The sequence below is a fragment of the Taudactylus pleione genome, unplaced genomic scaffold (assembly GCF_031769625.1).
Source record: "Taudactylus pleione unplaced genomic scaffold, aTauple2 ptg000487l, whole genome shotgun sequence".
NCBI lineage: Eukaryota > Metazoa > Chordata > Amphibia > Anura > Myobatrachidae > Taudactylus > Taudactylus pleione.
In genome coordinates, this window is record NW_028284889.1 from 3,221,931 (window position 1) to 3,366,109 (window position 144,179).

Here is a 144,179-nt window from a genome sequence, read left to right on the forward strand (position 1 = left end):
AGATAGCGCTGATGAGAGGGCGCTATAGGTACATGTAGGTAACTGTCCTGAATATCCAGAGACACCATAAAGTCCCCAGGCTCCATAGCAGGACAAAAGAGGGTAGGGTTTCCATATAAATCCTGGGCACCCTGATAAACTTGTTCAGAGACCTGAGGTTGAGGATAGGCTGATGAGGCCCATTGGTCTTCTGAACCAAAAAAAGGGTAGAGTAATGAAGAACTGTTGGGGGGGCAGCCTCAGGAATAAGAAGGCATACCCATGAGAGACCACTTCTTGTACCCAGGCATCTGTGGTGGTCTGATGCCAGAACTGGGCAAACTGAAGTCGGCCTTCCACCCTGGTGGGCCCGCCCAGTCAGGCAGAAGGCTTGTCCTCAGATTTGGTAGCTGGACGTCTAGCAGCCCAGGCCTGTTTGGTCCTAGGCTTGGAGGCCTTTGTAGATGCTGCCTGCCTTGGAAAGGACAGACCTTTAGCCTTTCCCTGGGGATGAAAGGATGACATCCGAGGCCTCGTGGTAGATACAGAGGGAAAGAAAGCCGTCTTAGATATTAGATAGTAGATATTACCAGTTTGCAATGTTCTCCAATGTAAATGAAAGTCTGTAGGTCTAATGACTGGCAATGACCCATACACTGGAGTCTTCTTTGGGTCCGTGAAGAAATGCTGGTGTCCTGCAGGGACGTGTAGGTCTCTTATGCCAATTCCACTGCTATCATCCCCAAAGAAGCAGGAAGGTAGCTGCAATGCCAGATCTTGGAAAGATTTTCCTGGCAAGTCCCAGGCAGATGAAAAAACTTTCCAAACCAGGGTCAGTAGCTGTTATCGCATGTAGTTCTGTCCCTGCCAGCAATGATAACTCCACAGAACTCCAATCAGTAGATACAGTATGTGTGAAAATTGAGGGTTGTACACCAACACTTTTCCCTGCCGGATTGGCAGCTTTTTCAAGGTTCTTAACCAGGCGTGTCACGTGGAAATATACGGCTGGGGGAACTTCCCATTTAGCGCAATCAGTAGCTGGAATAGGATAAAAAGAATCAAGCGTTTAGGCAGCCAAAACTTTTTATTTGGCGTATTCCATGCTTCACTCATTAGATCAGAAAGCTGATCACAGTGAGGAAACTCTGTCAAAACTACCATCTGTCGTTTAAAGAGTGGGTCTTATGCCTTAGCAGTGGGTTCTGTATGTTCTATTTGAAGAACTGATCTTACAGCTCTAGTGCAGGTACAGTATATTCAATTTAGACGGAGGCTCTTCCTCCCCCCGAGGGGGAGTCTGAGAGAGAGATCTGCTTCTTCTGCTTCCCCAGACGATAACTCAGAATCTGATAGCTGGATGGACTGGGAAAATAACAGCACGCTTAGTAGTTTTACTAGGTAAGGGTCTCTCCTTTTGCAACAGTTGTTGAAAGGCTGTAGAGGTAGCTGCCAGACTTTGCACTGAGGTAGAAAGTACGTCTACCCATGGAAGAGGCTAAGAGGAACTGGATTTGCAGGGAGTACCTGTTGTGGCCATCCTATAGGTGGAGCTACTACAGGGACCGCTAGACGGTCCGCAATTTTTGCCAACACCTGTGAAAAGGAAGCCCAGGGGGGTTCATGAGGAGAAGCTGCAGGGGCCGACTGGCCAGGTGCCGTATAACAAGATGCACATAGACCATCTTGAATGGGATCTTCTGGAGTTAAACCTGTTAAACAGGACTTACAAGAATATCAAAAGAAAAGGTGGTGATAGTGCAAACTGTGTTAAAATATTTGTATACAGTGGATATACAGGACCTCATTCAAAGTCGGTCGTTGCGGCCGCACGGTCGTAAGGGAAAAGGGTCCGGATATGCAAATGATGCACTCGCAAGTTGCGTCCTTAAGATCGTATCGTTAGCTGGCCGACCAAGGGGAGGATGCGGCTGTAAGACAAAAAATACGCCCCCTTCTCGTACGCATTACACGTCATCTCCGGCCATATAAGGATTAATCGAGACCATCGGAACTGGTCGTAGAGCTTAAGGTTGACCATACCCTCTCTTAAGCACTACGATCAGGTCAGTGTACAAACCACCCATGTCACGTGTGCCATGACACTACTTTGTTAATTATGCACTCCCATAAAACGCCATTCGCATAATTAGGCACGCCTGCGTTCGGATCTCCACTCCCCCGTTTTCAAGCACCTTCCCCTGTTACCACCCACAAACGCGTCATTCTGTCACTCAAACTACCGACCTGGCTGTGTTCAAGGAGAGAGAAATTTCTGATCGTAGCATCTAGTTTGCGCACGCGCATTGCGAACTTTACGCATGTGCAGTTTAGCGAACATCGGTGGCGTACGACCGTGCGGCCGCAACGACCGACTCTGAATGAGGTCCACAGTGTGTGTAAGGGATCACACTTAATTAACCTATCGCAAGGCAGATGTATGTAAAAAACATTTAATAAAAATGCATAGGATCAACATTACATATTAAAGAAATAAATAACTCATAAATATGGAAAAAAAAAGTACAACTCTTGTGTGTACTCAGACTTGTGTCAGTGTTACTAGTTGATCTTGTCGTCACCTGGTGGCGGAGACAGTAACATACATTGTGAGCTGGACCAATTCCAGTTACATTGTCAGAAAAACTGATGTTACTATGAAATTTCTAATAATAACCTAGGGTAGAGATACTGAACCTTCTGTTATCTGTGACCCAAAGCAGGGGTTGCTGAAAGTTGTGCACCTGTGATCTGTTTGTTTCTGTGCCTACAATAAAATTCTCACACAGGTAGCATCTCCCATTATATATATTCAGGGAGTGCAGTCCAGGAATCTTTCCTATATACTCAATTTAATGTGCTTTATTGCACACCTGAGGGAAAGGAGACGCCTTCAGTCTGGATTTGCACCCCTCCCTTATTGGTTTAAAAGCATGGAGTCTGGTAATGTATATGCACACTGGTATTAGGCACAATTCTAGGTAAGTCCTACAAGTTATATATACTGTAGCGCAACTTTGGTTCATTTTTGGGGTGTGGGACCCCTGGATTGCTTTGGTTGATCTGGTTCAGGGCACCGCATTATAACACATTTTTCTTTTATAACACATTTTAACCCTTCACTGTTTATTATACATGTACTTCACCTTTTTATTTTCATTTCTTTATATAGTGCAGTGGCTGCTCTTAACTATCTCTTTTACACTTCACTTTTATGGCGGTGCCCTGGGACAGCTCAGCTGGGCTAGTTTGGGGGTGTCCTGCGCTCTGCATTTGAACCCTAGTATGTTAGGGATCTACCTGACAGAGGTTACATGGATATGGTGTGTAGGCCCATAACCTTGGCCCTGATTATGCTAAAAACCTTTATTGATTGCAAAATTTGATTGCAAATGTATTTATATACAATTAGTAATTTGGAGTTGTGCACCTGTGATCTGTTTGTTTCTGTGCCTACAATAAAAGTCTCACACAGGTAGCACCTCCCATTATATATATTCAGGTTGTGCAGTCCAGGTATCTTTCCTATAACATCAGATCCAATTAAATTTTTCTAGAGCAACAAGCTTTAAAAAATTTGAGTACATACCCAGATATTACTATATGCCCCGCATACAAAGGCGGGGGTATTGTGGTACAAGACCTCACGTTTTACAAAGCAGAGATATACAGACAACTGGCAGATAAGGATGCTTATGAATCACTTACCAGTGACCCTACTCCTGTTTTGGATGAGATCTTACTGAGAGCAACCAATCAGGGTATCATTAGGGTGAAAACTAAAGAGGCATTGACACAAGACTGGCCTAAGGTTCCAGTATTATATAGTATTCCCAAACTTAACAAAAATGCGGTAACACTGCCTGGTAGGCCTATTATCGCAGCCAGGGTTTCCCTTTATTACTATATTTCACAATACCTTGATCATTATTTACAGCCTCTGATCTTAAAGGATACGTTTTTAAAGGATACCAGTTCTTTTATCCTTAAGTTACAGCAGTTTACAGCATCACCACATAAAGCTTTAATGTGTACCATTGATGTAACAAGCTTATATACCAGCATACCCCAAACAGAAGGTATTGATGCTGTACAACGTTTCATTACTAACAATCAGAATTATGAAGGTCCTGAGCTTGAATTTTTACTTGACTTATTACGTTTAACAGTAACGAGGAACTACTTCCTTTTCGACAATAAATTTTATATTCAGCGATCTGGGTGCGTAATGGGCTCTTGCGTAGCCCAGAGTTTCACCAACATTTGCATGTTTATGGTTGAAAAGGAATTCTTTATCAGTGGTCAAAATACTGCCCAATATATATCGAGTTATTCTTGATATATAGATGATATCTTTCTGTTCTGGAATAGTACACAAGAATCGTTTATACTGTTTATAAATGACATCAATCATCGAGAGTCTCCGATGAAATTCACATTTGATTGTAGTTCTGACAATATACATTACTTGGATGTAATGGTCATAATGGATACAGAAGGTCATATTCAAACTACGATGTTTTATAAAGAGACTGATAGGAATACATTATTATCAGCAGATAGTCACCATCCGCCAGCTCTTATAAGGGGTCTCCCGTTCTTGCAATTTCTCAGGGTGATACGTATATGTAGTGACCCCATTGATGTGAAAATACAAATTCAAAGGACGCTATTAAATTTTCTTCAACGAGGATATCATTACAGAGCCCTGACCAAAGCCAGAGATAGGGCTCTACTCATTACTAGACAAAAGGCCTTGACATCATCTGCTAAGACACGTATGGATAACAAAATTGTGTGGACCCAAGAATATTCTACTAAGAGTGAAGACTGGATGAAAACAGCCAAAACAGTGTGGCCGATTGTATCTTCTGACAGTTACCGGCTTTATATGACTGTTCTATTCTACCCTCTTATAAAAGGGTCGTAATATTCGGGACATGACAGTGCATAATGATGTCAGTCATCAGTTAAGCAAACCGATAAAAAAAATGTATCTCGTAAGCCCGGTAACTACAGATGTACAGGTTGTACCACCTATAGTTATTTAGAGACAGGTGATAATTTTTTACGATCCGGTCAAGTCTTCCAAATTAGATATCCTCTTACATGTTCCAGTAGATTTATTGTATACTACATTAGGTGTCCTTGTAGCCTGCTATACGTGGGTAAAACCACGCCACAGATGAAAGGATGGTGCTACACAGTTCTAGTATACAAGCAGAATTGGATGGAAAGAGTTGTGACCAACCCATTGCGCGTCACTTTAGGGACTTCCAGCACAATTTGTCTAGCATTAGATATAAAATTATTGATTGGGTTCCCCCCCAACATTAGAGGTGGTAACAGAGATTGGATCCTGTTACAGAAGGAAGCCAAGTGGATATATACTTTGCAAACAGTCCATCCACTGGGACTCCATGTGAATCTATCCCTCATGTGTTATCTGTAAAGTGTCTTTGTCAATGTGGTGTATGTGATCTATATAGTCACATGCTATGACTAGGGTCATATGTTCTAGATTAATATGTGTCTTTTTCCATATAGTCTGATGTCACATGGTATGACTCATGTAGTTTTATATGTAATACATGACAACATCATTATTGCTACAGTTGGTTTCTTGCATAGTCAGTCTGCTTCCACACCCCTTATATATTTTCGGTTTGGATTTATTAGGGATGTATAGACACTTCGATGCTCCATATAAGAGATGTATACAGCTTTGCTCTCTCAAAAATACTATGTCACATTGGTCTTTTACATGGTGCATATCATACTGTTCCCATTATTGTGCTGTTATACACATAGAGGGATTATTTATGTCAGTCTATTAGCTGGTTTCTATATGGTTACTTAGTCCTATAGTCCAGTTACCCCGGATGCTGTGTAACACATTATGTCATCTGAGAGTGAGTGCCGAACCACGCAAGAACATACATACACATATATATATATAAAATATTTATATATATATAGCACTAATCCATGGCACTCACCATTCCTAGATTTGGGGTGCAACATGGTATGTCACCACATTGTTTAAATAGAAATCAGAGGGGCTTTGCACTCACCATAATAACAATGATAAACATAATAAACAGTGGGGTTTTGGTTTATGAATTGATCAATGCATTTAAGCTTGCAGCCCTAATGTGATGGCTATGTCCATGTTATAATTCTGAGCAATAGAGTAGGGACTTGCAGTAAAGTGGGGTCCCGTGACGGGCGCTGCAAGCTTAAATGCATTGATCAATTCATGAATCAAAACCCCACTGTTTATTATTATTATTGTTAGTTATTATGGTGAGTGCAGAGCCCCTGTGATTTAAATTTAAACAATGTGGTCACATACCGTGTGGCTCCCCAAATCTAGGAATGGTGAGTGCCATGGATTAGTGCTTTTTGTTTATTATGATTAATTTTTATAATTAATCATTTTTGTGATCACATTTTCTCATGCACTTTTTAACTAGTTATCTAACTTGTGTCAGCTGTTTTCCTAGGTGCTTTGCAACAGGTGTGCTTGGTAACTGTCTCACATTTAAAAGCAAAGTTGCTGTGCGCTTTAAACCTTGATAGCATACCCTGAGTTTAACACTAATGTGATGGCTATGTCCATGTTATAATTCTGAGCAATAGAGTAGGGACTTGCAGTAAAGTAGGGTCCCGTGACGGGGGCTGCAAGCTTAAATGCATTGATCAATTCATGAACCAAAACCCCACTGTTTATTATTATTATTGTTAGTTATTATGGTGAGTACAGAGCCCCTGTGATTTCTATATTTTATATATATATACACACACACACAAAATATATATATATATATATACACACACACACACACTTTTTTTTCTGTTCAATGGACATGTACAGTATATTTGTTTGTTACTTTCAGTTTTAAAACTATTAAAGCAAAACACTTTGAAATCAGTGTCCGAGACAAATGTACTTTATAAAACATTTTATTTAATATAAAACACATGCCAAGGAAGAGTATTAACAAAATAAGTCTGACTTAACATATAGTAACTGGATTCCTGAAGTTGAAGTCACATATTATTGCTTTTGAAAAATCCTGAGAAAAGCTTAATTAAAAACTAATTTCAAAAATACTTGTTGGTCTATATTAGAGGTAGATAAATTGCTCGCCAATAATAAAAGTCCCAGCAAATCCTGACAGCACAGGGTGCAAAACCCTTTTCTAAATGACAGAATTACTAGAAACATGTTGTACTTTCATTCCTTTTTCCATTCAATTTGAAAATTTAGGCTTTATTTGTGTGTGTAAACTATCAAAACAAAATACTAAATGGTATACAAACCTGTATCTCCGCTAAGCTGGTTTTGCCTTTAAAATGATTGCTGCTTTAAAAATACGGGAAGACTTGCAGGCGTTCCCGCAGTGGCTGCAAGTCGCAACCTATTACATAAGCCCCCATATGTTTGGTCAATTTGTGCTTTAGTTATATTTTATTTTGAAAACACTTGAGCACAACATTCTACATTGCCATTTTTGAATGACTGAAGATAAACTGACCAATGGCAAAAGTGAAGAGGCGAGTGGATGAAGGTGTTATGAAACAATTTTCGAAAAATAACTTTTAATGGATGAAGGTGTTATTACATAGGGATCATAGTAACAATATTATTTAAAATGTTGGTACACGCAAACAAAACACTCGTTAGACTACACAAGGAGCAGATATTATCTTTGGGGATTCAAGGCAGTTAACTGCTGGCGGTGATGTCTAGGCCACCTAGAAGGCAACACACTATAGTTAGATGCTTACTCTATTTTCAAAGGGCCAATTCTCATATACCATACCTAGGAATAGTTCTGCCTCGTAATCCATCAGATTTATATGGCTCAATATAGGTCGGGTAATACATACTCTATCTAATAATGTTAAAGGCTGGGAACGCCTACAATTGTCCTTTCTAGGAAGAGACAAATTTACTTAAAATGGTGGCAGTGGCTCACCTGATATATCCCTTGCAATCACTCCCTATACTCTTGACTAAAACAGACGTGCAATTAATCAATGCCCTGTTTCGCAAATTTATCTGGAGGAGGGGGCCGTTCTCGAATTGCTTTGAGAAAATTAAGTCAACCAAAATTCAAATGGAGGTATAAACTTTCCAGACATTGTAATATATTATCATGCAGCCCTTTTACGATACTTATGAGACTGGCTTCACAAAACTTCTGTTTATACCAACACTTCATTAGAACAAGAATTTTTGGGCGGTATTGACTTTATCTCTTTTCTCCACCAACATAACCAGGAAATACCAGACCCTCTAAAATTAAATCCTCTTTTATGGACGACCAGGAAAATTTGGCATATCCTTAGGCATAAGGCTGGTTTGAAAGCATTTCATTCCCTATACCTACCCTTAATTCACAACCCTAATTTTCTGGATGGCATGGCTGCTCACCCCTTCAATTTGTGGAGAGTGGGCGGGGATACAAAATATTAGATGTTTGGTATCCACAGAAAACAAACGTCTCCTCACTTATACAGAAATTACATCGCAATTTGCCCTGGTCAGCCCATATCCTTTGGCTTTCCTACAAACACGAATTTTATGTGTCACATGTTATTGGTAATTTTTCAGATGGAGACTGGGATAGTACCTTGGATGCTTCCTAACGCAACCTGTGACGAACTATAAAGATATTTCGGTTCATTATACATTTTTGAGAGCTATTTTGGACCATACTAAGATCAATGGGGGCATGGCTGGATGGCTGATCAAATTCCCTACCCTAAATATGTCTCAACTAGTAAAGGCTTTTTGGTTTTTCAAGGAAAACGCTTCCAGCTAGTATGTACACTTTACTTTTACTCAATATATATCATAATACATACTTGTCTCCACTCCGACGTTTCCGAATGGGGACCTCGGATAGTCATGCTTGTACAAAATGTCATTAGGAGTAGGCAGATACATACCACTGCCTCTGGGCTTGCCATATTGCTCAATACGTATGGCACCATATTTGTCGTTACGCAGAGGCCAAACACATAAATTACATGCCTTTTATCCCGGAATGAGCAAAATTGGGATCTTCAATTTACATGACATTGGCCAGTAGGAAACTTTCAGTGCTGCGGGCAGGAAAACAATTCTGCAGGGCTGGATAGAAAGCACACCTCTCCAAATACCTCTATTCCTAAACAAGTTTAACTTTCTATTTAGGATGGACTGGGTAGAAACGCTTCTGCATAAATAAAAATATGCGGAACGTTTTTTTATGATTTGGGAACCATATATAGATACTTTTCCACTCACAACTAGGAAACAAATCCATCAGAGCCTTAAACATACCACATGGTATCTAACTAGGTTAGTGGCACAGGATCCACCTATTTCTTTGATCTGATTGATGGTTGATTGGCAGAGCTCCCACCCGGGCTGCTTATAATTGTGTATTGTAATCACAGCCACAGTTAATACTGTGTATTGTTTATATGTTGAATTGTGTATATATCACACGTACTTTCAATTTGCTATTGATAAATAACTTATGTTTGTGCTTCAATACAGTTATATTGAATATTGTATTTGACATATTCATACTGTAATAATCTCTTTTATGGAAATTGTTGTCAACAATTATACTATAATGCCTCAATAAAAAGTGTTAAAAAAAAATGTAGGTAGTCTATTTATTAATATATTAATTACTGTGAATAAAAGTGCTATGTCCAATTAATGCCAAATGTACCTTATACTGTGAATATCTCAGTTTCTTCTAAACGTAACATTACACCTTCATCCACTCGCCTCTTCATTTACTACCTTAATCATTTTTATTCCACTGCCCAGTTTTACCTATTTCCCCTCTCACTCCATTGTGTTGTGTCCTGTCGGGTTAACACTGTTCAACCATGGAAACAGGGAGGTAATCTTTTGTAAGTGTACGCTCAGGTAACGAGGCTGAAATACAAACTCCTCTCCCAGTTTTCAGGAACGAATAAATAGGACTACTCTTATGATAGCTTGCCGTGTTATAATAACATTACTACATTACCCTGACTTTACATTACTGCAAGACTGTGTTTGCTGTAGGGTAGCATTTGCACTCATCCCTCCAAAACGAGAGAGGGGCAGGATTTGAAACTAAACGACCATATCCCGCTCAGATGATCGATAACGTCTCTATTGCTATGGGATAATAGTTATCCTTTCTTACTGAAGCCCTATAAAAAGGCAGGAAGACAAGCTGGGGTGCATAAAACAGGTCATATTTATATATGAATGTAACCTTATGATATTTCAGTGTTATACTGACTTCAATCCAGGGTGTTAAATAGCTGACAACACAAAGAAATACAGATTAGATTAAACAAATAAAAACACTAATAGTTTTCTACAACAAAACAATACAACAACCAAATGATTGTCCAACCTCTTCTTCAGCATCCGTTCCCAGATGTACCTAAGCATACGCACAGATGAATAGGTCACATTCTTAATGCACCAGATGTATAATAGCACCATAGCACTTACCTGGGGAAAAAAAAAAATCTAAATCCACTGTTCTAAGTGCACAAATAATAAACTGCAATATATGTCTAGTATTATGCAGGATTGCTCCAATGGTTTTATTAGTACGTGAGATGTGTGTGCTCAGTATTTAATCCATTCCGCCTTCTTCTCCCCCTAAAACTGGAGTTACTTTGACTCCTGTTACCCATGTAAAGATTTGGTCTTCAATACCCCTTTTCTTCCCCCATTACTATACTAGCAGTACCCCTATACTCAAACCTGCCTATACACATCTCAGGGTATAGTTGCTCCTCTGCCATCTACTGAAACCTTGTAATACCATCCTGTAGTAATGAAATATCCCACTTGTTTATAACAGTCACTAAAAATTTAATAGTGAGAGCTAGTGAAATGTGTACCCCTCCCATAGCCCCTTTACAGTTTTGTCTCTTCTCCACTTTTGTGATCGAAAATTAGATAATATTAAACTATCTGATATTTTAGGCAGACCAAGGTAAAAATTAAAGCAATTAATAAATGTATCTTTGCTTTGCTTAAATAAGAAATTGGATTTTGCATGTTTTTTTGGAGTACTTTTTGGGTCACTTGGTGACATTTTTTGTATTTGAAATAACCAATATATACATATACAGTCTAGGGATGTGCAGGCTCGGTTCCGTTCGTTTTTTTTTTACCGAATCTTATTGGCTATCCAAAACTCGTCACAGCTGAAACCCAATAAGATTTGGGGAAAAAAAAACGAACGGAACAGAGTAGAACCGAGCCTGCATTATACACAAATATAGAAATAAACATATTAAACCCTAGTAAATATTTAAATTAACTAAATACAAATATAAAGGGTCATCATGAAATACAAATAGTAAGTTCTAATAGTATTGTAGCATGATAGATTAGGAAGCTATGCTGTGTGATAGAACAGTGCTTACCAGATAAGGTGCATACACACACGATTTTTTGAACGATTATCGTTAAACAATATCGTTTAACGATAATCTTTTGTAAAAATCATTCATTTCTGAGTCAAACGATGAACGATTTTCGTTCATGCGCGTTCATGTTTGTAGTTCCGTCAGACTTGTCAACTCAACAATTTTCAGTAAGGGAATATGCAAAAATCGTTTGTAGTTCTAAAAAATCATTCATTACATTTAAATGAACATAGTAAATGAACAACTTTAGTAAACTATTTTAGTTCATTTTTTCAAGGGAGAAAATCGTTTACTAAAATCGTTCATTAACTAAATTGTTGTGTGTGTATGCAGCTATAGCTAACAGTATATTTGATTATTTAGGTGATGAGTCACAGCAGTGTATGTATATAATACTATATATAGAAAATTATTGTAAAAATGTAAATCTACTTTATTCTATCCAATGAGGATGGAGTAAGTAAAGGTGATACTAGCCAAAGTAGTGGCTTCATCAATTGTTAAAAAAAATTGAAATATGTAAAAATACAAAAAAATAAAATAAAAAAATGCATGACTCAAGTGGTTTTCTTTCATCACATACAAAAATTCAGAATGTGCATAGATATAGTTACAAAAGTAGGTAAACACATAGGTTAAAGTTTTCATTACTCATTGAAAGTGTACAGTGCCATGTTAAATTTTCCATTTCCAAGTGTGCTTCTAGCGTGCTCCTTCAAGGCCTTGGTTTAGTGAGGACAGTCGCAGTGGTGATGGGCTTTTTGGGTGAGCCAACTGTGAAAGAAATAAAAAAAATAGTTTCTTTCTATTTTCAAATTAAAGTATGATAATCGCGTTGCACTTGTTTATGTTAATAACGAAGTGACGGTGTGAAAAGAATTAGCCCCATCACTTACACATAGTGGAAGCAGCCATTTTGTGATCTGAATCAATAATGCCGGCTGCGAGGCTGTTTGCTGGCTTAGCGCTTCGATAACAGCCTCGCGGCCGGCACTTTAGTTGCGAGAACCAGCATTCTCCGACTAAACACCCAGGTTAAGTAGCGAAACCGGCATTCTCCGACTTAAGTTGTACTAGCTGGACTAAACAGCCCGCTGAATTGAATAGCTTCGGGATCAACTTCCCAGCGCTATTCAACTCGCGCTTAATTGAATCACCCCCAATGAGTTTGATTTACTTTATCTACTTTGTATATGCTATATACTGGAATGCTTCAGGATTATATACTGTACCTTGTTATCAATTACTGGTATACGTACTAATGATATTGAATTTCAGCCTCTATACGCACCTACCTATACCTTCTAAACCCTGCCTATAAACCTCTAAAATTGACGCTATTTGCGTACGCAGTCATACAGTAAAATAAAGACTTTAGACCTTGAACATGTGTTCCAAAGCACAAAGTATTATTCAAGTAAAGTACAGTCAGTTACACGCTGTGATCGAAGTACAATTTAGCGCAAAGAATTATACAGACCCAAGATACAGTCATACATACGCAAGCGCTCTGGGACCAGATTCCGGCATCAGCAAGAGACCTCTGTCAATCAGCAGAATAGACTAGAAACCCAGGGTCAGAGCACACATATTTATACCCCCCCGAAATAGACAACACAATAGAGGAGTTTGTTGCTGATCCCATTGGTTCCCAGTGCGGGTGCATTTGTTACAGGGCATTTAACAGGTTGATTCAAATGGCCACAGTCCAGCCTCCAACATCTGGTTGCCTTCGTTTTCCCACCTCATGCAAATCTAGACTGTTGGTTTTACAAAGTACATTTTGGTTCTTTATGTCTTTACGGTCCATAAGTTGCGAACGCATGTTCCGATCTTCACACCGATGATACCGGAAAGCTGTGGATAAAGCGCGGTTTAGTATAATATCAAACACGGCTTACTTATCACGTATTAAACCTTAGATACCAAAATAGTCTTTATTTCACAGCATTTGTAATAAATGAATAAAACTTGGATCTTTTACTTTATAGCTATGGAACCTTTTGTGTAAGTGGGCATTATGTAAGTATTAGGGATATGGGAAAAGACGCTAGTTAGGTTTATCTGATTTGGGGCAGATGTGCATGCATGCAGCTAATAAACAGTGTTCGCATGCAGGATATTGTGCATTCGCCACTGAGCGTCATGTTAGCAGCGCAACTGTGCGTAATGTGCGGTGTTTATGCATGAGATTCTATCTATGATGGACTTAACACACACACATATATATATATATACACACACACATACACACACACACACACATCTCATTCCTTACTAACAGTTTCAAACTGCAATGCAAATGTGTTACGGGCAGTGAGCTTCACTTCTCAAACAAGGGGGGCCATTCTGTCTGGGAGTGAGACTAAAACCTGTTTAGGATTCAGACAAATTCAACTGTGTAGATCAATGTCTGGGTTATATTACAATTGCCACAACTATACTTGTCTATATACAGGGATTCCCAATTTGTATGTAAAACACTCACAGTATTCTGGTATATTGTCTATTCTATTTACTTTTCTCAGGAGGCTGTTTTTCTAGTTGTTTTTGGTAGATTATCAAAAACATTGCCATCTGTACTTAGCTCGTGAGTTGTAACTTAAAATGGCGCTGGTCGCAAAATGGCGTCTTGCAGATTCTTAATTTTTAAGATGGAGTCAAGCTGCCATTCGCAAGACGGCATCGTGCACGCAAATTTTTACGCTGATTCCGTCTCAGCCACTAATCCAGCTTCGACAGTCCACCCTTTGATAGCGAACAACATGCTATCACATCCTGATGTTAAAATTAATTTTAGGCATACATACATATATTACTTAATGTTATTAGGGGATGGCACAAGGTGGTTCTTAATCCATCAATAATGTGTCTCTAGGAGGGATATAAAACTACCATTATACGCACACCGCGGACCTTGAGATATCATGTGAAAGATGTGGGGATGCACCAGTCCTATAAAGGAAGTCTTGAGGGGGATCAGGGACTTACATTATTTGAGATGTTTGAAAATAACATTTTAATAATAATACATTTCATGCACGTCTAAACATAATACATTATATGATGGTATTCCCAAGTTCAGAGTTGTAATGCAGTTCTATATTTACCTCAGTATTCATATTGTAATTACTGACCAACATCATAATTTCGTTCCTTCGTTTTATCTTATTCTCACATTTTCTACACTTCAACACAATAGGAGCACACCGGACACATATGCCAATTACTATAATGATGACCAGTATAAGGATCAGGAAGTTGCCTACGCTTGCGATCATTTCCTGGGCCCATTTCCCTAGGAGAACTATGAGAACCATTTTACAGAGTTCAACCATGACACCCATTCCTCTATCTTTTCCTCTACTTCAGCCACTGAAGCATTATGGTTCTTCCGAAATTCCCATTCAGCTGCAGAATTTCATCCATCTTTCGATCTATTACCTTTTTGGGATCGCTGGTAATATTGGTGACATAGGTGCAACACTTCACTCCAAATTGGGTGGCCAAGGTTACGCAATATCCTCCAGTGACAGCGGTTAAATAATTTAACACTAGTCTGTGTTGCACCAGTTCTTTCTTGTACGCTTGCAATTCTCTACCTGTATACCTGAAAGTGTGATCATACATCTCGGTGATATTATCTATCAATTTAGCAAGATCCTGAATATATCTAAAATTTAGTGTACCCCGAGTGATCCTGGTGGGATCCAATGCTACTAAAACTTGAAAGCCAGTTGTCACTAATTAACTGAGTGGCTTTATGCAAGTCACCAGGTATCATATTTCTTTTGCCTCTGTGTTCATACTGTGTGTGAAGATATGGTGATGGTGTGTTTTTATGAATACCGAGCATTTCAACATGTGTGAGGGTCATAACCTCTGGGACTACTCTTCCCAGGTAACACAAACCTTTGAAACTCGGGGAGAGCCATTTATACGCTTTTTTTCCACATATAAAATATACATTATCAGGGAGAACGTAAGGGATAGAATGCATCATTATCATTAAACACATTTCCCTTGCAAACAGTCCTATTTCAGGCTCTTCCATCTGGTACATGCAAGTTTCTGGTTGTATTATCTTAGCACAATATCCATCTGGTACCTTACCAATAATTTATTTGGTGGAACTCAATGTATAACGATACCTAAAGCTTCTCCCATTAGATTTAATTGAGCGTAACAGATCATGATTCGTAGATTCATTATCAGCTCTCAGTGAGAAGGTCATCGTCTGATTATTCCCCGCCACTTCCCAATTCCCTGGTTTATTGGGGTTGGTTATGTTCAAACAAAAAAGTGATCTATTTGCTTGGAATTGATATAATTTGAAATGAGGTGGTTTGGATGAGAGGAATTTTCCATCCAAGGTTTTCCCTTTTTGCAATTCTAAAATTTCCGTGGTATTCAGCGGAAATGGCACCAACCCTACATTATGCTGACCCTGTGGCACATGTGAGCACACCCAACAATCAGTTTGATTTAAAACTTTGCCTATCATGCTATGATAATCCTCTAAAGGATACCCACCCCAGGACGGGTTATATTTAGGTTGGCACCTTTGGTTCTCATCAACTAGGGACCCACAAAACTCACAAATACAGGAATCTTCAGACGATAAACCTCCACACCGTTCCCAAGTATCCGAAATAACAGCTCTTTTAACAATTACAGTACTAAGATTGGTCAAACACTCCCGATTGGCATAGCACTCCTCCTGACTCCACTCCACCAGCGCTGCCATCAGCTCCCATCTCCTCTATCGGTCCCCCGACACAGAAACTGGACATTCCCCAACCAACCAGGATGGTGAACACTCTAGAAGAGAATATGAAGTTGAACACAGCAGGCCAGTCCATTGTCACAACAAAGACCTGCAAATTTCTTTTAGTTCAGGTATCTCACTACGACCTTTTCAATCCTCCCGGAACAAGCTTGCGATCGACAGGTCCACGTTATCAGCCTTGTCTCCGCCTTGTTTCTCCACTGGTTGGTTGACCTTTTTGCAGTGAGTGGAATGTACCCAGGTATCGCTCTCAGCCACCTTCAAAGATGTAGTACTTGTCAGCAGCACCTGGTACGGACCTTCCCACCGATCAGTCAAACAACCTGAACTAAAAAAAAATTCGGATCATAACAACTTCCCCAGGTTTGACATCATGACAGTTTGCATCAGACATGTTGGAAAATAACATTTTCAATTTCAGTTGTTCTTACTCATCTTCGTGAGACACTGCACAGTAACCTCATTATCATATTTTCACATGAGGCTGCCTGTTAAACAGTATCTCAAAGGGGGACAGGTAGACAGATGGTCTGGAATGATCTTGATATTAATACCCATCACCTTACACAGGTTATAAAAGACATTACTTGTGAAATGAGTATCCCTCCTATATTCAATTATTCTAGGGATACTGTATTTGTACACAAATTCCTGCAATTTAAATTCTGTTATCCATATCTACTGCTCTAAATATTGCCTGGGCCCCTGGGTTGGACAGTATTCCGAGTATTTGACCTTAGCCTGGCATGGCTGCCGTTTGTCCTTAGCGACCTTGTGTCCTGTGTATGAGAGATAAAGCACAACAGTTTAATATCATTTAAACATGACCTAAATACAACAATAAATCGTCCACATTTTACATTAGAACAGATCCATTGGCAGGTTAAAAAGATTGTTAACAGTCATGCAAGGCCTGGGAGAAGATACTGGGGCTGTCTATGAAACCCTGGGGCAATCGTGTCCATGTGTATTGTACAACCCTATATGTGAAAGCGAAAAGGTACTGACAGTCAGGATGAAGAGGTACAGAGAAGAAAGCAGAACAGAGGTCAATTACAGTGAAATGGGTTGCATTTGATGGGATCTGCATAAGAGTGACAGCTGGATTTGGCACTATGCGAAATTGGCTTTCTACTATCTTATTAACACCTCTAAGGTCTTGTACCAGCCTATAACCCCTCCCACCACTCTTTTTCACCGGGAAGATGGGACTATTGGCTACACTAGCTGTACGAACTAAAATTCCCTGTTGTAATAATCGTTCAATTATTGGATAAACCCCTAATTACCTCCTGTTTTAGTGGGTACTGAGGAATTTTTGGAGCTTATCTACCGCTTTTTAAGTTTACCATTACGGGGCTTACGTTTGCCATTAATCCAGTGTCCTGTCCATCCTTAGTCCAAAGTGAATCTGGAATTTGGGATAACATTTGATCTACCTGAGATGGTTTTCCATTTACACTGGTAGAGTGATACATTATCGTTTGGGGAGTGTCCAACATCCCTCACCTCGTGCGCAACTCTCTCTGGGATATCTAGAAATACACCATCAGGGGTGCAATATATGACACATCCCATCTTACATAACAAATCTCTTCCCAGTAGGTTAGTAGGAGCCGCAGCAGCCAGAAGGAAGGAATGCCTGGTATGCAACGGCCCGATAGTAACCTCTGTGGATTTTGTTAAAGGATAATGTTGCACTTTACCCGTTACGCCCATTGCTGGTACTGTCTCGTTGATTACCTGTAAATTAACGGGAGATTTTATCACTGACCTGGTCGCCCCTGTGTCTACAAGAAAAGGATATTTAGTACCAGCTACATCAACCATCATGACTGGCTCTTCCCTAGTACCTCCCGTTAACCTATCTGTAGACTACAGGTATGACCTGACCCCTAGCGTTGGCTCCCACTCTCCAATAAAGCATTAACTGCCACGATTGGAGCTGGTACCTGTTGGACAGTTGCTGGTCTCTGTGCATATCCCTTATGGGGATATCCAGGTTTTCCCTGATTTGGTTGTTGTGCGGGTTGTGCAGGAGGACTAGGTGGTGGGTATGGGTAAGGATATTGAGGGAAAGGATATGATTGGGGATATGTAGTTTGTGGATAGTATGGGACTTGTGGTTGTGCAGGGTAAGTGAGATAGGGTTGTGTTTGCAGTGGTGTGGGACAATTGAGGGCTTGTAACTGTTCAGGTGCAGGTGTGTGTGGCTGCAGGTGTATCTGCTGGCTGTGATGTTACAGTCATTCCTTCCAGAGCTTGAATACTGACAGCCATTAGTTTCTCGCTCTGGGTCTCTCTCTTCTTTGAGATGTTTTTATCATGTTCTATGGCGTATTCTATGAGGGTATGTATTGTGACTCCCCCCCCAGCCAGTCTGTGAGGTCTGAACCCGGGTTTTTCAGGTTCTCTTTAAGACCATCCATGTGTATGGTGACAATCATTCCCCTGTGGTGAATGCTATCTTTAATATCCTCTAACCCAATGTACTGGGTGATAGCCTGCAGAGCCCGGTCGCAATAATCTTCTGCAGATTCACTCTCCTTTTGCTTTATGGTGAAAATTTTGTTCCAGTTAACTACTACTGGAAAATATATACCCAATTGAGTTATAATGCGGGAAATATTACCTTGGTTCACTTGGTCTGTTAAGGGAACGTCACCATCCAATACACAATCCGTGATAAATTTTGTCACGTCGATATTGCGTGGTAGACAGGCCCTTAACACCACCCGCCAATCTTTATTGGTGGGCTCATGAGAACTACCCAAATTTCTCAAAAATCTTTGACATTTGGCCAATTCCTTTTTGGGATCGGGGAAATCATTTATGATGGAATTTAGCTCTGCTCTTGTCCAAGGACAATGCATTACCACATCCCTTGTAGGTACAACTCCGTTCGCATCCGCATTCCCATTCGGAACAGTGATTGTCCGAATGGGATGCAGACCGGCCGCAGTGCTACCTTTGACCTTATTACCTGGCTGGGGGTTTAATCTGTTGCTGCAACGTATAGTATTATCAACTTCCTCCACGGGCGCTGAGGAGTTTAACACTTCCCGTGCTGTTACAGATGGAGATGGTGGCACCACTTGAGCTTGTCGTGGTGTCGCATCTAACATGTGCACAGCATGGGAAACGGCAGACATAACAATAGGCTCATCATCCACATCATAAACATTTTCTTTATGGTTACTTAAGAGAGGGTACAAGTAGCTTGTTACGTTTTTGAGTTTTTTTCATGACTGTATCTGCACCTACATCCACATAAGGTGGCGGTGGTGCGCGTGAACTACTGGCAATACCCTCCACCGCGCTACCTTGCCGCAAGTGCGCACCATTTTGCGGCTCGCACACATTGCAATCCAGCGCCGCGGGTGTATTTGCTGGCAATGCGCTCGCAACGCTAGTTTGTGTCGCTTGCACATTTTTAAGCCACGCATACCCTTCATGCTGCCACAATTTTAAACATTCTTAATATTCTACTTTTTTCTCTCGAGAACGCATCAGACTGATGTGATCCCGGACATTATCCAATACATCTTTATCAAAACTACCAATTCTGGGAAACGGTTTAACACTCTTCATCGTTATTTTAAACCATACGTCACAATACCTTATTGCATAAGTACCGTACTTAGTATGCATAATACGATGGGCTGATCCAAGCAGCGCTTCCATTAGCAGCACATCATTCTCTAACATCTCTATTGTTTGCATGGCTCCCATCTTGGGACAACTCCTACGTTTTTCAATAAAAATTTAAACTGGTGAAAGATAATTAAGATACTTTCACTTACCTGCGGACGCCTTTGAAAAGGGGTGTATCCACAAACCCTATGGAGGACTTCTAGACGCTTCCACTCACCTACGGAAGTAAAGGCAGCTTCCGCTCAGCAATCCCTTTTTGACTACCTTTCAACAGCTAGGGGGCAGCAAAGTACCCTTTGTGTTCCAGTTGATTTCGTCCACCCTCCCACCAGCTCACATTCATAATCTAACCAAAATTATGCGGTTCAATTATAGTGTTCAAATAAGCCTAAGAGATCACACATACATTGATTACTGAACGTTATAATCACGCTGGGGGCCGAACCCTAACAAAAATAACAACCCATACACCTGCTTTGTGTAAAGTAAACGGTAAGCTGCTACCGAGTCACTAGGCCAACTCCTGCGCCTAGCACTTAAGGGTCCTATGATACCCTTAACATTTAGGTCCCGTGTTACACCCTAAACAAATACTCACTGATACACTTTTTTTCTGCGCAGAAAAATACACGTTAACCCAGATATTAGCAACAATTGATAATGTAAACTCAATGGCTCAATGGTAAACACGTGGCAACACAACCGGAAATGCGTATAGACTATTGTGCGATTAGTCGCATACACAATGATGCGACCACCACACAAGTGTATGACGTACCCTTAGCTGCGTACGCAAAAGTGCGTCCCTATTGCACGCAAAAATGCGATTTAGCCGCGTGCGCAATACTGCGCCACCCCTTTTAAACGCAAAATACTATCAACAAAGGAAAACAAACTTCTTCCTCTCTTTTCCCTGGATTCTAGTCAGTGTCTATTGGTCACACGATGACGGGTAGCGATCTCTCAGCATCGAATGGTTGCAGGTAAGACTGCTTGTGGCCACTATCCACCCTTTGCTGAGATATAGATATCCGTGTATATATCGTGTGATTAGCTACGTGACTTCACTATGAGCCCCCAACTAAGGATATTGAATTTCAACCTCTATACATACCTATACCTTCTAAACCCTGCCTATAAACCTCTAAAATTGACGCTATTTGCGTACGCAGTCATACAGTAAAATAAAGACTTAAGTCCTTGAATAGGTGTTCCAAAGCACAAAGTATTATTCAAGTAAAGTACAGTCAGTTACACGCTGTGATCGAAGTACAATTTAGCGCAAAGAATTATACAGACCCAAGATACAGTCATACATACGCAAGCGCTCTGGGACCAGATTCCGGCATCAGCAAGAGACCTCTGTCAATCAGCAATCAGCAGAATAGACTAGAAACCCAGGGTCAGAGCACACATTTATACCCCCCAGAAATAGACAACACAATAGAGGAGTTTGTTGCTGATCCCATTGGTTCCCAGTGCGGGTGCATTTGTTACAGGGCATTTAACAGGTTGATTCAAATGGCCACAGTCCAGCCTCCAACAGCTGGTTGCCTTCGTTTTCCCACCTCATGCAAATCTAGACTGTTGGTTTTACAAAGTACATTTTGGTTCTTTATGTCTTTACGGGCCATAAGTTGCGAACGCATGTTCCGATCTTCACACCGATGATACCGGAAAGCTGTGGATAAAGTGCGGATCAGTATAATATCAAACACGGCTTACTTATTAGGTATTAAACCTTAGATACCAAAATAATATGAGATATGGTAAGAACTTACTCTTGTTATCTCTATTTCTACGAAGTCCATAGGGTTCCACAGGATACCTTGGGGGTATAGGCGATGGCGGCAGACATCCAGGCACCACAGAGTTAAAAACTCCATCCTCCCAGGATGCACTGGGGTCCCTCTCCTATACCCCGCCCCCGAGCCTCAGGCACTCAGTTTCATCACAAGCCATAGGCCGAAGGAGGATAAAGAGAGAGAGAAGAAAGTCTGGAACACACAAGAATCACATTCTCACCAGAGGGAGACGGAAAAACCGGTGATCAGAATCACAGCCCATCTGCAGTACAGGTGCGACAGGGCGGGAGTCCTGTGGAACCCTATGGACTTTGTAGAAATAGAGATAACAAGGGTAAGTTCTTACCATATCTCATATTTTCTACTTCAGGGTCCATAGGGTATCCACAGGATACCTTGGGGATGTCCAAAAGCAGTATCCTTCAAGGGTGGGGACGCTCCTGTGCCGAGAGGAGTATACGTCGCCCGAAGGAAGCATCCTGAGAGGCGTAGGTATCAAAAGTATAATACCGTACGAAAGTATGGACAGCTGACCACGTGGCCACCTTGCAAAGCTGAACAGCTGAGGTGTCACATCGAGCTGCACACGAAGACCTAGTGGAATGAGCCTTAACAGAAGATGGAACAGGAAGGCCCTCGTGAGCAAAAGCTTCAGAGATAGCCAGTCAAATCCATTCTTTAGTGGCAGGCCAACCTCTTTTGAGGAAGCTATAAAGGACAAACAAAGAGTCTGACTTCCAATAGACAGAAGTGCGGTCCACATAGATTTTCAAGGCCCGCACCACATCCAAGGTGGCCTCACCAACCGAAAGGTCCGGTGAAGTAAATTATGGTACAATAATTTCCTCGTTGATATGGAAACTAGATACCACCTTTGGAAGAAACCCAGGACGAGTGCGCAGCACAGCCCTGTTTCTATGAAAAATTAGAAATGGAGGTCTACATGAGAGAGCTCCCAATTCCGAAACCCTTCTGGCCGAAGCAATAGCCAGAAGGAATACAGTGTTAATGGTTAGCCATTTCAAATCCACTGAGCCCAGTGGTTCAAATGGTGGTCCTTGAAGAGTCTTCAAGACCACAGCCAGATCTCATGGTGCCACAGGTGGAACAAAGGGAGCACCCTTTGCATGAAGGTGCGGACATCAGGAAGCATAGCAATCCTACGATGAAACCACACTGAAAGTGCAGACACCTGTACCTTCAGGGAAGCTAGGCGAAGACCCTGGTCTAAACCCGCCTGTAGGAAGGCCAGAACCCTGGACAATATGAACACCTGAGGAGCAAAACCTCTAGTGCAACACCACTGTAAGAAAGCCCGCCACACTCTATGGTAGATGTTGGCAGATGAAGGCTTCCGAGCTCTCAGCATGGTGTTGACCACCGAACTGGAGAAACGTCTGGACCTCAAGAGGGCAGTCTCAATAGCCATGCCGTCAAAGACAGCCGACTCAGGTCAGGATGAAGGCAAGGATCCTGAGATAGCAGGTCCTGACGTTGAGGCAACAACAGCGGAGTGTCCACTGAGACTCTGAAGATCCGTGTACCAGTGCTGCCTGGGCCACGCTGGAGCAATCAGCAGTAGCGTGCTGCCTTCTTGCTTGAATTTGCGTATCACTCGAGGAAGAAGGGAGAACGGAGGGAAGAGGTACGCATACTGGAAGGTCCACTTGACCGCCAGAGCGTCCACTAGACAAGCCTTTGCGTCTCTTGTACTTGACCCGAACATTGGCAGTTTGTTGTTGTGTCGTGAGGCCATGAGATCTATCTCTGGAAGGCCCCACTTGTTCACCAGTAGCTAACACACCTCCTGGTGAAGAGACCACTCTCCTGGCTGCACGTCTTGACGGTTGAGAAAGTCTGCTTCCCAGTTGAGAACTCCTGGTATGAACACTGCTGATATTGCGGTGAGATGCTTTTCCGCCCATACTAGAATGCGGGACACCTGTCAGAGCCGCCTGACTGCGAGTCCCTCCTTGGCGGTTTATGTATGCCACCGTGGTGGCGTTGTCCGACTGTACCTGCACAGGTTTACCCTGCAGGACCGGTCTTGATTGCTGGAGAGCCTTGAACACTGCCCGCAGTTCCAATATGTTTATTGGAAGAGCAGCTTCTACCGATGTCCACCTTCCCTGAAATGTGGACCCATCACCGCTCCCCAGCCACGAAGACTGGCATCTGTCGCCAGAAAGGCCCAGTCTGCATTCCAAAAGGGGCGCCCCTTGTTCAGGTAGGCGTCTGTAGCCACCAGGCCAGAGATAATCGCACCTCCGGGGAAAGCACCATAGTCTGTGTCTTTATCCTTTGGGGCGACCCATTCCATCCGGAGAGGATCAGCTTCTGCAGAGGTTTTGAGTGAAACTGGGCAAACTCCACCATGTCGAACATAGATACCATGGATCCCAGTAACCTCATTGCCAAGTGAATAGACACCCGGCGACTCTGCAGGCAAAGAGGGACCTTTGCCTGTAACGCAGAGATCTTTTCTCCCGTCACCAAGATCCTCTGATGTTGGGAATCCAACAGAGCTCCTAGATGGAGCATCCTCTGTGATGGTACCAGGGAGGACCAATTTATCAGCCAGCCGAGAGACTGCAATACAGAGACTGTTAGTTGCAGATGGCGCTGAAGTTTCTCTGAGGACTCCGCCAGTAACAGGAGATCGTCCAGATAAGGTAACAGGCGGACTCCCTGCAACAGCAGGTGGGCTGCCATGACGGCCATAACTTTGGTGAACACCCGAGGTGCTGTAGCCAGACCGAAGGGCAGAGCCTGAAACTGGAAGCGGTCCTTGACCACTGCAAATCTGAAGAAGCACTGGTGTGCTGGGACAAGAGGGATATGCAGGTAAGCATCCTGAATATCCAGCGACACCATGAAATCCACAGGTTCCATTGCTAAAATAATGGAACGCAGGGTCTCCATCCTGAACCGAGGAACCCTCAGAAATTTGTTGAGGGATTTGAGGTTGAGTATTGGCCGGTAGGACCCATTGGGTTTCTGCACCAGAAAAAGATTGGAGTAATACCCCAATCCCTTCTGAGACAAAGGAACTGGAACTATAAATCCATTCTGGAGCATGGACAGAAGGCCCATGGTGAAAAACCGTCTGGGAGGCCTCCTGAGGAAGGAGAGGGCGTACCCCTGAGAGACCACTTCTCTGACCCATGTGTCTGAAGTGGTCAGACACCAGCTTTGGGCGAATTTCAGAAGTCGGCCTCCCACTTTGAGGTCCCCCAAAGAGAGGCCTGTCCCGTCAGGCCGAAGGTTTGTCATCGGACTTGGGAGTGGGATGTCTGGTACTCCAGGCCTGCTTCCTGGGCTTTGCAGGTTCCTTGGCGGCAGTCCTCCTAGGAAAGGACTGTACCCTGGGTCTGTTCTGCGTTCTGTAGGGCCGAAAGGACGAAGAACCCGCTCCTGAAGGGACAGTAGTGGAAGACAGACACGCAGACTTGGATGCTGCCGAAGTATCCACAATGTTGTCTAGATCAGGGCCAAACAGCACTTCTCCATTGAAGGGTAACCCCTCCAAACCCTTTTTGGAATCAGCATCCGCCTTCCAAGAATGCAGCCACAGGATACGACGAGCCGTCACTGCTGCCAAGGAGATCTTGGACGCCATGAGGCCCATATCTAAAACTGCCTCATTAATGAAGGTAGCGGAGTCCCTTAAATTACCCACCAACTCCACCTGTTCAGGTGACGAGTCTGGGTCCAGGGATGCCTCCAAGGTATCAGCCCAGTGCTCCATAGCTCTTGCCACCCATCACACGGCCAAAGCCGGTCTGACACTCCTCCTGCAAGGGAATAAATCATTTTCAAACATATTTCTACTCTGCGATCCGTTGGATCTTTTAAGGAGGACATAGAGGGCATAGGCAACGTAGCACTCTTTACTAGACGTGTGAATCCACTTGTGGTGGGTTATCCCATTTTGCAAAATAATTATCTGCAAAAGGGTATGCCACCGCAAACAGTCTAGGGGGCTGGTAACGCTTACCCGCCGTTTTCCATGCCTCCTCTAAATGATCCACTAGCTGATCAGATAGGGGAAACACCGTAGCATCACTTTTAATATCCTTGAAAAAGGCATATTTTGATTTAGCTACATGAGTAGCGTCATCCTCAATAACCAAGGCCGTGCGCACCGCACGTATGAGCCATCATCTGTCGTCACAGCGTCCTGATCTTGATGAGGTTGCAGCTGATGCTTCTGCGCCCGCACAGACGACTCGCCCTGTAACACCTATGATAGCTGTTGTCCTGAGGTAGACAGTGAATTTGCCCACGCAGGTTCATGGATGACCTGAGGGGGAGACAACGGGAAACTCTGAGGTACTATTAACTGTGTAGGAAACCCCTGCATAGGGGACGACACCATAGACTGCTGTGAGACCCCCATCTGGGGACACGCAGGGGTTGTCGTTAACTGGCCCACCAGGATAGTAAGTGCCGTAGCAAAACAAGCCCATGGTAGCTCCTGCACAGGTGTAGTGACAGAAGTCGGCTGTGCCAAACGCAGGCACGCCTTACATAATCCATCAGAGTTATCATCACCCTCTGCCAATGGTACCTTGCATACAGTACACTTAGGCGGAACGGGGAAATCATGCTCACTGTCAGACATACTGAGTGTGTGACCCGGAGCTGTATGTGACCACCGCACTTCACAACAAGTTGTATAGTGAGGTATAAATCCCCCTTGCAACACCGCACCGCAAGGGCTTGAGCAGAGAAGAAGAAAGGGATAGGGAAAATAGCTGACAGTATGTGAAAGTAACAGACAGCAGCACTAGCCCAAAGTCACATACAATGCAGAATATTGAAAACCCTGCAGTATCTGCGCTTCATCAACTAACCAGACCTCAGCCTGGTAAGAAACAGCGTTGCATACACTGACCTTGCACCGGAGGAGGTATGCAGGGGGACCCAGACCACGATGCCCGCGTTAACAGCTTCCAGCAGTGTTTACCACATGTATTAAAATGGCCACCGAGGAGCAGAGGGAGGGCTGGTCCGGGGGCGGAACGCATGCAGATGCCTAACCACCTTCTGGAGAGGCCGTGTGCAGCAGGGGAGGCGCCGGCTGCTTAGCAGGGAAAGCGCGCTCCCCTGGCATGCATTTAACCCCTGGGACACTGGACATTTACTGTTTCTGTCCAGTCCTCAGTCCCAGGGGGTAGTGGAAAGCGCAGGGATCAGTAGCCTGGTCCCACACTGCAGCCAGTCCCCAGGGACTGTGCTATTCGGCTGGGACCCACCGCGGGACCTTGCCGCTTACCTGAACCCCCGTAAATCCGGCCACGGTCCGGGCAACCGTGCCACCGCTAGTTGTGACCCCAGTCACCCACCAGCATCCCCGGATCAGTACCGGCATTCTGGTACCAGCGGGGTGTAGGAGCGACGACATGGACGTCAGTACAGACTGTCCATGTTGTCTGCTCGTTAGATGTGCAACCACAGCTGCATTGAAGAACTTCAGGGGCCGTGCAGACCCCCACGCTGTACGGTGCATCCAACGAAAAACTGAGTGCCTGAGGCTCGGGGGCGGGGTATAAGAGAGGGACCCCAGTGCATCCTGGGAGGATGGATAAGTTTTTAACTTTGCGGTGCCTGGATGTCTGCCGCCATTGCCTATACCCCCAAGGTATCCTGTGGATACCCTATGGACCCTGAAGTAGAAAGTCTTTATTTCACAGCATTTGTAATAAATGAATAAAACTTGGATCTTTTACTTTATAGCTATGGAACCTTTTGTGTAAGTGGGCATTATGTAAGTATTAGGGATATGGGAAAAGACGCTAGTTAGGTTTATCTGATTTGGGGCAGATGTGCACGCATGCAGCTAATAAACAGCGTTCGCATGCAGGATATTGTGCATTCGCTACTGAGCGTCATGTTAGCAGCGCAACTGTGCGTAATGTGCGGTGTTTATGCATGAGATTCTATCTATGATGGACTTAACATAAAATATATATATAAACTAACAGTTTCAAACTGCAATGCAAATGTGTTACGGGCAGTGAGCTTCACTTCTCAAACAAGGTGGAGAACCCCAGCTGTGAAGCTGGGGCCATTCTGTCTGGGAGTGAGACTAAAACCTGTTTAGGATTCAGACAAGTTCAATTGTGTAGATCAATGTCTAGGTTATATTACAATTGCCACAACTATACTTGTCTATATACAGGGATTCCCAATTTGTATGTTAAACACTCAGTGTATTCTGGTGTATTGTCTATTCTATTTACTTTTCTCAGGAGGCTGTTTTTCTAGTTGTTTTTGGTAGATTATCAAAAACATTGCCACCTGTACTTAGCTCGTGAGTTGTAACTTAAAATGGCGCTGGTCGCCAAATGGAGTCTTGCAGATTCTTATTTTTAAGATGGAGTCTAGCTGCCATTCGCAAGATGGCGTCGCGCACGCTAATTTTTACGCTGATTCCGTCTCAGCCACTAATCCAGCTTCGACAGTACAATGGCTGGGCAGGTGTGGTCAGATTAAACTGTTGCATTGTCACTATTTTTTCTTTACTTCTAAATAAACATTGTGAGTCAGTATTTCACAGCTGTGAAGAATATTGCTAGTATATAAGAAGCAAATAACCCAAATAGCAACAATTTTCCAAAAATGTCTAGCAGATATGACCCTTTATACATATTAAAATGACAAGTGTTCATACTTATTGACAGTCATAACAGGGTACATCAAACCTTGAAGATCTGACTTTAGCATTTTTTTTTATTTTTTCAATTGCCATTGATAGTTAGATATTTGGGCCTGGCTACTTTAAACTCATACCATATCACATGGCCAATAGGGAGCAGCAGGCAAGCGCTCCAGTAGTGGAAACAAATGCTAGAACAGTTGTTGTCAAACCAAGTAGAATCCACATATGCTCACTAGTGTAAGCAGGTTGTATACCTGCACACAATATGGAAGAAGATTGGCAATTTGAAGAACCAAATTGTTTTGTACAGTCAGCTATACATTCAAGCACACAAGCAGCAAGAAAATATGTGATAGCAAATGTAATGAATGGTCAGCAAATCTCACAATAAAGTCAGGAAAAGTTGGAGACGGCATTCCCTCATGTATTATTTCAGTTGTTAGAATGCCATAACGGGAATTCAAGACTTTTTTTTTTTTTAATATAGATAGGAGAGTATAGATATGGAGAGTATAGATAAAGATTATACTTGCTTGGAATTTTCGCTTTAAAGCCTTTGTCATTAATGGGGTCAGTCCTGTACCATTCTCTTTATTATCTCGGTCGTATATCGGGGTTCCACCAGGGCTCCTGGAAAAAATAAAATGATGGTGAGAGGCATAATTTGCACCAAGACTTTTCGTGAAATACAGTTTTTGATTCCAATCCCGAATTCATTTTGTAATCCTGGATATCAGAATTACCGGGATCCAATCTCAGGATTGGGATTAAGTGAAAAAGGGGTTAACACCCCCCCTCCCCCAAATAAAAAAAATACCAAGTGTATTATTAAAATGTGTTTATTTTTCTCCACCCGTCTTCCCTGACATCCATCTCCTCCCCTCCTGTCTTCTCTGCCGTCCATCTTACCCAACATGCATCTTCTCTTTCCTGTCCTCCTTGATATCCATCTCCCCCCTCCTGTCCTTTCTGCCATCCATCTCCCCCATTTATGTCCTCCATGCTATCCTTCCCACCTCTGTGCCAACTGATATCCTTCCCCCTCCAGCTAACCTTCTCTCTTCCCCTTCCATACCCTTTCACTTACTTTATTCACATAGTGGCTCAGAAAGGGCTTCTCTTGCCAATATGTGTATTGTCCAGTCCTCTTACAGGCCCAGTAGAAAATCTGGAGTCCTATGAAGCAGCTGCTCTCATTCACTGATTAGCTGGAAGTGCGCCACGCAGTGATGTCATCACGCAGCATTATCCCGGCCTATCAGTGACTGAAAGCAGCTGCATCATGGGAGGCAGCTGGGAGAACTTGCAAAAAACAGGATAATGCGAACGGAACCAAAAAGGTATTTATTATCCCACTGCCCCCTGGCCCAATCCACAGTGTGTTTTAAATCCCATAATTCCCAGGATTTAATGCAGGGTATTTTGGGGACAAAAACATCGAGGATCGGAACCCCTAAATACAGCTAAACATGAAGTTTGATTATTTATTACATGTTAGGTTATATTAATTGTTGATCTAGTAATCGTTTCTGTATATAGAGCAGTACGCTAATTATTGATATTAGAAAACACATATAAAGATTAACGTAATGTAGATAGTAAAGAAGCACGGCATTCCAAATTCTTATTAAACACCCCAGTGTGTGTTTACTGAGCAGAGACAAAAGGCACAGAGCTCCTGAAACATTGCTGTATTTTTTGTATTTGCCCAATAAATATAGATGTGCTTAATTTCAATTTGAAGTGCTATACTATATATACAAAATAACATAGTGAGCAGTTGCGGTAATAATTCTTAAATTGTCCTTGTAAAATATGTACAGTAAATCTTAATAATCAGTCAATGAGAGAGCCCCAACCTTTTTTTTCTTCAATAAAGTGATATTGAAAAAAATATAAAGCACAACTTTTTGTGTATAAATCCCAGGTAAAAGTCTACATAGCTTTGTGCAGTTAGGGATTTTCTCAGAATGCCAGAAATAGCAACATGTCCTTTATTAGGGCACATCCCTCGAAACTTCAGGGGACACATTAAATTGCTCTGGGTAGCTGAACCAATGTGAAAGAATGCATTCTTTATCATAGTACGCCATATATGCCACCTTTTCAATTCAACCAAAATGGCAAACATTCCCATACTCTTCATGGTTTGATCCCAAGTGCAGATTTGCAAGGAAATTTACACTGGGCAGCACAGACGGTGTAATGGTTAGCATTACTGCCTCACAGCACTGAGGTTGTGGGTTCAATTCCCACTATGGCCCTAACTGTGTGAAGTTTGTATATTCTCCCTGTGCTTGCTGGGTTTACTCCAGGTACTCCGGTTTCCTCCCACACTCCAGAAATATACTGGTTGGTTAAATGGCTCCCAACAAAACTGAACCTAGTGTGTATGTGTGTGTGTACATGTGGTAGGGAATATAGATTGTAAACTTCAGTGGGGCAGGGAGTGATGTGAATGGCCAAATATTCTCTGTAAAGCGCTGCAGAATATGTGTGCGCTATATAAATAACTGGTAATAAATGATAGGACCTGTTCCCCTAACATCCTCTGATGAAATTACCAGGAGTAAAGAAATGCATTAGGAGACTGCCTGTTCCTCCATCGTTTCTATTGATCACGCCAAAGGTTGCACGGACCTGCTCGGGGAAGCCTGTGGTATTCAATTCCGGCTTATTTATCTTCACGGACAACACTCGGCAATTGCAGTGTTACATCAGTGGTGGATTTGCTATTTACCAGCGTGTAAACCATTTGCACACAGTTCAGCTCTCTGAGAACACTGCAGGAGTCACAGACCATTCGGCTGACTTGTGCGGCTGTTGTGCACCGCCCCGAGCTGGGTAGAGACGTCGGTCTCATTGAGCTCTGTGGACGGAGCCTCAGCATACAGGACGGACCGGAGTTCCTACGCTGAACACTTCAGCATAGCCTGATTGTCTAATCAACAAGATCTAAAAGTGGTAAGCTATCCACTATAATTAATACTTGTGACTTTTTCATCATAGTCCACAGTACGGACAAGAAACATTTGACTTTTTTAGTTTCCACTTCTTTATATTATATACTGCAGTGATCAAATAGCTTGATTATACCATCTATCTGTGGCTACTCATATGGAACACTGTCAATTACTGCATATTGCACCCTGATGGAGACATTGTTTCACATTTAAAGTGTCTTTGTATCAATGGAATTTTCTCTTTCCCTGCAACACATTTGGAATATTGATATTAATTAATATATGGAGGACTCTTTATCTATTTTTATTTATTTTTGGATCGCTCTACATGTCATTGGGAATAATCTTACAGTTTTTATATAAGAATTATTGTCCGTATAGGCTGAATTACACCTATCCTGTTTTTTTATATTAATACTTTATTTTATGTCATAAAATAATTTTATACAGATACAGGTTGAATAAATATTTCTATATTTACATCATTTCGACATAATTGTTGTGATTGATATAGCGCAGTTCCCAGTTCATATATTCTTTTGTCCCCTAGTATAGAAAGGAAGTTTTTTCAGGGACCGCCCCTCCCCCCCTGCTGTATATATTTCGGCCTCTCCTCCTCCTTCTCTTTCTGAGTGTCACCTTATAATCGGTTCCTGAAAAAAAACAAAAAACAAGGGAGGGTATCTATGGGCTGCCATGGAGTATCTCAAAGAAACAGAATTATCATTGAGTATAATCCGATGTTTTCTTCTCCAATCCTCCATTGCAGCGTCACCTTGGGACATACCAAAGCTCATATATACAGGGAGGGCAATAACAATAAGACTTCAAGATTCTGCATAACAAATGTTTATTTGAGTGCCTCTCTGGGGAATTTATCTACAAAATGAGCCTCTGACAGATCCAAAGCATAATGATTGGTAATGTATGTACAGAAGACCATACTGCTGCTTTACAGATCTCCTTTATTAATGCAGCCACCTTCTTTATCCAAGAAGGGTGCTCTAATGATTCCAGGTGCCTTGAGACCTTCTTTTCCATAGGCAAAGATAAATTCTCTTATCCATCTTGCAATGGTCTGTTTTGTGGGACTATGGATTCTGGTGCAATAATGGACCCTGAGTCAGTATGTCCGGTCTTGCTGGTAGCACCATGGTTCCTCCACCGCCATTCCCAGCGCTGTTGAATGCACGCTCTTCTGGGCCAATAGGGTAGAATTGCTGTAATCTCTACTTGTTCCTTTTTGATCTTCCTCAATATGCAATATATCAATGGTAGAGGAGGAAAAACATATCCAAGATGAACATCCCATTGTTGGACCAAATCATCTATCACCTTTGTCCCTGGTACAATTGCGTTTTGAAAAGAATTGAAGCAGTTTTGTGTTTACATTGGTTGCCATTAGGTCAATCTCAGGACATCCAAATTTTTTCACAACTGCTTGGAATATCTCTGCATTCAGTTCCCATTCTCCCGGGAGAATTTGTTTCCTGCTCAGAAAGTCTGCTACAAAGTTTTTCTTGCCGGACACATGTAATGCTGAAAGAGAAAGAAAGGTGCTTCTCCTCCCAAATCATTATATTTGAACTTCTTCCATAAGGGTCTTGCTTCTGGTACTCCCTTGAGGATTAATATATGTTACCGTCATATTGTCCAAAGTAATAGCTTGCCTCCCATACCACTCTCATCTCTCTTTTGTTTGAAGAAAATAGCCTTTCTTGTGTGGTCCACCAACCTTTTGTCACCATTTGTGACAAGTGTACTACCCATCCTACAAACTTGGTCTGTTGTAAGGATTATGTACTGCAGTTGAGACAATGGTGTTGACCTTCTTTCCAGATCTACACTTTTCCACCAGCCCAGGAGATCTTTTTATGTCTTGTCTCAGTCGTACATGATGGAGAAGAGGCACCTCTTCCTGTGAGTACATTTTAGTATGTTCCTTTGTAATTTCCTCATGTGCCACTTTGCCAATAGGACAAATCTATAGTTGACGAGAGCATACCAAGCAGGCTCAATCCCATCCGGAGTTGCATCTTGCTGCATTTCTACACATATCTGATCAGTTTGCAAATTTTCATACATCTTGCTTCTGGAGAGGTTGAACGCATAATTCTGGGTATCTATTATCACCCCTAGAAATTGAATTCTTCACACTGGATTCAATTTACTTTTTTTTTTTCAATTTATGATCCAACCATGCATTTCTAGTATTTGTAGAACTTGGGCCACCTTGTCTTGCACTATTTCCCTCGTCCTTCCGGCGATTAATATGTCGTCTAGGCATGGCTAGATCATTATTCCTTGAGTTCTTAGGTGAACTATCATTGTTACTAGAACCTTGGTAAATATTCTGGGAGAAGTTGATAGACCAAAGGGAGACATGTCAACATTTTCCAAACTGTCTGCCATAGCAATCTTCCAGTCTCACAACTGGCCTCGTGGACTGTACAAATTTGTCTCTTTCTGAACTCTATTCTGTATCCTGTGGATACGATATGCTATATTAATTTGTTCTGAATACATTGAGTCTATGTTCTGGTAAACTGAGAATCTTCCGACTGCTGTTCTCTGGGGGCCTTGTAGCCATTGCTGTCTGGAATTACCTCTCCTAAATTTCTGCCGAAAGGATTGTCTGGTCATCCTTGAAGCATATCTTCTGCTATACTGGCAACCTGGTCTGTCAGCCCTAGCCTCTCTGTACTGTTGTTTTGATGAGGGAAATTGAAACTGGTTTCTCCTATCCTGTGGTAGTCGGTAATATTTACCCCCCCCCCCCATCATTTTTTGTATCAGGGAATCCAATTTGCTCCCAAAAAGGAAAAAGCCCTCATTCGGGAATGTTGCCAATCTATTTTTTTTTATTTGCATCAGTGTATTGGGATAGCAAAATGGCTACTGACAGCCATTTCTATTCATGGTTCTTATGTGTGTATCAGACATGAGGTGGTATCAGGCATGAAATGGTACAGGAATGTGGAAAGCAGACAGGCCATAAATCCACAAGGCGTTGTCTACTGCGATGTACGCTTGCGTTAAGTTTTAGAAAGTCCTTATCAGTAGTTAACCAATAAAATAGTTTGAAGTAGGTTTATGCCCATATTAGTAAGAGTTAGATGGGTATGCAAGTAGGATACTATATAAACGAAGAACAAAGGAGATTCCAGTGGCCTGCCCCAAGCCTGGACCAGAGACTGCAGCTGGTGGCCAGGATATTGTTTATTCCATCTCTCCATTCTGAGAGGAGGCTCCTGGATAGTGTAACCATCTTATATTCCGAAGCTAAGTAACTATTATTCTTTCATATCTTGTTATTTGTTGTAATAAATTATATCTTTTTTGAAGATACTGGTTTGTGTGGCTTAATTAACCTTCTGTATCCAAGAACCTTATCTCGTTCCACCGGGAACATTAAAGTGGTGTCAGAGGTGGGATACATACAGTTAATAGTCATAAATCTGCTTGGAATGTGTAGTCGATTGTTTTAGCATTGCTGTGCAAATGTAGTGTTGTGCAAACCCATGTAAAAAAATCCTCTGTCTCATAAGTGAATGAGGGAGGTGTGACCTGATCAGTCACAGAGTGTATACTGTAACGTCACAGTATATCTGTATGTTGTCTGTTTACTGTCTTTGTGTTGTTGAAACAAACAAGAATAATGCATTTTAAGAAATATGCAAATATGTTGAAAAATTAATTAGGATTTCAGCTGGCTGGTTTCCAGAAAAAGCATAATGTTGGTTTTTCACTGCCTGGTATTGAGAAAAGAGTAAAAATAGTGACATTTTGCATAGACCAATATATGTTGAAAGAAGTGTAAAATGTGTTGTGAAGAATGCAGTGATAAAGCCTGTCTCACAGAGAGAGAGTAAGCCTGAATTCACATTGTCCCAGAAATTCCCAAGAGGGGGAGTGAATGTTCACAAGAAGTTGACATTTCAGGTGATTTACACGCAGATAGCGCAGAAATTAGTGAGTTAGAGATATACAGAGAAGTGTGTCAGAAAGAACTTGAAACAGAAAATATGATTGATCAGAGGAGTCATTGTATTATGAAAATGTTTGATGATTTGACCACATGTGAACAAAATGTTGAAATCCATGAATTCAAGGAATATGTTCAGAAAGTAGAGTCAAAATTGAATGCAAATGAGGTTTCTGATAACATGCCATTGATTTCTGGTACTCATGAGGTGAATGATGATATGTCTGAATTGCCTAGGAATGTCCAGCTTGCCATCCATTGTGATATGAATGCAGAACAGGATGTATGTTCTTGGCCATTCAAAGGGGTGTCGCTAAGTGAAGGGGTGGTGATGATGCCTTTTGCCTTGCCCAATGAGACAAAAGTGAAGGGATGGGAATTAGGCAGGATTGCAGTTATAGACCATACCCCTGACGCTGAAGACTCCCATTGTGACAACATTACTTTTACATGGCATGATGAACGTGTCATTGTTGAGTTTAAAGATGCAAAAAGTGAACAAGTTGTGATTTCTGATGAAACATCCACTGCAAATGATGTTTATGGTTTACTTGCTCATTGTGAAGGAGGGGTTGGTGGGTACACACTGACCAACCACAAGGGGCATACATACATCACAGACACACTGATTGTTGGTTTGTTGTGTGACAAAGGTGCAGATTTTGTGTTTGGTAATGAAATTCGCATCCCAGTGTATTTCCTTACAAAGCCTTACCAGCCAAAGGTTTTGAAGCAGCTGAAAGACACACAGTTGCTAACGACAACGGCAGAAACTCTGATGCTGATTAAGGAGATTAAGGTGCTACTTGCTGGCTGAGTGAAATTTAAACCAATGTTTGAACTGTCCATACTGGATTTCTTTATGATCACAGCTCCACAGTGGTGGGAAGGTTTCCAAGACAGAGGGCATTATTGGTTCATGGACTATGGTGCTACCTGCACCCACACAGGACTGTTGATTTTTGCGGAAGCAAAGCAGCTATCTTTACAAGCTGACAGCCGACAGACCGAAGAAGGGGCTAGCGAACTTGTTGCATTTATGACTGTTTTCCAAGTCACTGACAAGACTGGATGCCCTGTAAGTCTTCACACTGAGAAATGGACATTTAACACAAAGTCTATATGGACTGCTGTCCAAAGCTGGAAGATCGACGTGGGACATGCTGATACACACACCTACAGCTTCAATGGTGTGTACACAAGTGAACTGAGCACAGAGCATGGTGTGCAATTCACCGCAAAGACAGCACTGATGGTGTTAAGCCATGACGGAGCTGACAATGCATTCGAGCAAGCTCAAATCAAAAGGGATTCCTTATATCCAAACCATGGTCAGAGACATTGCAAAAACCTGTTGTGTTTGCCAACAGCTGGAAATGTGGCCTACCTTGCTTGCTGATAAATGCCTCATATACTGTGAAATAACTGCACAAGTCTGGCAGTTTGAATTCATCGTTTGCCACCAAGAAGATGGAGGATGAATGTTGTACTGAACAGCTACAAAACACTGCTTGAGACAACTTCACTCCTGAATGACAGAGTGATACAAGATAAGAGACTTTCTTGAACATGTGACACAGAATGACTTTTTGATATTATGGGATGTCCGAAAGGATTCAAGCAGACAAAGACACCCATTTTACAGAAACATGGAGTATATTGGGTTTTCCATGCTTCATACCATTTACAAAACTGACATCAGTATGATTGAATGAGTTGTTTAGGAAACAGGAATGTTCATATATACACAATGTTGGGGTTTTAGAGCAGGATGTATATGTATATATATTTTGATAACCAGAGGGTGGTAAAGGTTGAACTTTTAAAGTACGATATCTGGTGCACAGACACAAACAATTATGATAAGGTTGTTGTGAAGAAATGTTTAGTAGGAAGACAATAGAGACAGGTGTAAGAGATAATTGCAGCAGGATAAGTAAATGCTTATTTTTCTTTGTTGTTATGGTTTATCTCACACTGTTTCTTTGTTTAAGCCAACAGGTTGGTAGCTGGAGCAGGAGGTGAGAGAACAGCGCTGCAGGCGCCTGAGATGATAAGAGCAGAGATATCTTGGCCAATTTATACACTGTGGTGGCTAATATTCTATATATTTTTCCAGATGATGTGTATTACTTTTGTGGGAGAAAAACCTACAAATGGTCGCCCTATGGGGGATTTGGTAATTGTACATTGGGAAGTTTGATACCCACCACATTCTTTACAGATTTGAATCAAGTTAATACCAAACAGATTCTGCATCATTTATTTACCAAGAGAGCAGTGCGGCCTTTATATGTATGCATCTTGGGATCAAGGTAATGTTGTAACACGCTGGATTCTGTTAAATTGATGCCGATTAGGAGGAAAGATTCCTATGAGAATATGATATACATGTCTTCCACACCATAAGTCCAAGGGTGGACTGTAGTGGGATAGCAAAATGGCTACTGACAGCCATTTCTATTCATGGTTCTTATGTGTGTATCAGACATGAAGTGGTGTATCAGGCATGAAATGGTACAGGAATGTGGAAAGCAGACAAGCCATAAATCCATAAGGCGTTGTCTACTGCGATGTACGCTTGCGTTAAGTTTTAGAAAGTCCTTATCAGTAGTTAACCAATAAAGTAGTTTGAAGAAGGTTTATGCCCATATTAGTAAGAGTTAGATGGGTATGCAAGTAGGATACTATATAAACGAAGAACAAAAGGAGATTCCAGTGGCCTGCCCTAAGCCTGGGCCAGAGACTGCAGAAGGTGGCCAGCATATTGTTTATTCCAGCTCTCCATTCTGAGAGGAGGCTCCTGGATCGAGTAACCATCTTAAATTCCGAAGCTATTCTTTCATATCTTATTATTTGTTGTAATAAATTATATCTTTTTTCAAGATACTGGTTTGTGTGGCTTAATTAACCTTCTGTATCCAAGAACCTTATCTCGTTCCACCGGGAACAATCAGTCATCCAAGATCGCAACCATAACACTCTTCTAGCTACTACTCCAGCAGCCATAGACCTTGCTGCATAAGATACAACATCCAAAGAAGCCTCACAAAAGGTATTCAATAGCTTTTTGCATAATCTCTAAGTTTCTTAAAATATATTGAGTTGAGATTCTTTCTTAAATATCTGTATTCAATGATCTGGAAACAGAGGCTATAGCTATACCAGACTTTAAAGATACAGCAGTAGAAGTATGTAATTTTTTGAATTCAATTTTCCATTCTTTTATCCGTGGTATCCTTAAATGCAGCGCCATCCTTTAAGGGAATGGTAGTTCTCGTTATTAACTCTGCAATCGCAGCATCCACCTTCGGTAGTGCACACCATTTAAGCAGATCTTCATCTCTTATAGGATACATACTTCAACACGGCTCAGGTTACCATGTCTCTTGTCAAGTTTCTGCCACTCTTTAATGACAATTTCTTTCATCACCTTGTGAACGGGAAAACTTCTTCCCCTTTTCACTCCGTCTTCAAACAGTCAAACCTGCTTTTTCCTCTGCTCTGGGACCTTTTTATAATTTATGCTTTCAACCAGATCATATGAAATGCTTGGGACCTTGGGGTGTAGGTGGTGGATTAGGAATCCGGGCACCACGCAGTTAAAGCTTTCAGCTCCCAGGATGCACCGGTCCACTCTCCATATACCCTGCCCCCGAGCCAGGGGCACCTCTGTTTCGTTGGTTCCCGGTCGGAGTTGGGTCATCGTTACGCGGGGGGCTGCTCAAGCTTTTTTATTTTATTTATTCTACTTAGAGCGCGCAGCAGCAGACTGTCCATAGGACGTCTGCGCTACTGCTCCATCACCCCTCTGGCGCCACAACGCTAGTTCAGGCTGGGCATCTCGGCGGGCATCCCAGGGTCCTTGCTAGCTGGCCCCGTGGACGGACCCAGACTGCAAGCCGGACTGCAAGGGGACAGGTAAGGCGGGTCATCGCTCATGGTGACCTGCACTTTAGCAGTCATACCTCCGGTCCCAGGGGACAGACCGGAGGTGCTGAGTGTGGACACAGGCTCCAGCCCCGCGATCCACTAGACCACCGGGGACATATGGTGCAGAAACCAGCGTCTGGGTGGGAAAACAATCAGCATGAGGAGGTCAGCTTCCGCGTTAGAGCGCCCCCTCCTCTCAGGGCGCCATTCCACTGAGGTCTCTTCCCACAGCAGCTCTCCTCCAACCATGCTCCCTCTGAGGTCTCCGGTGGCCATTTCCTCTAAGGCACAACCACAGCTCCCAGGGATACGCAGGGTCCGGTCCCCCTACATACCTCTCCCTGGGGTCAGCGGATGTAGCCAGACACTGAGTCTGTGCAGTTGATTGTAGTGCCAGTTTGCAATTATTTGTTATTTCTGCATTGTATGTGGCTTATGCTAGCGCTGCCTGTCTGTTTCTCTCATCTAACTGTCAGCATATAGCTTTCCCTTTTCTCTGACTATTACCCTAACATACAGGTGTATTCAGGGGTTTTCTTGTGCCTCACACATCTATAGAACTAAGTTTTTGTGAGGTTTGTCACATACAGTTGTTCGTTACACTGTGCCATATTTGGGCTGTGCTCCTGCAGCTGACCCAAGCATAAGACAGGACCAGTATATTGCATTCCTACTAGTATCCTACATACACAGTGGTTGCATTATACCCAGGGCCATATTGTGTGTCTAGCAAAGGCAAGGGTAACAACAGGCATCTGATCCAATACTGCTATCATGCAAGTTATGTGCTGCAGACTTAAGTGAGGAGGATTTGATACAAGATGGGCTATGTAGTAAGTGTCCCATCAGACAGAGCCGGTACTAGAGCCCCCTGGGCTTCATTTTCTCAGATATTGGCCACTATTGCGGACCGCCAAGAGGATCCGGCTGTAATTTTCCCTATGGGGTTATCGCAGCAGGCAGTAATGCCCCCCTTTGGTCATTGCCACGACAGGTTCAGGCGATACAAGTACCCCCTGTACCTCCACCATGGGTAGACGTACTCTCTAACTCAGTGTAGAGTCTGGTGGCTACATCTAATGCCTTTCAAACCATTTTGCAAGGTGAGAAGCCCTTACCCAGTAAGCCCTTTAAGCATCCTGTGGTATCGTCACAGACCACACAACTCTCAGATTCTGAGGTATCATCCGAGGAGGCAGAAGATGCTGATCGCTCTAACCTTGCTCCCCTCTTGGGGAGGATGAGAGTCGGTCAAAAATAATATTCCTGCCTTGGTGCGAGCTGTCAGATCCATCTTATTAATAGAAGATGACGAGCCAGCCCCTAAAGCCAAACACCCTCTGTTTAAACGACAGAAAGTAACTTCAGCAGAATTTCCCCCTATCGGATCAATAGCTGAACACATGGCTTCAGCCTGGCAATTGCCTGGTAAGAGGTTTCAACCACAAAAATGTCTAACCTCATGTTACCCTTTTTCTGGGACTCAATGTGCAAAATGAGAAACACCCCCTGCAGTGGATTCCCATGTCACACGTTTAATTAAAAGTGCTACGTTGCCTATGCCTACAATTACTTCCTTAAACTACAGATAGAAAGGTAAAGGTTGTCTGAAATCGATATACTCTCTTTAAGGGACTGTTGCCCATTCACCCATGGCTGTCGCATGGGTAGCTAAGGCTATAGAGAGCTGGGCTGATGTACTTGAAGAGAGTTTTCCCTCAGAAGCTTCTAGGGATCGGATGTCTTGTTGCTGACATTCGAGATGCAGCTTCCTATATTGGAAAAGCAACATTTGATGGCAGTCACCTAACCCCCAGGGTTTCGACCGCGACTATCTGCCCGCCGTACCCTGTGGCGGCGCTCATGGAAGGCTGATGCGGATTCCAAGAAAGGCCTTCAAGGATTACCCTATAATGAGGAGATCTTGTTTCGCCCTGACCTTGACAAGATTGTAACCACATTGCCAGCATCAAAAACGGCATTTCTGCCTTCAGCTCATTTTACTACAAGGCCTTGACCTATATCTTTTAAGTCCTTTCATCCTCAAGGAAAGCCTAAGGGCCAGTCCTTTCCTAGGCAGTCGGCCGCCAGACCCAGGACAGAGCAGATCTGGAACACCAGATGCTCTGCTTCTAAACCCAACGATAAACCCTCAGCCGGGCCTCCATCTGGGGGATCCCAGAGTGGGAGGCAGACTTCTTCAGTTCGCCCAGTGCTGGTGTCAAACCACCTCGGATGCTTGGGTAAGAGAAGTGGTCTCTCACGGGTACGTCCTCATTTTCTCAGACGGCCTCCCCACCAGTTTTATACACAGGCCCTCCTTCAGACCTGAACAAGGCCTTATAAATCCAGAAAGCTATACAGTCCTTGCTGCAAGCAGGGGTAATTATGCCAATCCCACTATCTCAACGAGGGACTGGTTATTATTCTACTTTCTTTCTGGTTCAGAAGCCGAAGGGTCTCATTGGGCTATGCTCAATCTCAAATCCCTGAACAAATTCCTAAAAGGTTCAGGATGGAAACCCTACGCTCCATAATCCTAGCTATGGAGCTTGCAGACTTTATGGTATCGCTGGATATTCAGGACGCGTACCTACATGTACGTATAAGCACCCTCTCATCAGTGTTATCTCCGGTTTTACTACAGCAACACTTCCAATTTCAGGCTCTGCCCTTTGGACTGTCCACAGCTCCACGGGTGTTTACCAAAATTATGGCCATCATGGCGGCTCAACCACGTGGTCAGGGTATCCGGCTGCTACCGTATCTGGACGACCACCTGCTCTTAACAGGATCCCCAGAAGTGCTTCAAAGCCATCTACAGCTAACCATTGCTTTCCATCACAAGCACGGATGGCTAATCAACTGGAAAAAGTCCTCCCTGAATCCCTCACAGAGAATGATTCATCTGTGAGCCCTGCTGGATTCTCAGGATCAGAGAATCTTTCTGAAGTCAGACAAGATCTCCACACCTCAACTACGAGTGCACAGATGTCTTCACAATTGCCGAGTGTCGATCCACTCAGCAATGCAAGTTCTGGGATTCATGGTGTCCACCTTCGACATGGTGGGATATGCTCAGTTTCATTCCAGGCCTTTGCAAAGGCTGATCCTCTCCAGATGGAACGGGTTAACACATCGGATCAAAGCGCAGACAATGGTGCTCATGCGCATGTCTCTATCTTGGTAGCTACAGACATCTCATCTAACCAAGGGTCGTCCCTTTGGGATCTCAGACTGGGTAATACTAACGAAGGACGCCAGTCTCCAAGGCTGGGGCGCAGTGACCGGTCCGCACTCCTTTCAGGGCCGTTGGACATCGGTCAGATTAACCCTGCCAATCAACAGATAGGAACTTCGAGCTGTCTACTGGGCCCTCAAACTGGCCCAGCATGGGAAACCTGTACAGGTTCAGTCCGACAATGCCACTACACTGGCTTACAGCACTCACAAGGAGGCACTCAAAGTTGGGCAGCAACGAGAGAAGTGTCACGCATTCTGACATGGGCCGAGGGTCACATACATACATGCATACACACACATACACCACCTAGTCGGGGGCACTCTGTAATAAACTGTCACTGCAGCAAGTAACTGATACCGAACTGCAGTGACAGTTTATTATAGTGCCGCCAACTAGGTGTTGTATATTGGAGCTCCCACCGTGGTGCTTGCATGGAAGGCACCAAGAAAAGTGTGGTTACATGGTAGTGCTGCCCTAACTGGTCATATATATATATAGAAAAAACGTGTATTGGAGATCAACGTTTCGGGGTCAGTCACCCCTTCGTCAGGAAACATATATATAATTAAACTGCTTTTTTCTTCACCTTGATTTGGAGTCTTTGAGTGCCGCCTATTTTGGAATACTATTTGAAGGTTTTGGAGTTTGAAACCCGGAGCAAATATTGCCTATTGAGTGCCATTGGACATATATATATATATATATATATATATATATACACATATACACACACACACATATATATATATATATATATATATATATATATATATATATATGTATCAAAATACGCTGTCCCTTACTAATAGTGTCCCACACATGCAGCAAAGAGGATTCTGATCACAGAGAGCAATCACTAGTAATTGTGCTCACTTTGCAAGCAGAGCATCAGTGAAGCTTAACCAAACTCTATGGATCACCTTGCACAGCACATACTTACCTCACCATGTTAACTTTTCTAAGATGTCGTTTCAGATCCAGTGGGCTTTTGTTAAGGGCATTTCTACATAAAAACAAAAACAAACAAACAATAAATTGTATGTATATGTTCATATTCTACAAATAAATGCTTGTAAATTTGCTGTGAACATACACTATGTAGACAAAAGTAATTGGATACCGACAGTAAATAGATCAATGAGATTTTATTGAAGTCAGTATTTTGTAGGTCCACCATGTGCAGTGATTACTGCAGACACCCTCCTTGGCAAACTGTCCACAAGTTCCTGGACAACAGCAGGCAGATGTATGACGCTCTGGAAAGTGATAAAGGGCAGAGTGAGAAATGACCAGCCACTCAGCTCCCAACTGTCATGTTACAGGCTGGGTTTGAAAAAACAGGATTTTGGTACTTACCGTTAAATCCATTTCTCCGATTCCACAGGGGACACTGGAGCTTCATGACAGTGGGGTATAGACGGTGGGTTGAGTTGAGCCTGGCACTTTAAAAATCTACAAGTGTGACTGGCTCCTCCCCCTCTATGCCCCATCAACCCCAGTTTTAAAGAACTGAGCCCGAGAGGAGACGGAGAACAGACTGAAGAACAGAGAAGGAGAACAGGAAAAGAAACATCCAACATACTGACACACTGCAAGAACACAGCAGGCTGCAGTGATAAACAGTCACACAATAAAACAGACAAAACTGCAACAGAACTGAAGCAGAACAAACAACTGAGAACAGGCAAGAAGCACTGGGTGGGCGTCCAGTGTCCCCTGTGGAATCGGAGAAATGGATTTAACGGTAAGTACCAAAATCCTGTTTTCTCCTTCATCCACTAGGGGACACTGGAGCTTCATGACAGTGGGGACGTCCCAAAGCTACCCTCCTGGGGGGGAGAGTGCTGAACGCCCTGCAAGACACTACGACCAAAATTTGAAGCAGAAGCCGCAAAAGTGTAAAATCTGTAGAAACGTACAAAAGTATGAACCGAAGACCACGTCGCTGCCCTACAAAGCTGTGAAGCCGAGACACCTCTACGTGCCGCCCAAGAAGTACCCACAGAGCGCGTAGAATGCGCAGAAATGGATACCGGCGGTGGTCGAGCAGAAGCAACATATGCCTGACGAATAGTCAGACGAATCCACCTGGCCAAAGTTTGTTTAGACGCCGGCCAGCCACGCCGATTAGCATTATAAAGGACGAATAGAGCCTCTGATTTACGTAGCCCCTCAGTACGGGACACATAAATGCGAAGTGCCCGAACCACATCCAAGGAGTGAGAATCCCCAGAAGAGTCCGACAACGCTGGCACTACAATCGGCTGATTCAGATGAAAACCCGAGACCACCTTGGGCAAAAAGGAAGGCCGGGTACGAAGTTCCGCCCGATCTTCGTGAAAAATCAAGTAAGGGGAACGGCAGGACAAGGCTCCAAGTTCCGACACACGTCTGGCCGAAGCCAGGGCCAATAAAAGGATCATCTTCCAAGTCAAATACTTCAATTCCACCTCCTGCAAAGGCTCAAAGGTGGATGACTGAAGAAAAGATAAAACAAGATTCAGGTCCCAAGGAGCCGTGGGTGGCACAAAGGGGGGCTGAATTCTAAGAACCCCTTGAAAAAAGGTCTGAACCTCCGGAATCAGAGCTAGGCGACGCTGGAAAAAAATAGAAAGAGCAGAAATCTGCACTTTAAGCGATCCCAAGCGTAACCCCGCATCGAGGCCTTTTTGAAGAAAAAGAAGAAGACGTGGTAAATGAAAAGAGGAAGTGGAGGATCCACGACCTTCACACCAGGAGATATAAGCCCTCCAAATGCGATGATAATGCGCTGATGTTACCGGTTTTCTAGCCCTAAGCATGGTAGGAATGACCGACCTAGGAACTCCATGGCTTCTTAGGACGGCGGTCTCAATAGCCACGCCGTTAAACGAAGCCGCCGTAAATCCGGGTACACACATGGACCCTGTTGTAGAAGGTCCGATCGTAGCGGAAGATGCCAAGGTTCGTCTGCCAGAAGGAATAAAAGATCGGAGTACCAAACCCGACGAGGCCAATCCGGAGCCACTAGGATGACGGTGGACGACTCTCGTTTGATCCGCTTGAGAATCCGAGGGAGGAGCGGAAACGGTGGGAACAGGTACACAAGGCTGTAGGGCCAAGGGATCAGTAAAGCATCCGCTCCCACCGCTGCCGGATCCATGGTCCTGGAGCAGTAAAGGGGTAGTTGATGATTTATCCGAGATGCCATCAGGTCTATCTGTGGCTTCCCCATCTGCAAACCAGTTGATGAAAGACCTCGGGATGAAGGGACCACTCCCCGGGATGAAGATCCTGACGACTGAGGTAGTCCGCTTCCCAGTTGTCGACCCCCGGAATAAACACTGCTGAAATGACCTCTACGTGTCTTTCTGCCCACAGAAGGATGCGACTGGCTTCTCTCATTGCCACCCGACTGCGGGTTCCCCCTTGGCGATTTATGTATGCCACTGCCGTGGCGTTGTCTGATTGTATCCGAACCGGAAGTCCTCGTAACAGAGGAGCAGCCTGTATCAAAGCTCTGTAGACTGCCCGCAGTTCGAGAACATTGATTGGTAAGAGGGACTCCTGCTGCGACCAAAGCCCCTGGAAGTGATTGTCCAGAACCACCGCTCCCCATCCGCGGAGGCTGGCGTCCGTGGTGACCAAGGTCCAATTCCAAATTCCGAAGCGGCGACCCGCTAACAGATGCTCCGTCCGAAGCCACCAGAGCAAGGATATGCGGGTCCGGGGAGACAGACGCACCAGCCGATGCATCTGTAGGTGGGACCCGGACCACTGAGACAGAAGATCCAGTTGAAATATTCTGGAGTGAAATCTGCCGAATTGGATGGCCTCGAAGGAAGCCACCATTTTCCCCAGGAGACGTATGCAAAGATGCACAGATACTTTCCTGGGTCTGAGCACTAGACGAACCAGCTCCTGTATGGCTATGGCCTTGTCCCTTGGCAAGAATATACGAAGCAGAACAGTGTCTAGAATCATTCCTAGGAACTGAAGTCTCTGGGACGGCATCAACTGAGACTTCTGGAAGTTCACAATCCATCCATGTTGAATGAGAATCTGATGTGTAAGGGACACTTGGTGTAAAAGGACTTCTGCCGTCGGAGCCTTGATGAGTAAATCGTCTAGGTACGGAACTATCGTCACCCCCCGAGAGCGCAAGTGAGACACCATGACGGCCATCACTTTGGTGAATACCCTGGGAGCTGACGAGAGACCGAATGGCAGGGCCTGAAACTGGAAATGAGCTTCCCTGATGGCAAATCTGAGGAAAGCCTGGTGAGGAACCCAAATTGGGACATGCAGATAGGCGTCCTTGATATCTATCGACACCAGAAACTCTTCTGCCTCTAGTCCTGCAATGACAGAATGGAGAGATTCCATCTTGAACCTGTGAAATGAAAGATACTGGTTCAATGATTTCAGATTCAAAATGGGTCTGACTGACCCATCTGGTTTCGGAACCACAAAAAGGTTTGAGTAAAACCCTTGTTGCCTTTGTGCAGTGGGAACCGCCACAAGGACCTCGGCCAGCAAAAGTTTCTCGATCGCTTGACGCAAAATTAGTTGCTTCAAGGGATCGACGGGCAAACCTGGTGTAAAATAACGCCGAGGAGGAGTGAAAGCGAACTCGATCTTGTACCCCTGAGATACCAGATTTCGAACCCAAGTGTCTGGAGAAGTCAGTCTCCAAACCTCCAAGAAACGCTGGAGGCGTGCCCCCACCTTCGGATTTCCGAGATGGGATGGGAGCCCGTCATGCCACAGGCTTGTCTGCTGGCTTGGGATCTGGACGGCGGCCAATATTTGCTTGACGTCCTCTAGTACGGCCTCCTCGCCCCGCTGAAGACGAACCTCGCGATCGTCCCTGAAATCTTGCCGATGCTCGAAAGGAACGAAAGGAAGGTCCCCTAAACGAGCGACACGGAGGAGGTGCTGATGAAGGTAGAAAAGTACTCTTACCTCCAGTGGCCAGCGAAATCCATTTGTCCAGCTCTGGACCAAATAAAATATCGCCTGTGAAAGGAAGAGCTTCCACTGCTCTTTTTGACTCCGCATCCGCTTGCCAGGCACGAAGCCAAAGTGCCCGGCGAGCAGAGACCGCCGAAGCAGAAATCCTAGCGCCTACCTGGCCGATATCTCTGGAGGCGTCTCCTAAGTATACAGCAGACTCCTGAATATGTTCTGCCAAGGTAATCAGATCTGCTCGCGGAGTGCTGGATCTAAGACCCTCAGTCAATTGTTCCGCCCACTTTTCCACAGCCTTGTTGACCCAAGATCCTACCAAGGCCGGGCGGAGAAGTGCACCTGCGGCCGTATAAATGGATTTCAAAGTGGTTTCTAATCTCCGCTCTGAGGTTTCCTTCAATGTAGTAGCTCCTGGAACAGGTAACGTGGTCTTCTTTGACAACCGAGAAACCGAAGAATCCACAGGTGGCGGGGTCTCCCACCTCTTCCTATTTTCCGCAGGAAATGGGTAAAGAGAGAAGAAACGCTTAGGAATCTGGAATTTACGGTCCGGATTCTGCCAGGCTGCCGTCATCTGTTCATCCAACTGGAGAGAAACAGGGAATGTGACGGCCATCTTCTGTGACCTGGCAAATAAGGAGTCTTCTAACGATTCTGGAGCTTCCTGGCCAGAAATCTTAAGAACTTCCCTTACCGCTAGAATGAGTGCGTCAATACCTTGCAATGCCTCAGGTTCTTGTGAGTAAGTCTCTACGTCTGATTCGTCCAGCATCTCCCCTTCCTCCTGAGACGAGTGATCCGCTGCCGAATCCTCATCCGACTGGAGAACCGCCGGAAGAGCCCTCTTTTTAGAAGAGCGACTTACCGTAGCTTCAGGAGCTTTAGACGCAGAACCCATCACTTGAGCAAGGCTATTCACCGAGCGGACTAAATTCTGAGCCCACGCTGGTTCTGCTAGAAAAGAAGGGTGAGATGTGCCAGGTAGATCTCTGGCAGACTCCCGTTCCCTACGGGAAGCGGCTAATTCAGAAGAAAGGTCCGCCATGACCCCGGCCAAACTATTTATGAAGGAGGGAGTGACAGACTGCGTGTTAGCACTGTCTGCTTCACATGTCTCGCACAGGGAAGACCCTTCGGAGCGAGCATGGGTAAACTTCTTCCTGCACTTAGTGCAGGCAAACAGCTTTTGTGATGCAGTTTTTTCTGTCCTGGATGTCATCATGTACTCACAGACAAGCACCACATACAATTCAGGAATGCAGAAGAAGTATAGGGAGAAGCAGAATTACAATAATAATGCTACTCAAGTATGGGAGCAGACAGAGCAATAAGGGAGGAGCAGAATTTCAATAATAATGCTACTCAAATTGCATGCAGAGCAGTATAAGAGGAGCAGAATTTCAAGAAAATGCAACTCAGTAACAGGGGCAGACAGGCATATAAGGGAGGAGCAATCAATAGGACCAGAAAGTAGTTAAAACCACCCTCTGTATTTACAGACCCCCTGTAGATGCTCTCATCTGCTCCTCTCCCCCTCCGCTCAGTGCCTGCAGTCTGAGGCGCCACTCCCGTTCAGAGCGCGCCAAACTAGCCCAGGCAGTGAAGGAGGAAGAGGAGGAGGGACCCATAAGCTCCTCCCCTAATGGCCGCCGCTTTGTATGCGCGCGGCATACACTTATACAGTGGGACGTTCTGTCCCCGCACTAACAGCGGGGGCAAGCGGCACGACCGCCCCAGTGATAACCGTGCCGGTGCCTTTTACACAAGCACCGGCACGCAGAGGCAGGACCGCTGTGAGCGCGCCTACCTAACAGCCAGCGCCGGTGTTCTATCACAACACCAGCGTGGCAACTGACAGCGGGGCTGACAGCCGCGCGCTGTTTTCAGACCCAGCAGTTATTTTCACCTCTCCTGCTAGTCAGGAGAGGTGTGCTACTCACCGAGCTGCTGCGGCCAGAGCGCTGGGCAGTGAGGGGAGAGCGGGGACCCGGACACAAGCCAGTGGTAGCTGTGGCGGGCCCCGCTGAGTCTGATGACTCCTAACTGCCTAAAGCAGCCTCCCCTCCATAGGGTGACCGGACACAGGCTGCAGTAGCCGTGTGGTCCCCTCTCTGGCGGCTCCCACGATGCAGGCAGACTGTCACAGCTAACAGTCTGCCTGTCCTCTTGCTTGATTCTTTTACAAATCATATAAAAATTAATATAAGGGCTGGAGACAGCCCCTGTGCACCGGCTCTACTCGGGCACATTCTAAAAACTGGGGTTGATGGGGCATAGAGGGGGAGGAGCCAGTCACACTTGTAGATTTTTAAAGTGCCAGGCTCAACTCAACCCACCGTCTATACCCCACTGTCATGAAGCTCCAGTGTCCCCTAGTGGATGAAGGAGAAATTAGAGTTATGGTAGACTTACCTTGATCACTCCTTTTCTTCGAGGTCCATAGGGTCCACAGGGATACCATGGGGATAATGTGGTTGGAGAGATCCAGGTACCAAATAGTTAAAGCTTTCAGCTCCCAGGATGCCTCGTGTTCTCATCCATATATACCCCACCCCTAGTCACAGGCCTTCAGTTTTGTTGACAAGCCTCAAGGCAGGAGAAGGAAAGAGGAGAAGGAAGAGCAATCGTACACCAGAAACACTCTTACACAAGAAAAAATTACCCATGCAGCCAGGTGCGTCAGGGTGGCTGCCCTGTGGACCTCGAAGAAAAAGGAGTTCTCAAGGTAAGTCTACCATAACTCTAATTTTCTTCTTCAGGGTCCATATGGATCCACAAGGATACCATGGGGATGTCCTAAAGCAGTACCCCTAGGGTGGGGGACGCTCCTGAGCAGAAAGGAGAACTCGTCGCCCAAAGGAAGCATCTTGAGAGGCAAAAGTATCAAAGGCACAGAACCTAAGAAAAGTGTGGACAGATGACCATGTGGCTGCCTTACACAATTGTTCAGCAGAGGCACCACGACTAAATGCCCACGATGGCCCTACATACAGAGAAGAATGTGTTGTCACCATGCTTTGGACAGGGAGATCAACCTGTGTGTACACCGGAGAGATAGTCATGAGTAGCAGTCTTGCCAGAGTCTGCTTGTTAGCTGGCCATTCTCATTTGTGAAAATCATATAAAACAAAAAGAGCATCTGATTTTGTATGCTCCACATAGATACAGAGTGCACGAACTACATCCAGGGAGGCTTCACCTACAGAAAGATCTGGAGCCTGAAAAGCTGGACCTACAATTTCTTCATTTACATGAAACGGGACACTACCATAGGAAGGTAACCATCCCTTGTAAGAAGAACAGCTCTATCCAAGTGAAAAATAGAAAATGGGGAGTGACAAGAAAGTGCTGCCAAATCAGAGACTCTGCATGCAGAACAGATAGCGAGGAAAATAAAAAAGTGTCTACGCTGTCAACCATTTCAAATCTACAGAGTCCAGAGGATCAAATGGGTGAGCTTGTAGCCCCTTAAGAACCAAAGACGAATCCCACATGGTGCTACTGGTGGAACAAAAAGAGTGTGAACTCTCAGAACTCCTTGAATAAAAATTCTAACATCTGGTAATGAGGCAAACTTCCTCTGGAACCAGACTGCTAGTGCAGAAACTCTCAAAGTGGCCAGGTGGAGACTCCAAGTCTAAACCTGCCTGGAGAAAAAAAGCCAGTACCCTGGAAATCTTAAACACCTTAGGATCATATTTTCTGTGGGAACACCATTGACCAAAAGAATGCCAAACCCTGTAATAGATGCGGGCTGAGGCAGGCTTCTGTGCCCTAAGCATCAGCTGAATTACAGAACTGGAAAAACCCTTTGCTCCTGCCACAGAAGAGGCCGACTGTCTATGTATAGATTCTGAATATTGGTGAACCAATGACGTCTGGGCCAAGCCGAAGCCACCAGTATTACTGTTCCGCCATCCTGCTTGAATTCACTGAACTCTTGGGAGGAGGGAAATCAGAGGAAAGAGATACGCCAGCTTGAAGTCCCATCTTACTGCCAGTGCGTCCACAAAGGCTACTGATGAGTCTCTGGACCTGGACCCGTACCTGAGATCTTGTGGTTGTGAAGTGAGGCCATGAGATCTATTTCTGGTAGACCCCATTTGTTTACCAGGAGCTGAAACACTCCAGGATGGAGAGACCACTCTTCGGCGTGTATGTCTTGGCGACTTAGGAAGTCTGCTTCCCAATTGAGTATTCCCGTTATGAATATTGCCGGAAGATGACGTTCTGCCCAAATCAGAACCTTTGTCACTTCTTTTATGGCTGCATAACTTCTTGTGCCTCCCTGATGGTTGAGATAGGCCACTGTAGTCGCAATGTCGGACTGGATCTGGACCGGATTGCCCTGGAGCAGGTCCTGTGCCATGATAAGTGCTTTTCTATACTGCTCGTAGTTCCAGAATGCTTATTGGCAGATGACTTTCCAGTTTTGTCCATCTTCCCTGAAAGTTGTAATGACCTGTCACTGCCCCCCATCCGTGAAGACTGGCATCCATGGCGAGAAGCACCCAATTTGGAATCCAGAATGGGCGCCCTTTCTTCAGATGGTCATTTTTCAGCCACCACAGGAGGGAGTGACGAACCTCTGGAGTGAGGAGGATTCTCTGGGACCTTATTAGAGGATACTGTCCGTTCCACCTGGAGAGAATCAATCTTTGCAGAGGCCTGGAATGGAACTGAGCATACCCCACCATGTCTAAGGTGGATACTATTAATCCCAGGACCTGCATCGTTTACAGAATGGATACCCTTCGCTTGTGTAGCACCTTGGGTATTCGCAATGATAGGGCTGCAATCTTGTCCTCTGGCAGAAACACCTTTTGTGCCCAAGAATCCAGAAGAGCTCCCAGATGTACCATCTGCTGTGTTGGAGAAAGCGATGATTTCTTCTAATTGATGATCCAGCCGTGATTTTGTAGGCAGGCTATGATCAGTTGAAGATGGTTGTATAAAGCTGCATCAATATCAGAAGGTCATCCAGATATGGTAGTATTCTGACTCCCTGACGCCTGAGATAGGCCGTCATTATTTTGGTAAATAACCAGGGAGCTGTAGATAGGCCAAAAGGGTAGTGCCTGAAATTGGTAATGTTGCTGAAGGACAGCAAACAGAAAAAATTGTTGGTAGGATGGCATAATAGGAACATGCAGATATGCATCCTGAATGTCCAGGGAAACCATATAAATGCCCAGACTGCATTGCCAAAATAATTGACCAGAGAGTTTCCATACAAAACTTGGGTACATGGATAATCTGTTGAGGGTTTTTAGATTTAGAATAGGGCAATGAGCCCCATTCGGGTTCAGAACCAAGAATAGATTGGAATAATAACCCCTTCCTTGTTGCAACACAGGAACCAAGATTATTACCCCTGCCTGCAGCAGGGAGTGAATAGCTTCCTGAAGGACCAAGGCCTTGACCGCATCTGATGGAGGATCTGTGCAAAAAAAAAACTTCTGGGGAGGATGCCTCCTGAAAGTGAGAGCATACCCTGAGAGACCACTTCTTGGACCCAGACATCTGTTGTCCGACGTCAGTAATCCGCAAACTGAAGAAGTCGGCCTCCCACCCAAGGATCCCCCAGGAGGAGGCCCGTCCCATCAGGCCGAGGGTTAGTACATACAGAAGCTGGGAAAGGATACAACAATGTTATACTTTTATTCACATAAACAGTTTGTCAGGGTTACCCCATGCATCTTCCATAAGCTCAGTGAGCCGTTCAAATATAGGAAACTCAGTTTTGGCCACTTTCCGGTGGTGCTTAAACACTGGAGCCTTCTTACTATGAACTGGTTCATCATCCCGAATAGATTTAACCGCCCTCGCCAAAGAAGGAAAATCCACTGTGAACGGATGGCCCTCCTCCCCCGAGCTAGACCCAGGAGAGGAACCCTGAGCATCATCTTATTCCTCTTATGATGCGTCTGAATCCATATGTTGAGCATACTGATAAAAAGATAACTTGCGCTTAGGCGCCTTAGTAACTACCGGTCTGCGTTCAACATTAGATGGCTCTATACTCTGACTAGAATGGCCATAAACATCCTTCCAGGAAGGATGCATAGGAAGTGCAAACATGGCATGCTGTGGACACCCCATCCAAGGAGGCAGTGTGGGAGCAGCCTTACGATCCACAACCTGCTTCATTACCTGGGACAAAGAGGATACCCAAGATGGCTCTTGTCCAGGGACAGGTAAACTGGACTGGTGAGGTGGCTCTTTATAACAAGACAACACACAAACCATCCTTTACATCCTGAGGGGACAAAGCAGGCCATACAGGATTTACATGAAACCAACACAGGGGCCTACCCCTCCCGTTTACCTTTATATTTTGACATGTTCAAAATAAAGGCAATAAATGCAATGTTATGTGGCAGCCTTCACAAATACTTAGTGAACATGAAGTACCCAAAGAAAACCTCCACCCCACAGGGATGTAGAGAAAAACAGTGATGGCTATAATTGACAGACAGAAATAAAAGACAGTATCAATGCAGCAGCTAGCAAACAGTCACATACAATGCATTTGTAATATAATTACAATAGACTCTAAAACAACTACACAAACACCAGGAATGGTAACATATAGAGCACTATATACCTTAACCAGGGGAGAGGTATACAGGAAGACTGACACAAACCCTCCTGAGTCCAACAGCTACAGAAGCGCACAGGTAGTGGACTGTGAACATCTCATATACACGTGGAGGGTAGGCAGAACAACCCAGGCTTGCGAAAACCTTTCATGGTTCTGCGTCTGAGTCGGAGCTGCCAGGGGAACGCCTACCTCTCCCAAAGCTGCATAGTGTTCCCGCTAGGCTGTTTCAGCGGGGCGCTACGCCTTGCCCTATTTCTGAAGAGCAGAAAGCACCCTGCCCTCAGACCGGCGTGCCACGGTGAAACAGCCTGTGGGTTCTGTCCTCCACCCACAGTGTCCCACGGGTGGGGAAAATGGCAGAGCATTGGTCACCGCCCGGGATCCATTCACAGTTACCGCGGCACTTGGGGGCTGCCCAGCAGCCGGGCACGCCTCCAAGAGTGACTAAACGGCGACGCATCATAAAGACATGCCCCTTTTTCATTGACCACGCCTCCTTTTCTGGGGCGCGCCCTTCAGCAAGCATAGAAGTGCCCTTGCTCCAGCCGCCGGACCTAGAGTGAACAGTAGCTGCATCAACCGGCCGGGTACGCTAGCCTCATGGCAGCAGATGAGTCTGCTGCTGATAAGGCCCCGGCGATCTAGTGAGGACGTGGATGCTCCCGGGCCCTGACTGCAATGGCTTCCGGTGCCGGAAGCAAGGATTGCCATGCATGATTCCTCGTAAGCGAGGAATCGCCTAACCCGACATCTCCGTGCGTCCAGTTGCAGTCCGGGTCCCAGCATCGCTGCTAGCACGCTCAGCTGAGACCTGCCAGAATCACCAGCCCTGTTACTGGTATTGCGGCCCGGCGGAGGTAGATGGAGTAATTTAGACGCTTAGTACTGCCAGCCCAAAGAACATAAAAATAAAATAAAGCTTAGGACTGCCTGAGCAGTCCCCTATCACAAAGGTGCATCTTAATCCTGCCACACCAAACAACTGAAAGCCTGTGGCTAGGGGTGGGGTATATATATGGATGAGGACCAGAGGAATCCTGGGAGATGAAAACTTTAACTGTTTGGTACCTGGATCTCTCCAACCACATTATCCCCATGGTATCCTTGTGGACCTCGAAGAAAAGGAGTTATCAAGGTAAGTCTACCATAACTCTAATTTTTCAAACCCAGCCTGTAACTTGATAGTTGGGAGCTGAGTGGTTGATCGTTTATCACTCTCACTTTATCACATTCCAGAGCTTCATACATCTGCCCAGTATGTTTTGCCATTCCGCCTTTAAGTAGAGTGACCAATTGTGACACTGAAGAAGGTTGAGTTGGCTTAGAACGTACCACTCGATCCAATTCGTCTCAAAGGTTCTCAGTGGGGTTAAGATCTGAGCTGGCCAGTCCCTTCGGGTTACCAAATTTTCTGTATACCAGTCCAGCTTCGCCCTAAAAACATGACAGGTGGTATTGTTTTCCTGATAAAAACATTTGCTCTTTCCATAAAACTGCATGGGCATGGGCCTGAAGTGTTCTTGTCAAAACTACATTACTGGCCATTTGGAACTTGTGTGCAATGGTATGCATTTTGCTTGGCAGGGGTGTCCAATCACTTTTGTCTATATAGTGTATTACAAGGTAAACAACTTACTTAAAAACATTTGTGAGACGCTTTGGCGGCATCTTGGAGGCCTTCTTTAGATTTACACCTTGTAATTCTGATAAGTTGATCAGTGGCATACCTTCACTTCTATGTGATCCCACCTAAAGATGTAATTATTAGAGCCCATTTGAGAGATTAGTATAGCTATACAATTATTTAAATTTAACCTCTATACAACATTCAAAATAATAAATACAATAGTTTCATATCATGTAATATTAATCTGTAGTTATGTGTGAACATTTTAATATTACTTGCTCGTGCTAAGACATAATGATTACTACTGTTATATATATATTTATTAATTGAAGAGATCACTACATATGATATACGACAAATCGGTATGTTATAATCACTATGTTCTCTACTTAAGTGTTTCCAGGGGTTGGGTAAGTTATGTCGACAGGAATTTTGTAGTTAATGTTCTTGTCGGCACCATAATTCCAGCACCACGATATAGATCCCTGTCAAAGCAGCATTTGAGACTGCTTACAGTGTTAAAATGCTTTACTTAGCCTTTGAAGGGGGCAAGAACATTGTCTACAATGTACTTTATCAGTGATGTCATTGGGGTCAGTGTCGCCTAGTACACCAAATATGGCCCCTTGCACGCCTGAAAAAGAGGTTGTGGCATTAGCATGCTCCCCCCCACCCCCTTCCTCTTTTAATCACTCTGGGGGTGTGCCCAGCACTCATGGAGATTATGAGCTGCATCCAGAGACTCTCCCTCCTGCACAATGACATCACAGTGCGGTGCCTGGTTTTCGGTCACTGAGGAGTAGCCGGCATTTTGGCATTACCCCCTCGGATGGTGAGATCAATACGCTCCGCATCCCATATTGATGCCACTGTACTTGTATCCACTATGACTGCATACAGTTTCCAGAGTACTACATACTGAACACGGCTACCTGCTCCGGTGCTACAAGCAGCTATATTATTGGCCATCAGTGACCAAGATGGTCTATAACCAAGAAAGCCTCAGCCAAACTCATTAAATGTAAACAAATATCAATAAGCTAGACCTGCAAGACTTTTAAAATCATAGTGAACTTTCACATACAGTAATTCCAATGAAATAATAAACCTAAGGACCGACTACTGTACTTAAAAGCATATAGCATAAAACATATACAGTATATTCAAACAATGGATCTGTATTCAGCCATATAATAAACTACTGCTACCGACTAGGATTTATAAAACTGCTTACAGCTCAGTGAAACTTACTTGTTGTCTCTCTATGTGGTCTCTAGCCTTCCTTAATTTGACATTCAGAAGGTCTTTAAGTGTAATTGGAATGGGTCCTTCTTGTCTTGTAGGTGCCACCTATAAAAATTAATTACAGTTTGTTACTAGGTTAACATACCAATAAAATAAACTTTTTTAGGAAAACAAATTCAAAAGGAAATGAGAGAGTATGACACAATGTATTTAAGCATAAGACATACTACTCTAACAAGAGGTGTATTGTTCCTACATCTGGGATGTATGTGTATCCCCAGGTCTGTTACTACTAGTTTTACACTTAACTCTAGTTCTATGGAACCAGGAGTTGCAAACTAGGGTTCGCGAGTTACCACCTCCTCTAGAATGTACGCTCTTACAGGCAGGCTCCTCTCTACCCAATGTCTCATTGTCTGTCCACCTCGTATGACCCTGATGACATGCCTTGAGCTGAATCTGTTTATTCACTCACATACATGGAATTTGTAATATTGTAAATACATATAAATAGGTTATCTTTCAGTAATAGGAATGAGATGTCTTACTCATCCATTGTTTGGCTGAGCAAAAGGATTTCTCCTGCTAAGAGGGTGTGGCCTTAGCATGCTCCCCTGTACCTGGGGTAGGGTGTGGATCAATAGATTGACAAGCAATAGGTTGGCACCAGATATCGACAGGGACAATAGGTCGACATGTGACTGCTCGACACGTGTTTTTTTCCCCAACATTAATCTTCACCCTAACCCTCACCTTGGTGCCAAACTGTCCCCCCTAGTGCCTACCCCTAACCATAGAGATAAGTGCCTAACCCTAACTGTCCCTCCTAGAGCCTAATCCTAAGGTAAGTGCCTAAACCTAAAAAAACAATGTGTCAAACATTTCCATGTCACCCTTTTGTACCTGTCGACCTACATCCATTTCGAACCTTTGTCCCTGTCGACCATCTGGTGTTGACCTATTACTTGTCAACCTTTTTACTGTGACTCTTTCATCCTCCAACTACCTGGCTACATATATAGGAGGGAACAGTAGGGCTGTTATCCCATGACAGTTGTACGCAGGAAGGTTAACACCTCTATTATGAAAATGATAGACTAATGCTGGCCATACACCTGAACGATTTTGGGCAGATTGCCCGATTTTTGACGAGTCTTACGATGGATCGTGTGGAATTTGTGAATTTTTGGAGTAAGATACAATCCAATGCGCGCTCCCGCAGCTCCTAAAACGGATCGTATTATCAGATGTGCAGTCCATATGTTCCATTGTATCGTGTGCAGATCGTACCATGTATTTTGAGCATGTGATGCATCATGCATCCATTCAAGTCATTTCAATTACTTTTTCCCTGATGAGCACGTGAGGCACACGATCGATCGTACAAAAAACAACAAATATGCCGCCGGGACTCCCAGGGAGCTCCGGGGAGTCGGATGGTGAATCTGATCTGATGCTGGTCACGCAGGTATATGGCCAGCATAATACTAAAGGCATTTACGTTATGAAAATCTTACTTAACTACTGGAGATGCTACCAACCTTTGGTGGTCGGATGCTTTCTACTTTCTTCAGAACAGGCAGACGTTTTAGCAGCGTGAAGGTTGGAGGAGGACCTGGTGGCGGAGGCGGTGGAGGAGGAGGTGGTGGTGGTGGTGGTGGGAGAGAGAGCAGAGGAATCTCAGCCACAGCTTGCACATTAGACTCTTTTATAGATGATACAGTTGTCGCTTGCCGGCAACTACAGCAGCAAGAACTTCCTGAGAGAGTTGAACTGGTTTCTTTATTCTGGAACAAAATGAACAAGCATTTAATAGTTGCAGTTTGTAAAGTAAAAGGCAACGCTAACTCCTTGTTACCAGTACAACAAAAATGTATATGTAACCAAAGCCTTATACAAGTGAACGGCTTTGTTTCCTATCCAATTACTTGGTCCATTTCTCTAACCATATAGGGCTGAAGCATCATTTGCCACTTTGGTAGCTGGATGTTCCATGAAGTTATGAATTTGGTTTTAACTTTTGAGCTCTAAAAAATTATATAGTGTACATATTGTTCATTTTAAAAGGATTTGAACTGGGGCTACATAAGCAAAAAATAAATATTAATATCTGCTCCAGGCATTCATACAATAGCTCCTACACTATCACCATCACTGAAAAAATACTTTATTTTTTTTTAATTTAAGTTTAAAGGTCACACAGGTGCTTTGTGCATGCATGTATGCTAGCCACAGGAAAACTCTGCTTATTGCATACACAGTGTACATGGTAAGCTCCTGTCACCGTATTAATATACTGTATGTACTATGACAGCAAAGTTCATGATGCATTTCTGCTCATGTTAACGGAACTTGGTACATACTCTGTAACCTATGTTCAAGCAACACGAGCGTGTAAGCACCATGTTCTGTGACTAGCATACATATGCACTTTGGTCATCAGTGTGACTTTAGTCTTTAAGAAACAAAAAGGGAAAACAAATAAAGGAATCCACCACAAAGCACAGATTATGGTTTCTGCCTTTAAAGTAGTGTTACCAGCAATGCTGTGCCAACTGTTCTGCTTTCTTTACCTGTTGAGTAAGTAGATGATTTAGAGCTCACCTGAAGTGCCAACTGCAGCTTGGGAAACTCAGTTTCAAGTTTATGTAAGCGTTGTCTCAGTATGCGCAGTTCACGCCGGCAGATGAGCGATGGAACTAATGTATTTTTTATTAAAATAAGGGTCTGGAAAGAAAAATATACACATTAATCTGATTATATATACATACAGTAATGAATATATATGTAAATAAAAGTCCACGATTTAAGGGTCTGTCTGTTCGGCCTTATCTCTTGAACCACTGGATGTTTTTTTTTTTAGGGTGTTCACTATTCTAGACAGCATTTGTCGAGGAAGGTTTAGGTGTATGAACCATTCATCTGTGACAAAAGGGAACAGAGCAGTGACAATTTTAGTGTAGCTAAGTCAGAGAAAAAAATCTTGCACCAAGCTGCTGTATAGGATCTGGTCAGTGTGCCAAAAACAGCAAGAGAGCATCTGAAACAGAGGCTTGGAATGAAGCAAGTCACAGAAAATACTGTTGCGCTGTGTGAGTGAGTGACTGCTGCTGCAGAGCCAAGGGATGCACTCTGATTGACGAGAGGGTAGGGAGTCAGGGACTGAACAGGGTCACATCTGAGGCAGACAGAGTGAGAAACCACCTCCAACGAACGAATGAAGATGCCCTGATGCAGGCACAATAGCCAACGAGGCATAGCTATCAGGAACTTAATAAAAACAAACAACCATCGAAAACACTATCGAATGATTTCCATTCAATAATGGCAAACATCGGACCGCCACCATCAAAGGGTAAAAATACTACAATAGGAACAAAAACATCGATGATTAGTAACCATCAGATTCCAATGTCCATCTCTACGCTGAATCTGCAGGCGTACTCCGGCCGCCACTCCTCCACCGTGAAGTGCTCCCGTGTGATGTTCTCGCCCAGCCACACGTCGTCGGTGAACAAGAGGCACCTCCCATGGAAGTCAGCGATGTTCTCGGACAGGGGCACCATGGCATGGAAGCTCAACAGAAAGTCCAGGAAATACAGGGTATATTGTGCAAAGAGAATTTTGCTCATTGCCATGTTCGGCAACTGGGAAAGGGCGAGCATGGGTGCTGCGGAAATATGCACAGGTGCCCCAACCCCAGGAACATGCTGCTGACAATGCTTACGGTATTTGCAATACAAATCTCTGATCCATGATCCTCCTGCCCTACCCAAAACATCCCAGGGTCTGTGCCCAAGCCAGCTGCAGGGCAGCAAGCAGTGGGGGTTGTGGTGACACTGGTTAGATGCAGGGGGCAGGAGTGAGAAGCAGGGGGTTATGGTGAGATACAGGGGACTGTGGTGACATAGTGTATGTTGTTGTGAGATGCAGGGGGCTTTGGTCAGATGAAATTGCTCCTGTGCGAAGCCAGTGTGGGTCACTAATATATATATTTATGGATTAAAGGTTTAATAGAAAGGGTTACAGAATCACTTAAATGAAAATACAAGTTTCAGTATATAAACTAATAACCAGGACAATATACAAATACATTATTAGAACTTGGATATATGAGGCAACGCTGTGATCAGGAGAAAAGCATTTTTCTGGGCACACCAGTTTTCCAGTCTGTAAATTTATTAAAGGCCGCATCACGAAGCCAATAATGCGATAGCTTGTACTCAGCTAAGTAACACTACATACGATTTCACAGAGAAGTCTTAACCATATACACAAAATGTTTAATGTTTTTTTTTTTTTTCTCATGTTCCGCCTTTATATTTTTGCAAGGTATGCAGCATTTAAGCTTTCAAAAGTTACAGACTTGTACGGATAGTCAAATAGGTTTAACTGTATTTAAATGTACATACCTTTTTCACACTGTTATAGCTCCACAAATATACAGATATAAAGGCATTCATTATGGAAAACACTGTATTTTGTACAATTGGGAATCTAAACCCTACAGACGTGATCAAATTCAAATCCCATGGTAGCTTTCCATCCGTTTGTTCCAATACTCTGCAAAGAGAAGATACAGTAGGCACAAATGGGAATTTTTTAACACTCAGTGAACCCTGTAACAATATATGTTTCTGACAGTGAAACAAATTATTTGTTCTGGGGTCATTAACAGCAAATTTCTAGAGCTCTTTCAAATTCCAAGGATTGAAGCTAGGTAACGGAGAATTCTTAGAGGAATAACATTGGCCTTGCTCAGAACACATTGGCACATTTGGGCTTCTGACTTTGAATCTATTTCTCAATTGGGATTCAACCACCAGGACAGCAACAAACCTAAATAGAAAGGAGGAAACGGAGCCTCCCAGTATCTTTTTAACGTTGACTTACAGCAGCGTTGAACATCACCCAATTACTGATTAAGGGACCAAAGAAAAAATCTGTGATACGCACTTACACCACCCTTTTTCCTGTAAGCATATACTTTGGGGGAGCAATAGGGAAATCACCCCTGAAGCTATTTATACCTTATTTAGGTGGTAACTCATTCAGTGTCCCTATGTGCTACCAACCTCTGTGTTAACCCTCTTACACAAAGTTATCTTCTTTTGTTTCATTTACCTATTAAGAGAATCTTCATAGCCACAGAAACATATGGGAAGCATCATCCATTTGTATGTTTATTCACCTAAATACAATAGTGCCATCCACTGCATCTTCCCTTTGTTTTGTATATATTGTGCTTGTCCTCAGATCAAGCCCAAAGACAGGGTGTCAAAGAAGCTAGAACATACCACTGCATGCATGGATTAAACATTATGTAAATGGTGTAGCCTCATTTATTAAAATCTCCATGACTGTATTACTGGTTTTCGTTAGATTCGGAAGCTGAAGAGGAGACTGGTATCAAACTGAAGGTGCTAATGTGAGTAAAGCCGTGTACACGCTAGCCGATATTATGAGCGATTGAACGCAAACGATATCGTTCACAATATCGATCAGTGTGTATGCCGTCAACGACCAGCGATGCGCGCTCCCGCTGGTGGTTGGCTACATTGTTCATCGCCCAAACCAGCAGTCCAGCCTGACCATATCAAAAGGTCATGCAGGTTCGTGGATGAGGGAGGGTGCCTGCACTGAACGATATCATTTAGTGTGTACGCAGCTATACAGGTGTCATAGAAAATGGGCAACATTTTTCATTTGCACTCTTTTACAGGAATGGCTTTGATGAAAAGTTTGGCCATTATGAATTCTGTAATAGCCTTATGTTATAACAAAAAGAGTGCAACCATAAAGATTATGGGGTCTAGTTACTAAGCAGTGTTAGGAGACAGAGTGAAAAGTGATAAGGTGCCAGCCAATCAGCTCCCAACTGTCATTTTTCAAACACAGCCTGTGAAATTACAGCTGGGAGCTGATTGGCTGGCACCTTATCACTTTTCACTCTATCTCCTACCACTGCTTAGTAACTAGACCCCTATATGTGAAATGTGCTTGTAACAAATGGTTATATACTCACTGAAGGAATAGAAAAATAATACACCCGATTTTGTGTCTAGTTCAATCATTCTTGTCTCACATCTTTAGTAATTTGGATTTTTCTACACATCTCAATTTAAACAATAGTAACACTACATTCACATATATTCCTTCACCTATGGCACATTCATTGTGGTAAAGTATAAGTAAGTCAGGATGTAAAAAATAAAAATAGAAAGTCAATGAGACCACATTATCCAAGTCTATTGACCTTGGAACATGACACTTACCCCACTGGATTAGAACTGGGAGCTTTTGCTTTCTTTCCTTTATGTTTCCTCTTCATGTACTTGGCTGGTCTTCGGCGCGCTTGCATGAATTTTGTCATAATCTAAATAAACAGTTTATTTTAGAACAAAATACATAGATGCACATCAATTTCTATTATATAAGACACCCTAGGGCAGAGGTTCCCAAACGCGATCCTCAAGGCTCCCCAACAATTCAGGTTTTAGCGATAGCCTTGGTTGAGCACAGGTGACTTAATTAGTACCTCAGTCAATTTGATTTAACCACCTGTGATCACCCATGAATCTCTCTAAATCCTGAACTGTAGGGGAGCCTTGAAGAGACAACATACAAACTCCACATCGTTAGGTCACACAGATCCTTATTCATAAGAAACATCCTTGTTTGCATTAAAACAAAACAGGTTTGTTACCCCTTTCACACTGCCATAAAATAACCTGGGTTACTGCACATGAACGCGCAGCAACCCAGGTTACTGCGCAGTGTGAAAGGACCCGGCATTTCAGTAACGAGCATGGTTGAACTCCGGCCAGGGTACCGTTCACTGCATAGGGAGAGGTGGTGCTTGGAGATGAGATCATCCCAAAGCGCCGGCTCAGCAGCGATGGCGGTGACATCATCAACCCGGCATTATTGCCGTGCTACAAGTCTGAAAGGGGTCTCAGACGGGTCACACCCAGAATCGACGCGTGTACAAATACCGGGTGCAACCTGCCAATAGCGATGGGAAACGGGTATAAATTATCTATATGCCTTTGTGTTGAAAAGTTGTGTTTTAGTTTTTGTTATTAAAACACGGTCAATCAAACCAATCTATTAAATAATCTCCTACTGGAGAGTCTGGCAAAGGTGCAATAAGACGCTGCAGGGAAACACCCCCACCACTGCACAGATGTAAGGAGGAATGTTCCCTCCTGTCAGTGTCATCCCACCTGCAGCCCCCCCCCCCCCCCCCCACGACACCCACACCTCCATGAGAAAGAGATGGTGGGGGGACAGAGGTAAGTGAGAAAGACTTTCCAATCCTATAGGCATCCAGAGCCCTGTAGAATTGCCCACCAGGATTGCCTGCCTGAACCTCCCCCCTGATAATGGCAGAAGAGGGGGGGCGGGGAAGAGACAGGTCAGTGAGATGGGGAGAGGGTGTGAATTCAGATTAAATAGAGACTTGAAGGGGCAGACAGAGATGAGAGGAACATACCAGTGAAGAGAGAGCAAGACCAAGAGTTGAGAGTGACAGGATAGGAAGGGTGGACAGAAATGAGGGTTATGGTGCATACACACCGTCAGATTTTCCTTCAGATCTGAACGATAACGATTTAAAAAAATTAATCAATCGTTCATATCTGTCAGATGCACGATGAACAATGCACGTTCCCGATGGTCAGATAACGATATCTGACATCTGATGTGTTTGCAGTCAGACTTGAACGATTCCATTCATTTTAATGCAGTCAAAAATCGTTCAAATCTTTGGTAAAATTGTTCATCTGACAGATCTGACAAATCTGACTGTGTGTATGCTCCAATAGACAGGAAGTCTGGGGATAGAAGAGGATATGAGCAGGCAAGTGAGGACAGAGGGAAAAAAAAAAAAAGAAGAAAACCCTGCAACGTTGGGCAAGGTGGCTTGCACAATGATGGCTAGCACAATAGGTATGCGTTCGGCATCCCAGCGGTCTGGATACCGACGCTTACCTTACCAGCGTCAGAAAACCCACACCGGTCAGAATCCCAGCATCAGCATCCCGACCGCCGGGATGCCGAAGGTAAGTAGTGGGGTGGGGGAGGGTTAGCATACCGTCCACTAAGTGTCGGTATGTTAACCCTGTCGGGATCCAGGCGTCAGGATTCTGACCGCCTGGATACAGTCTGTCGGTATTACATACCGATTCCACCATATAATACTGAATGGAGACATGTATTGTTGTAGCGCCTGCCTATGTATTTGATTGCTTTTTCACAGACTGTATACAATTTTATTTGCTAGGGTGCAAAACTATTACTTTATGGTTTAATGGAACACATACAATTTCTATCAACATTATTTTGTAAAAACTAATAACAAAACATCAATTTCATGTCACATTGGCACCTCATCATTGTGATGTAAATATGATGCTACAAGCTCTAGAGACAAAAACAGGAATGTGATAGTAAACAAAATGTTTTGTTGGCATTAAACAGTTTCATTGAATTAGGACAGAAAACGTGTTTCTTTGCACAACCTCTAATTTACTGAAACCAAACAGGTGACCCCGAGGCCCCACATGCCATTACCTGCAGCAACTGGAAACACCCAATTTGCTTATGCATTCAGTTATTTTGTCCAATCTGTTCTTACTGTGTGCTACCAATAAAGATAGTCTCTGCCAATGATCGTACGTGTAAGAACACTTATTCCGAAGTGGCATTACATTCTATGTATTACAGAGCAAACACCCTGCAGGGACACGATTTGTGCAACACTGGACGGCTGTTATCTAGGAGTTGTTGGACATCTAGTTACAACGTGGTAATTTTTGTGGACTGAGATAGCTTCTAATTAATGACTATGGAAGCTGTTTATTTCTTGCTGGCTATGAAATATAAAACATAAGCAGCTGATACTGTATATGTTACTAACAACTGAATTGCATGGACAATTGTGGCTTTATCTGGCAACAGCACTTAGTTAAATCATCCCTCTACAGCTAATTACTAGTAAACTGAATGTGCAGAAAGCCCCTAACAGCTGGGACATAATATACCCATCATGTAACAGCTGAAAGACTGTACAACTAACATCTTCAACCTTAATTAACACCTGTGGGTTGTATACTAAATACATCATAATCTGTTCATAATGATTGCTTTTAATAATCTTTGGGGGGAATTCAAGTCAATGTGAGGAAGTATAGCCCTGGGAGGGAGCTCCCGAAGCTATTCAATTCACCGCGCTATTCGGCCAGGTTAAAGGATTTTTTCTCGCACCCCCCTGGGGATTCGAGGAGAAACCCGACAAAATTGCTGGGCGCGCAGAGGTTTGCCGGCTTAGCGTGGTGCTCACAGCCAGCACTTTAGTCATAGAATGCTGGTTCTCACGACTAAACATTCAGGTTAAGTCGCGAGAACCGGCATTCTCCAAATTAACAGCGCACTGAATTGAATAGTTCCGAGAGCTCCCTCCCGAGGCTATTCAGTATCGCGCTGAATTGAATTCCGCTCTTTGATAGAGTGTAAAGGCGAGTATCCACTACCCGACAGTGAAAAGACTGAACGATATCATTATCATTCACTACAATGCACAGTGACCACACTGAACGATATATCGTTCAGTGTAGGCACCCTCCCTCATCCCCGAACATGGTCAACCTGACTATATCGGCAGGTTGACCAGCATTTCAGGCGATGAGCGATGCCAGCAACGACCAGCGTGAATGTACATCGCTGGTCGTTGCTGACATTTTGCTGCCCGATTTACGATCGATTGAACGATAACGATGTCGTTATCGTTCAATCGGGTAGTGGATACGCACCTTAAGATTTACATTTTTCCACTACCCCTGATGCTTGAAGTCTGCAGGCTATTACATATACCCCAATATGATGTCCTTGGTACAGGAAAATCCTGGAAGTGTGGTATGGTAACTGGAAGCCAATAAAAGCCACTGCAACTATAGAGGAGATCAATGTTTTTTTGCACATATTATGGAATAACTTTGTTGGAAATGGTATTTGGGAATAGGACAAGAACTGTTATACCGACAGATTATGGGGGATATTTATCACAATTCATATTTTAAATGAGATTGTGATGCAATAATCTTGTTGTGATATTATCACAGTGATGTAGCATCCAGTTTAGCATGGTACAGTAATTGGCAGCGCTCCTTACCAAAGGGTCCCTTGCAGTATTCCTCAGTCACTGTCATGTACTAGGCAGCAATTACAGGGTTAATCAACATCGCTTACAGGGTTAATCACTATAATGTCAGAGCTGCAGAGGTTCGTACTGCACCAATTCCTTTGGACAGCTGTTATACAGGTTTTTGCCACCCCAGGGACCTTCGAGGAACACCCATTGAAATCGGCAGCTCGTGTCCAAATTCGCTGTACGTGTAAAACATATAAACGGGCTGTAATGTATATATTCACCGCACCAGTAATAAATGGTAAATCAATATATGAACAATCACTTCTTTGAATTTTCTTCATAAAACTTTTAAGCAAATTATATACTTTGTACAGTAAAAGAAACTGCATTTGCAGGGGAAAAGGGGAACAAGATGGATTGGATGTACATGCATGAGCCCCATTGTGGTTACACTACACCTACATCCGCTCATCGGTGTTCTACGGCAGCAATCTCACTGCTGGCCCCGGCCTACCTGCCCATCACAGCATGCTGTACCCCGACCATCTATAATAATCCCGGCTGATGCGCCGACTTTACAGGAGCAGTACCAGCCCACCGGCTCCGGGTCCCTGTATATGGGGAGCAATGCATGAGAGGGTAGTAGTACTGCTCCCAGACAGACTGCCACGCTGATAGCTATTGGCAATGCAACAGCCCGGTCAGTTAATAGCCCTATAGTGTAATGCTGGTGACCATACGCCCTAGATACATGAAGCCGCTATGACAGAGGGGGCGGCTACATCATCTGTGATCCCAGGGACCAGCGCTGTAAACTGCCTACTACACACATCGCCGAGCCGGCAGTGACGGGACCGTCACCTAGTAGCGGCGGAGGGAGTGACGGTGAGCTGTCAGGGCAGCCAATCTCGTACATAGCGCGCTGCGGCGGTGCTCACCGTGGCTCGGATGGACGGATGGCTGGAGGCCGCTCCCAGCTGCCGCACACACAGCTCTGCTGCTATTCTACAAGAATTACATTCAAATTCATACCGTAGCGCGGCGCATCCAATCAGAGTACTGAGCGATCGCTGTGTGCCGCCCCTCAGTCAGCTCGCTAACCCATTGGTGTAACAAGCCAGCCAATCAGCGGCCACAAATGTACGGGCTGCCGCTGTACAGAGACTGGATAGGCGTTGTCGTTATCTGAGCCAATCAAAACGCCGCAGCTCTCTCAGGCCGCACACCATATTGTTTTTGTAAAAGTGGTAAATTCGCAAAACGGTCACATGACCAACGAGCGGTAAAGGCGAGGCCGCGTTACTACATACAGTAGCATCACAGGACCGCTCCTGGGCCAATCCCTCTGCGCAGCTTATAAAGCGTTTACATTGAACGTTGACCAATGAGCCTTCTGGCCTCGTTCGTCGCCGACCAATCAGGGCTCTGCTTCAACTGACAGCTGCCCTATCAGCATCGCGGGCAATCTGCATCCCGTCTCCTGCAGGCAGGCCCCTCCCCGCCCCGTACTCCCGGGTCCGCCTGAGGAATGTAAACTATTCAACATGGAGACAGCAGTCACTAAGCTGGAGGCGCTGGTAAGGCGGCGGCGGCGGCGGCGGGGGTGTGCGCGGGGCGCAGCCGCCCATCCTGCCCGGAGAGCGACATCCGCCTTAGGCCCAGGAGTGGGGGGGTTGTGTGGTGACCACCGAACAAATAATCACCCGGCCTCAGCCACCTCGTCGTCCGTCTTTTCCCCGGGAGATGGCGGCCTGCCTGTCTTCCACTACGTGCAGATAGGAGCTGAGCAGCGGGTGCGCCGTACACCCACTGGGGAGGAGCGGGGCTGGGAAATGGCGGGAGCCGGGGACGCCCCCTGTCCCTGCTGCTCCATCCGCCCCCATCCCCGCTATATGTTACCCGGTATCCGCTGCTCCTTTCCCGCCCGCTTTCTCCTCCTATTCCCTCATTAGTCCGATTATTCTCATTCTATCCCCTAATAATTCCCCGCGTCATGGGGCTCCGGGGCTGCTGACCTGTATTCTCCGCTCCATCGCTACCTGCCCCCCGCCCTACGGTCCCCTCCCCAGTGTGGCTGTGTTATTATTATGCCTATGGCCGCACGGGTACACGGTGTGTGCTGTACAGCGGGGTGGTCTGTTCACCGTGTCTCTGACCACATCTCCGGTAACGGGCTCCTACCCAGCCATCACCCTGTTCTATGGTCATACAGGAGGGTCATGTGTATGGTTAGGAAGCCGGATGGGAGACGTGTATACGGTATAATAATCCCCCCGCCTGCAGCTTACACTTAGCTCTTTTATAATGTGCAGATATACATTTGTCAGATCCTGGGACAACTGCCCCCTTGGTGCTGCCCTTCTAGTCCAGCCATTAGGTGGCGCCCTTCCCGCTGTTACTGTACCTGTTAGGCCCCCTCAGAAAGTGTAATTGTGACAGTATTATGAGCTGTAGCTTTCAGTTATGGGGAAGTCAGTGATGCCAAGCTGGTTAGTATTGGATGGAGGAAATATATGCATATACAGGGCTGCAGCTGCTGCTCATATCTCATTGCTATACTGACTGACTTCATTGCCTCTGCTTCCTGACCAAATGCAGCAATCTGGCTGCTTGCATTACATAATGAAGATAAAACTACTTATTAAATTATATGGGAGCAGAAGAAGACTAGGCAGTTTTTATTTACTTCAGTGTTTCTTAGAGGTATTGAATCTTAATTAACCTTGGTTTGAGTTGATCAAATCTTGGAGATATTATAAAGGCCCCCATACATGGTGCGATATAGCAGCCGAACCGACAGATTGGTACAATATCGCATGATATCAGCCAGTGCGCTCTCCATTGGGATCACACCTCCACATCTTACTGCATATTCACTTGATCATGGGATGCGATGTACGATCCCATGAAGCGCTATGTGGGTGGGGAAGGGGGGTGTCGGCATATCGGGCGGGCGGCCACCCAATCGCTCCTTGTGTGGGAACCGCCCGATATGTAGGCCGTCGGATGGCAAGTCAAATCGCAAAGTGCATATTTAACAGACTGCTAGATAAATGAGCTAGAAGCTGGGCAACTTCGCCATTTTTTTTCTCTCCAAGATTTGAGATATCTCCCCTTATTTAATGATTCCTCTTAAGAATAAGAGAACATTTTTTACTCCGTTCATTTACTTGTGATCTTTCCCCGTTTAGCAGGACATCTAACATTTCTTTCAATTTTTCAGGCATTATGAAAAATGTTATTGCTTTTGGGGGCATATGTATCAAAGCTTGATGTGAGATATATATCACCAACCAATCAGCTTCTAACTTACATTTTGCAGGCTGTTTTTAAGAAATGATAGTTTGGAGCTGATTGGTTGGTGATATATATTTCACAATTTTATCTCACATCAAGCTTTGATACATATGCCCCTCAATGTGCTGAAGTAATAGATTTCATGATAGTTACCACCTTTGGAGATACTTTGGGTCCCTAGTGTACAAGAGATCTAGCACAGCAGATCTAAGGAGCAGAAATATCAAGCTGTGGAAAAGTTGTCCATAGCAACCAATCAGCTGTGAGGTAGCATTTATTAAGTACATTCAATATAATGATAGGTAGAAGCTGGTTGCTATGGGCAACTTCATGCTTTTCACAGCTTGATAAATCTGCTCCTAAAGATTTTGATTAGGGGTCATGGTTATATGCGAGTGTCAGGACATTGCTAAAGAGAGTGATGAAAGAACTTGCCACCATAGCACTATTAAGCTGGGTACACTATACCATGTAACAAATGATGTGACGGTCGTCCCAATTTCATTACATCCCAAAATACACAGTATAGAGTGTACACACACTATACAATCTTTCGAACAACTGCATGATATATTGTGGATAGTATTCAGTTCATTGTTTCTCCTGTACACACACTATGTAGTCATGTAGAACAGTGGCAAACTTCAGAGGTATGATTTTCCAATATATTTTGTGGTACTGTGTGCACACTACACAATGTGCACCACATCATTCATTGCATCGTCCCATCTGACGTGCAGCACAGATGAATGATGCAATTAACGACAACCGGGAACAATTGATTGAGCATACGTACTATACGATGTATATAATATAGTCACGATCTACATCAGATCGATATTTTGGACGATAGATCTTATAGTGTGTACCCAGCTTTATTAGGAAGCTATGGTATTTTGAGTTTGTGAAGTGGGGAAACACCTTTTAATACTCTGCTTACAGATTGATGTAACAGGAAAATATCTCACTAATACCCCTTTTACATCGGAGCTAAAATCTGGGTTATTGCAGGGTTAACCCAGGCAGCTCCTTGGTGTAAAAGGGGAGAGGGTTGGATCGCCGGGTCGAGTGACCCGGCAATCCAACCCAGGTAAATAGCAGGGTTTAACAAGGGTGTAGCCCGTGAAACCCTGCTGTGTGTATGGCGCACTCCGGGTCTTGATGACCTGCAGTGCGCCGCAAGCCGGCCGATTGGTCCGGCTTCAGTGGCGCTTGGAGATGACGTCATCGCCAAGCGTCCACTTTCACGCCGGAAAAGCCGGGTCTATGCAGACCCGACTGCGGTGTGAGCGGCGCCAACTCGGGAATATCCCGAGTCGGCGCCGGCTACATTCCGGGTCTGATCCGGATATGGTGGAAAAGGGGTAATACAGGTCTTTCGTTGTCCGCTAGTCTGTAATAATGCAGGTTCATATGAATATGACCTTTGCAAGACGTTACTCTGTAAATTAGTAAAAGAACTCATCATGAAAATAATAGTTGTGTGTGATAACTAGTACTTTCTTATTTTTCACATGTGACTAGTTAATAACTTGCTTAGGGCAAGGATTTACTTAAAGTGTAATGTTCTACCTGCTAGTTAGACTCATGCTCTCCTCCATCCTGTTCAGTCAGATTGAAGGTTGAGGGTGCACAAACATGGCTGGTTAGCTTGCCAAGTAGAAGCAAAGATGCTGGTGAATATTACACTTTAATTAAATCACTCTCATTTATCTGTAAAGAGCTTTATGTATTTCTCTGTTTTAGGATGGATGTGCTCTGTGCTGTCCTTCATTTCCAATACATGCCTCTGCTTCTTAATCTCATTATGTACTATGTGAATAGCTACTATATTTTCTATGTTGTAAGCTTGACACATTGGAGATCTAAGTTTTTGACTGGTGCAGGTTTGTTGGGTAAAACAATTATGCCTCCTACTTCATAAGAATGTGCAAGTCATTTTGGATAATTAAAATATTCACAGTCTATTATGTGATAATGAAAAAGAGTTGTTTCTCTACCTGCAGATGAAATGTGCTTTAAATGAACTTGGCCGTTAATATATATTTTAGCGGAAGAATTCTGGGGTAGTGTTTCAGCATGCCCATTTGTATATACACAATCCTTCCATAATCTGTTATTACAGTCCTGTTACATTAATTATTTTGTTATAATAATTTCTTTAGTGTTTCTTGTTTTGGAGAAAAAAAACTTAAGTAATGAAAGGACCAGAATGTTGCAGACATTTATTTGCTTGGCAGAAGTAGGGGAAAGGTTTATGTGCTTAGAAAATACAATTTTCAAACCTAGTTGGATATAGGCAGTAATACTTTTTATATGTAGTGGATGTTTAGTTTTACATATTAACTAACAAACACCTTTTAAGTTTTGCATTTTTAATTTTCTTCAAAAACTCCTCCTTTATCGGTGCTCCACTAAAACCTCTGTTCAGAATCCTGTCCAGAGCCCTTTTTATGTTGTACTACTAGTGACCACACACGAAAAGCAGTGCAATGTTAAAAGGGCATCGGCCAGTGACCCAAGCCACGCTGTGGATGGACATCAAGGCTGTTTTCCTTGTCAGCGGACTATCTTCTAAAATCACACTGCTTTTTCTGCTAATAATTGCTCTGACTTTATTGCACTACTGTACTATACAGCTAGCAGTGCAATAGTATTGTCAAAGCATTTGGAAGCAGAGAACACCTGCATACTGTACGTCAAGTAAATATTGGAGACACTATTGGCTACAGAGTGAAGTTGGAAAAAAGGGATTTTAACTCAGTATAAATTATGGTGTTACCACTATAGTTGTACAGTCTAAAATATAATTTACTGCTCATTTTACGTTCAACCTTCTTTTTTTTTTTTTTTTTAGACCTTTAAAAGTCGGCAAAATGTAATCTAAAATCTGTATTTCAGTTCCAGAAAGCAGAGTCTGACTTGGATTACATCGAACAAAAATTAGAGTTTGAAATAAGGAAAAGCCTCCCAGAGGACTCATCACCACAGGTACTGATAGCTGTTAACAGAACACAAAACGCAAATTCTATATGTTATACGTACCTTGTATGACTTATTGTTTCTTTTTGTTTTTGAACGTTTTAATCTTTAATGCTAGTTTTTACTGTAAATGTTAAAACAATTGGCACAGTAACAAGCATTTGTATACCTAAATATTGTTAATGATATTTCATTTTAGGAAAATCCCACCAAATTGCTGGAGCAGTTGGCGAGTGTCAAGTCACGGTTTAAGTCTTTGTCATCACAATTGGATAAGATTGCTGCAGACCAGCAAAAGTCAGTTGATCGTATTCAGACAACTATTGCAAACACACTGAAAATGGTGCAGCATTTACAACAACAAACAGATTTTCAGGTACAACTTTCTTACATACATAATATCTTCAGATCACTGCATCTGACATTTTTTTGTTGGTATGGAAAATACCTTTTCTTAATCCGTGAATGTTTAACTTGGCAACACTCTTTCCTGATCCTAAATGTTTTGATCATGAATAGTTTCCCTATTTCTAATGTTGTAGGTGCCAGCAGGTGCATTGTTACAGATTTGAAGTCGGCTAATCCATAACTGGGCCAACCCATTATGCATACAATCATAGATGGTGTAGTTAGTGTGTCCTTCACAATCTGATGCTTCATTGCAAGCACTGACCACACCCTTTTGTCAACCGCTGCTTTATTCTTAAAGCCAAACCCATCATCCACTTTTCTACTTCAGGGTCCATAGGGTATCCACAGGATACCTTGGGTATAGGTGTGACGTCAGTCGCAGGGCACCAAAGAGTTAAGCTTTCAGCCTCCCAGGATGCACTAGGTCCCCCTCCTATACCCCGCCCCCGGGCCAAGGCACCTCAGTTTAGTTTGGTGCCCGGCCGGAGTCGGGTGCACCTGTTGGAGTGGGGGCTAGAAGAGCCCCTGAAGCTTATTCTTCATGCAGCTGTGGCTGCACAACTGGATGTACAGCATGGACAGTCAGTCCTGACGTCCATGCTGTCTTCCCTACACCCCGCCGGTACCAGAACGCCGGTACTGATCCGGGGATGCTGGTGGGCGTCTGGGGTCACAGCTAGCGGTGACCCCAGATGCTCCAGACCATGGCCGGATTCAAGGGGGACAGAGGTAAGCAGCGGGGTCCCGCGGTGGGTCCCCGCTGATCACATGGTCCTAAGTCCCCAGGCAGGGGGCTCCCTGGGGACTGGCTGCAGCGTGGAGCCAGGCGACCAACCTGCGCTTCCACTACCCCCTGGGACAGCGGACCGCAGCAGAGCGGTAGCGCTGCGGCGTCCCAGGGGTTAAATGCATGCCAGGGGAGCGCGCCTTCCCTGTCTCACAGCCGGCGCCTCCCCCGCTGCACACAGCCCTCTCTGCATGCTGCCGACTGGTCCTGTGGCAGCGCTCCTCCCCCAGGCCAGCCTCCTCTCTGCTCCTCGGCGGCCATCTTCTCCAGAACGCATGGTGAACGCTGCTGGAAGCGCTGGACGGAAGCATCGTGGTCTGGGTCCCCCCGCATACCTCTCCTCCGCTGTGGTCAGGTCTGTGTATGCAGCGCTGTGTCCTACCAGGCCCTGTGTCTGTGTAGTTGAGTGATCAGCGCTGTTAGTGCAGGAATTGTTATTTCTCTGCATTGTATGTGACTGTGCTAGCGCTGCTGCCTGTAATCTTTTCTTCATCTAAACTGTCAGCTTTATTACTGTCCCTGTTCTTTCTGCTAAAGCCCTTGCGGTGCGGTGCTGCAGGGTGGTCTCTCGCCTATTTAATACTTACTTGGTGAGAGAGGTCACATACGTGGTGCCATCATGTCTGAAAGTGATTTTCCCCTCCGGCTACAGTGTACCACGTGCAAAGTACCGTTAGCGGAGGGGGAGGGTAGCGCGGAGGGCCTTTGCCGGCAGTGTTTGTCCATGGCGCGGCCTATTACGGTTACAGCACCGGTACAGGAGCCGCCCTGGGCTTGTTTCGCTCAGGCGTTAACAGCTTTAGTGGGCCAGTTAGCTCCGCAGCCCGCGTTTACTCCGATGGGTTTGTCCCAGCAGTCTGTGGTGTCGTCACCCATGCAGGGGTTCCCACGACAATTGGTGGTACCCCACAGTCTCCCTATTTCCCCGCTCCCGGGTTCTCAGGAGCCAGCGTGGGTTAACTCCCTGACGAGTTCTGTACAGCACTTGTCGGATGTGTTGCAAGGGGAGTCTGTGATGCGGTCTCATAAAAGGCCGGTGGCGTCTCTGTCCGCTCCTTATGAGGATGACGAAGGGACGTCTGATGATGGGGAGATTCTAGATCCTTACGATCAGGAACCTCTCCATACTAAGGACGCTGATGCTAAGTCCAAAGTATATATTCCTGGACTTATTCGGGCGGTCCGCACAGCCTTGGTGATTGAGGACGAAGTTCTCCCAGCGGCTAAATCTAAGTATGCCTTTTTCAAAGATGTGAAGGGCGATGCCACAGTCTTTCCTCTTTCGGGTCAGTTGGTGGACCATTTAGAGGAGGCGTGGAAACAACCTGGCAAAAGATACCAGCCGCAGAGACGCCTGGCGGTGGCTTATCCGTTCGCGGATAATTATTTTGCGAAGTGGGAATCCCCTCCACAGGTGGATTCTCACGTGACCCGTCTTGTCCGTAGTGCCACATTGCCGATGCCATCCATGTCCTCCCTTAAGGATGCTACGGACCGCAAGGTAGAAATCTGCCTGAAGTCCGCTTATTCCCTTGCAGGGGGGGCAGCACGGCCGGCTATGGCCATTTGCTGGGTTGCCAGAGCGATGGAGCGCTGGGCGGATTCATTAGAGGCTTCTTTTGAATCCGACTGTCCGGCCGATCAGGCGGAGTTGATTGGCAATCTCCGTGATTCGGCCACCTACATCAACGAGGCGGCTCTAGACATTAGTACTCTGGTGTCTAGAATTTCTTCAGCAGCGGTAGCTGCTCGTCGCACCTTGTGGCTGCGATCCTGGAAGGCGGACGCAGATTCCAAGAAAGGTCTGGAAGCGTTGCCGTTTACCGGAGAAGTTCTCTTCGGTCCGGATCTGGATAAGATTGTGGCCACGCTGGCGGCAGCCAAATCTGCCTGTCTCCCGTCGGCCGCTGCTCCTTCTGGTTCGGGACCATCGTCCTTTCGGTCATCTAGGGCCCAGGGCAGGCCCAAACCACAGTCGTTTCCTCGACAGGCTGACCCTAAGAAATCGGTCAAGCCCCGGAAGCAGGCATGGAGTACCAGACGTCCGGCCCCCAAGCCAGATGACAAGCCTGCGGCCTGACGGTCCGGGCCTCCCTTTGGGGGATCCCAGGGTGGGAGGCCGCCTGCTACAGTTCGCCCAGTGTTGGTCGACCACTACGACAGACACTTGGGTTCTGGAGGTGGTTTCTCACGGATACGCCCTCTCCTTCCGGCACAGACCCCCGGCTCGCTTCTTCACCACGGGTCTCCCATCAGACCGGAACAAGGCTACGGAGCTGCGGAAGGTATTGCACACTATGCTCCAGGCTGGAGTTATAGTGGCGGTTCCATTCTCCCAGAGGGGCCAGGGTTTCTATTCAAATCTATTTTTGGTACAGAAACCCAATGGGTCATATCGTCCGATTCTCAACCTCAAAGCACTCAACAAGTCTTTGCGGGTCCCGAAGTTTCGGATGGAGACCCTACGGTCCATCATTCTGGCGCTGGAACCTGGGGACTACTTGGTGTCATTGGACATACAGGACGCTTACCTGCATGTCCCTATTCTTTGGCGCCATCAACAGTTCCTCAGGTTCGCAATCAGCAGCGACCACTTCCAGTTTCGGGCGTTACCTTTTGGCCTGGCAACAGCACCACGTGTTTTCACCAAGGTGATGGCGGTCATGGCGGCTTCTCTGCGGCTGCAGGGAGTCCGCATGTTGCCGTATTTGGACGACCTGTTATTGGTGGCAGGATCTCCAGAGCTCCTGTTACGCCACTTGGACCTGACCATTGCACTGCTGCAACGGCACGGCTGGCTAATCAACTGCCAGAAGTCCACTCTAATCCCGTCTCGGAGGATTCTGCATCTTGGAGCCTTATTGGACTCGGGACAGCAAAGGATCTTCGTGACGGAGGACAAGATCTCTGCTTTACAGTCAAGGGTGCGCAGTTGTCTGCACAGCCGCCGGGTGTCCTTACACTCGGCGATGAGGTTACTGGGCTCCATGGTGTCGGTGTTCGACATGGTGGAATACGCCCAGTTTCACTCCAGATCTCTGCAGCACCTGATCCTGTCCAAGTGGAACGGGCTGACTCAGTCTCTGAAGTCCCAGACGATTGTGCTCACCCAGGAGGTTCGCCTGTCCCTTACGTGGTGGTTACAGACGACCCACCTCAACAAGGGACGTCCGTTCTGGGTTCCAAATTGGGTCCTGTTGACAACGGACGCCAGTCTTCGGGGCTGGGGAGCAGTTTCGGGTCCACACTTGTTCCAGGGCAGGTGGACGCCGACAGAAGCGGAGCTTCCAATAAATATCTTGGAACTCCGTGCGGTCTTCAATGCTCTCCAGCAGGCACAGCGGTTTCTCCAGGGTCGCCCGGTGCAGGTCCAGTCGGACAACGCTACCACCGTGGCCTACATAAACAGGCAAGGAGGAACTCGCAGTCGGGCGGCTCTCGTAGAGGTCTCTCGGATCCTGGTTTGGGCGGAGCGCAATCTTCCGGCCATATCAGCGGTCTTCATCCCGGGAGTGCTCAATTGGGAGGTGGACTTTCTAAGTCGCCAGGACGTTCATCCGGGGGAATGGTCCCTGCACCCGGACGTTTTTCAACTACTGGTGGACAGGTGGGGTCTTCCAGAAATCGACCTCATGGCGTCCCGGCACAACAACAAGTTGCCGGTGTACGGGTCTCGCACAAGAGACGAAGGGGCGTCTCTGGTGGATGCTCTGTCCGTCCGGTGGACGTTCCGGTTCGCATACCTGTTCCCTCCGGTCTCCCTTCTTCCACGGGTAATCCGGAAATTCAAACAGGAAGGAGGGACGCTCCTGTTGATAGCTCCCGCGTGGCCCAGACGGCACTGGTTCTCAGACCTTCAGGGTCTGTCCGTGGACATTCCTCTGCGGTTGCCGCTACGACCGGACCTTCTGTCTCAGGGTCCTTGCCTTCACCCGGACCTGACTCGGCTGTCTTTGACGGCGTGGCTGTTGAGACGGCCATGCTGAGGTCCCGGGGGTTTTCCAGCTCTGTGGTGCGTACCATGTTGCGAGCTCGGAAACCGTCTTCCGCGAGGATATACCATCGCGTGTGGCATACGTTCTTCCAGTGGTGTCGACCGAGAGGTTATGCACCGCGGGAGTTTCGTCTGTCTCGGATTCTCGCCTTCCTGCAAGCGGGACTAGATCATGGGCTTCGCCTTGCTTCTTTGAAGGTACAGGTTTCGGCCCTATCTGTCTGGTTTCACCGTAGGATTGCTACAATCCCGGATGTGCGCACCTTTATGCAGGGTGTTCTCCGCATTCAGCCGCCCTTTGTTCCACCTGTGGCGCCTTGGGATTTGGCTGTGGTCCTGAGGGCTCTCCAAGGACCGCCGTTTGAACCACTGGGCTCAGTGGATCTTAAATGGCTAACAGCTAAGACTGTTTTCCTTCTGGCCATTGCTTCGGCCAGACGTGTTTCTGAGTTAGGGGCTCTTTCTTGTAGACCCCCTTTCTTGGTTTTTTATGGGAACAGGGCAGTGCTCCGCACTCGGCCCGAGTTTCTTCCCAAAGTTGTTTCCCAGTTTCATATTAACGAGGAAATAGTTGTTCCGGCCTTTAACTCACCGGGTCTTTCCGTGGGTGAGGCCTCTTTGGATGTTGTGCGGGCCTTAAGGACTTATGTTGACCGCACTTCTTCGTTTAGGAAGTCGGACGCTTTGTTTGTCCTCTTTGGCTTCCGTAAAAAGGGTTGGCCTGCTTCAAAGCAAACTTTGGCAGCCTGGATCCGTATGGCTATTTCTGAAGCTTATCTTCATGAAGGCCTACCGGTCCCTCCTTCTCTGAAGGCTCATTCCACTAGGTCTGTGGGTCCTTCGTGGGCAGCTCGACGTGGTGCCTCGGCAGTTCAGATCTGCAAGGCTGCTACGTGGTCTTCTGTCCATACCTTCGTGAGGTATTACAGGTTTGACACCTTCGCCTCTCAGGATGCTTCCTTCGGGCGGCGGATTCTCCTTTCTGCACAGGAGCGTCCCCACCCTTAAAGGATACTGCTTTGGGACATCCCCAAGGTATCCTGTGGATACCCTATGGACCCTGAAGTAGAAAATATGAGATATGGTAAGAACTTACCCTTGTTATCTCTATTTCTACGAAGTCCATAGGGTTCCACAGGACTCCCGCCCTGTCGCACCTGTGCTGCAGATGGGCTTTGCTCTGGTCACCGGTTTTCCGTCTCCCTCTGGTGAGAATGTGATTCTTGTATGTGTCCAGATCTTTGTTCTCTCTCTTCCTTCTCCTCCTCCGGCCTATGGCTTGGTAACTAACTGAGGTGCCTTGGCCCGGGGGCGGGGTATAGGAGGGGGACCTAGTGCATCCTGGGAGGCTGAAAGCTTAACTCTTTGGTGCCCTGCGACTGACGTCACACCTATACCCAAGGTATCCTGTGGAACCCTATGGACTTCGTAGAAATAGAGATAACAAGGGTAAGTTCTTACCATATCTCATATTTTTTCCTCCTTCCATTACCTGAAGCAAGGAGGTGTGTTGTTCTGTAAGGTCACAGCTCCGGGGAACTGAGTAGTAGAGCTGTGGGAGTTTCCAGTGTGGGCAAGGAAGAGTTTAATTTAACAACACCTTAAGATGTGCTACCGCTACTCCTGCCATGTTGAGTCCCAGGGGGCTGCTACATGTTGCCATTTTCCATCCTACATCCCCCATCATAAAAGGGGAGCTGGAGGACTTATCACAAGCTTTATGTGCTACAGGAAGTTGGGGACCCAGTTTTTAAAACTCAGTGGTTCCTGCAGGACGCAATGTGTGTCCTGTGTGCAGCGCCACAGCAGCCAATTGCCGCCGCCGGCATCTTCTCAACCAATAGCCGCCAGTGGATTTTCCTCACTACAGCTCCCAGAATCTCCCTGGTGCTTGCAGCTCCTCCTCCCTCTGTGTCCGCCTTCTGCAGCTTCTGCTGCCCTCTCCTCACTCCCTTTAGAGTCTTAGACAGACTAAAAAAATATTAAACTGCGCTGGTAGATACACAATTAGCAATTGATAATAAAATATATTGTTTATTATATACTGATAATTTTTTATCCAATGCGGTACCATATTAAGATGAATAAAAAAGACAATATACCGTACTGATCATAAAATGACATATACAAATATTGTATTGATACATTCAGAGTTTGATCTCTTCATAAATCCATTCTGAATCAGAAAGCTCCCATACAATGTATATCTATTATTGCGCTCGCTTCAATTGAACGCAAATGAAATAGCGCCGGGAGGGAGCTCCTGGAGCTATTCAATTCAGTGCGCTGTTAGGTCAGAGGATGCCAGTTCTCCCGCCCCTCTCGCCTTAAACAGGGTGTTTAGTAGCAAGAATGGGCATTCTCTGACTAAACTGCCCGGCGCAGTGCTGTTTCTGCCGCTTTAAGGGCAGAACACAGCATCGCACCTGTACTTTTGTCGTATTTCTGCTCGCACCCCTGGAGCAGATGAAGTTCCTGTCTGGCCCTCAGGTACACACTGTGCTAGTGGAGAGAAGTGCCCTGGCCGGCTGTGTGGCCCCTGTCCCTGGTATCGCTGGTCGACTGGTGGCCCCCGTCACTTGTGTTATTGGCCCCCTTTGTAACCCTATCGCTGTTGTCGCTTGCTGGCTGTGTGGCTCCTGTCCCTGGTGTTACTGGCTGGCTCTGTTTTCCCTGTCACTGATCAGCTGTGTGGCCTCTTCCATCCTCATATTACTGGCCAGCTGTGCACCAAAAATCCTGACTGTGTAACTGTGTTTAACCTCCTTGACTGTGTAACTGTGTGCATTCCTTCACTAGCCTCGACTGTGTAGCTGTGCGTATTTCCCATTTACCCTATCAACTGTGTGCACCCCCCACCTTACCCCCAGCACTGCCTGTGTCTAGCCTCCTCCTTGCCCCCAATATCTACCCTACCCTTAGTACTGCCTGCCCCTAACCTCTTCCTTGCCCACAGTTCTGCCTCAACTGCTATCTACCCTTGTCCCCTTCCTACCCCCAGCACTACCTGTCCCTACCCCCTCCTTGCCCCCAGCACTGTTGCAACTACTGTCTGCATTTTCCCCTCCCTACCCCAGCTCTGCCTGCTCTAACTCTCCTCTAGCCCCAGCTCTGCCTGCTCTAACTCTCCTCTAACCCCAGCTCTACCCCAACTTCTCCCTGCCTTTATCCCCAGCTCTACCCCAACTGCTACCTGCCCCTAGCACTGTCCCTACTGCTGCCTGTCCTCACCCCCCCCATAAATATGTTATGGGACCCAAAAACAGAAGAACCAAATTTTTTATTTCGCTCAGCATGATCACTGCTCTTGCCCCTACACACCACTCTGCCACAATTGTAACTTGACAAACTTAATTGATTTTCTTGTTCTGTGTTACTTTCTCTTGTGTTCTGACAAGTAAGGAGGTGGGTGGGGCAGGTTGATGGCGGCTGCATTTACACCTTCTCCTAGGATGTAATGTGATTTTCTAGCCATTGATACCTTTTATACATGGTAGCCATTTCTGTAAAACAAGTTGCCAGCTATGTTGACTGTATTTTACACATTGAATGTACTGCATGAGAATGTTCCTCTACATATATACGCAGGTACCCCCATTCTCTGAGGAGGAACTTCGTGCACTCCAACAGTTTGAAACCCTGGCATTGAAGGGCATAAACTTACAGTGAACAAGGTAAAGTACTTCAGGTTTCTTTATGATTCAAAATGAACTTTATTTCTCCAGTCCACTAACCATACATGTCAGATTATGCAAAAGAGCTCTTAATTATTCTCATATACATTTCTAATGGTGTATAGCAACTAAAGATAACATAGGTAAAGTTTTGAGCATGGGGGAATGTCTAACACCAAGTTTACATCAAGCTTCCTGTCTGGAAGTCTGGTGAAAGACACTGCATGGTCCTCTTCAGAGTCTAAAATACCTGAAATGAAAGTTAACTTGTATTTAACTATATCCTAATTTTCCTTTAAAATACTCTTCAACTTCTCACAGGGAGAGTTTATTAAAATGTGTATTAAATTAAGTGCATACATTTTTGTAGCATTGGTTCATCCCTTTACATGTTATTGTTCTAGAGCTACCTGTGAAAACCGGCTTCTGCCAGTTTTTATGTGTAAAATCAATACAAACAAACATTTGAGGACAAAAAAACATTTGTTTTGACTGAGTTATCTGTACTTTAACCAAATCGATCTAATGCAGCAAGTGAAATCTGTAAACTCAACTGTCTCATCCTATGTTAGTCTAAAAAGTGAAATGTCAGTATATATAGTAAGGTGGGAAAACCACTGTGTGCATGTGGTGAAAGACTGGTGTCAGATGTTGCAAGCACGATCGGCATCTGAGCGTTTCACTACACATGCTTTAGCACTTGGGCGATTGCAACCTGTAGCATGTGCCACCATCATTATACCTCTCCAGCTGTCAGTGATTCCCTGGCAGTCCAGAGTCACTGTCAAGAACCAGCAGAATGATGCAAAGAGCTTAAGTTGGAATGTCCCAAATTTCAAGATATTTGGTTGGATGTACTTCTAACTGCATTCCAAATAAAAATGAGGTTTAAGTAGTAGACATTTTGAAACTACAGCAATTGTAGTTTGTTTCCAATGCTACAGGGCAAGTAACCAGGGACTAGAGCAATTGTCTGTTTTGGTCGGAACTCAGTTCAGCAGTGTCTTACCGTGGTGCCCGTCTGCACACGTATTAGCCAATTACGGTAGCCCTGGCATTTCAAATTTTCGGGCACGCCTCTATGGGTAAATTGTATCCACCATCGAGAATTGACTTTCCCCCTTTGGAATGGGATAAAGCGTGCGATGTTCATTTATGGGCTTAATATTCTTTATTCCGTTTGTGAAATGCAGAATGAAAAATAATGCATTGCTATTAGTTATGTGAAAGAAGGATCATACAAGCATGCAAAATATATTGTATTTGTGTAAAACAACACTTCATAAAAAGAGTTCAGCACTTTGTTCAGGTAGTGGACATGGAAACCGCAATTGTAAAGTCCCTTAATAGAGTGTTTGGTCTCCACGTAAGGTCGGTAAGAGTCATGCTATTCAGTTCACCAATGTCTGAGGTGCTGGCTTATGGTGGTGGAAATCACTGTCTCAGACATCATCCCAGAATCTCCCATAAATGCTCAATTGGGTTAATTCACAATTTAGGAGCATATAACTTCCATCAAGTCTACACATTTGTATCCCTAAGTCCTCAGATTGTTTTAAATTCCTTTTTTAGATTTTTTCTTAATTTTTAACTGGATTTGCTCCATACACTCAATGATGTCATTAGTGTCTACCACTCCTGCTAGCGCTTCATATGCAGAATTTAAGGGTGAGACTGCATTTATTATTAGTTTAGAACATACTGCTTTCCCTTGTTTTACACTTTCAGCAATATACCACACCCCCCCCCATATATATTTTTTTAATCATTATCTATTCATCCCCTCATATTTAGTACAACCATTTCCGCATTTTACACTTCTCCCTACCTGCATTTTACACCACATTTACTAAAAAAAGAATGTATTTTTACTTCAGGTTCGATAGGGGGTCCACAGGGTAGACCATGGGGTATAGCTGGATCTGGATCCATGGGCACCATGCAGTTAAAGCTTTTGCTGCTCCCAGGATGCACTGGGTCCATCCTCCTCTATACCCCGCCCCAGCCACAGGCCCATCTGTTTTAGTTGGTGCCCGGCCGGAGTCGGGTCACCCTAGCGCAGGGGGGGCTGCTAAGCTTATTTTTAGAGTTTTTGTTTTTTATTTTTTTTATGGACTCTTTAGAGCGGCAGCATCAGACTGTCCATTGGACATTCAAGCTGCCGCTCCTTCACCCCGCTGGCATCGCGACGCCAGTACAGATCTGGGGATCGCGGCGGGGCCCCAGAGTCTGTACTAGCACGGGCTCTCCCTCGACTGCTGCCGAAGCACCGGGGATCAGGTAAGCTGCGGGCTACTGCTTGCGGTGACCCATGTGTACAAAATTAATCGCATGCCTCCGGTCTCTGGGGGACAGACCGGAGGTGCTAGCAAGTGGTGGCGGGCTCCCCCTCTCTGGAGGCATACCCCGCGGGAACACTGGACCACCAGGGCGTTATGCGGTAGTGGGAGCCAGCAACCCTGGGGTTAATTGGTAGCCAGGGGAGGCAGCCTTCCCTGTTTAGCGGCTCACGCCCTCAGCTCAGCGTGCTTTTCCGCTTAGGTCTGGCGACGCTTAGCTGCTTCCTCCTGCGGCCACTACTCCTCTGAGGTCTCCGGCGGCCATCTTTTCTCTGGTGGGCAGCGCAGAACTCGCAGGCAGTGTGCGGTCGGTCCCCCTGTGTACCTCTCCACAGCTAAATGTAAGTGTACACCGTGCTATAGCCCTCCCAGACACTGAATCTGGGCGGTTGATTGTAGTGACAAGGTGCAGTGAGTATTGACTTTCTGCATTGTATGTGACACTTGCTAGTGCTGACTGTCTGTGCTTTATTTCTCCTTACTGTCAGTCTTTAACTATCCCTTTCCTTCTCCTACAGTCCTGACAGGTATGTGTGGGAAGGGCTTTTCAAGGATCTCACTTGTATAAATTCATGTATTTGTGAAGTCGGTCACATACTGTGGTGTGCTACAGTGCCATATTTTTGGACTTGTGTGCTGCATACTAGTGGGTGCACCAGGAGTACTTTCTGAGCTCACCTGTTGTATTGATAGATAGAGATATATATATATATATATATATATATATGAGAGAGAGATCTCATCATCATCATATATGTGTGTGTGTGTGTGTGTGTATATATATGTGTGTGTGTGTGTGTGTATGTATATATATATATAATATATAATAAAATCTCTATCTATCTTTTATCATGTCTGAGGAAGTTGAGCCCTCTCTACGGCTCCCACTCTGCTCTCCTGCAGACGCTGTGCTGCAGGGGGAAATATGGAGGATTTATCACAGGATGGCCTGTGTATAAGGTGCCGTCAGATACCTGGTCCCTCTAACCCCCCAACTTCGGGCCAGGATCCCCCTTGGGCAGTGTTTTCTGTGGTGCTGATCTTCCCCATAGAGGGTTTCCCCAACCAGCCACCTCCCCCCCCCTTCTCTGGGTGTACCGCATCCGCACCGCCACCCCCACCCCCCCCCCCCTTCTCCGGGTGTACCCTGGGCCTCAGACTGTTCATCCATAAGCGGGGTTCCCTATGTATCTTCAGTCTCCTAAAATGACGCAGCAGTCAGTCATTCCCTTCCAGGGTCTCCCGCAAACTGGTCAACCACCTTGGGTGCAAGCTTTCTCCAATTCAGTCCAAAGTTTGGCAGCCTCGTCTTCCAAGCCATGTTGCGTAGTGACAAGCCTCAGAAGGCGTCAAAACACACGTCCTCGGATGAGGGAGAATTGCATGAGGACTCTGATTCGGATTCCCCTGCCCCGGAAGTAGAGCCGAAATCTTCCATTAATGTGCCAGCATAGATAGATATAGAGGATAATGCCCCTGCCCCTAAGTCCAAGTATCCAAATTTTAAACCGGCAAAAGTGACTTCGGCTGTTTTTCCTCTCTGACCAGCTGACTGATCATATGGCGGAGGCCTGGCAGTCGCCTAGTAAGAGGTTCCAGCCGTAGAAACGGTTAGCATCCAGTTACCCATTTCCTGCCAGTCATTGCATTAAGTGGGAAACCCCGCCTGCGGTGGATTTTTACGTTCGCTTGTTTAAAAGTGCCACCTTGCCTAATGCCGTCCATTTCATCCCAAAAATATCCATTTACTCTCTCTGGGGTGGTGGCCCGTCCGTCCATTGCCATCTCTTGGGTGGCTAAAGCCTTTGAGAGCTGGGCCAATTTACTGGAGGATACTTTTCCTGAGGACGCTCCGGAGGTACAGAGAGCCTTAGTTGGACATTATGAGGGATGCCGCTTCCTATATATGGGGAAGCGTCTTTGGATGCCAGTCTTCTGACTTCCAGGGTTTTGGCGGCAGCAGTCTCTGCTCGACGGTCTTTGTGGCTTCGTTCTTGGAGAGCAGATGCGGATTCCAAGAAGGGCCTGGAGGCCTTACCCTCTAATGGGGAGATTTTGTCTGGTCCTGACCTGGACAAAATTGTTGATACCATGGGAAAATCTAAGTCGACGTCTCAGCCTTTCGTTTTTTTTGGACCCAGGGTAAGTCCAAGGGTCAGTCCTTCCCCAGGCAATCGTCAAACAAGGCTGCCCCTAAGCCAAAGAAGCAGGCCAGGAGCACTAGACGTCCTGCTTCCAAGCCAGACGATAAGCCTCCAGCCTGATGGATCGGGCCTCTCTTTGGGGGATCCCAGAGTGGGGGGCCGACTTCTTCAATTCACCAAGTGTTTGTGCAATACCACCACGGATGCTTGGGTACTAGAAGTGGTCTCTCAGGGGTACGCCCTGTCCTTCCGTCACAGACCTTCCCAACAGTTCTTCTGCACGAGTCTTTCTCAGGACAAGACCAAGGCCTTGCAGATTCAGGAAGCCATGGAGTCCTTGCTGAAAGCAGGGGTTGTTGTTCCCGTTCCGCTTTCTCAATGCAGGACGTACTCCTCTCTGTTTCTGGTTCCGAAACCCAATGGGTCTCATCGGCCTATTCTCAACCTGAAATCGTTGAACAAGTTCCTCAGAGTTCCCACTTTCAGGATGGAAACTTTGTGTTCCATCATTCTGGCTATGGAACCGAAGGATTATATGGTCTCCCTGGACATCCAGGAATCTTGCCTCCATGTTCCTATAGCACCTTCACACCAGCGGTATCTGAGGTTTTCTATACACCAGCTTCACTTTCAGCTTCAAGCTCTGCCCTTTGGTCTTTCCATGGCTCCAAGGGTGTTCACCAAAGTTATGGCTGCCAATCTGCGCAGCCAGGGAATATGGCTTCTGCCGTATCTAGACAACCTCCTTTTGCTGGCAGGCTCGCCGGAGGTACTTCTGCAACATCTGCGCCTAACGATCGCTTGTCTGCAAGCGCACGGGTGGCTGATAAACTGGAAGAAGTCCTCCCTCATTCCGTCACACAGGATGGTTCATTTGGGAGTCCTTCTAGATTCTCGTCAGCAAAGGATCTTTCTTACTCCAGAAAAGATTTCCACTCTACAACTTCGAGTGAGCAGTTGTCTAAAGAGTTCCCAGGTGTCGGTTCACGTGGCATTGAGAGTTCTGGACTCCATGGTCTCAACATTCGACATGGTGGAGTATGCTCAGTTTCATTCAAGGCCCCTGCAGGGGCTGATTCTATCCAAGTGGAATGGGTTACCACACCGGGTCAGGACTCAGATGCTGGTGTTGTCTCCGGAGGTGCGCCTGTCACTGGCTTGGTGTCTTCATACATTTCATCTCGCCAAGGGCCGCCCCTTTTGTATCCCGGACTGGGTTCTGCTCACGACAGATGCCAGTCTCCGGGGTTGGGGGGGCAGTGGCTGGTCCACTTTCACTTCAGGGCTGTTGGACGGTGGAAGAAGCAGTTCTTCCCATCAATATTCTGGAACTTCGGGCTGTGTACAGGGCCTTCCAGTTGTCCGGTCACGCTCTTCAAGGAAAGGCAGTGCAAGTTTAGTCCAACAACACCACCACGGTGGCGTACATCAACCCTCAAGGGGGGACTCGCAGTCGAGCAGCAATGTCGGAAATGTCGCGCATACTGTCTTGGGCGGAGTGCCATCTTCCGGCCATCTCGGCAGTCTTCATTCCAGGAGTCCTTAATTGGGAGGTGGACCTCATGGCCTCCCGTCACAATCACAAACTGCCTGTGTACGGGTCCAGGACAAGAGACGCCGGCGCAAACCTGGTGGACGCGCTGTCAGTCAAATGGACATTTCAGCTGGCATATCTATTCCCTCCGATATCGCTGCTGCCTCAGGTCCTTCGGAAATTCAAACAGGACGGCGGCACGCTTCTGCTGGTAGCTCCGGCTTGGCCCAGGTGTCCCTGGTACTCCGATCTTCGGGGCCTATCCATCGACGTTCCGTTTCTTCTGCCTCAACGTCAGGACCTGTTGTCTCAGGGGCCCTGCCTTTACTCGGATCTGGGTCATCTGTCTTTGACGGCGTGGCTCTTGAGACATCCGTCTTAAGGTCCCGGGGTTTTTCCAGCTCAGTCATCAGCACAATGCTACAGGTGCGCAAGCCTGCTTCCGCCAGGATTTACCACAGAGTGTGGCATACTTATTTTCAATGGTGTGAGTCCTGAAACTACGATCCTCAAGCATTTTGTGTTTCTAGGATTTTGGCGTTCCTTCTGTCTGGATTGGACCTAGGTTTATGCCTCGCTTCTTTGAAGGTTCATGTGTCTGCACTTTGTGTGGTTCCAGCGTAGGATCGCTACTCTGCCTGATGTCCGCAACTTTTTCCTGGGTGTTCTCAGGATTCAGCCTACCTTTGTTCCACCAGTGGCTCCTTGGGATTTGGCAGTGGTGCTTCAGGCTCTGCAGGGTCCTCCATTTGAACCTCTTGAGTCGGTGGAACTACAGTTAAGACTGTTTGTATTTCTCCTGGCGATTGCTTCGGCCAGAAGAGTGTCAGAATTGGGCGCGCTTTCTTGCCATTCTCCTTTTTCTGATTTTTCACCGGGACAGGGCAGTGCTTCGCACCCGTCCGGGTTTTCTTCCTAAGGTGGTCTCTAAGCTCCACATTAATAAGGAAATGGTTGTGCCGGCATTTCAGTCACCTGATCTCTCGGCTGGTGAGGCTTCCTTAGATGTTGTCCGTGCTCTCAAAGTTTGTGGACCGGACTAGTTCCCTTCGGAAGTCTGATTCTTTGTTCGTCCTCTTTGGTTTTCACAAGAGGGGTTGGCCTGCCAACAAACAAACTTTGGCCCGTTGGCTTTGTTTGGTTATTTGTGAGGCTTATTCACAGGAGGGTTTACCTGTTCCGGCCTCTGTTAAGGCTCATTCCACTCAGTCTGTGGGTCCCTCGTGGGCTGCTGGCCGTGGCGCCTCAGCTGTTCAGCTGTGTAAGGCGGCCACCTGGTCTTCCATACAGACTTTTCTAAGGTTCTATGCGTTTGACACCTTCGCCTCTCAGGATGCATCCTTCGGGCGCCAGATTCTTCTTTCAGTGCAGGAGCATCCCTGCTCTTAGTTGTACTGCTTTGGGACATCCCCAAGGTCAACCCTGTGGGCCCCCTATGGAACCTGTAGAAAACAAGAGATATGGTAAGAACTTACCTTTGTTATCTCTGTTTCTACAAGGTCCACAGGGCGCCCGCCCAGACGCACCTGGCTTCATATGGGCTATGTGGCTGGTCACCGGTTTTCCGTCTCCCTTTCTGTGAGTATGGTTCTTGTGTGTTCCTGTCTTCCTTCTCTCTGTTTTTTCCTCCTCCGGCCATGGATACTTACCAACTGATGGGCTTGTGGCTGGGGTGGGGTATAGAGGAGGATGGACCCAGTGCATCCTGGGAGCAGCAAAAGCTTTAACTGCGTGGTGCCTGTGGATCCAGATCCAGCTACACCACAAGGTCAACCCTGTAGACCCTATGGACCTCGTAGAAACCGATAACAAAGGTAAGTTCTTACCATATCTCTTGTTGTATAGTTTATTGGAGTAGATGGAATATATAAACAGGAATGAGAAAATACGGTAACATATGCTATGAGTCAAAAAGTAATATAATGAAATACTGTCAGGTTTCGGCCTAGGATCGGCCGTTACTCACCACAACGTCGACTTCCCCTAACTTCTAGTGCAGTCAGACGTCAGGTGTGGTGGCCAGTGATGCGCTGAGGATTATGCTCTAGGTGCACTTGGACATCCATGTGCTGCTCCGTGACATGGTTACCGAGATTGCCATCATGGGCGCAGCTATGACAGTCTTCATCACCCGACTGACCCTTCGTCCAGTGGTTGTTGTCAGCTGACGTTGTCCTCCAATGCACTGCTACCTTGGGGTATATTACTGGGCTCTAGACAACAGGAAGTTTCCTGTACAACGTTGTTACTACTAGTGTTTGCTTGACGTCACTTTCGTTCCAGGTTCCTTTACTGTTCTACTCTCGAGTCATTTCTAGTCACTCTACTGTGCCAGTAGTGCATCTGATACCTTGCCCGCGTACTCTGTACATCCTCTGAGTAAAACCACAGTGTCACTCTCCTGTGCCAGCAGTGTGTCTGATACGTTGCCCGCATACTCAGTACAACATCATAGTTCAGAATCCTCGCTAGTGCTTCTTTCAGTACACTCGCTTGGGCCTTCGGTGTTCTCTCCATCCATTTCCCACCTGTATCGGATACTTGACCAAAGGGCTGCAACCTACTTTCTGGGTGCAGCTTAAAGCCATATCTTGGTTGGAGGGGTCACTAGTGAACACCTCCCAGCAGGTTAGACTCAGTGCCATTGGTCAGGTCTCGCCAACATCCGATACATGTGGATGAGGAGGTCGTACATCCAGGCCCTTGGCCTCCGATTTCTTCCCCAACCCCGGACCTCAGCTTTCAGCTCCTCAGTAGGAGATCCTCCCGAGCCAGTCGTGACAAATACATTTCACACAATAGAGCAGAGGTTCCCAAACGCGGTCCTCAAGGCTCCCCAACAGTTCAGGTTTTAGAGATATCCATGGTTGAGCACACGTGTTTAAATCAAATTGACTGAGGCACTAATTAAGTCACCTGTGGTCAACCATGGATATCTCTAAAACCTGAACTGTTGGGGAGCCTTGAGGACCGTGTTTGGGAACCTCTGCAATAGAGTAAATTAATAAGGCAATAGACCTTGATGGTAGGACCCTCCTCCCGCCCCACCCCATAAAACTACAAAAGCAAAGAAGTTGCTTACATGCCAGTTGTTAGGTCAGTGTCTAGGATGATTGGATGGTCGTCCATGCGTAGTCCAGTTTTGCATCACGTGGTATTTTTGAAGCAGAAATGAAGTTTGCATCAGATCATTGGAGGGAGAGAAGAAACATAATTCTCCCTGGTAGTAAAAAAATTGTCCATACTAGTTTTCCTATGCAGAGATTATTAACAAAAAGAGTGGGAGGAGGTGGACCATCCTGTATCCAGTACTGCAAGACACATTTACACCGTACTGCTGAGTCTAATAATAAAACATTCCGACATCCCGCAATGATACAGAGTGGGGTCGGGAATACCTAAGACCACTCATTCAGGGGTACGGGGAACACATTCCACCAAATGAGTGCGCTTATAGTTTTGCCGGAGACTGCTCGGAAAAGCACTTGTGAGCAGCCGGATGTGCACAAGCAGCAGCCGCACTGATTCAATTATTCAGTAGCCGGGACACACAGCCGCGGCGTCTGCACAGTGCCGCTAGCATCTCCCTACATCCAGCCATTGCCACCAGAAGGACATAGAGTGCTCAGTCCTTGGAAGTGGCCACGCGGTGTTATGGACTTGGCTGATATGAGAGTGGGGGAAATCCACATATAGCAGAGATTGCTATAAACATTATATTTATAGCAGTTACCTAAATATTATATTTATAGCAGACAGCTTGTTAGCAGTGTGCATGCTCACGTTATACTAGAACACTGGACTGACATTTTGCTACATTGTTACTAAATTACAGGACTTGTAACAAATTGTGGACTTGTTCACAAATAACACAGTATCTTATTGAGGAAACTGTATTATCAATCACTCAACATAGCAAAAGGGATTTAAAATTTGATTTTTTTTTTTATGTGAAGCATTTTTGCAGTATGTATTTGTATGCCAATTTATACGTTTAAACACCAATGGTATATATGAATAGATTTAAACTACTAAAATTGGTGTCTTATATGAAGATTGCTGCTATATACAGTGCATCTGGAAAGTATTCACAGCGCTTCATTTTTACCACATTTTGTTATGTTACAGCCTTATTCCAAAATGGAATAAATAAATTTTTGTCCTCAAAATTCTACACACAATACCCCATAATGACAACGTGTAAAAAGTTTTTTGTTTTGTTTTTTGAGATTTTTGCAAATTTAATTTAAAAAAAAAAAAAAAAAACAGAGGAAATCACATGTACTTAAGTATTCACAGCCTTTGCCATGAAGCTCAAAATGGAGCTCGGGTGCATCCTGTTTCCACTGATCATCCTTGAGATGTTCCTAAAGATTGTGGTAAATTCAGTTGTTTGAACATGATTTTGAAAGGCATACACCTGTCTATATAAGGTCCCATACTTGACAGTGCATGTCAGAGCACAAACCAAGCATGAAGTCCAAGGAATTGTCTCTAGACCTCCGAGACAGGATTGTCTCGAGGCACAAATCTGGGGAAGGGTACAGAAAAATATCTGCTGCTTTTGAAGGTCCCAATGAGCACAGTGCTCTCCATCATCCGTAAATGGAAGACGTTTGGAACCACCAGGACTCTTCCTAGAGTTGGACGGCTGTCTAAACTGAGCGATCGTGGGAGAAGGGCCCTAGTCAGGGAGGTGACCAATAACCCGATGGTCACTCTTTCAGAGCTACAGCATTCCTTCTGTGGAGAGAGGCGAACTTCCAGAAGGACAATCATCTCTGCAGCGATCCACCAATGAGACCTGTATAATAGAGTGGCCAGACGGAAGCCACTCCCTTTTAAAAAGCAAATGGCAGCCCGTCTGGATTTTGCCAAAATGCACCCGAAGGACTCTCAGACCATGAGAAACAAAATTCTCTGGTCTGATGAGACAAATATTGAACTCTTTGGTGTCACTGCCAGGCGTTATGTTTGGCGGAAACCAGGCACCGCTCATCACCAGGCCAATACCATCCCTACAATGAAGCATGGTGGTGGCAGCAGCATCATGCTGTGGGGACGTTTTTCAGCGGCAGGAACTGGGAGACCACTTAGGATAGAGGGAAAGATGAATGCAGCAATGTACAGAGACATCCTGGATTAAAACCTGCTCCAGAGCATTCTTGACCTCAAACTGGGCGACGGTTCATCTTTCAGCAGGACAACGACCCAAAGCACACAGCCAAGATATCAAGGGAGTGGCTTCAGGACAACTCTGTGAATGTCCTTGAGTGGCCCAGCCAGATCTCAGACTTGAATACAATTGAACATCTCTGGAGAGATCTGAAACTGGCTGTGCACCGACGCTTCCCATCCAACCTGATGGAGCTTGAAAGGTGCTGCAAAGAGGAATGGGTGAAACTGGCCAAAGATAGGTGTGCCAAGCTTGTGGCATCATTTTCTAAAAGACTTGAGGCTGTAATTGTTGGCAAAGGTGCATCAACAAAGTATTGAGCAAAGGCTGTGAATACTTATGTACATTTTTTAGTTTTTTGCAAATTTAATAAGAAGAAAAAAAATCTAAAAAAAAAAAACTTTTTACAAATTGTCATTATGGTATTGGGTGTAGAATTTTGAGGATAAAAATTAATTTATTCCATTTTGGAATAAGGCTGTAATATAACAAAATGTGGAAAAAGTGAATACTTTGTGGATGCACTGTTTCTGTGGTTGTTTTTTTTGCTTTTAACATATTTTGAGGTTTTCAATAAAACTATTATTGGTAAAATTGAACAAGCCTCCTATACATTAATAGAGAGCAAACTTTAATTTATTACATATGAGTATGAATGAAAAAGGAAATTGAATACCAGCGCAGTAATTACTTAGTAGCTTTTTTTTTTTTTTTATTCCCTTGGCAAACCCACATACAATACAAAAAAAAAGACTTCAGATTGTGGTTCTTTCTCTGTAAAGATCGATGATCTGTTCGAAAATGATGTCTGGGTGGGGTTGCCACCACATGAAACCAAGTATACATTGCTATGTTTGTTTGTAAATTAATTATTTCTCTTTATTTTTAGTGTTTTTAAGCCACAAGAAACACCAAAGATCACCGAGAAGGACAAAACTCTGTAGAACTGAATACTGTAAATGATCTGCACACGCTTCATTATGCAGTTACTACCCTTCGTAAAGGTCATGTGACAAAGAAATCTCACCATTGGCCATACCATTTCTATAGAGGACAACTATTCACTTCTATGACTTTTAAAGAAACAACGGCTTAAATTTCAATACACGTGTGTGGATTAATGCATTTGTTTATAAATGACAAGGAAATGACCAGCAAAAACATCAGTTTGTAAATGCAAGAGCTAGTTTAGCAATCTAATCTAAAGAAGGTTCATCATTCCAAGGCACAGGAGTGCTTTTTGTTCTTTCCTAATAAAGAAGTGTGGTGCTACAATTTTTTATTATAAAGAATATGGGGAAAAATGGGATTACGTTAACTATGCAAAATGTTTTTATATTAAAGACATTACTGTATCAAACTGAAGGTTTCCTTGAGTGAAGTATAACGCTTTTGCAGTTAAAAATAAAAAATAGCATAAACTCTTTTGGTATATAAGTAAAAATAAAAGAACAACCTTTGTGTCAGCATGTTCTCATTTTCACATAGGTAATTTACAAAGGACACCCGATGAGCACCATAAAAGGCCTTGGTTTTGCACTGATTGTGCCTTGACAGCTGCCCTTTGTATTTCGGAGGGCACGCTTTGTTTCCACTCTATGCCTCATTGTGTGTAAAAATTATCCTAAGTAGTGCCAGCTGTATATAATAACTGCCATGTGAAATCTAGGCAAAGTTACACATAATCAAGATGTTCGGGTTCAAAAGTGCTTTTGTGCAACAGAGCAGCCACTTTGCAATTCGGAAAAACCATAAAACTCTTTCGGTGGGTGTTTTTTTTTTTTTTTTTTTTTTTTCTCGTACTCCTGAATAATTGAGCAGGGTCTGGGCCTTGGAGCTTACAGTGTTCTCTAAAGTAAATAAAAAAAGCACTTCTCTGCACCACCATTGGTTGAATATCTAGTTTATCCTTTCATGAGTGCTAGAGAAATCTGACACATAAATATCATGTGTTTGTATATCACTGATTTTAGGTGGCCAAATAAACATATTCAGATCCTCAAGATTGTTCCTTTTGCTGTTTCTGATAATTGCTTCACGTCTACTGCCCAAAGTTGACGCAAAATATATTTGCTGATGTACCAGTCCCTACAGCTCAGTCTATTACAATAAGGGGACTCAGTGGGTGTCTCAACATGCCCGCTATGTATGATGTGAGCTCGGGAGGCCTACTGACCAGTAAAATATTCATCTCCTATGTGTCTTGTTATATCACTACTGGACAGTCTGACAGAATATTTGGCTTGTTACACACTATATTTGTGCTGGCCGCGCACAACCTTTGTAATTAAACTTTATTTATAGCAGGCAATTAGTTTCAAACCCAAAGGATATAATAATACCCAATATTAGCAATTAGAAATGCATCTTGAAAAAATGAGTTCTTGTTTATAGCTAGCAAAATATGCACATCAGTGTCCCAATTCAGTGCAACTGACCCTCCAAAAAGTTCTGTCCTCATATGATCAAGAAAAGTCAGCTCTCCACTTAATGTTCAGGTTGACTTGAAACTGTCTCCAGTGCTTATATTGGGAAGCTAAAGTTCAATCCTACGAGCACTTTGAGATGGAGACCAGAGCTTTATATTATGCTTTTGGCCATAGTAGAAAGCAATGGGCAGTAACTTTTTAATTGCACTAAGTATTAGAAATAAAGGAAATAAATTGAGTATCTTTATTGACACACCTTATAATTGATTGATGAAGAACACAAAGCAAAAATATATATACACTCACAACAAGATTATCATGCTCTTAGCCATTTGATTTACAATTGCTCAGTTCTTCTATTAATATCTAGTTTAGAAATATTCTAGCTTTTGAACTAGCGCCTGGGCTTGCGGAACTGTTCCCCACCCCCCTCCCCCATTTTTATTCCCCCCAGGGGGGGTGCATGTAATATATATGGTTAGGGCTGCCAAGAAAAATCCTGGGCCCAGTACAGCAACTTCCTGGGACCCCCCTGGCGGGGATTTGGCCACAGCATTTTGGGGGCATGGGTGCACTTCTTTGACAAGGCATGCTGGGATGTGTAGTTCAACAGCTGGGGGGTGCTTATTGTGCACCCCTACACTAGGCAATAGCTAGTGTGTACCAACCTTATGTACACACTTGCCGTTGCCAGCAGCGACGGTGGGAGCCATGCTCGCGAACGATGCCTGTATGCAGGTCCGATGGGCGATGTCACGCGAGAGCATGCATCAGACACATCTGCACAAGTGTTCTGATTTGGCCAAATCAGACCGACATATCGTGCATTGTGAATGCCCGATTTACACACTCCCATGGTTGCATGCGAAATCTGGTTGGCTGTGCTACACGATCAATCAGATGATGATATAGACAACGATACCATGCTGCCGAAATATATAAATATATATATTTATTCAGGGTCCATAGGGCTCTATAGGGAGACAATGGGGTTTAGGTGGTACTTGGAGGACCGGGCACCAAGCTTTCCTGTCGCAGGATGCTTCGGTCCTTCCCCCTATTCCCCGCCCACATCTGAGGGCAACTCATTTTTGTTGGTGTCTGGCAGAAGCTGGGTCACCATTGGAACATTGGGGCTGCTATTAAACAACCCAAGCTTTATTTTTATGATTTACTTTCATTTAAATTTTTACTACAGTACAGCAGCGCTAGACAGTCCTCTGGACTGCTGCTCCATCACTCCTCCGCCGCTCCGTGACACCAGCCCTCGGCTACATACTCTCCGCGGGGCTCCGGGGGGACCTAGCTAGCAGGGCTTCTCAGACCCCAGACTGCAGCCAGGACTCAAGGGGACCCACATCTATGTGCGGTCTTGCCAACGGTCTCAGGAGACAGACCAGAGGCGCTGATGTGGACACCGGTTCTTCTGGGACTCTACTAGACCACCAAGGCATTACAAATACTGGTGCAGGGCACAGATTAAGGCCAGGACCTGGTGGTTGATGTCAGCACAGGGAAGAAGGCCATCTCATGCGGCCCCTCCCCCGGCTCAGGGTGCCATTCCACTGTGGTCTTGCCTCCCCTGAGCTGCTCCTCCCTCACCCTCCGCCCCGAGGCTCTCGGCAGCCATTTTCTGCATTCAGGTCTTCGGGAATGCTGGGTCTGGTCTCCCTGTATACTTCTCCCAAAGTCAGGTTATACAGCGCTATTTCCTACCAGCCACTATGGTCTGTGTAGTTGAATTTCGTGCCCACTGCAGTTATATGCTCTGCATTGTACAGCCATGGCCAAAAGTTTTGAGAATTACACAAATTTTGGTTTTCACAAAGTTTGCTGCTTCAGTGTTTTTAGACCTTTTGCAAAAACCAATACTTGGGTCATTCTCAAAACTTATGGCCATTGTTGTATGTGACTTGTGCTAGTGCTGCTGTTTATTTATTCACAACTGTTAGCTTATACCTTTCCCTTTCTTTCATTATAACCCTGTAATACTGAGGTATAGGGGGGTTTATTGTACCTCACATCTATATATTTGTGAAGGATATCACATACTGTATATCTGTGCCATATTGTGCATATATCTGTTGCTCACTGCACTGTGCCAGATTGTGTGCTACAATTATCCTTTCAGCTATGTCTAGCGAAGACAAGAATAACAAGCAGCCTGCTGCTCCCACTCTGGTGTCTTGCAAGTCCTTTTTAGCAGGCTTAGCTTCAGAGGATCTCATTCAAAATGGTCTATGTGCATCTTGTTATACGGCACCTGGCCTCTCAGCCCCGACATCCTCTTCTCAGGACCCCCCTGAGCTTCTTTTTCATAGGTGTTGGCAAAAATTGTGGACCACCTAGCGGTCCCTGTGGTAGCTCCCTCTTTGGGATCACCACAGCAGGTACTCCTTGCAAATCCTTTGCATCCCCCTTGGGTAGATGTACTTTCTACCTCAATGCAGGGTCTAGCAACTACCTCTACAGCCTTTCAACAAATGCTGCAAAAGGAGAGACCCTTACCTAGTAAACCTACTAAGCATGCTGTGTTATCTTACCAGTCCACTCAGCTATCATATTCTGTTATCATCTGGGGAGGCAGTAGATGCAGACCTCTCTCACTCTGACTGCACCTCGGGAGAGAAGGAGCCCTCCTCCAAATTGAATATAAACTGCACTCGTAAGAGCGGTAAAATCTATTCTTCAAATAGAAGAGACAGAACCCACTCCTAGGGCAAAAAAGCCATTATTTAAGCGATAGAAGGTAGTTTTGGCAGAGTTTCCTCACTCGGATCAGCTGTCTGATCATATGTGTGAAGCATGGAGTATGCCTAGTAAAAAGTTTCAGCTGCTAAACGCTTGATTTCCTTTTACCCTCATCCAGCTACAGATTGCACTAAATGGGAAGTTCCCCCTACAGTGGATTCCCACGTGACACGCCTAGTTAATAAAGCTACCTTACCTATCCGTATTGCAACCTCCTTAAAGGAGACTACGGAAGGAAGCTTGCGTGAAGTCTTTATACTCTGTTACAGGAGCTATTACTTGTCCTGCCAGGTCTACGGCCTGGATGGCAAAAGCTATTGAGAGTTGGGCAGAGGACCTAGAAGATCAATTTCCCTCTTATGCTTCCAGAGAACGGCTGTCCTACATATCTCACATTAGAGATGCAGCCTCCTATTTAGGGGCGGCGGCTTTGGATTCTTGCCTCCTAGTTTCTAAGGCATCTGCTACTTCCGTGTTAGCCCGTCGTATTGTTTGGCTTCACTCATGAAAAGCAGATTCAGACTCTAAAAAGGCTTTGGAGTCTCTGCCTTATTCTGGGGAGATCCTCTTTGGCCCAGAATTGGACAAGATTGTGACTACCTTTGCAGCTTCCAAGACAGCGTTCTTGCCCTCTGCATCTACTACGAAGCCTCGGATGTCATCCTTTTGGTCCTTTCATCCCCAAGTAAAAACTAAAGGTCAGTCCTTTCCACTGCAGTCGGCATCCACTAAGGCCTCCAAGCCTAGGACCAAACAGGCCTGGACTACTAGACGTCCACCAACCAAATCTGAGGACAAGTCTGCAGCCTGACGAGGCGGACCTCTCCCTGGGGGCTCCCAGGGTGGGAGGCCAACTTCTCCAGTTCGCCCAGTTCTGGCGTCAGCCTACCTCAGATGCCTGGGTAAGAAGTGGTCTCCCACGGATACGCCCTCTTATTCCTCAGGCGCCCCCCCAGCAGTTCTTTTACACAGGGCCTCCCTCAGACCCAAGCAAAGCCCTGCTCCTCCAGAAGGCCATTCAGTCCTTACTGCTCTCAGTGGTAATAATTCTGTTCACCTCATCACAGGGAGGGAAGGGCTATTCTACCCTTTTCTTGGTTCAAAAGCTCAACAGGTCTCATCGGCCTATCCTCAACCTCAAGTCTCTGAACAAGTTTATCAGGGTGCCCAGGTTTCTTATGGAAGCCCTACGCTCTATTGTCCTGGCTATGGAGCCTTGGGACTTTATGGTATCTCTGGACATTCAGGACGCTTACCTAAATGTACCTATAGCGTCTTTTCATCAGCAGTATCTCCAGTTTGCTGTCCTACAGCAACATTACCAATTTCAAGCACTGCCTTTTGGGCTTTCTACAGCTCTTTGCCAAGATCATGGAAGTTATGGCAGCCTATCTTCATCGACAGGGGATCAGACTGCTCCCATACTTGGACTATCTCATGCTCTTAGCAAGCTCCCCAGAAATTCTTCACCGCCATCTACAAGAAACCATTGCCTTTCTACAAACGTACGGTTGGCTAATAAACTGGAAAAAATCTTCCCTGACCCCTTCCCAAAAAATGGTACATCTGGGAGTCTTCTTGGACTCTCAGGCTCAGAGAATCTTCCTGACAGCAGACAAAATCTCTGTATTACAGCACAGAGTGTCAATTCACTCTGCAATGCAGACCTTGGGATCCATGGTGTCCACCTTCAACATGGTGGAGTTTGCTCAATTTCACTCCAGGCCCCTACAACACCTGATCCTCTCCAGGTGGAACAGGCTGCCTCATCTCAGATCCAAGATGCCTCTCTTCGTATGTGCGCCTGTCCCTCTCCTGGTGGTTACAGACGTCCCACCTAAACAAGGGTTGCCCCTATTGGATCCCGGACCTGGCACTCCTCACAACAGATGCAAGCCTCCGCAGGTGGGGCGCAGTGACCAGCCAGCACTTCTTCCAAGGACGCTGGACTCCAGCTGAGGCGGTCTTACCAATCAACGTCCTGGAACTGCGAGCCTTTTACAAAGTCCTCACTCTGGCTCAGGATATTCTTCAGGGCAAGTCTGTACAAGTACAACCCGACAACGCCATGGCAGTGACCTACCAAAATCACCAAGGAGGCACTCAAAGTCAATCAGCAATGTCAGAAGTGTCCCGCCTTCTCACTTAAGCCGAACGCCATCTCCGCAGTGTTCATCTCGGGGATTCTCAAATTGGGAGGCGGATTTCCTCAGCCATCACAACATGCATGCAGGGGAGTGGTCTCTCAATCTAGAAGTCTTTCAGCTCCTGGTGGCCAAATGGGGTGTACCAGATGTGGACCTCATCGCCTCATGACACAACCATAAGCTTCCAGTGTACAGGGCCATTTCTAATCTTTCATCCGGACAGAGCTGGACTTCAAACGTGTCCTGGCTTCCTTCCCAAGGTGGTCTCTCGTTTCCACCTCAATGAGGAAATTATGGTTCAATCACCAGACCTCTCGGCAGATGAGGCCTCTTTGGACGTGGTCCGTGCTCTGAAGATCTACATGGACCGCACTAGTTCCATCAGGAAATCGGACTGCCTCGTCATCCTATATGGATTCCACAAGAAGGGATAGCCAGCTAACAAACAGACTCTGGCCAGATGACTATCTCACAGGCTTACACGCAGACTGGCCTTCCTGTGCCGGCTACAATATCTGCTCATTCTACTCGCTCTGTGGGTCCCTCGTGGGTAGCCTGCTGTGGCACATCTGCCGAACAATTATGCAAGGCGGCCACGTGGTTTTCTGTCCACACCTTTCTTAAGTTCTATGCCTTTGATACATTTGCATCTCAGAATGCTTCCTTTGGGTGCTGGCTTCTCCTCTCAGCTCAGGAGCATCCCCGCCCTTGAACAACTGCTTTGGGGCATCTCCATTGTCTTCCTGTGGAGCCCTATGGACCCTGAAGAAGAAAAGGCGAGTTATAGTAAAACTTACCCTTAACTCTTTCTTCGAAGTCCATAGGGTCCACAGGGCACCCACCCCGACCCACGCACCTGACTTCTATGGGTTTCTTCTCTTGGTCACTTGTTTCTTTCTCTGTGTTAGTGTGATTCTTCAGTGTACCAGTCTTCCTTCTCTCCTATCCTGCTCCTAAGTTGCCCTTAGGCTGTGGGCAGGGTATAGGGGGACAGGAAAAAGCTTTGCTGTTGGTGTCCGATCCTCCAAATACCACCTCCTCCCCATTGTCTCCCTGTGGACCCTATGGACTTCGAAGAAAGAGAGTTAACAAGGGTAAGTTTTACCATAACTCTCCTTTTTTATTTTACCTAAGTGCTGCGGGGCTTCAGCCCCCCCCCCCAGTAAAATTAGCCACTGGTTACACTGTGACTGGAGGTGGCTTACCATTGGAAGCGCCACCTGCCAGTCACGCACAGGACAGGTAGCCCCAGGGGGAGATGTCTCCTCCCCCTGAGACTGCCAGTCAGAGCTGTGATTGGCAGAGAGCAGCTTCCAGTGGAAGTCGCTGCTATGCCTTTCGGGCAGCCCTACACGGTTTCTCTGGGCTGCTGTCAATGCAGCCCCCAGAAGCCAGCGTTATGCGCAGCGCCACTGTGGCTCATGCGCTGGTCCTGGCCGGCCAAACCAGTCAGCAGCAGCGAATGTGAATTTGAATTCTACTAACAATGCCCAAAAACACACTTAGCTACAGTTAAACTTCTATGCTATTTTCTGGATATGGCAAGAGTTATGGCAAATCACACTCTGGGTGCCTTCCTCTCGAAATGAGACCAGGGATTTCAGGAAGGAGACACGTGCACTCACACTCTCCCCACAAGGCACTATCAATGACTCTAGGGACCCCAGTTCCCGGCAATGGGCTAGAGATTCAAATGGAAGAAACGCAGTCCAACTACGCTCTCCCCACAATACCAAGTTAGTCCTTGTGTACCCTACTTTAATATCAACAGAGGGCAGCAATTTATTATTATTAATAATTGGATTCTAGATGTTTCTGTGTATTTTTCAATGCATAACAGTGTACTAAAGGGTTTATTGTCCTTTGTGCATTGGAATGTGTGAATAGCAACATTTAGCGCATCTAATGTTACAATTGTTACAATTGTATATATTGTATCTCTTTGCTACTGTAAACAAAAGGCACATAGTGTTGGATTAAACAAATCCATGGTGAGAATGTGGGCCAATAAAAAGCAAATGCAAGTATGATATGGCTTCTTGGCAGCCATTTTGTTCCCCTATAACAGGAAGCTACTGTAAATCTTGTATAAACTTGTAACGTTGTAACTTGTTGTAACTTGTAACAACATTTTTTTTTCGTAGACAAAAAGAACTGAGTTTGCTTAAGGATCGAACAAACATCTAGTTTACTCACATGATTTAAAAATTTACTGGTGAGTTAATCGACTTCCAAACAAATTGCCTTAGTGTATGTCTGTGTTTTACGGTAGGGAAATATGCTTGTGCAAATATATAATTTTGCTTAATCCCTTTGTCCGAATTCTCTTTGAATTTGAATACCTCAAAGACTAAATAAGATATTAATGTGATTCTTTTGCTGTGGTTTTCAATCAGCAATAAATTACAGAATTTCGAATAAAACTGTATAAAATTTGCTTAAAAAAAAATCCATAATAAATGCTTTAGTATAGCTAACCTTAAAATGGCAAGAAAACTACCGAAACACAAAACCTGCACAGTGATCCGGGGGAAGCGGGCTAGGGGTGACCCCTCCCAGCTACCATTCTCACGCACTACTTGTGGTCTGTGCTCTCACATGGACCCGGCGCCCTAGCCATGTGCAGACACTGTTTACGTTCTGCCCAGATTGGCTCCTGATTGGACACCTGGCTGCGTGACGTTGCTATTACATAATGAGGGAAGGTGCGCGGACGGCACAACATGTGAGGCTGCTGCCGTAGGGGGCGCTCTTTCCTCACCTACTTTTTCCAACACGTCGATTCCAGGCTTGCAGCTCCCAACCAATCAGCAACGGGTTTGCGCCTCAAAAGCAGCTCCTCTTTTCTCTGCTTTCCACGAGTGTTGCCGGCAGCCGCTGATTGGCGAGAGGCTGGGAGACGATAAGGCCCAGTAACATGCTTTATCATTTGCATCTACAGTGGCTCAGTTTGCAATACCCCCTGGAAATGGTCCATTTTTCTTCAGAGTCCATGGCCAAATATATCAACACGTCGATTCCAGGTTTGCAACTCCCAGTCAATCAGCAACGGGTTTGTGCCTCGAAAGCAATGCCTCTTTTCTCTGCTTTCCTCGAGAGCTGCCGGCAGCCACTGATTGGCGGGAGACTGCGAGACGGTGAGGCGGAGTAACAGTGCATTATCATTTGCATCTATACGGGCTCAGCTTGCAATACTCCCTGGAAATGGTCCATTTTGCTTCAGAGTCCATGGCCAAATATATCATTGCACTTACAAATTGTCGAAATTTTGCAATAAACAAACCCCAAAAACCATAAAAGGGCGTGGCTTAGCCGTTTATGTTTCACACACATCTTTAATTACCCGATTCCGTATTAACATATGATCTAGCCTTTATCTAGTGAGGAAGTTTTAGTACCAGCGCCCAATTAATCATGGATTGCAAAATGAAAAAGGACCAGTGCAATGACTAATTCCTGTGTGCAAAGCAGAGATCAATTTTGAAACCTTGTTTGAAGATGGCAGCTACATTATTCAACTCTATATGGCAGTTACAGTAATTAAGAACAAACTGAGGGCCTAATTCAGACCCGCTCGCAAGCGGGTCGATGTTAGCCCAGTGCGCATGTGCACAACGGAGGCGGCTCCATCGTGCGCATGCGCGAGACCCGTAAAGCGATGGGCAAGCCGTCGCTGTGGGTCTCGCTACAAAGGGGCCGTGATGTCGATGGTGAGTGACAGCACGCCCCCTTTGGTGGACGTGTCGGGGGCATGGCTGGCCAGACGGAGGCGTTCCCATGGGAATGCCTAGCGTCTGGGTGGCGCCGGCCCCACTGACATCACAAGTGATGTCAGTGGGAGTGCTCTCGGCTCTGCTAGAGCTGAAAGCATTCCAGGGCTTGCGGCAACGAGACCCTACCACAAGGGTCTCGTCGCAAGCCCGATGATCGCGATAGTCTTGACCATCGCGACCATCTTTTTGGCTGCTCACTATAGCTGTGGGTGGTCACCCACAGCTGTGCGAGCGGCCAGGAGGCCGCTCAAAAAAAACAGTGGGACGGCCCTGATTCAGAGCGAGCGCTCTGTCAGAGCGTCCTGCTCTGAATCAGGGCCAGAGTGCTATCATTTCCTGCACTTCAGTGCTTCAAGAAATGGCAATAAATTAAGTGCAGCTATTACACAGTGATGTAACCCATACACTACTGAATTCTGATTCCCCATGGGTCAACAGCCTGAATATCCCAAGAAACATTGTTAACAAAGCAGGGGGTAGGGGGTCATAATCCTTCAGACCAGATGAGTCAGTCCCTTATTCCCCGTGGTTAATCTCTTCCCAAGGTTTTGACCCTAATTTATCATGCAATGCTTGTCATGACTTCTCACTCACTACTTTCCCTACAGCTGGGTCATACTTGCCGACTATCTGGCTGCTCCTTCCGGGAGGGAGCAGCCAGATTGTCAGGGCAGGGGGCGTGGCCGGAAAAAGGGGGCATGACCGGGCAGGCAGATGTAATTTGCGGACGTGCCGGGGGGCGGGGCCACGCGATCACGTCATTTTGGCCCCGACCCCGCTACACAATGACGATAAAACAGGCATTGTGAAGCAGGGGACGGGGCCAAAATGACGCGATTCAACGTGAACTGTGTCACCGAATCCCCCCGCGCGCTGCGGGGGTTTAACAGGTAATCGAGGGGGGGGATCAGCGGCAGTCGGGAGGCTTTTACACTCCTGAAGAAGCTGGGTGGTCACATTTACCCAGTGAAACGCGTTGAGTCCCTCTCTGCACCACTGTACAATTGCTGGACTATCATTTGGACTTTGTTATACTCCTCCTGGGACCCTTTGGCAAATACTGGAACCTTCCATATGGATCTATTTCACAGCCTACAAAGTGTGGCGTCTAGGATGCTAAGGACTGTGTTGGTGACTGCTACACCACTTCATGGTAAATAAGTGTTGCCTTCAGAAATCACTTCATCTGTTTGGGACGAATTGGAGTTTGTCCTAGGTCCAGCTGTCTAACTATACAGAAGCAGATATTTATTTTGGTTCTAATATGAACTTTTTATAACGTTTGTCCTGAGACATTTATATATTGATGTTTTTTAAATAAATCATTGTTTTTTATCACACCGTCCATCTTATTTAGCGCTGGTTCTTGTATTTATATATATATATATATATATATATATATATATATATGTTGTTGTTTTTTATAGGGACTGACTGTCCCTTTATTACCAGGTGCTTTGTGACAGCGCGCTCACTCCCCCTTTTTGTTTAGTGTGCAGTCAGGAGGCTTGCCTGCCTTTCCGGGGTGCCGGGAGCTGCACCCGTTTATCGGGAGGCTCCCGGCCGAATCGGGAGGGTAGGCAACCCTGAGCTGGGTACATATTGGCAGATATATTGGCTGATCAAAGAATGAAAAATAAGTGTACTGTTGGGGATTGCTGTATATACAGTCAGGTCTATAAATATTGGGACATTGACAGAATTTTCATATTTTGGCCTCTATTCACCACCACAATGGTTTTGAAATGAAACAAACACGATGTGCTTTAACTGCATTTCACTTGATGAAGACAAAACTGAAGGGAAAATGCCCCAAGAACAAGCAGGAACTGAAGACATTTGCAGTAGAGGCCTGGCAGAGCATCACCAGGGATGAAACCCAGCATCTGGTGATGTCTATGTGTTCCAGACTTCAGGCTGTAATTGCCTGCAAGGGATGAAACCCAGCATCTGGTGATGTCTATGTGTTCCAGACTTCAGGCTGTAATTGCCTGCAAAGGATTTGCAACAAAGTATTAAAAAGTGAAGGTTAGATTTAGGATTGTTTAGTTTGTCCCATTACTTTTGGCCCCTTAAAAAGTGGGAGGCACATACAGAAACCGTTGTAATTCCTACACCGTTCACCTGATTTGGATGTAATTACCCTCAAATTAAATCTGAAAGTCTGCAGTTAAATCACATCTTGTTTGTTTCATTTCAAAGCCATTGTGGTGGTGAATAGAGGCCAAAATATGAAAATTCTGTCAATGTCCCAATATTTATGGACCTGACTGTATATATATGCAGTCCCCCCTCTGCATTATGGGAGAGACGTCATGACGTCTTTCCAATCACCCAATGCAGGAGCCGGAAGGCGGAGCTCATGAGTGAGCTCCAGCCCGGCTCTTGCAGTGGGTGCAGCAGCAGCCAATGAGAGTGTGACTGACTCTCATTGGCTGCTGAAACACACACATCGCCGCCACGCTGGCGGCGATGTGTGTGTAAATGTGTAGTGCGACCACACTCACTGCGGTCTGCACTACACTGGCTAACTAGGACAGGCAGGTACCTTGGTTGGCGCCGCCTCCGGCCCTTCCCTAGTTATGCCACTACCAGTGTGTACCAGCAATATGTCTGTGAACGACGTCGTTCACAGACATATTGCGTTGGCTGTGCTGCACAGCCGATGGCAAATATATCTGCAGTTAAATCTGTCCATTGTGCTGTGTGTACGGGCTATCAGCCTACTGCCTGTACACTTGCAGTGAAGGCCGTGGGGAGGGGGGGGGGCACAGCGAGACCAGCGGCCAGATGATGGTTGTTCAGTGTGTATGAACAACCATCAACTGCAGATATATCTGTTAGGTGTATAGCCAGCTTAAGAATCCTGTGTAAAACCAATACCTTCCCAATGTCCGTGACCGCCATGCAATCCCACCGAACAATCCAAAACTATAACATCTCCCGGCCAATGTTAATCATTTTTCAAAGCTAATTTGAACTGTTTTGTTTAATAAATATCTGGTTTATTCAGGCTAGATAAAGCAGAACCATCCAAGGCCCCTTTTTTAGGATCAGTTATTTGTGGATTTTATGATACCAAAATAAAGACATGCATCATTATGCTGTCTGACATATTACCAGCTGTCCTTGTGGCCCAATAATAATGCATTGAGCCCTGCATATCAATATCTGGAATCACTTCTGAACACTATATGAGGCTCCTAAAAGTAGAGATACCACCATTCATCAACAAACTGAATGCAGAGATTCTCAAAATCTTTAAAATGTCCCTACAGGAATGAAAACAGTACTGCCAACCACTGACTTGATGTACCTGTCTATTATGTGCCTACTATTTTTTATTGTAACCAGCCTGTTAACATGGTTCTCCTTGTTTCCCATGGTGTTCTGAATACTTCCAGTCACTCAATTAATACATATTATTTTGAGGAACCAACAAAGTTTGGTAAGGTATAAAGGCCTAATTACTTTGTCCATTGCGAATTGACCCACTTGACATGGTTATTCTTGTGCACTTTTTTTTTTAAAATACTTTTGTATATATAATATATAGTTGGACTTCAGTGACTTGCATGTTCACAAACATTTATGTAAGACTCTAAAACTAAAAAAACTTGGAAATGAATAGACTTTTTCCTTTCGTCCAAGGGGGACACAGGAGACCTATTGTATAGTGGGTCTGCAGGAGTCCTGGGCACCAAATAATATGACATATGGTAAGAACTTACCTTGGTTATCTCTATTTCTACGAAGTCCATAGGGTTCCACAGGATACCTTGGGGTATAGGTGATGACGTCAGGCATCGGGCACCATAGAGTTAAGTTTTCAGCCTCCCAGGATGCACTAGGGTCCCCCTCCTATACCCCGCCCCCGAGCCAAGGCATCTCAGTTATGTACCAAGCCATAGGCCGGAGGAGGAGAAGGAAGAGAGAAAAAAAAGATCTGGACACACACAAGACTCATATTTTCACCAGAGGGAGACGGAAAAACCGGTGACCAGAGTAAAGCCCATCTGCAGCACAGGTACGACAGGGCAGGAGTCCTGTGGAACCCTATGGACTTCGTAGAAAAAGAGATAACAAAGGTAAGTTCTTACCATATCTCATATTTTCTACATCAGGGTCCATAGGGTATCCACAGGATACCTTGGGGATGTCCCAAAGCTGTATCCTTAAAGGGTGGGGACGCTCCTGTGCTGAAAGGAGAATCCGCCACCCGAAGGAAGCATCCTGAGAGGTAAAGGTGTCAAACGTGTAATACCTCACAAAGGTATGGACAGAGGACCACGTGGCAGCCTTGCAGATCTGGACTGCAGAGGCACCACGTCGAGCTGCCCATGAAGGACCCACAGACCTAGTGGAATGAGCCCTCACAGAGGATGGAACCGGAAGGCCCTCATGAAGATAAGCTTCTGAAATTGTCATCCGAATCCAACCTGCCAAAGTTTGCTTTGAAGCAGGCCAACCCTTTTTACGGAAGCCATAGAGGACAAACAAGGCGTCCGACTTCCGAAACGAGGAAGTGCAGTCAAAATAAATTCTTAAGGCCCACACAACGTCCAAAGTGGCCTCACCCACTGACAGGTCGGGTGAGTTAAAAGCCGGCGCAACGATTTCCTCAAAGAAAATCAGGACGAGTGCGCAGCACTGCCCTGTTCCCATGAAAAATCAGAAAAGGGGGTCTACAGGATAGAGCCCATAAGTCAGAAACACGTCTGGCCGAAGCGATGGCCAGAAGGAAAATTGTTTTAGCTGTCAGCCATTTAAGGTCCACTGAACCCAGTGGTTCAAACGGTGGTCCCTGGAGAGCCCTCAGGACCACAGCTAAATCCCAAGGCGCCACCGGTGGAACAAATGGCGGCTGAATTCAAAGAACATCTTGCATAAAGGTGCGCACATCAGGGATTGTAGCAATCCTACGATGGAACCAGATGGACAGGGCAGACACCTGCACCTTCAGAGAAGCAAGGCGAAGCCCATGGTCTAGTCCCACCTGTAGGAAAGCCAACACTCTAGACAGACGGAACTCCCGAGGTGCATAACCTCTCGGCCGACACCACTTGAAGAATGTATGCCACACAGGATGATATATTCTTGCAGAAGAAGGCTTCCGAGCTCTTAGCATAGTTCGTACTACAGAGCTGTAAAACCCCCTGGACCTTAACATGGCCGTCTCAACAGCCACGCCGTCAAAGACAGCCAAGTCAGGTCCGGGTGAAGACTAGGACCCTGAGACAGTAGGTCCGGTCGCAGCGGCAACCGCAGAGGACTGTCCACGAACAGACCCTGAAGGTCTGAGAACCAGTGCCTCCTGGGCCACGTTCCTCCTTCCTGTTTGAATTTTCAGAAAGAAGGGAAAACGGAGGAAATAGATAAGCAAACCAGAATGTCCATTGGACGTACAGAGCATCCACCAGAGACACCTTTTCGTCTCTTGTGCGAGACCCGTACACTGGCAACTTGTTGTTGTGTTGAGACACCATTAGGTCGATCTCTGGAAGACCCCACCTGTCCACCAGAAGTTGAAAGACGTCCTGGTGCAGGGACCACTCCCACGGATGAACGTCCTGGCGACTGAGAAAGTCCGCCTCCCAGTTGAGAACTCCCGGGATGAATACTGCTGATATGGCCGGGAGATTGCGCTCCGCCCAGACCAGAATGTGGGACACCTCTACGAGTGCCGCCCGACTTCGGGTTCCTCCTTGACGATTTATGTAGGCCACGGTGGTGGCGTTGTCCGACTGGACCTGCATGGGGTGATCTTGGAGAACCCGCTGTGCCTGCCGGAGAGCATTTAAAATGACGCGGAGTTCCAAGATGTTTATTGGAAGCTCCGTTTCCGCCTGAGTCCATCTGCCGTGGAACAAGTGTGGACCCATGACCGCTCCCCAGCCCCGAAGGCTGGCGTCCGTTGTCAATAGGACCCAGTTCTCCACCCAAAACGGACGACCCTTGTTGAGATGGGTCGTCTGCAACCACCAGGCAAGGGACAGGCCGAACCTCCGGAGTGAGCAGCATCGTCTGAGATTTTAGACTCTGAGGTAGTCCATTCCATTTGGACAGGATCAATTGCTGCAGAGGTCTGGAGTGAAACTGGGCATATTTCACCATGTCGAATACTGACACCATGGAGCCCAGTAACCTTATCGCCGAGTGTAGAGACACACGGCGACTCTGCAGACAACTGCGCACCCTCAACTGCAAGGCAGAGATCTTTTCTCCCATCACAAAGATCCTCTGCTGACCGGAGTCCAATAAGGCTCCGAGGTGCAGAATTCTCTGAGACGGATCAGGGTGGACTTTTGCCAGTTTATCAACCAGCCGGGCGTTGCAGTACTGCAATCGTCAGATCCAAGTGGCGTAGAAGGAGCTCTGGAGACCCTGCAACCAACAAAAGGTCGTCTAGGTACGGCAACAAGCGGACTCCCTGCAGCCGCAGAGACGCCGCCATAACCTTGGTGAATACATGTGGTGCTGTCGCCAGGCCAAAAGGTAACACCCGGAACTGAAAGTGATCGTTGCGGATTGCAAACCTGACGGACTGTTGGTGACGCAAAAGAATATAGACATGCAGGTAAGCGTCCTGTATGTCCAATGACACCATGTAATCCCCAGCTTCCAGCGCCAGAATAATGGACCGTAAGGTCTCCATCCAAAACCACGGCACCCGCAAGGACTTGTTGAGAATCGGACGGTACGACCCATTGGGTTTCTGCACCAAAAATAGATTGGATTAGAAACCCTGGCCCCTCTGGGACAATGGAACAGGCACTATAACTCCAGCCTGGAGCATAGTGTGCAAAACCTTCCGCAGTTCCATGGCTTTGGTCTGGTCTAAGGGAAGACCCGTGGTGAAGAATCGGGATGGGGGCCTGTGCCGAAAGGAGAAGGCATACCCGTGAGAAACCACCTCGTGAACCCAAGTGTCTGTCGTAGTTGCCGACCAATACTGGGCGAACTGCAGCAGGCGGCCTCCCACTTTGGGATCCCCCAAAGGGAGGCCCAGACCGTCAGGCCGCAGGCTTGTCATCAGACTTAGGGGCCGGATGTCTGGTACTCCAGGCCTGTTACCTGGGCTTGGCCGATTTCTTGGGCCCAGCCTGTCTGGGATAGGACTGTGCCTTAGGCCTACCCTGGGCCCTATAAGGCCGAAAGAACGACGTACCCGAACTGAAAGGAACCACAGCAGACGGGAGACATGCAGACTTGGCTGTCGCCAGCGTGGCCACAATTCATTGATGTAAGTGGCCGAATCCCGGAGATTGCCTATCAACTCGGACTGTTCAGCCGAACAGTCGGAATCCAAAGACGCCTCCAAACTATCGGCCCAGCGCTCCATAGCTCTGGCTACCCAACATACGGCCATAGTCGGTCTGGATGCCCCCCCCGCAAGGGAATAAATGGACTTCAGGCAGATCTCCACCTTACGGTTCAAGGAGGACATGGAGGGCATGGGCAATGTGGCACTTCGGACTAGGCATGTCACATGAGAATCCACCTGAGGAGGGGATTCCCACTTAGAGAAATAATTGTCCACAAACGGATAAGCCACCGCTAAACGTCTTTGAGGCTGATACCGTTTGCCAGGATGTTTCCACGCCTCCTCTAAATGGTATACTAACTGACCCGAAAGAGGAAACACTGTGGCGTCACCCTTAATATCCTTGAAAAAGGCATATTTGGACTTTGACACTGGAGGATCATCATCCTCAATAACTAAAGCTGTGCGGACTGCACGAATAAGGCCAGGAATATAAACCTTAGACTTAGCGTCCGACTCTTTAGTATGGGGAGGTTCTTGGTCAGAAAGATCCAGAATCTCCCCATCATCGGACGTCCCGTCGTCATCCTCATAAGGAGCAGACAGAGACGCCACCGGCTGCTTGTGAGGCCGCAACACAGACTCCCCTTGTAACAAGTCCGACAAATGCTGTACAGAGTTTGTCAACTAATTAACCCACGCAGGCTCCTGAGAGACCTGAGGAGGGGAAATAGGGAGACTGTGGGGTACCATCAGTTGTCTCGGGAACCCCTGCATGGGTGACGACACCACTGACTGCTGGGACAATCCCATCTGAGAGAACGCAGGTTGCGGAGCTAACTGGCCCACTAGGGTTGTAAGCACTTTGGCGAAACAAGCCCAGGGCGGCTCCTGTACCGGAGCCGTGACAGTAATTGGTCGCGCCAATAAAAAACACTGCCGACATAGCCCCTCCGTGCTACCCTCCCCCTCCGCTATAGGTACCTTGCACGTAGTACACAGAAGCTGGAGAGGAAAATCACTCTCAGACATGATGGCAAGTATGTGACCCCTCTCACTGATACTCGTTAGTATAGTGGGAGAACCACCCTGCAATCACCGCACCGCAAAGGCTTTAGCAGAAGAAGAGCAGGGACAGTGAAAAGGTTGACAGTAGAAAGTGAAAGTACAGGCAGCAGACGCTAGCAGCAGTCACATACCATGCAAAGAAATTAATCCCTGCACTATCAACGCTGATCCTCAACTACACAGACACAGAGTTTGGTAGGACACAGCGCTGCATACACAGACCTGTTCCAACGGAGGAGAGGTATGCCGGGGGACCCAGACCACGATGCCACCGATCAGCAGCTTCCACCAGCGTTCACCATGCTTCTGTAAAGATGCCCACCGAGGAGCAGGGAGGAGGCCGGCCTGGGGGAGGAGCGCTGCTACAGGGCCAATCGGCAGGCGCAGAGAGGGCTGTGTGCAGCGGGGGAGGCGCCGGCTGTGTACATTGATTGGCATGCAATTAACCCCTGGGACGCCGCAGCGCTACCGCTCAGCTGCGGTCCGCTGTCCCAGGGGGGTAGTGGAAGCGCAGATTTGTTACCTGGCTCCACGCTGCAGCCAGTCCCCAGGGAGCCCCCTGCCTGGGGACTCAGGACCATGTTTCAGCGGGGACCCACCGCGGGACCCTGCTGCTTACCTGCTGCCCCCCTTGAATCCGGCCATGGTCCAAAACATCTGGGGTCACTGCTAGCGGTGACTCCAGATGCTTACCAGCATCCCCGGATCAGTACCGGCGTCCTGGTACTGGCGGGGGTGTAGGGAAGACAGCATGGATGTCAGTAGTGACTGTCCATGCTGTACTTCCAGATGGGCAGCCACAGCTGCCATGAAGAAAACTTCAGGGGCTAATCCTTAGCCCCCCTCTAAACAGGTGCTCCGACTCCGAGCCGGGCACCAACGAAACTGAGATGCCTTGGCCCGGGGGCGGGGTATAGGAGGGGGACCCTAGTGCATCCTGGGAGGCTGAAAACTTAACTCTATGGTGCCCGATGCCTGATGTCATCACCTATACCCCAAGGTATCCTGTGGATACCCTATGGACCCTGATGTAGAAAGTTAACTTCTATTGGACTTCAGCACAGGCTCCTCCTCCCATTTTTTTTGGTGCCCAAGGAGCTGGGTATGTTTTCTGGGATGCCTGAAGCAGCCTGAGTTTTATTTCAAACTCTTTTTTCAATTATTATGTTTACACTAGGATTGTCAGCGGGATCAGGGTTAGTCACTCACTCTCGCGCTGTCCACTCTATCACCCTGCTCCGGTGGCTGGCCACTTACTACGCTGCACACCGTGAGACAGATGGGACCGGCCATAGGAACAGGTAAGGTGAGCGTCTTTTCGGGGAACCGGGACATACAGAGGCTGACACTGCCAGTGGGGGAGGTTGCCGGAGGGACTGGTAGTGGCGCTGCTCCTCTCCATGCTGCCACTAGACCACCAGAGATGCATATCCAATGGGGGCACTATATACATGGCAGGCAAGTCCCTGTGGTTGGCCAGAGGGGGAAGAGCATTACCCTATTACCTCCTCCCCTATCCTTTGGCGCGTCCCGCACGCCAAAGGTTCTTCTCTCTTCCCACTCCCAGATGTCAAGTAGCCATATTGCTTCACAGCACTGCCTGCACGGATAGAGAATTCTGTCTCCCCATACCTCACTCTTTGGGTGCCAGGTTATAGTTTATCCCCTTCCTCACCTATCGATATGAGGAATTACTGCTACTGTATTTCTTTGCATTTTCATGGCCTCCCACAGCTTCACTTCTGTGTCTCTTCATGGACTCCCTCAGCTCCCCCCACTCGTGTCTCCATGTCCTTCCTCAGGTCCCACCCTGTGTCTTTCCATGGACTCCCTCAGCTCCTCCCCCCTGTGTCTCTCCATGGCCTCCCTCATCTCCCCTCCCTGTGCCTCTCCAAGCTCAGCTCCCACCCTGTGTCTCTTCATAGCCTCCCTCATCTCCCCCCACCCCGGTGTCTCTCAATGGCCTCTGCTCCCTCCTGAGTTTCTCCATGATCTCCCTCAGCTCCCCCCACCTCTGTGTCTATCCATGCCCTCAGCTCTCCCGCACCATGTGTTTCTCCATGGCCTCCCTTAGCTCCTCCCACCCCCTCTGTGTCTCTCCATGGTCTCCCTCAGCTCCCCTCCTGTATCTCTCCATGGCCTCCCTCAGCTCCCCCCACTCCTGTGTCTATCCATGGCCTCAGCTCCCCCCCCCCCGTGTTTCTCCATGGCCTTCCTCAGCTTCTCCTACCCCGTGTCTTTCCAAGGCCTCCTTCAGCCTTCCTACTGTGGCCCGTGTTCTATTAGCCACGAAAAGTCCTGCACTTTTCGCCTGTTGTACTTTCCGCCGCATTCGCCTGTTTGGGACGCAAATTCACGGCATGCACGTCCCCGCGTTACGCCCTATTCAATTGGTGAACAGGCGAAAACGCAAATAGGCCAATGCATAACAGGCGGAAAGTGCTGAATACATTGGGGGAATCAGTCTGTACCCCAAAATAAGACACACTGACACTGTAAATCATTACAGATGTGTACTATTAGCCCTAATAAACGTACTTTGGGCCTGATTCAGACCCACTCGCAAGCGGCTGTCCGCTCGCAAGTGGGTCGATGTTCTGCACTCAGCATGCGCACGACGGAGGGAGCTCCGTCGTGCGCATGCGCCAGACGCGACGAGCGAAGGACTTTCCTTCGCTCGTAGTGTCTCTTCAAAGGGGGCGTGCTGTCGATGTTGACTGACAGCACGCCCCCTTTGGTGGGCGTGCCGGGGGCGTGCCTCCCTGACGGGGGCGTTCCCACGGGAACGCCTCCCGTCAGAAGCTGGCCCACTGACATCACTAGTGATGTCAGTGGGAGTGATTTTGGCTCTGATAGAGCCAAAATCACTCCGAGCCTTGTGGTTGAAAAACTCAACCACAGGCTTTTGTACGCAGTTTCGATGGTCGTGATGGTCACGACCATCGCGGCCATCAAACTGCACGCTCGTATAGGCTGTGGGTGGTGACCCACAGCTATACGAGCGTCCAGGAGGACGCTCCATAGTTATGGAGGACGGCCCTCATTCAGAGCGTGCGCTCTGCTCAGAGCGTACGGCTCTGAATGAGGGCCTTTGTGTGCTTAAGTTGTGTTAAATGCTTTCTAGATGCATTTTTGTAAAAGTGCTGAAGAATGATAGAAAACAGTATTTTGAGGTTAAAATAAATAGTCCAGTCAAATTTGGGGTACTTGAAAATGCGTGCTAGCATATTTTTGTGTCCCTAAAGTGCATTTTTTTTAAATTAGAAAAATCCATCTGCTTCAAGCACCTGCAAGCCTAAAAACATCTGACCCATCCATACAGCTCCCCAAGAAACCTATTTCGCTAGTTTATATCCTTGTCCCCCCACTTTTTTCATTTTCGTAACAAAAATGATATGTCTTTTTTGGGGTGTTCTGAGGTAATTTTTTGTTGTTGGCTGATTTGTCCTTTAAGGGGGTGCAAAGGGTTCTGAATCAATTCCCCACATTTGCACCCCAAAATAGAGATTTTGCCCTTTTTTCCGCCTGCCATTAATTGGAGATACTTTTCCGCCTGTTTCAATGCATTGAGTTTCGGCTTGGGCGAAAACGTCCTGGAATTGAATTTGGAGATTAGGCGTAAACAGGCGAAAAGCGGCAATAGGCAAAACTTTTTAACCGATTATGGCTTTTCGCGTCTAATTGAATACGGCCCTATGTCGTGTCTCTCCATGGTCTCCCTCAGCTCCCCCCCCTGTGCCTCTTCATGGTCTCCCTCATCTCCTCCCACACCTGAGTCTCTCCATGGCCTCAGCACTGCCCTGTGTTTCTCAATGGCCTCCCTCAGTTCCTCCCACCCATCAGCGACGGGGAGGGAGGTTGGGAAGCACTACCCCCACACTATGATCACAGCAGAGCACCCAGCGTCAACTGCAGGAGAACAGCTAGGGGGGAAACGCAGTGCTGTGCAGGCAGCTATGTTCTGTGTGTGGGAGAAGCAACGGTGGGCTGGTATGTCTTTGCTGCAATGACTACCCACACATTCCTGATGCAGGGCTGTAAACAAGAGAGTGCTTACTGCCAGTCTGTCAGTGCAGGGACACAGTTCAATTAATCATCTCCGGCAATACAGTAATACAGTATATACAGTGCAGGCTGCACTGTGACTCTGTGCTATGCCCAGCCTGTGTCCCCGCCCCCTTCAGTGCTCGCACGGCTCCCTAACCCATTCCCTCCAGTCGATAAGCAATGGGGAGGGAGGTCTGAGAGGTGCTGTTAGGCTCCGCCCTCTTTCCCGAGGCTCCACCCCCTTTTCAAGGTCTTTTATGCACACTCACAGCAAAGTTGAGAGGTATCCATAGGGTTTTAAAATGAGGTACAGTAAGCTATCATTATCTTTACTGAAGTGTAACCATCCAAACATAATGTTTGTGAACTGTAAATGGATTGACAGTTAAACTAGTCTGTGTACTGATATAGAAGCATTAAGGTAACAACATTATTTTGTAAACAGGAATAACACATATATTTTTGAGTGAGGGATCTTGTTGCCAGGTTGGAAAAATCATGTCACCAATGGTGATAGGGGGAGTGGTCTAGGGGGATCTTGCCTCCAGGAGCCACGATTGAAGTTCCATCCCTGGATAATATGAAAGTTGATGATCAATCATTACCCTTTAGCATACTTCCCAACATGACCCTCTCCAGGAGGGACACAATGCTCTGGTCCTGGACTTCCCTGGTAATTTATGATTGGTGGCTGCTCCAGAGGTGGGGCTGTAGTACAGTCCAAAATTCAAATAGGGGAGTCACACCAACTGCCAGTGAGTCCCAGCCAGTGATGTTTGGCAGTGTGTAAAATGACAGTTGGAGTGGCTCCCCTATTTGACTTTTGAACTGTGCTGCAGAACCACCTCTTACAAGGGAAGTCCAGGACCAGAGCATTGTGTCCCTCCTGGAGAAGGTCATGTTGGGAGATATGCTTTAGTTCAGCGACACTGTAGTGTGGCTGTCTCCATAATATTTTTTGCGCAGGCTCAATGCATCTGGCCCCACACATTCTGTGTAATCAAGCTGAGGAGCTTGCCTGATTGAAGAGGCAGTCAAGGACTGTGACATCCTCTGCATGTAGCCCTGTACAGCTGCACAGCTATACCATGGTAAAGAGGATACACACAGCTTGCCCATAATGAATCTGTACCGCAGAGGTGGGACGAGGCCAGGGCTCCACCAGTGCTGGACCCAGAGTAAGTTACTGGCTGGGTAAGGAGGGCCCCAATTCGGTGTCTTGCTAAGGACCCTATGATGTCTAAATCCTCCTCTGCCCCAGTGTCTCTGCATGGCCTCAGCACCTCCCGTGTCTCTCCATGGCCTCCCTCAGCTCTCTCCCACGTGACTCTCTCTTACCTCAGCTCCCACAATATGTCTCTGCATGGTCTCCCTCATCTCCCCCATCCTCCTTGTGTCTCTCCATGGTCTCAGCTCCTTCCTGTGTCTCACCATGGCCTCTCACAGCTCCCCCGCAGCTACACTTACCTCACCTGCCCTGGTCCCTAGATCTTCTGGTTGCTCTGCTGAACTCCTCATCGGTGCAGCAGAGGCTCCTCTTCTGTTCTTCAGTCACAGTGCGTGCTGGGTGATGTGGTGTATATGGAAGTTCAGTGGGGTGTATAACAATGTTATGTGGGTTGAAGGCATAGTAATCCCATGTGGGAAGTGATTAGGGGTATTAATGTTTTACATATATACATATACCCACATAAACAGTACTAACACTAATGAATTTACATATAGCACCAGTCATCACATTTTTGCACCTTTGCAGGTCTGAACCATCTGTCAAGAAGAGATTAATGGATGGAAGAAGAGGCAAGCAGTGGTAAATCGTTAACACTTCACCACACAGACGTATGGGTTGACATATGGTGCCTAGGGTCTTATGCGGTCTTAGGGCCTGATTCAGAGATGGAAGCTAATGAATTGCAACTGCATTTGCCTAGCCACTCATGTTACCTCCCCCAAATGCTGACTACCTGTCACTCACTTCTGTGATTGGCTCCTCTGTGTGGGAGTAATCACAAACTAATCGCTGCGTGTGTGCAGTGCGGCTTACACACATACAGTGCAACCGGAAAGTATTCACAACGCTTCACTTTTTCCACATTTTGTTGTTACAGTCTTATTCCAAAATGGAATAAATTCATTTTTGTCCTCAAAATTCTACACACAATACCCCATAATGACAACGTGTAAAAAGTTTTTTTGAGAGTTTTGCAAATTTAATAAAAAAAACCTACTAAGAAAACCCATGTACATAAGTATTCACGGCCTTTGCCATGAAGCTCAAAATTGAGCTCGGATGCATCCTGTTTCCACTGATCATCCTTGAGATGTTCCTACAGCTTAATTGGAGTCCACCTGTGGTGAATTCAGTTGATTGGACATGATTTTGAAAGGCATACACCTGTCTATATAAGGTCCCACACTTGACAGTGCATGTCGGACACAAACCAAGCATGAAGTCCAAGGAATTGTCTGTAGACCTCCAAGACAGGATTGCCTCGAGGCACGAATCTGGGGAAGGGTACAGAAAAATATCTGCTGCTTTGAAGGTCCCAATGAGCACAGTGGCCTCCATCATCCATAAATGGAAGAAGTTCAGAACCACCAGGACTCTTCCTAGAGTTGGCCAGCCGTCTAAACTGAGCGATTGTGGGAGAAGGGCCCTAGTCAGTGAGGTGACCATGAACCCGATGGTCACTCTGTCAGAGCTACTGCATTCCTCTGTGGAAAACCTTCCACAAGGACAACCATCTCTGCAGCAATCCACCAATCAGGCCTGTATGGTAGAGTGGCCAGACGGAAGCCACTCCTTAGTAAAAAGCACATGGCAGCCCACCTAGAGTTTGACAAAATGCACCTCAAGGACTCTCAGACCATGAGAAACAAAGATTGTACTCTTTGGCGTGAATGCCAGGCGTTATGTTTGGAGGATACCAGGCACTGCTCATCACCAGGCCAATACCATCTCTACAGTGAAGCATGGTGATGGCAGCATCATAATGTGGGGATGTTTCTCAGTGGCAGGAACTGGGAGACTAGTAAATATAGAGGAAAAGATGAAAGCAGCAATGTACAGAGACATCCTGGATGAAAACCTGCTCCAGAGCGCTCTTGACCTCAAACTGGGCGACGGTTCATCTTTCAGCAGGACAACGACCCTAAGCACACAGCCAAGATATCAAAGGAGTGGCTTCAGGACAGCTCTGTGAATGTCCTTGAGTGGCCCAGTGAGAGCCCATACTTGAATCCAATTGAACATCTCTGGAGAGATCTGAAAATGGCTGTGCACTAACGCTTGCCAGTCAACCTGACGGAGCTTGAGAGGTGCTGCAAAGAGGAATGGGTGAAATTGCCCAAAGATTGATGTGCCAAGCTTGTGGCATCATATTCAAAAAGACTTGAGGCTGTAATTGTTGCCAAAGGTGCATCAACAAAGTATTGAGCAAAGGCTGTGAATACTTATGTACATGTGATTTCTTAGGTTTTTTTTTTTATTAAATTTGCAAAAATTGCAAAAACAACTTTTTACATGTTGTCATTATGGGGTATTGTGTGTAGAATTTTGAGGACAAAAATGAATTTATTCCATTTTGGAATAAGGATACTGGATTTCAACCTCTATACGCTCCTACCTATACCTTCTAAACCCTGCCTATAAACCTCTAAAATTGACGCTATTTGCGTACGCAGTCATACAGTAAAATAAAGACTTTAGACCTTGAACATGTGTTCCAAAGCACAAAGTATTATTCAAGTAAAGTACAGTCAGTTACACGCTGTGATCTAAGTACAATTTAGCGCAAAGAATTTTACAGACCCAAGATACATTCATACATACGCACGCGCTCTGGACCAGATACCGGCATCAGCAAGAAACCTCCGTCAATCAGCAAGAAGATTAGAAACCCAGGGTCAGAGCACACATATTTATACCCCCCCAGAAAGTTGCTGATCCCATTGGTTCCCAGTGCGGGTGCATTTGTTACAGGGCATTTAACAGGTTGATTCAAATGGCCACAGTCCAGCCTCCAACATCTGGTTGCCTTCGTTTTCCCACCTCATGCAAATCTAGACTGTTGGTTTTACAAAGTACATTTCGGTTCTTTAACATGTCTTTACGGTCCATAAGTTGCGAACGCATGTTCCAATCTTCACACCGATGATACAGGAAAGCTGTGGATAAAGTGCGGATCAGTATAATATCAAACACGGCTTACTTATCACATATTAAACCTTAGATACCAAAATAGTCTTTATTTCACAGCATTTGTAATAAATGAATAAAACTTGGATCTTTTACTTTATAGCTATGGAACCTTTTGTGTAAGTGGGCATTATGTAAGTATTAGGGATATGGGAAAAGACGCTAGTTAGGTTTATCTGATTTGGGGCAGATGTGCACGCATGCAGCTAATAAACAGCGTTCGCATGCAGGATATTGTGCATTCGCTACTGTGCATAATGTGCGGTGTTTATGCATGAGATTCTATTTATGATGGATCTAACATATATATACACACACATATTTCATTCCTTACTAACAGTTTCAAACTGCAATGCAAATGTGTTATGGACAGTGAGCTTCACTTCTCAAACAAGGTGGAGACCCCCAGCTGTGAAGCTGGGGCAATTCTGTCTGGGAGTGAGACTAAAACCTGTTTAGTATTCAGACAAATTCAATTGTGTAGATCAATGTCTGGGTTATATTACAATTGCCACAACTATACTTGTCTATATACAGGGATTACTAATTTGTATGTAAAACACTCACAGTATTCAGGTGTATTGTCTATTCTATTTACTTTTCTCAGGAGGCTGTTTTTCTAGTTGTTTTTGGTATTTCTCTATGCAAGGTTGTCCCCAGAATGGGCCTGTCATGGCTTCTAAAAAGATTATCAAAAACATTGCCATCTGTACTTAGCTTGTGAGTTGTAACTTAAAATGACGCTGGTCGCAAAATGGCGTCTTACAGATTCTTGTTTCTAAAATGGAGTCTAGCTGCCATTCGCAAGACGGCGTTGCGCACGCTAATTTTGACGCTGATTCCGTCTCAGCCACTAATCCAGCTTCGACAGGAATAAGGCTGTAACATAAGAAAATGTGGAAAAAGTGAAGCTCTGTGAATACTTTCTGGATGCACTGTACACAATGTCAAACAATCGCTTGATCTGCGTAAAAATCTGCATTGCGTCCATCTCTGAAGCAGGCCATTAATTTGGTTCTGTTGCTACTGCACAATTTTTATTATTACCTTTCATTTTTAAGGCACTATAAAAGCTTCTGCAGCGCCATGAAAAGAATATGCCTTGAAACAGTGCAACTAAACATGTCATAATGTTATATCCCGCTGTATGGGCGCAGTGGGGGTGCAATGCAAACTCTTACCAGATGGTATGTACCACTCTATGCAGGTTCTTGTGTCTCGATTGGTGCGACAATTAGGTAAGGAGTGTTTTCCAGATACAAAAGATTACAACAGTTGGTTCCGATTAAGTTTCACTTTATTCAAGAAGACTATTTTCTGATTAGTTTGAATAACCACAGTCCCAATAACAGCTTCTCATCAATTCATAAGTTCAAATTATAAACATTTACATGTAATTCATACAAAGTAATATTACATTAACAGATGCATCATCACCAGTATCCCAGCATAGACAAATAAAGATAATACTGTGCTTATAACACTAACCATATATATCCATGCAAATATGAATAATTCAAAAGATGTCTACTCTGAAAATAGTAATACCGTTAACAAAAAAGATATAATTAAATCACATTTCCTCTACTATAGTTATTGAAAGTACCCAATATATTTAACAGAAACCAGATGTGTCTTTAAAGCTGGTGTACACATATAGGGCCTGATTCAGAGCCGTTCGCTATTTGCGGTCGTTCGTTCAAAAACAAGGGGTGGCTATTCAAATGATCCATTCGCAAATTGCAGTCTGTTCCCACCTCTAAGTCTGAACGAGCGAGCAAAACATACGCTCGTTTATTTGATAAAAACGCCCCCTGGCCGCACGCACCATACGTCATGTCCGCTATTTATTAGATTAATCGAGTACATCGTACAGCGTATGAACTGCTCGCTATTCTTGTGGTTGGTGTTTTCAACCGCTATTTTGCGAGCAGTTCTGAGTTAAAAAAAAACAAGTGACGTGGTCAATGACGCTGCTGTATTAATTATGCACTCCCTTAAAACGCCCGTTTTGACCTTTAAGCACGCCTGCGTTCAGATCTCCACTCACCGTTTTCAAGCACCTTCCCCTGTTACCACCCACATACGCCTCATTCTGTCACTCAAAATAGCAGGCCCTCGCTATATTGCGTACCAACGATTTTCGGCCGCACTGACTGGTTCGCGCATGCGTACTAAAAACCGTACGCATGTGCAGATGTGCGAACATCGCTCGGAATGAGTGTACTGCCGCTAGCGAGTGGCTTTGAATGAGGGCCATAGTTGCTATAAAACAGCAGATACAATATGGTTTTAGGTCTCCTGTGTGAAGAATTATGCTCTTCGGGATGTTTAGTATCATTAAGCTATCTGGCCTTTTCTCTTGTATTGGTGTCTGAATAGCAGCACTTTGAGGCTGCAGTTTGCGGCAATATGGAATTGATAGCAGCAAGTGTGTAAATATGGTTACTCCTAGCAATCTCTGATGATGTACAGTTAGGGATGAATGTATTTAGACAATTGTATTAATCAATTGGTCATCTGGAAACAGTATCTGATAATATTAACAAGATGAATTAGAGCTGCTGCTGAGGATTACTTCCATTGGCCGTTAGCAACTTTGTATACTTTCTCATTCAAAAGCAGCTGAGAAGCTAGCCTAGGGGTGGCCGCTAGCCCCATGCCAAGGTAACTGTAGAGCTTAACTGCACCTTATTCTTTGTGCACTGTACTTCCATAAAAATACTTTACTCAGGTTCATGGATTCACTACTGATTGTAACTGCGAATCCGCACGCAATCGGCCTATTGTTGTAATCTTCCTGTCAATCGGTGATTGACAAGAAGCAAAGGTTGTGGGTGGTAACAGGGGGGGGGGTAGTCAGCAAAGCACAGGCGTGCCAGTGCGTCGAACGCCGTTGCAGGGGCGTGCATAAATTGGCCACTGCGGTGCCCTAAGCAGCTCGAGCTACAACAGCGTGCGACAAGGTTAGCAATTTCTGAGTAAGGTCAGAGCTTGTGCAAGTGTGTGTGAGGCTGCGATTGTACTCGATGTTACAGATGGTTTCACAGTCTTGCTAAACATTATGGATGTGTGTAAGGTAAGGCGGGCGTCCTTATGTTTTCCTAAGACTGCTTTGCGTTCGCAGAGATTAGTATACCTTCGCAGTGAGACTGTATGCGCAATCGCAGCCATGATCGCAGTTGCGATCCGTAATGAATCAGGTGAATGCTCTTGCACCTGCTAGTAAACTGTTTCTGTCTCCCTTTGATAATGCAGCTTTACTCTGTCTGCAACAGGGAGGAGGTTTCTTTTAATTAAGAGTCATTTTTCTGAGAGCTTCTCTGTCTCTTAATTAGCTGTCTGCTTGGATGCAGTCTGAGGGGTTGCTGTGATATAGTTAAATAGAGGCTGCGCTTTGATCTGCTGATCAGTCTTTACCCAGTGTGCAGGTTGCTGTCACCCAGCCACGCCCCCGGGTCCGCCTCCAGACCGGCTATTACCTCTGCTGCTGTCACTCACAGACACCTGCCTTCGCAGATACTGCATGCGAGACAGTCTGAGGACTATGGCTGACAGTTTATGCCATTCTCTGCCTATCAGATGTGTCCAACAGCACCTCCACAGCACAGCTCCCGCCTCTGGACCGTTACCTCAGGACTCCCCGGAATGGCTGCACTCAGCTCTTCCCGACAGCATACTGTAACTGTGCTCTGACCAACTGCTGCTCACCCCTAAAGGTGCGTACACACTAGACGATCAGGAAAGACAGTACGATTACGACATCGTAATTGTACCGTCGTTCCTGATCCCCTGTAGTGTCTGCACTGAACGATCAGTCATTCAGTGCAGACACTGTTCATCATTCCTGAACATGCCAATATGTCGTTATCGTCAGATTGTACTGCATGTTCAGGCGATGGACAATGTCGGAAACGACCAGCGGGAGTGCGCATCGCTGGTCGTTTCTGACATACAAGTGCACGATTAGTGAGCGACTGCACGATTACGATGTCATAATCGTGCAGTCGCTCAGTAATATCGCCCAGTGTGTACCCACCATTACGGTCACATCTCTGACCACCTGATACTTCTCATGTGACCTCCTCCTGACATGCTGAGCTGCTGCAGAAAGTGGGTTGCTAAAGGTATATACAATGACTAGGCAGGCTACAGTTGCCCAACTATTGGTGATCATTACACTTACTAGCACCATCATAAAAACAAAGTCAAGTCAAATATTTTCATCATATTGGATTTGGGGTCTTCTCCATGTGGTAAATAGACCCCTAAAGCTTTTGCTGCTAGATAAGTCATACTTGTGCACCAAGAACAGACGATTTCAGGGGACCTCTGCAAAATCTAAGCATCCCCAGGATGCAGGGCCGGATTAATAATCGGGCTGATGGAGCTACAGCTCCAGGCCCACGTTCAGAATAGGCCCACAGACACAAGCATTTACTGACAGCGTGTGCCTAGGAATTTTTTTCTCTCTAGTGACATCTGTACAGTAGCGTGCCAGGGGCCGTCCGAGGCCCCGCCTCCTGGTTGCACAGCTTCCCCCGTCGGCCCTCTCTCCCGTCCGGATCAAAAGCCGAATGCATAAACATTAGAGCGGCGCATGGAGAGCTTCACTAGCTCTCCCAGCGCCGTTTATGCCCAGTGACAGTGACTCTGTAGTGGCGCCATGGCCGCCTCCGCACCACGTAACGCGTGTAACGCCACACGGTTGCCGAACACCACCACTGCGCCATGAAACAACCTGGCTATGATGAGTTGTTCACCAGCAGAGCAGCTCCTTGAAGGTGGCATGGCAGCAGCAGTCCTTAGGTGAGGTGCTTGTCAGTCCTGCTGGCCAGGCTGCTTGGCTTCTGCTGTATAGTAGTATAAATTGTACACATAATACAGGGCAGACAACAGGCTTAGTTTGTTTATTAAATATTAATAATCATATATAGATATATGTACTCAAAATATTTATAATATATACACATATTTGTATATACAGTATATTTACATACATTGTGTATGTGTTTGTATATACTGTATATATATATAATATATACATGCAGTGTGTGTGTGTATATATATATATACACATAAACACACATGTACACGCAGTGTGTGTGTATGTATACATACTGTGTTTGTGTGTATATACAGTCAGGTGCATAAATATTGGGACATTGACAGAATTTTCATATTTTGGCCTCTATTCACCACCAGAATGGCTTTGAAATGAAACAAACAAGATGTGCTTTAACTGCAGACTTTCAGATTTAATTTGAGGGTAATTACATCCAAATCAGGTGAACGATGTAGGAATTACAACGGTTTCTATATGTGCCTCCCACTTTTTAAGGGGCCAAAAGTAATGGGACAAACTAAACAATCCTAAATCTAACTGTCACTTTTTAATACCTTGTTGCAAGCCTGAAGTCTGGAACGCATAGACATCACAAGGGCCGGTTCTAGACATAGCGGAGCTCAGGGCGAAAGTTCACAGTTGCGCACCCCCCCCCCCCAAAATAAGAGACCAAAAACATCTTGTAGGTGACGTTCCTCTGCACGCGCTGAAAGCACACGCGCTTCTGTAAAGGGGGCGTGTCCTTGCGGAACACCCCCAATTCATCATACTGTGGGGCGTGCCCAGCACTTATGAAGGTACTGTGCTTCCCCCAAGCTCTCCCCTCGGGGCGAATAATTGCCATGTGCAGTAATGCGCCTTACACAGTAATGCCCTTTATAAATACATTATGCCACATGCAGTAATGAACTGTATAACACATTATGCCACACGCAGTAATGCCCTGTATAATACATTATGCCACATGCAGTAATGGTCTTTATAACACATTATGCCACATGCAGTAATGCCCTGTATAACACATTATGCCACATGAAGTAATGCCCTGTATAACACAATTTGCCACATGCAGTAATGCCCTGTATAACACATTATGCCACATGCAGTAATGGCTTTTATAACAAATTATGCCACATACAGTAATGCCCTGTATAATACATTATGCCACATGCAGTAATGCCCTGTATAACAAAATTTGCCCCATGCAGTAATGGCTTTTATAACACATTATGCCACATACAGTAATGCCCTGTATAACACATTATGCCACATGCAGTAATTCCCTTTATAATACAGTATCCCCAATTCAAATTATGCCACACATTAGTCCCTTATTCATGTTATGACACACAGTGGTGCCCCTTTTACACAATGCCCAAATTAGTGCCCCTTATACACAAGGCCCACAGTACTGAGTATTAGTGCCCCTAATACAACGCCCACAGTAGTAAGTGCCCCCTATAGTAATGCCCACATTAGTAGCGCCCCAGTAATAATGCCCCCTATAGTAGTGCCCCCAGTAGGAATACCCCCTTATAGACATGTCCCCAGTAGTAATGCCCCCTTATAGACATGCCCCCAGTTGTAATGTCCCCTTATAGACATGCTCCCAGTAGTAATGCCCCCCTATAGACATGCCCCCAGTAGTAATGCCCCTTATAGACATGCCCCCAGTAGTAATGCCCCTTATAGACATGCCCCCAGTGGTAATGCCTCTTATAGACATGCCCCCAGTAGTAATGCCCCCTTATAGACATGCCCCAGTAGTAATGTCCCTTATAGACATGCTCCCAGTAGTAATGCCCCCCTATTGACATGTCCCCAGTAGAAATGCCCCCTTATAGACATGCCCCCAGTAGTAATGTCCCCATGCCTCCCTTCTTAAAAATAAAAAATACAAACACAATACTTACCTTAGGCCCTGCTCCTGCCGTCCGGTCTGACCACGGCTCCACCACGGATCTATGGGAGAGACGTCATGACGTCCCTCCCATAGTGCTCTCTGCTGGAGCTCTGGAGTGAGCTCCGGCTCCACAGATCTATGGGAGAGATGTCATGACATCCCTCCCATAGTGCTCTATGCGGGAGCCGGAGCTCTAGAGTGAGCTTCGGCTGCCTCTGCAGGGAGGGAGCCGGGTGCCCGCTGGTAACAAATATCAGCGGGCACCCAGCAATGCGGGTGGGACCGGCGCTGGTTTTTTTTATTATGGGAATGGGGACTCAGTGGCGGCCTCTAGGGGCCCTGTTAGCCCAGCCCTAGAACCGCCACTGGACATCACCAGACGCTGGGTTTCATCCCTGGTGATGCTCTGCCAGGCGTCTACTGCAAATGTCTTCAGTTCCTGTTTGCTCTTGGGGCATTTTCCCTTCAGTTTTGTCTTCATCAAGTGAAATGCATGCTCAATCAGATTCAGGTCAGGGGATTGACTTGGCTATTGCATAACATTCCACGTTTTAGCCTTAAAAAACTCTTTGGTTACCTTTGCAGTATGCTTCGGGTCATTGTCCATCTGCACTGTGAAGCGCCGTCCAATGAGTTCTGAAGCATTTGACTAAATATGAGCATATAATATTGCCCGAAACACTTCAGAATTCATTCTGCTGCTTTCGTCAGCAGTCACATCATCAATAAATACAAGGGAACCAGTTCCATTGGCAGCCATACATGCTCACGCCATGACACTACCACCACCATGCTTCACTGATGAGGTGGTATGTTTTGGATCATGAGCAGTTCCTTTCCTTCTCCATACTCTTCTCTTCCCATCACTCTGGTACAAGTTGATCTTTGGGCCTGATTCAGACCCACTCGCGAGCGGCTGTCCGCTCGCAAGTAGGTCGATGGTCTGCACTGAGCATGCGCACAACGGCGGGAGCTCCGTCGTGCGCATGCGCCAGACGCGACGAGCGAAGGACTTTCCTTCGCTCGTTGTGTCTGATCAAAGGGGGCGTGCTGTCGATGTTGATTGACAGCACGCCCCCTTTGGTGGGCGTGCCTCCCTGACGGGGGCGTTCCCAAGGGAACGCCTACCGTCAGAAGCCGGCCCACTGACATCACTAGTGATGTCAGTGGGAGTGATTTTGGCTCTGATAGAGCCAAAATCACTCCGGGCCTTGCGGTTGAAAACCTCAACTGCAGGCTCCGGCTCGCAGTGGCGATGGTCGCGATGGTCACGACCACCGCGGCCATCAAACTGCACGCTCGTATAGGCTGTGGGTGGGGACCCACAGCTATACGAGCGTCCAGGAGGATGCTCCATATTAATGAAGGGCGGCCCTCATTCAGAGCGTGCGCTCTGCTCAGAGCGTACGGCTCTGAATGAGGGCCTTTGTCTCATCTGTCCATAGGATGTTGTTCCAGAACTGGAATGGCTTTTTTAGATGTTGTTTGGCAAACTCTAATCTGGTCTTCCTGTTTTGGTGGCTCACCAATGGTTTCCATCTTGTGGTGAACCCTCTATATCCACTCTTGTGAAGTCTTCTCTTGATTGTTGACTTTGACACATATACACCTACCTCCTGGAGAGTGTTCTTGATTTGGTCAACTGTTGTGAAGGGGTTTTTCTTCACCAGGGAAATAATTCTTCTGTCATCCACCACAGTTGTTTTCCGTGGTCTTCCGGATCTTTTGGTATTGCTGAGCTCTACGATGCGTTCTTTCTTTTTAAGAATGTTCCAAACAGTTGATTTGGCCACACCTAATGTTTTTGCTATCTCTCTGATGGGTTTGTTTTAATTTTTCAGTCTAATGATGGCTTGCTTCACTGATAGTGACAGCTCTTTGGATCTCATATTGAGAGTCGACAGCAACTGATTCTAAATGCAAATGTCACACCTAGAATCAACTCCAGACCTTTTACCTGCTTAATTGATAATGAAATAACAAGGGAATAGCCCACACCAGTCCATGAAATAGCTTTTGAGTTGATAGTCCCATTACTTTTGGCCCCTTAAAAAGTTGGAGGCACATATAGAAACTGTTGTACTTCCTACACCGTTCACCTGATTTGGATGTAATTACCCTCAAATTAAATCTGAAAGTCTGCAGTTAAAGCACATCTTGTTTGTTTCATTTCAAAGCCATTGTGGTGGTGAATAGAGGCCAAAATATAAAAATTCTGTCAATGTCCCAATATTTATGCACCTGACTGTATATATATATATACACATATTACATATATATATACATACTTGTGTGTATGTATACATATATGTGTTTATATATAATATGTATATATTATAAAGATTTATAGAAGTATTCACCATTGAAAATGTTATTCGTCTATTCAGCCCATGTGAGGGCAACATTTTTTATGTATATTAAAACACTGGACCTCATTCAGAGTCAGTCGTAAGCGGCTGCTTGGTCGTACGCATCTGATGTTTCCAAACCACGCATGCGTACGGTTAGTTGTGCACATGTGCGTACGAGACCTAGCGATCCAAAATGCTGTCGATGGTACGGCTTACGAGCAGGAAGTGGCTTCTGAGAGTTGATTGACATGAAAGGCCGTTTGTGGGTGTTGACGGGGGTTGTGGTCTAAAAACGCAGGCGTTCCTCACCGTTTTCAGGGCGTTTCAGGGGGGTACATAAATTTCCTGCTACGACCGACATAGAAGGCCGGAAGTAGTAAAACGTCACTCTGCGTGTAGGTTAGCGGCCTGGCTGATCGTACAGCTTGAGGTTGGGTATGTGCTCTCTCAAGCCCCAGAGTACAATCGATACAATCAAATGTGACTGATGTTATGTTTGATGTCTCTATTTTGTGCCACACAATGCAAGCAGCTAATAATCGTTTGTTGTTGCTAATAACACTGCTAATTGGCTTGTAATTGATTCAGTTGCGTTTGCATTAGCGAATAATAAGAATAAATGTCATGGGGATGGCTTATTCTATGCGTTTTTTTGTTAATTTTTGGTGTAATTTGCACCCAACACAAGCGGCCACAACCATTAGAAGAAAATTAACATACAGCGACTGACAACGATTGACTCGATCGCTAGCTGCTATCACTCGTTAGCTAGAGAACGTGCTTTGTTCATGTATGGGCGTCACTTTGGTTGCGATCGCCCGGCCGGGCAATTGTTTTTTTTTCTGATTCTCGATCGTTAGGGGTACAACCGAGCGGCCGCTTACAACCGACTCTGAATGAGGTCCACTGTTTCTTATGGAATTTTGCACATAACTTGCCTCTGTTTTATGATATAGTACCTAGCGCTAACTGTATATTGCCCACCATATCATTGTTTCTGTATTGTTTTGGCAGTCCTCCAGAGGTGTCACATCCCCCACTTTTAAGTCATATTACCAAGCTAACCAACACTGGGCTAACAATGGCACAGCAGGATCCAGATCACAATCTTTGTTTACACCACCCCCCAACATCACTAGTCACTCTCCCTGCGGAAGCAAACAAAAGGCCCTTCGTACGTTTCAGCTACAGGCCCATGAGGACTTTAATCTGGCACTGCCAGGATGTAACAAGGATGGACCTCAGCGGTCCCCCGATTTCCGACCACAAATGCAGTCCCATAGGTATCTACAGGGGCTACTAAACTTTTCACATTACCTTTCTTATTCATGGCAGTATGCATTCGTAGTCAGTAGCTATCACTTTGATTATAGCCGCTCGCCTGGATAGGGCCTTTTCTAATACCTCTTTTCCACCAAAGACCCAGGTCCAACCTGGGTTTTTGGACATAGTTCCAACTCCGGTCAGACCCATTTACACTGCACCTTCGATCTGGGTTACTCCCAGGTCAGCCCTGTTCACACTGAACTCAGGTCTGCCCTGCTAAACCTGTGAGATCATAAAAAGTGGGTGGTGAATGCCCCACAACCACCAATCAGCTCATTTTAGGCATGACCCAGGTCGGATACCCCGGGTAGCACCGTTTACACTGCACCATCACCCAGGTCCATCCTGGGTTGGATTGCTGGGTCACTTGACCTGGGTTATTTTTCAGGGACCCTTTTACACTGAGCTTTGACCCGGGAAGACCCAGCAAAAACCCAGGTTTTTGCTCTGGTGTAAAAGGGTTATAACTCTGTCTTGAAGCCCCTTCTTTAATAAATGCATGCGGTCATTTTCATGACTGCATTGCAAGTTGAGGCAAAATTTTCATGCCATAACCACATTTTTATATGCGGTTGGTGGTAAATATGCTCCTAAGAACTGAATCCGAGCAAAAATGAAAGGTGTAGAGGTAGTAAGTAAAACAAAAGAGATATATAATAAAAATAATAAAAGAAACAAACCTTAAAAAATTGCTCAGATGCCAATTTATTGCCTTTATTTTACGAAGAAAATGTAGATTGTGACATAGTATATTTGTACATTACCATTCTACTGTGAACTGCTCACAAATTGTACATTTGCATAAATTGTACAATTGCGAAGACATAAGACAAGAAACAAGATTAGGGTTATTATCAGTAGTACACAATTAAAAATAAAATGAAGGTAAATTCTGCATCAGGGAGAAATAAGAAGATGAGGGCTGATACATAAAGCATGGTCACACTCCGAGTCCTGAAACTTGTCCCAGCACGTTATATAATAACATAGACCCGTGTCCTATGCGCTGCTGCTCAGCCTAGCAACGTGTGTGCCCTGTCCCACTACCCACCGGTAGGACACACTGACACTAATACAGTACCATTCCGCTGCTGCTGTATACATACGAGCGGTATAGTGACGCTAGGTGACGCCTCGAGCGCCATGACGTCACCGGAACCGCCCTTCCCATTGGTCGCTTCTCACTGGCGTCGCTCGTCTCTCAGTAACGAGCCGCGGTTCAATATGGCGGCCGAGGGTTGGATGCTGTAAATGACCGCGGTCCTATGTGTCCTAATTCCTCTCCCCCTTATTTACTCACCACAACCGTGAGAACCCCCTGTACCCGACATCAGCCACCCCTGCCCGTCTTCTCTTATCCCTGTGCCTCTCCACCCCTCCACCGGCTGCTGCATGTCTGCAGCTGAAAGGGGGCGTTTTACTGATAATTTCCTCACCTGTCTCTGTAGCACCATCAAGTACCTGACCTACTTCAGGTCCAGGAAGAAATCTCTTCAGTACTGCAAGATTAAAGACCCCAAACTGGAGGAGATGGACGAGCAGAGCGTAGAAGTGAGTGGGGAGGAGCAGGGGCTTTGACAGTTGTCTTGGACATACATGTAACATGACTGAGTGTTGCAGGCAGTATTATTATGCCTTATCTGCTAGTTAAGATTCTGACACTTCCCCTATCCTTAAGTCTTACAAGAGCAGGATACAACGTCGTTGTGTGTGCAATGAATTAATATTTGACAGAATGGGGACTAATGTGTATTTACTGGGGAGTTACAAAAATGTTGGGGTTGATTCAATTTTATATGTCTCAGTTAACGGTAGCTCTGGATTCATTGATCTTTGTTTGCAGCCCCATAGGACTGTGTGCCAAAATCTCAGAGTTCCCTGTCAGATTGAGCTGCGAGGGGAGTTGAGGTGCCAGTGTTTCCACGCTGTTGCAACGGCAACTCACCCCCCCCTTGCGTCATACTGAATTGATCCATTTGTGTAAGTGGACACTTATCAAAACACTTTATTTTTTAATCCTCTGTACTGAGGAGTTTCATGCCTCAAAAGCAGTTTCAGGGTAAACATATTTTCAAGACCGAGTTCAAATAGCTGTCTTGCAAGAGATATGTGTTGGCCTGGCAGCTCCCTTCCCTACCGGTTATCTCCTACAAAGGATTTGGCTGTTTGCATCCACCCCTCAATTCTGTTATATTTAAGAAAACCCAGAGGGTGATCGTAGAATGTATGCTGCTCGCTGTCTGCACCTAGTTACCAGGATTTGCAAAGCATTGTAGGAGTGGCCTGTGTGTGATGATGCCCATTGTAGAAAAGGGGATGTGTTCCATACCCAACCCATAGAAGAGCTCTAACTGAATATACATGGGCATTTAGTTTCTCTGTGATGTGCAGCTGCACATGTTACTGGGAAATATGGTACTCCAACATTGCGTGTCTATTGTGCACCTCTATGTGATACAAAGGAAATTGAACAATGTAGGTGGCTGCAAAGTGCCAGCATTCTGACTGTCTCCAGATCCTCGGGAGGGGGGGATCCCATTTTATTTTTGGTGTCCCCATTTTCCGATGCTTTCCAGCCCTGGTATGACTAGTTTGGGGTTATTTCATGCTTTGGCAGAGTGACCCAATGCTGCGTGTCCCCCTGTTATGGCATTACTACCCTGTCTGGTTCAGCCTGGTGCTGGTTAATGGAATTTGGTGGGAACACCACGTTGGTTTTTCACCCGAACTGGGAAAATCGTCTGATCTTGCACATGACAGAAATCGCTAAGTATCACCATCGAATGTAATAAATAGTCAGTTAAATTAGTAAATTTGGGGTTTTGATTGTAAAATGCTCTTGCGATGTCTAGTGATTACAAAGCATGAGGTAGTAGAAGAATATATCTAAACCATGGCAGCAGGATGGGTTAATTATATTGCAGTGTAATGTGACGGCTGCATATGGTGTAGTGGGTGACCGCAGCATGGGGTAATTAATGCAGTCTAGTTGTGGGTGATAGCGGCAGCATGGGGTAATTATAATGATGTATATATTATTTTGCCATAATCTTCTTTGTGCCTATAGTATTTTAAAATGTTAAGATGGGAATAATATCATCCCTGACAAAAAATGTAGAATGACTTCTGCCAACAAGTGATTAGTTACTGTAGATTATGACAGTAGGCTAATTAAATGCAATACAAGAATTACTTCTCATGTTTTCTCCAGTAACTACTGTACAATGCTGTTAATCCTCACCCCTGCTTAAAGCCTTTAAGACCTAAAAGGCCCTATGTGCAGCCAGGTCCCTCCCATATCTCTGCACTGGTGTCAACCAGGGGTGGTTGTTTCTGTGCTGCTGCCTCTTCAACTATTCTATTGTACAGCGGTGATGCTGTATTTCCAGCTGTGCATTTTAGAAGATGGAGCATGCACAAAAGATTGCAAAGTGATATGCGGTGCAATCTTTCCAAACACATAGCCGGAAATATGACCTTTGCTATATGCTATGTGGGGTTACCTTTCCAAATATCAAGCCAAAAAGATGTGCATGCCACTGTGAGCTACAATAGGGGAGAGGGCAGCTGCATAGACATGAGTGAATCTCTGGGTGCATGTGTGCATAGTGGGGTGCCCGTGTGAACCGCACACCTTGCACCTGCCCCTTCTGTATCAACATTTAGCTTAGTACTCCTTATCTATCCCTGGTCTATACTGTGGTACTACCAACATTATATAAGGAATTCAGTTGGCCGTGAGCTGTACATGCAGCCTGCAATTCAATTAACGGGGTTAACCCTAGGTGCACTATTCCTCGATCTGCAGGTGCATGGTAATCTCTGATTTACCACGCTGGGAAAATGCCATTTCATTGAACAGCATTTCCCCACGCGACGCTGGTAATTAGCCACTGGATTCCCCCTATTAGTATCGACAAGGGACACTTTAGTGTCACTACACTAAGCAGCTAGTTTTTATTTTCTGTTTTGAACAAAAATGTATTGTATGTAGAATAAAGAACACGCTTTCTGTGCTGGACTTTTTTATTTTTTTTGTCTTGGCTTTCTCCTCCTGCCGCTCATGTACAGATACACATCAGACTGATCTGGAGGAGTGCCTGGAAAATAGGGAATGATGAGTCATAATCTGGGTACACACAGGAGCGATATCTACCCGATAGGTAATTTCTGGCCGAATCGGAAAGATATATCGGCTGGATCATTCAGTGTGTACAGCCAGTCTGCACGCTCCTGCGGTTGTTAGCGATATCTTCAGTCGGCCGTTCTGCAGGCCAGCCGGACGATATTGCATGCTGCGCCGTGCAAGATAATGAAGTACGGAATGAATGACCGTTTTGTCTTTACATCATTCTGATGTGTACCGCGGATAAAATATGTTGGCCCATCTGCCATATCGTCAGGGTACACATCGCTCAAGTGTGTACCCAGCTTTAGACGCATTAATGTTAACGCCGACATTTATAATAGTATTATAGCGTTTGCTCTAGGTCCAGCGCTGGACCTAGAGAAAGGGCACTTTGGCGCTCCAAAAGGTGCGTGGTCACAAGAAAATGGGCATGTATTTAAGACATGCCCCCTTTTAATCAGTCTTGGGGGCATGCCTGGCACTGACGGACGTTCTGGGCTGCCCCCAAGCTCTGCCTTCTCTGTGAATAGATGCCAGGCGCATGCGCCTGCCATCTATTCACTGGCGGAGATCGCTACGCTGCAATCTTTCCCACCCGTGGAACACTGCAGCCCGTGGGTGGGGACGGCACCCGGCAGGCTGTTTTAGCAAAGCGCTGCCAAAAGGGGCAGGGCGCATTCTGCCCTTTCTGAAATCTGTCAGGGGCACAGCGCTCCACTAAAATAGCCTAGCAGGATTGCTAGAATTATAAGTTTTAATTTAAAGCTGGAGATTTAAATGCCACTCTAATGCCACATCCCTGAATCAGACACTTTGGTATGTGAGAGAGAGAGAGGACAGGGAAGACCCTGAAGTTCTGATAAAAAAACTTTGAAGAAATATGCGTACCACCGACACATATACAACATCACCAACCAAGAGTGCATGCAATTAAATGTGTCCATACTTAGGAATACATTTACTAAACCGTGGGTTGCAAGGGGGTTTAGAAACCAATGGGACCTGCTGTTGGTTAACGATGGGTTCTAAAGCTTAAAGACACCATTTACTAAAGTTCGTTTTTGCCTTCTAAACTGAACACCGTATCGAACCCTATCCATTTGTTATATGCTAAAAATAATAAAACAAGAAAACGTGACCTGTGCAAATTGACAACCAGCCCAAAGCCTTTAAGTATAGGCTGGTAGTGAAAAAAAATCGGTACGCAAAATGACATGGTCCCCCCCGATTGTTAACCAACCAGCGCTAGCCTTTGACTAGTCGGGGCTGGTGACACTTGTGAACACTCTTCCCATTTTTTTGAGGTCCCCGCCAGTGACATATTTTACCTGGGGTCTGCAGGGCTGTAGCTGCCCCCAGCAAAATCTGCAATCTCCTGTGAGCCAGTAGCAGTCCGTGCAGTGGCAGTGACTTCCCACGGGAAGTACTAACTACACACAGGTCAGGCAGTCTTAGGGGGAGGTGTTTTCTCCCCCCGTAGGACTGCCAGTACGGAACACGATTAATGGAGACAGTACTTTCAGTGAGAAGCCACTCCCCTTTCTGTCTGCCCTATCCGGCCTCTAGGCGGTGCAGCTGAAGCTGTCCCTAGAAGCCGATGCCTCAGAGCATGCTCCGTCTGCTGGTGTTTGTGCGCATGCGTCTACCAGATCCATTGCGCAATCGCAATGGAACTGGTAGTCGGTGTGACACGTGCAGTGCAGAATGTCTGGACTGCAGCACAGCGGGCAGCCCTCATCAAGAAGGGTAGGAGCCGCCACTGGTCCACACTTCCCTAAGTATTCCAGCTATGGGCTGACCAGTCTCGGGCTGGATGACATTATAGCAGGTGGATCCCAAACTGAGTATCTCCCTGTTGTAGTGCCACTATTCCTGGCAGGTTCTGCCTAGTGCTGTTTAGTGAATAGTCAGGGATTCCCACTCTAATTTGTACCCACCTCGATTTTATTTTCTTATCAGCCTAGGCTTAAAGGCCTGGACTGCTTATCAATATACAGGGTTCCCCACATGTTTCTTTTTCCTGTTTTTAACACAATACAAGCCTGCACAGATGCCTAAGGACCTATAAATATGTATGCGCGCGTTCCAGGAATGCAAGATTCAATTAAAAATGCCAATTTGCAGCACTCACCAGGTTGCGCAACTTTTCTACAAAAAGCAACCCAGGAGAAGTGAATGAAAAACTTGGAAAACCATCCTGGACTTCCATAAAGTGACAACTGAGAAAGCAGGACCATATACCGTAGAAGGCTGTTAGTGATCATAAGAAAAGTACGGGGTGCTATTTAAACCCCTCCAAGTGCATAATCATTCTTCAGGAGGGGTGTACCAGAGGTTCTGCACTTTGTCCCAACATTTTTACAATAATAAAGATTTTGATTTCCCCTACCTTCTTACCTGTGTGAATTGCATCTGAAAAAATTTATGCGAATTTGGAATTTAATTACAAATGTAATTTGCGGTGCGAGTTCGCCATGAGGACGGCTCACAGGACCCAACTCGCACCTAATTGAATTGACCCCTTTGAATAATATAGAGCAGACTGGACAATTGTACTGTGAAAGCACTGACCTAATATCTGAAGTGAAATTTTGACTGCCCCCACCATAACTATAGAACTAAGAGAACTAAAAAATTAACACCGGTCCAAATGGTCTCCAAATTACTACAATACTGATCCACATGCAAAAATTGACTAGTGCAACGCAGTAAATCTACTAACTTATGGGGTCACTTTATCAAGACACTGGTCAATTCAATTAGGAAGGATTTTTGGAAGTGAAATTGCAGCTTAAAAATCACACACATATTTGCTTATTTCTGCAATGGGAGAATTGTAAATTAATTTTAAAATGGTGATTTGAGGGCATCATGGCCATATAGCGTGATTTGTCTACAAAGAGCAAACTGGAAGAAGGCCTGTAAAAGTGGGGAAATCATCATGAACCCTCCAAAAAGTGGTAATTGAGATAAGACCATATAGAAGGCTGTTCGTGGCCATAAGCAAAGTACTGGAGGTTCTTCAACAATTTTACATATTTTTTTTTTCAAAAATATTTTATTGGTAAACTGCATACATTAATAAGACATATAATGTATCACAATTATATGTATAAACAGATACATTTTGTATTTACAATAAATCACATATATAATAAGTTGTCGGAAATAAATGGGTTGAGAGAGCTGCACGTATTACTAATAGACATTTTAAATAAATTATTTTACTACCTAGAAAGGTGAAATTCCTGTTGAAATAACTTCTAAGTTGTACCAAGCAGTTAACTTCACTGCCTGGCGTAAATTATCTTTTGTCTCAGAAGGTAATGTACAAACATATGTTAACCATATCTAAAAAAAAATGATGACCTTTTTTTTCCTTGTTAATTGACATTTCAAGCCAATCCATATGGAACAAATAAGAAATGCGGGGTATTAATAAAGGTAATGCCAAAGTATCTGTGGATATCCACTGGGACAGGATTGTCTTCTTACCTGCTGCTGCAATTTTAGCTAATAAAATTTGTTGACCCAGTGGTGGTTTAGGCAAGTTCTGATCAAGGTATATGTCTCATAGGGACCATTCGGGGAGAGATATTAATAGTTATACCTAAAACATCTTTAATATAAGTTTGAATTATAAACCAAAATTTTTTTACTTCAGGACAATTCCACATACAATGATAGAGATCCGCCTCCAAAGCATAACATTTGAAACATTTTCAGTCATTGGAGGCCCCCATTGTCACGACCAGGGTCTTTCGGCATGGTAGTCGACGGTTAATACCTGTGAGGACGCTATGGCGAGGGGCGTGTGGCGGTGGTGCCTGGCGAAGAGCATTGTCTGTGGGGGACATACTGTCACTCCGGTCTGGTTAGGCCTGGGGGTGCTTCCGTTCCGTTCTGGCATGGGCGCCGCCATCTTGTCTCCCGTCAGGTGACCTAGTTGCCCTATCCGGTTGTGTCTCTGACCATTCACGGCTGAGCACTGGGGACTTAAGGGAGTTCAGAGCTCCCTTGCATTGCCAGTGCAACGTGTTTCTCTGCGAGAGCTGAGAGAGAGTGTTCCTGTGCTTAAACCTGTTTATTGGATTCATTGCCTAAGCCTGCTTTCCCTAACCTGCTCCAAACCCTGCTGGATTCCCCTACCTCCTCCATATACCTTTCTACCTGCCTGAGTACCTGAACCTGCTGTTTCCCTGCACCTTGCTTCATTTCACTCCCAGCTGGACTTCACTACCTCTGCCTGCATCAGCTACAGCTCACCAAACCTGCATTCACTTACAGCTCATCAAGCCTGCATTCTGTTTTAGCTCACCATACCTATACTGGACTGTGCTGCCTGTCATTACCTGGACATTTGTTCATTAACCCTCACAACAGTTATCAAGTGCACTTTAGTGCTATACCTGGACTTTTGTTTGCCACTCCCATTTCTTCTCAGTCCCTTATTAAAACCCTCACTTTTTCATTTAAGTCTGCTCCTGTGTCTGCTTCTATCACCACCCCGGGTCCACAACAAATTCAAAACCTCACAGTTTGCACTGGCCCCATGGATCCGGCCACGGAACAGGAGTCTGGAGCGGATTTTTTCCAAAGTATTGCTGGCCGTTTGGAAAACCTGGAAGCTATGCAGCACCAAGTGGCTCAGTTCCTGCAAGAAATAACTAAACAACAGGATTTAATTCAGAGCATAGCAACTCGCTTGGAGAGTGTGGAGACTACAGCGACAGATGGCACAGTTTGTGCAAGACATTGCATGCCGTCTGGATACTGTACAAGCTTCTTCAACGGCTCCTAGTGTGCTTGCAGCTACTCCTGTCCCCACTCCTGTGATTTCTTCATCTGTATCTAGTCCTCGTTTGCATCTTCCCACACCTGATAAGTTTGATGGTACTCCAAAACTGTTGTGGATTTCTCAATCAGTGCAGTGTGCACTTTACTTTGCAACCCTCTAATTTTCCTGCTCCTAGAACCAAAGTGGCTTACATTGTGTCCTTGTTATCCGGCTCCGCCCTAGAATGGGTTTCTCCGCTCTGGGAGCATTCAGATCCGCTTCTGGACCATTGCCCAGAGTTTCTAGCAACATTCAGGAGGATTTTCGACGAGCCTGGAAGAACTTCCTCTGCTTCCTCCAATATTATGAAGTTAAAACAAGGGACCCGTCCTGTCAGCCAGTACGTCATTCAGTTTCAGACTTTGGCATCTGAACTCAAGTGGAACGAAGAAGCCTTGACATTGGCCTTTTGGCAAGGTCTATCAGATCGTTTAAAGGATGATCTAGTGACTCGTGAATTACCCTCTAGTCTTAGTGACCTAATTTCCCTTTGAAATAAAGTTGATATACGCTTTAGAGAGCGCCAAGATGAAAAATACAGAGCTAAGCGTTTCCCTTCCCCTACCCGTCCCACTCCCTCCCTTTCCGAGGAAGAACCCATGCAGGTAAATCATACCCGTCTTTCTAATGAAGAACGACAGAGATGCTTTAAAGAGAACCTTTGTCTATACTGTGGAGACTCGGGTCACCTGGTGGCTTCCTGTACCCGCAAGCTGGGGAGCGTCCCGTTTCTAGCTAGTTCTGGGTGCACTCAGCTAGGAGCAATTCTTCCGTCCTCTAAACGTATTGGCTCTGTGTTGTCCATAGCCTTAGACATTAATTCTAGCCCTGTGTTTGTGTCTGCCCTTTTGGACTCCGGGGCAACGGGGAATTTCATGTCGTCTCGGTTGGCAGATAAATTACAAATTCCCTGCCACATCTTGGATCATTCTGTCTCCTGGACCTCTATTGATGGTAAATCTCTTTGTGATTGAACTGTGTCTAAGAGAACTCAACCTGTTTTAGTTCGTGTTGGAGCCCTCCATGTTGAACATATCAGTTTTTTAATTATACCCAAGACTTCCCATGAAGTTATACTCGATACCCGTGGCTGTGTAAGCACAACCCCAGAATTGATTGGAACACTATGCAGGTTCAGTCATGGAGTGTGGAATGTCAAGTGTCTTGCCTTCCGAAGACTGACGGCTTGTCACAGTCATTACCCCCTGATAGTGGTCTAGAAACACTACGGAATACACCCATGCTTGGGGCAAAAGTTTTGACAACTATACATCTACAACCGCCTGTTGGGAAGCCCTATGTTGCCCCAGGAGAGGTGACTCCAAAGCCTCAACCCCAGAGGATGTCTCTAAGATCTCAACATCAAAGGAGGTCTCCAGAGCCTCAGCCCCTTAAGGGATTTGAGTGTCCAGCCACAGGATGGGGTTTTCAGCCCCATACCTCGAGAGGATGTTTCAAGTTTTGTTCCCCAGGAGGGGATTTCAAATCTAGCACCCCAGGAAGGGGCCTCAAGTCTCGTACCCCAGGAGTGGTTTTCACTTTCCAGTTCCTGTTGGGCCCAAGCTGAGGATATCCACGTTTCCAGTCCTGTCAACAAAATCCACTTGGCTCATCCTGAAAAGCCTAGAAGGTGTCCTGACGCCACCCATAAAGGGGGGGTACTGTCACAACCAGGGTCTCCCAGCATGGTAGTCGACTGTTAATACCTGTGAGGACGCTATGGCGAGGAGCGTGGCGGTGGTGCCTGGCGAAGAGCATTGGCTGTGCGTGGTTCTGTGGGGTCATACTGTCACTCTGGTCTGGTTAGGCCTGGGGGTGCTTATGTGCTGTTCTGGCATGGGCGCCGCCATCTCGTCTCCGGTCAGGTGACCTAATTGCCCTATCCTGTTGTGTCACATGCTCCTCTCTGACCATTCACGGCTGAGCACTGGGGATTTAAGGGAGTTCAGAGCTCCCTTGCATTGCCAGTGCAACGTGTTTCTCTGCGAGAGCTGAGAGAGAGTGTTCCTGTGCTTAAACCTGTTTATTGGATTCATTGCCTAAGCCTGCTTTCCCTAACCTGCTCCAAACCCTGCTGGATTCCCCTACCTCCTCCATATACCTTTCTACCTGCCTGAGTACCTGAACCTGCTGTTTCCCTGCACCTTGCTTCATTTCACTCCCAGCTGGACTTCACTACCTCTGCCTGCATCAGCTACAGCTCACCAAACCTGCATTCACTTACAGCTCATCAAGCCTGCATTCTGTTTTAGCTCACCATACCTATACTGGACTGTTCTGCCTGTCACTACCTGGACATTTTGTTCATTAACCCTCACAACAGTTATCAAGTGCACTTTAGTGCTATACCTGGACTTTTGTTTGCCACTCCCATTTCTTCTCAGTCCCTTATTAAAAACCCCACTTTTCCATTTAAGTCTGCTCCTGTGTCTGCTTCTATCACCACCCCGGGTCCACAACAAATTCAGAACCTCACACCCATCAAGAAACGTAACTTGGGTGTGTAATAAGCACAGTGTAACCGTTTATAATGCATTTCTGTGTAAGAAGCCAAAATAAGTATTTTATTTAGACGAATAAAAGCTTGAAGAACATAATTAAGTGGAATGTCAGGAAAATCAATCTTCCATTTAACAATGCCAGACTGTAATTTTTCCAGATCTATAGATCATTTAATTTGAGAATACAAATATGAGGTAGAGCAACCTCTTCCTGGGCAACTACTCAACACTCTATCTAATGTATGTGTCTTGTCGGACTCTGTTAGTTTGGAGAGAATGTTAGTCACATAACTTCGAAGTTGGTAATATGTAAATAAAGGAATAGTTATCTGAGGGAATACCTCTTGTAATTTTTCATATTTAAGAATTTTAAGTGTCTGGCCGTCCAAAACTTGATAAACCAGTCTCTGACCCCCTGAACCCCAAAAACGCATTAAAGTATGTTGTAAAGCAGAGAATCCTTGAGACCTTGTATTATGATATATGGGTAAAAAAATAGTGTTATATGTTGATATACCCATCTTGCGTCTGGATAGATGCCAGGCTGTACATGTGGTGGTTAACAACAAATTATTAGTAACCGAAGTAGGAAAATCTGTGGGTCTCATATGTAATAGGCTAGAGAGTGTAGTGTCAGGACAAAAGGCTTGTTCCAAGCCAGTATTAGCGAACTCTTCAGAATTCTGTAACCAATCAACTGCATAACGGTAGTTTGCAGCTAGATTATAGCTTTTTATACAAGGAAGGTTAATACCTCCCAGTTGTGTGGATTGACTTAATTTGAATAAAGATATTCTTGGTTTTTTATCCGCCCAAATAAACTTGCTCATAACTTTATTCAATAACTTTAAATCTGAATTTTTTAAAAGTAAGGGTAACATTTGTATTGGGCATAGCAACCTAGAGAAAGAGATCATTTTTATCAGGTGGCATCTACCTATGTAAGACAGTGGTAGGTGTTTCCAGGCTTGAAAATCGGCAATAATGCGGGATATTACAGCAGGAAAATTAGCCATGTAAAGATCAGAGGGAGTGACAGGTATATGTAACCTAAATAAGTCAATGAGACATTCGCCCATCTGAAAGGAAAAGAACCACTCCAGTCAGCCTGGATACCATCATGTAAGGCTAAAGCTTCTGTCTGAGACTTATTTATCGCAAATCCTGATACAATTTCGAAATCATGTAGACGTTGCATAAAACCTGGGAAAGCAACTTGTGGGTT

At 45.6% G+C, this 144,179-nt stretch overlaps 3 protein-coding genes across 9 annotated transcripts in view; 2 read left to right on the forward strand and 1 right to left on the reverse strand.

Moving 5' to 3' along the window:
* Positions 1-6,971: 6,971 nt before the first annotated feature.
* PRR11 (proline rich 11) lies at positions 6,972-68,919 on the reverse strand. 7 transcript variants are annotated; one of them, XR_015869985.1, is made up of 11 exons: positions 68,079-68,129; positions 63,172-63,272; positions 61,309-61,459; positions 59,501-59,623; positions 58,438-58,683; positions 56,903-57,001; positions 55,661-55,773; positions 43,411-43,473; positions 28,879-28,975; positions 12,085-12,207; positions 6,972-10,501 (listed from the first exon to the last, which is right to left on the reverse strand). XR_015869985.1 is itself a non-coding variant. In XM_088449529.1 (11 exons), exons 3-11 carry the CDS (start codon positions 63,267-63,269, stop codon positions 12,136-12,138), a joined length of 1,062 nt encoding a protein of 353 aa, XP_088305655.1. In that variant the 5' UTR covers positions 63,270-63,272; positions 67,068-67,282; positions 68,750-68,919; the 3' UTR covers positions 11,705-12,135. The 7 variants fall into 7 exon arrangements, 6 of the variants coding, with proteins under 6 accessions (XP_088305655.1, XP_088305656.1, XP_088305657.1 ...); XM_088449529.1 differs by lacking the exons at positions 6,972-10,501; positions 68,079-68,129 and adding exons at positions 67,068-67,282; positions 68,750-68,919 and having other exon boundaries at positions 11,705-12,207; XM_088449530.1 differs by lacking the exons at positions 6,972-10,501; positions 68,079-68,129 and adding exons at positions 67,068-67,282; positions 67,985-68,023 and having other exon boundaries at positions 11,705-12,207.
* SKA2 (spindle and kinetochore associated complex subunit 2) lies at positions 68,439-94,839 on the forward strand. The gene is made up of 5 exons (XM_088449533.1): positions 68,439-68,623; positions 73,245-73,334; positions 73,525-73,701; positions 82,106-82,191; positions 94,274-94,839. Exons 1-4 carry the CDS (start codon positions 68,591-68,593, stop codon positions 82,184-82,186), a joined length of 381 nt encoding a protein of 126 aa, XP_088305659.1. The 5' UTR covers positions 68,439-68,590; the 3' UTR covers positions 82,187-82,191; positions 94,274-94,839.
* Positions 94,840-132,643: 37,804 nt separating this feature from the next.
* The window catches only part of TRIM37 (tripartite motif containing 37), a 211,563-nt gene continuing 200,027 nt past the window's right edge, over positions 132,644-144,179 (forward strand). Inside the window, 1 exon segment of the mRNA XM_088449534.1 lies at positions 132,644-133,038. Coding sequence (XP_088305660.1) covers positions 132,880-133,038 — 159 coding nt within the window. The 5' untranslated portion in view covers positions 132,644-132,879.

Coding starts and splice junctions, on each gene's coding strand:
- SKA2 (XM_088449533.1), top strand. CDS start 68,591: ATGGAGACAGCAGTCACTAAGCTGGAGGCGCTG. Junction 73,335..73,524: donor CAGAGGACTCATCACCACAG/GTACTGATAGCT, acceptor ATTTCATTTTAG/GAAAATCCCACCAAATTGCT. Junction 73,702..82,105: donor AACAACAAACAGATTTTCAG/GTACAACTTTCT, acceptor ATATATACGCAG/GTACCCCCATTCTCTGAGGA.
- PRR11 (XM_088449527.1), bottom strand. Junction 61,460..63,171: donor CCCAGTTCTAATCCAGTGGG/GTAAGTGTCATG, acceptor TTCTCTTTGCAG/AGTATTGGAACAAACGGATG. Junction 43,474..55,660: donor CGTCTCACAAATGTTTTTAA/GTAAGTTGTTTA, acceptor GTTTTTATGTAG/AAATGCCCTTAACAAAAGCC.